General features: G+C 38.3%; 2 protein-coding genes across 9 annotated transcripts; one reads left to right on the forward strand and one right to left on the reverse strand.

Moving 5' to 3' along the window:
• Nucleotides 1-43,578: 43,578 nt before the first annotated feature.
• Nucleotides 43,579-56,797, reverse strand: drc9 (dynein regulatory complex subunit 9). Of its 2 annotated transcripts, none has more exons than XM_079374816.1 (9): nt 56,573-56,797; nt 50,652-50,803; nt 50,330-50,458; nt 50,147-50,228; nt 49,741-49,902; nt 49,267-49,341; nt 47,565-47,696; nt 47,337-47,438; nt 43,579-44,484 (listed from the first exon to the last, which is right to left on the reverse strand). In XM_079374816.1, the coding sequence occupies exons 1-9, from the start codon at nt 56,669-56,671 to the stop codon at nt 44,377-44,379; spliced, it is 1,041 nt and encodes a 346-aa protein (XP_079230942.1). In that variant the 5' UTR covers nt 56,672-56,797; the 3' UTR covers nt 43,579-44,376. The 2 variants fall into 2 exon arrangements, with proteins under 2 accessions (XP_079230942.1, XP_079230941.1); XM_079374815.1 differs by having other exon boundaries at nt 44,016-44,484; nt 50,652-50,806; nt 56,573-56,795.
• Nucleotides 56,798-60,714: 3,917 nt separating this feature from the next.
• LOC306843064 (homeodomain-interacting protein kinase 3-like) lies at nt 60,715-119,137 on the forward strand. 7 transcript variants are annotated; one of them, XM_079374303.1, is made up of 17 exons: nt 60,715-61,053; nt 69,026-70,286; nt 85,851-85,974; nt 97,237-97,356; nt 97,842-97,955; nt 99,193-99,377; nt 99,483-99,645; nt 106,915-106,989; nt 108,072-108,189; nt 108,528-108,649; nt 108,751-108,878; nt 109,020-109,187; nt 110,403-110,708; nt 111,225-111,371; nt 112,069-112,298; nt 117,296-117,435; nt 118,421-119,137. In XM_079374303.1, exons 2-17 carry the CDS (start codon nt 69,028-69,030, stop codon nt 118,892-118,894), a joined length of 3,873 nt encoding a protein of 1,290 aa, XP_079230429.1. In that variant the 5' UTR covers nt 60,715-61,053; nt 69,026-69,027; the 3' UTR covers nt 118,895-119,137. The 7 variants fall into 7 exon arrangements, with proteins under 7 accessions (XP_079230429.1, XP_079230431.1, XP_079230432.1 ...); XM_079374305.1 differs by having other exon boundaries at nt 97,842-97,928; XM_079374304.1 differs by having other exon boundaries at nt 60,730-60,981.
• Nucleotides 119,138-121,896: the final 2,759 nt, after the last annotated feature.

Below are 121,896 nucleotides of genomic sequence, written 5' to 3' on the forward strand. Positions count from 1 at the left end.
AAATAGTTTCTACACCAAATTTCTTTCAGAGTATATTTTTACTTTGTAGCATGTTTGTTACTGGAAAGCTACATTATGTAAACTCTCTCTTTCATAATTACCAGAGTTTTATGTAGTGAAATATTTACTCTTGTACTGCTGTCTATGGCTATGTTTTGGATCATATGTTTTAGTTTGATCAGCTGTAATTTGTGTGAATTAATCTGTTCACTTTAAAGCTGATGTTCAAATTCGCATTGCTTTTCATGAAGGTAAACACTGCTCTGATTGTAAAACATTAAATATAGATAGTATCTTGGGAAGCTACATTTTCAAACTAGCCCTGCAACACAGGTAGTTAAGCAAGAAGCATTGCTTCGAGATGTGTTGTTATTTATTTTCAGACGAGGTTGACTGTAAAGGAATCACCTCACGCATGCCTCTGTTCCATGGCAAAACAGTAAAGCAAAAAATGGTCTTACACCCCATGTTTAATCCGCTGTTTTTGTGATGGAGTTCAGGTAAATCAGCTGGTTTATTCTCTTTCATCTGCTGAATTTGCACTCTCTGCACTCTTGTGTTTCTGACTCGCTGAAACTTGACCAGGATGCATAATTAAACACACACACTCTTTAATGTTCAAAGCCTGATTGATGGGGTGAACAGGACTTTTTGGATGGACAAATCTTCTGGGAGAAGTCAAATCAGAACCCAGATACATAAAAGAACTCATCTCCAGCAGGACTCACCCTGAGCTTCATTAAAGATTCACAGACGCTAGCACGGATAGGTACGAGAGAATAACAAAGAGAATACTCTGGCTCATCATTACTACACAAGTTGGGCAAGTCACATTTTTATTCAAGGCATTCGCAGACTGCTGTGTCAGGTCTCTGCACAGCCATTTTTAACATTTCGCTTAACAGCACAAATGTTTATAATTTGGGCTGCAAATGACTCTTTGTCTTTCTCTGTGCATATGTAATTACTTCTGGCGGGTAAGTGGAACAGTATCCTGGTCCCTCAGTCAGAGAGACAGAGGTGGCGTCTCTACAATGTAATTTAGTTTAAAAATACACCCTAAATCTCATTTGCCCTGCATTAAAGGATCCCGTGCTAAAACAGGCAAGAGAACAGCGCTAAATCATCTCTCTTAAACACGCTGCACATAAATGTCTGAACACTGACAATACTAAAGTGATGCATCAGGATTTTTGATGTTTCATATTTAATATTTACTGACTCAAGTACACCCCACCCAGGGGTAACGTTTATAATAGCTTTTCCTTAATGACATTAAAACATGTACAAACATGATTTTCTATAATGCTACACATACAGGTCCTTTTCAAAAAATTAGCATATTGTGATAAAGTTCATTATTTTCTGTAATGTACTGATAAACATTAGACTTTCATATATTTTAGATTCATTACAACACAACTGAAGTAGTTCAAGCCTTTTATTGTTTTAATATTGATGATTTTGGCATACAGCTCATGAAAACCCAAAATTCCTATCTCAAAAAATTAGCATATCATGAAAAGGTTCTCTAAACGAGCTATTAACCTAATCAACTGAATCAACTAATTAACTCTAAACACCTGCAAAAGATTCCTGAGGCTTTTAAAAACTCCCAGCCTGGTTCATTACTCAAAACCGCAATCATGGGTAAGACTGCCGACCTGACTGCTGTCCAGAAGGCCATCATTGACACCCTCAAGCAAGAGGGTAAGACACAGAAAGAAATTTCTGAACGAATAGGCTGTTCCCAGAGTGCTGTATCAAGGCACCTCAGTGGGAAGTCTGTGGGAAGGAAAAAGTGTGGCAGAAAACGCAGCACAACGAGAAGAGGTGACCGGACCCTGAGGAAGATTGTGGAGAAGGACCGATTCCAGACCTTGGGGGACCTGCGGAAGCAGTGGACTGAGTCTGGAGTAGAAACATCCAGAGCCACCGTGTACAGGCGTGTGCAGGAAATGGGCTACAGGTGCCGCATTCCCCAGGTCAAGCCACTTTTGAACCAGAAACAGAGGCAGAAGCGCCTGACCTGGGCTACAGAGAAGCAGCACTGGACTGTTGCTCAGTGGTCCAAAGTACTTTTTTCGGATGAAAGCAAATTTTGCATGTCATTCGGAAATCAAGGTGCCAGAGTCTGGAGGAAGACTGGGGAGAGGGAAATGCCAAAATGCCTGAAGTCCAGTGTCAAGTACCCACAGTCAGTGATGCTGGTGTTGGTCCACTGTGTTTTATCAAGGGCAGGGTCAATGCAGCTAGCTATCAGGAGATTTTGGAGCACTTCATGCTTCCATCTGCTGAAAAGCTTTATGGAGATGAAGATTTCATTTTTCAGCACGACCTGGCACCTGCTCACAGTGCCAAAACCACTGGTAAATGGTTTACTGACCATGGTATTACTGTGCTCAATTGGCCTGCCAACTCTCCTGACCTGAACCCCATAGAGAATCTGTGGGATATTGTGAAGAGAAAGTTGAGAGACGCAAGACCCAACACTCTGGATGAGCTTAAGGCCGCTATCGAAGCATCCTGGGCCTCCATAACACCTCAGCAGTGCCACAGGCTGATTGCCTCCATGCCACGCCGCATTGAAGCAGTCATTTCTGCAAAAGGATTCCCGACCAAGTATTGAGTGCATAACTGAACATAATTATTTGAAGGTTGACTTTTTTTTTTGTATTAAAAACACTTTTCTTTTATTGGTCGGATGAAATATGCTAATTTTTTGAGATAGGAATTTTGGGTTTTCATGAGCTGTATGCCAAAATCATCAATATTAAAACAATAAAAGGCTTGAACTACTTCAGTTGTGTTGTAATGAATCTAAAATATATGAAAGTCTAATGTTTATCAGTACATTACAGAAAATAATGAACTTTATCACAATATGCTAATTTTTTGAAAAGGACCTGTATGTACACTGAAAAAAAATGTACAAAGAAACAGCAAGCAAACACAAAATGTGAAATTTTGAATTAGAAAAGCTGAAATTTTTAAAACACATTCCAATATTCATTGTTTTACTTCACAAATAATTTTTTGTAATGTAACACATTAAATGCCCAGTAAATGTATCACATTAACAAATATATTTTTGTATTTGTAAAGAAAGTCTTGGATATATGGACCTTTCCTCATGGGTCCGGACAACCAAATTTTAATTTTCTGAAATGATTTTTCAGAAAATTATTCTGTGGAAATTCTGTGTAATTAATTTAAACATGGTCAAGTGTGTTAAGTAAAACTGAGAGTACAGTACTGCACTTTTGCAGGTATCTGACAGCATCAACTCAAGGTAAATATTTAATAAACAGGCAAGAGTTAGGGAACTTAAAGAAATGCAAATAAAAATTAATTGCAGATGATTCATGCAATTCTATGAGTTATTTCAATGAGAACGTATGCAGGTGGTCTGTTAGCGAATAGAGTTTGTATATTAAGAATATCACATTCTCAGAAGAATATCACAAGAATTTGTTATGAATTCTTTGGCAATAATGTATGAATATTGCATGAAGGCTCTGAAATCTTGAACAGTCCAGCAGCAGATGGTTAGATGATGTGTTCTTCATGCTGAGCGGTTTAGTTCTCATTTTATCCAAGCCAGTTTTTGCACCACAAACCTAGCTATCACAAAGGCTTACAGCTTACATATAAAGCTAATTAAAATTACTTTTGACCAACACAAACATTAAGTCCACCCCTATAAGAAAAAAAATCACTAAACTGACACACACAACAACAGACATGCAGTTTTCAGTATTAGCTGTACAAAAGTTGTTACTGCTGCAAAATAAATGAACAAAATCAGTAAAGAAAATCCCATACGTCTATATGGACAGGCCTTTAACAACACACATAATAAAAACTATTCCACTAACGCTGCTTTCAGAACTTTGAATGAGCTCTTTTTGACCCTCAGTTGAGTATGTCCATTAAGGAATCTTCTTATTGCTTTCTTTTTTTCTTAGATTTCATCCTTTCAATCTCACTCTGTCCTTGGTTTCCAGGAACAACTGCTCCACCACACACTTGAGGCCTGTCTGCTTCATGGTACTTTGGTTGCTCCTTTGAGTACGAGGTTATGGTTCACGGACAGCTGGAATGCTGAAAAATCCAATGCTGAGCCCCACAGGTTTGGAGGGAACACTCATTTTTATGTATTGCTATAAAAGACGTTCATCGTCAAAGGATTTTCGTAAAAACCATGCACAAAACATGGCACACACACGCGCAAATGAGGCCTGACATGAGATCATTGTGTAACGCATTTCTCAAGGCCACCAGATTTAAGTGATGATGGGGAATGAAGGGTCCCTCAATGTCCTTGCCAGCTTTATTATTAAAAAGCGAATAGTAGCTGGTTATGTCTTCTCTTGAGATGGAGCTACCTGTCATCACCAGAGACAGACAGCACAAGGCAGACTTTAAAATGATGGTGCTGATTATTCTTTACAATGCAACACGTTGCAAGGGGAGAGACAATGAGCCAGATATGGACAGCAGCGTTTTTAATTGCAGGTATGGTTTTATAAAAGAGAGACATGTGCTTCATTATTCAACACCGGGCTTCATTACTGTTGATGAAACTAGGTGCTTAGAGCAAAGCCTCTGGCTATAAGCCAACAGCTTCTGTCCCACAGTCTCACCACTGTATTAATAAGATGAGAGATAGACAGGAAGAATAAAGGAAGGAGACTTGCAAATAACTACGTACCTGTGTGAAAGCAGTTTCTGAGACCTGTCTAAATCGCTATGTATAATCCAACGAATTCTGAAATACTTAGGGAAAGCTATCTGTTATCAGTCCCACTCATCTCAATGACAGTAGTTCAGCTGGCACATAGACAGCCTGGAAGTATATGATCATGATTCTTCCTTGGAAGTTCCAGTCAATTTTTAGTTTATGCTCAGTTATAAATGCCATTTTATCTATTCCACACTATTAGAAGTACTAAAATGGAACCTATGTGCACACAGTTATTTTTAAAGCTGATTTTTTAAATACTTGAATACTTGTTCGCATGCATAACTAAAGTCATGCTCATTTTATTCTCACAGCAGAAATGAACAGACTGAAGTAAGCACTTGTGGACCCCAGTACAATAAATAAATAAATAAATAATCACAGATCTTATTGCGATTGCATTCCAGTTGAAATCGCGTTCCAGTTGGGGTCCCACTTGATTGAAATTGTGATTGTTCCACCGGCCATCACTTTGAGTTACCGAAAACCACACATGAAAAATCACATTTAAGACGTGTGTACTGCAGAGCGGCTGCAGAGTTGTCTATCAAGTTCCCAGCTAACAAAATATGTTCTAAAAACGTTTTGTTATTATTCACATTGTTATGAATACATTATTTTTTAATATGCTAACATTAAAGGGATAGTTCACCCAAAAATGAATTACTCAACCTCATGTTGTTCCAAACCCGTCAGACCTCCGTTCATCTTCGGAAAACAAACTAAGATATTTTTTTATGAAATCCAAGAGCTCTCAGACTTCCATAGACAGCAAGGATCCTTACCAAATCAAGTTCCAGAAACGTAGCAAGGGGATCGGTAAAATAATCGATGTGACATCAGTGGTTCAACCGTAATTTTAAGAAGCAACAAGAATACTTTTTGCGCAAAAAAAAACAAAAACGACTTTATTGAAAAATGTCCTCCGCGTCACCCTAGCGCCATTTTGGAAAATATCCACTAGACGGGAACTGTGTACGCTCTTCTGTGTTAGCTGCATATTGGATGCGCTGTTTTCGTTCAAATCAAAGCATAAATATACGTAGAAGGCGTATCCGCGCGGTGAGCGTATGCAGTTTCCGTCCAGTGAATATTGTCCAAAATGGCGCTACGCTGACGTAGAGGAGACGAACTGTTGAATAAAGTCGTTATTTTTGTTTTCTTTGCATACAAAAAGTATTATTTTACCGATCTCCTTGTTACGTTTCTGGACCTTGATCGTATAAGGACCCTTGCTGTCTATGGGAGGGTCAAAGAGCTCTCAGATTCTTAATAAAAAATATCTTAATTTGTGTTCGGAAGATGAACGGAGGTCTCACGGTTTTGAAACGACATGAGGGTGAGTAATTAATGACAGAATTTTTGGGAGAACTAACCCTTTAAGGGAAAATTAAAGGGTTCCATTCTAGAGTTTTGTAATGGGGATGCTATTTTTAAAGTTCTCTGAATGTTCTGAAACAAGTGGAAACATCTAAAAAAAAATGTTAGATGAATGCCCAACTAAAATGTTTCTGAAATAAAATGTTCCATAAGCAATTTATTAATAGCTCTTTTGTGCTGATGTTTTGAGAACATTATTAAAGACCATATAACCCTGAATGAACTTGTTGCGAGTGTGTTGGTGCGTGTGTGTTTCGCTTGTACTAAGTAAATGTGCATTATGTTGTTTTGCTGTGAGTACCACACCCCTCAAGCACATTAAGAATCTGCTGGTCAGGGGCCATTCGACCTCCTGAGGGCCATGATCCTTGACCTACTGTATCCTCCATTCAAAATGCATGAGGAAAATCCACAGTGAACACACAGAATTATTATCATGAATGTCTTCACAGATATAAGTGTACTATAGTATTCTTATAGTCTAATTTATCTATTGTAACTATGTTGTTTTTGGTTTGAAATATGATCAAGGAACTCCATCTAGTGCTGTTATTTGGATGGTATCACAATCATCAGTGCTGCATCTGCTTTAGTGTGTATCTGTTCATTAATCAGTGATCGTAAAGGAGCTAGCCAGCCTGTCGCTGAGCTAGCCCTCACAGACACACGCAAACACAGACTGAAGCAGCTAGGTTATCAGCTAGCATGTCAGCACCCCTCAGACTCCTCTCTGAAAACTCCATTTATCATCAGATCCTCTGTATAAATACCCATCCAACTCTGCAAAGGCTAATGCTAACACCCTGGCTCTTCTCCAACGATGCTAATGCTAATAAACTGGCTGTAGCCCAGCTATGCTAATGCTAACATGCTGGCTGCAACCCAGGAATAATAATAATACATTCTGGCTCCAGCAGTCATACTTGATCTATCCAGTTTTGTTATAAAAATTATTCTGTAGCATTATACATTTATCATCAGATCACACAATGACTGCTAAAATTGTACAGTTCCAGTTAGAGCTAATTAAAACTACCAGTTATTGTACCTGGTATTATACAACATTGTTCTCTTATTAAAATAATAAATTACATTATTCGTTTGAAGGAGATCTCATAGTAGCATAGCAATTTATTATTGTTTTACAGTAGGAATAATAGTAACTAAGGTATTTTGATGAACTTTTTTTTTTTTTGTGTGAGTTTGCTTTTTTTATCCATAACTAAACATACAAATGTGAATAAATACTTAGGGACCTATAAATGGCTATATAATGCTCGTACATCACTTCTGTTATAGATTTATGAAAATGTAATGGTAAAGCAGTTGCATTATATAATGTGTTGCATGTATCAAATCATTAGATCCGCAATTAAAATAGGTATAATGGTTAATCGAATAAGACTCACGTCTACAGTTACAGTCCATTACCCTGCCAAGGACATATTGCTCATAAAATATGACACTACTTTTTCAAATGAGACTCTTTATCTTATAAAAAAAGAGGAAAACATATCCTCAGCACGTGGCAGACCATATTGTGCATGTGTATTAGTGATGGCTGTGCCCAGATGTCCACTGCACTCAACTAGCGGCCATAAGGTCAAGGGTCATCCTGACCTTTGTCAGTTAGGACGATCAGCGTGGTCACTGCTTTAGTGCCATATCTGGGGGAACAGATGGACAGAACAACTCCCCCCTTCCCCCTCAAAAAACCCCACCCCACTTAAGAACCAAGACAAATGAAGCTTCGCTCATGCAGCATCTGATTTCATAAAGACGTACAGCAGGAAAACAGCTGGAAGAATCTTAAAATAAAAAAATAAAGACCTTTTGTCAAACATGCTCCATAAAGCTATCTACAAAGTTCATGTAACATCAATATGTGCTTGATTCGACATATGGACCACTATGGCATTAGAATGGCAGTAATGTTTTATCACACTGTGTATTTGCACTCCTAATATGTATGAGTATATAAATGTACAAACACAAGCTATCAATGCAAAATGTTAAATATTATAGATTGCGCATATATTAACCAGAAAATGTGTACATCTGAATATGTCATAATTATGGATTTCAATTTTCATTTCTAAACTAATGAACAGGCTCAAATTGAGCTATTATGATAAAAAATTAAATAAAACAACAACTAATTAATAAAATTAAATAAAAAGTAAAAAATATTTTTAAATGTACATGCAACATCATATTTTCTAAAACTGTATAATTAAAAATATAAATTTTTTTCCTGAGATGATATTATTTTCAGAAACATTTTACATTATCATTTAATTAACAATATTAAACATTATAAAAATAGCCCATTTTGGTATTTTGTTGTCTCTGTTTATTGTTGACATGATACATTCATAGTGTGTGTGTGTGTGTGTGTGGGCATGTGTTTATGTTTTAGTACTTTATGATGTATTAAATATTCTAAATGCTTCTACAACTAATCTAAAAAATATAGTAACTATTGCGTATTGTGAACAACTGTGTATTGCACAAAAAATCTGCACAAAATTCACTACATTCTGCTTTCTAAACACTAAAACTCACATAAATATACACAATCATTTTTCTATAGCATTGCACATCAAAAATAGTAAAAATTTATTTGAAAGATATAGATCTTAAAATCCCAAATATGAGTGTTGTTGTGTGCCGTCACAGAAAAATGTCACAGAAACACTGTATGAAAGTCGTGAGTCTTTCACTCTGTTATTAGTGGAGTGTGCAAGACAAAACTATAGTATAAGTGACAATTTAACCAGTAGGGTCATTATCCTCTCACTTTAACCCTCTTGCAGTTTAAGTGTGTGTGTGTGTGTGTGTGTGTGTGTGTGTGTGTGTGTGTGCGTGTGTGTGTGTGTGTGTGCGTGTGTGTGTGTGTGTGTGTGTGTGTGCGTGTGTGTGTGTGTGTGTGTGTGTGCACCATCCCCCTGGCCTGATAGCCATTGTAAAGCCTCAGGGAACAGCTCGAAATCAATACTGTTCCACTCCTCCATCTCGCTCTTCATTTAATAACTTGCAACCTTTGTATCATTGTTCAGCTTATCTTCATCTACAAAACCTCATTGTCTAAAATTTATCCTTTTCCCATTTTGACTGAAAAATGTCTATTTATTTATTTCATTTGAATTGTGTGGTCTTGGTCAGTTTGTTGCTACGGTTTGTTATTAAATTACAGGTATTGACAATAGTTGACATATAACCTTTTTATTAAGATTATATGAATGTTTAACGAAAAAAAAAATCTGTAACTTGTTGCATTTTATTTATTTTTTTTAGCAACAAATAATCCAAGTAGTCTCTCAGTAAATATTGAATCATAAAAGCTGCATGCATACCATTTGTAAAAGATTTAGTGCAATATAGTTTAAATCATTTTTAATAGAGTGGGAGAAACAGAAGGAAATATGCAGACCAATGTGACAGTAGCTGTAAGCTATAAATTAACTAAATAATTAAATAACTAACAAAATTTTAGGGCAAGAAATTACCATTTCTGATCATCTTAATATTACTAAATGACAAAACTGGTCTAACATGATGCAGCAGATTTAAATTTATTTTGATACAGAATTTCCACACAATGTATAATAATAATAATAATAATAATAATAAATTACTATTTAAAAGTGAATACCACACAGTTCATGTTTTTTTAAATTGTTGGCCTGTTTTAATTATTCCTTATATTTTTTTTCTCAGTTAAATTTCAAGTAAATTTTTTTTGCACAAAATGCATTTACATAGTTTAGGCATAAATTATAGATTTCTAAACTACTCAATGTGAGAAAAATATCAATGTTTAAGATGCATAGTTAAAAATATAACCTATATATTTTTTATATTAATGTAAAATTAAAGCAAATAAAAAGCAAAGCAAAGCAAAAGCAAAGGCTTGCTTTTTAAATTGTATTTTTATTTATTTGTTGTTGTTTTTTTCAGAATTTCTTTTGATATTGCACATTTCATGCACAAATAATCTGAAGGATCTTAATGCAGCATTTAATTTTTATTTTTTTTTTAATAACACTTCTCTAAAAGTGTGTTTTCAGTTTTTGCCATCTCATGTCTGGATGTTGGGAAGAGAAAGCTTGGACTAATGTAAGAGACAAAATGCATTTACTCTGGTGGGTGAGATCAACAATGAGACAAACAATTTAGAAAATTGTATATATTCATACATACACCCCTTCACTACAAAACCTTTCAATGCAGTCTATGTTGTTTTCCTGAGGAGAAATTCAGGCAGAAGGTTTCCGAGAACTCATTTTTTAAAAGCGTTAAACCTTTCTTCACACAAATGTGAGCGCCTGCATTCTTTCCAATGGAAAGCCCAAAGGTTTTCTTGTATAAATCAGGGGAGGGGAGAGACGCAGGCTGCAATGAACAGGAGTCCAGTATTGATTTCTTTTTGTGGTGCAGTCCTATTTAGCTGCTGTCAAAGCTACTTTCCACTAGCCGGAGTCAAATTGCCGTATTTACAGCAAGAGCCCTTGTGGAGTGGACTTGCAAGCATTCGAACAATAAGCCTTTTCAAACGGCATCCTGGCAAACAATCCAGAAGATCTGACAGAAAAGCGCATATTACAAAAGATTTTGCTCCAACTTTCTTCTAAACAAGTGTATCACTTATTATTATACAAAAATAAGATAGCAACGTTCACCCACACGTGCCGGGCAAAACAGATTCCCGGGGCCGCGCGTGTGTCAGATGCTCAGAAACTTTACACAAAAGGATGTGTGTGAGGAGAAGAGATTTGTCACACTGCGTGAAGGGGCTCCTTATTCTTCCCTGACACGTGTGAGGAGAATAGGACACACGGAGGAAGGCGTTGAGTGTAAAATCGCAGCACTCGTCCATTGTTTGTGTGATTTATTCTGAAGAGAGGCACCCCTTTTACACACACACTCACACACACACACACACACACAGAGGGTCATGGGGTGGTGGAGGTCATTGTCACTGGGACACACACACGCTACTCTTGGTGTATTACTAAAATTATTATACAATAATCTATTATACAATATGTACAACCAATTTTGTTACAAATTATTTGAAATGTACAGCCTGTTTAAAAAATGAATATATCATTCTTTAGTAATTACATCTTTAGATTGAAAACTAAAAATGTTTAGTAGCAATTTTAGCACAGTAAAACTGCTTATTCTCTTTCCCCTAGAATTCTCTATATTTTAAACCCTTTTTTCCAGCTTTTGAATAATAATAATAATCATCATCATAATAGTTTTTGTTATTGTATTTTTATTAATTACATTGTTATTATACGCTTTTAGCAATTACATTTGTCTGCTTTTGTGTGATAGTCATTCTTAAAAATGTGTTGAATTAATTTAATAATTTCTATATTTAAAATTTTTCTGTCTCTTGAATTTTTCATTTTGAATAATGTAATAATTTGAGACTAAAATACTATTCTTTTGAAAAGAAAATAATTTAGTGACTTAAAAACTATATAAATATCACCCCTCTGTTTTGGTATTTTACTCTCTCAGTTTCTTGATAAAGATGATTTCAGACATTATCACTGAAAATCATTCATTTATTTTTGTAACTTATTATTATTATTATTATTTCTGTTGTCAGATACAGCATACATTTGTTGAAACTGCTCTTCTTCAGCTTTGCGCGTATTGTGAATTAATTTAGTGTTTGTTATTGATCTAGACATAAAGTTCTTTGTCGGTGCTCCTTGTTAATTTATAAAATGTAATTATACTGTAATTGTGTTTTAATAGTGAATTCATTCTGTCACTATAAAGGAATATAAAGAGGTGTCAAATTTAAAAACATGTCAAATTCTTATATCTTGAACTATATTTGTATTTATTTTATTGTTTCCTAACATTAATAATATTCCAGAGTGCTGAAGTTTTAACAGTAAACTATGTATTTCACAGAACAAGATGTTGCATGTATTTAATTACATTTTTCTAATTTTATTCTAAAAACTAAATAAAATAAAAATAAGCATGTACTATGAAAGAGAAATTAGAATCCAAACAAATTTGTACAGGTGTTGAAATCTAAATGCCATACGAGGGTATGCATATATATATATAATTATAATTATACCCTAAAATTCTGTATTCTCATTTTAGTACATAGAACTGCTGTATAAAAACACAACATCACTGTGCATCACTTTCTCTGCAGAAAGAATAGTGAATACACACACACCCGGCAATTCATTGATCTGCTCACACACTTTCCTCATAAGCTGCACATTTGGCTCCTCCCCTCTCACCAGCCTCACAGTATGTTTATCTGAGACACACATACACACACAAGACTGCATGTCGCATCTGCAAATCCTGGCTGATTCTTAGATGGCAATCGGTTTTAAATTTTGGTTTTAATGTGCATTTAATATGATTTCTTCTTGCTTCTGCATCAAACACAGAAGAAACAAAAATATCCAGTACTCTTACCTGAGATCGTAGACTGGAGCTGTGTGTTTGATCCTGTCGCCACAATCTCCTGCATATTGGTTCTGTTTCTCTTCTTCACTCTCTCTTTCAGCATAATGGTGAGAGCCCACCAATCAATTAGCCCTGCCTTTGATTGATCAGGCCTTGTTTTGGTCACCATTTGTTCAGCCACACACACACACACACACACAGTTTCATCACTCTGCGGTTTCATTGACACAAGGATGGGATCAATGCGTCTTTGCAATTCTGTGGTGTGACTAAGGGAAAATAAGTGTAAACTTCAGGCACACACACACACACACACACACACACTTATGAATGAATATAGCATACAAACAAGCAATCCAATACAAGAAACAAGCTTAAAAAGTCAAAAGCAATTCATAATGCTGCACAAGTATTGTATGAGTGGCATCCTCAGTCAGGTTCCTATTTTCTTTCTTTGTCTCTGAAAGAGTGATTTACTCCAGCCATAAACGCACTATAAGCAATTGTTATGCAGTACCTTTTAAAAGGTTTTAAAAAGTCTAATTAAAAAAAAAAAACAAATCACTTACAGCTGTTGTACTTAAATAACAATGGCTGTTTCTGTGTATACCAGAATTTCAGAAATTTGCTCTGATCAAGCTTAGGCACTTTACAGCCTGATTACAAACAAACAAACAATAAATAAATAAAGTCTCTCCTTGAAATATGATGTCATTAAAGACCTGGCATTTACAAAACTGTAACAAGGTAATTGAAAACGAGAACACAGGAAAAAAACATACAAAATATTACATATTAATATTATATTCTCAAGAAAAAGTAAAATGAAATGCATTTATCAGTGTATTTCTATGTTACTTCTTCGCTCCATACACTGTTGCTCATTCTGACACTGTCGTTTTATTCTCACTATTTTCACCCATTGATTAATCATGAATGACATTACTACTCAGGACACTTATAGTATTTTCAGAATTTATGGCGAAAAGCCATTTTAAGTATACTAATCTAAAGGAATTCTGGGCAGAGTATGCAATCGTCTCCTCGATGCGTGAAACACATTGTGATTTTTCAGCATTCATAATTTTTTTTAACCCTGAGCCGGATAAATAAAACAATACACTTCTTTTCCAGTCATTGTCAGAATGGGAAATGATGCCACTCGTTACTTCTAGACAAAGACATGGACAGAGGGGGTGGTTGTTCTCTCAGTGTGGTCAAGTCTTTGCAGCGCTTTATCTGTGTGGACACTGACCGTTGTGGTCCTGATAACTGACGTCCCATTACAGAATTCTGACAGAACAGTGGAGTACACAGAGATCTGCTATAGTTCTGGGTGGTTGCAAATCTTACAGTCCTGTTGTATCATTTTCACAAATCAGAAGGTGTATTTCAGAGATTTTCAGTGCAATATATACTTTCTTAAAATAGCGCAACTCAAATTAAACTCACAGCTCATTGTGTCAGAGAATATAATCATTCATATGATCACACGTAAATAAGATACCTAAATAAATAAATAAAAACCTTTGTTTCTAAGACAGGAGAAAAAAGCTTCATTTTATGTATGTGTGTGTGTTCATGTGTTCAATCCCAAAAATAAAATAAATAAAAATAGTAATATAGCCCATACTAACAGCAGAGTGTGTTCTATGTTTGATGTTTAGCGGGTAAAAATATCTCTGCTATTTTAAAATTATTTACAAAATGTTGGTATTATTAGGTGAAAATAAGTCTGGGTCCTGAGGCAAAACTAGAGCTCCTGCTTTTAGGGATCACAAAAATGAATGTTTTAATGAACATGTTTATTGGCAGATATATGTTTAAGCTTAAGTATTTCGGAAAAATTAAAATGTTAGTATATTAAAATAAGAATATAAATGATTAAACATTAAAAATAATCCATATTAAACTTGCTATTCCCTCACAGTGTGCCAAGTGAAGGGTTAGAATCTCAGATAAGCTCATGCTTGTCAGAGAATCACAGTCACCTGCACCTTCATTAGCCAGATCCCAATCACCTGAGTACTGATTCCCCGCACCTGTCACCGGCTAATGAACAGCACTATATCCACTCACCACAAGCACTCCTTCCTCGTCCGGTCTACCGTTCACTACCCGAACCTAGCCTGACTACTAACCTTGTGTTACTTACCTGCAGACCTCCAGATCCCCCCGTTCCAAGTCTCCACCGCTCCTAGTCTCCACCGCTCCTGTTCTCCACCGCTCCTGGCACTTCCTGGTCCTGTTCCTCCTCGCGGCAGTGCGCACCGCCGACTTCCCTTCCCGGATCCTGTTCCAGCTCCTCCACTCAGCATTCACCCGTGCACCTTTCACAATAAACCTTGTATTGACCTTACTCCTCCGTGTCTCCTAGCCTGTTCGTGACAGAAGACCGGACCAACTACAGCACCGCGTGTCATGGAGTCCCGGCCACCCTCGGCCGTCGACACGCTGGAGGAGTTGGTCAATACTCTCCGGGCTTCCCTTCTTCCGCCACCTGTCCCACCACCTGCCTCTGAGAGTCCCGTGGCCATTCCCTCCAAGTACGCGGGTGATGCGGCGGGGTGTGGCGGCTTCCTACTTCAAGTGTCCTTGTACATCGCGGCACAACCCCGTAAGTTCACCACCGAGAGATCGAAGGTGGCTTTCCTTACCTCCCTCCTGTCCGGCAAGGCGTTGCTATGGGCGCAGGCTATCTGGGACGCGCAGAGCACCATCATCAACTCCTACGAAGCGTTCACCAGCCACTTCAAGGAGGTCTTCGGAGTCGCCGCGGGACGCATCTCTGTGCAGGATCGTCTTCTTCGCCTACGCCAAGGAGAGGCGTCCGTGGATGACTACACCTTGGAGTTTCGCACTCTAGCGGCCACAAGCGGCTGGAACGAAGCCGCTTTACTGAGTGCCTACCGCCTCGGCTTGAATCCCCGCCTGCGCGCCCAGATGGCCATCTACGATGACAGCGTGGGACTAGAAACCTTCATGCAACGCGCCTCTCGCATCTCTCAACGCCTCACCGCCTGCCTCGAGGATGAGTCCGCCCCCCCGTCAGCTTCACCCGCTGCAAGCTCCCCAGTACCAGAACCCATGCTCGTAGACACCGCCCGCCTCTCCCGCATGGAACGTGCGCGCCGCCTCGCGGCCAACCTATGCCTCTACTGCGCGAAACAAGGACACTTCATCCGGGAATGCCCTGTTCGACCTCCACGCCCCGCGGTGAGTACCCTTCAAATTGAACCAGATATTTCTTCACTATCACTGATGCCAGTGCAACTCCTCACCCCAGACTCCTCTCTTACAGTCTCCGCCCTGGTCGACTCGGGCTCCTCGGGGAACTTCATTTCCCAAGCCCTACTAACCCACCTCAATCTCCCCCGGAGGCGGCAACCCCAGGAGCTCCGAGTCGAGACCATCCAGGGAAAACCGCTGGGGCGTGGTAGAGTGAGGTATCGCTCTCCTCCCGTAACACTCCGGGTCGGCTGTCTACACGAGGAGTCCATCACCTTTCTGACAGTCTGTTCCACTCTAGTAGAAAGTCCTGAGCCCCAGGTGAAGTGTACCGTCCCATCTGACTACCAGGCGTTCCAGGATGTATTCAGCAAACAGGCAGCCACTCGCCTACCACCGAACCGGCCATGGGACTGTGCCATTGACCTGCTGCCTGGAGCAAAACTTCCTAAGGGTAAGATCTACCCCCTGTCCATCCCGGAGCGCAAGGCAATGGAGGAGTACATCAAGGAGGCTCTTCAACAAGGCTTTATCCGGCAGTCAACATCCCCCGCCGCCTCGAGCTTCTTCTTCGTGGGCAAAAAGGACGGAGGCTTGAGGCCCTGTATAGATTACCGCACACTCAACGAGCAGACAGTCAAACTCCCATACCCGCTTCCCCTGGTCCCGGCCGCCCTCGAGGAACTCCGTGGGGCCCGCATCTTCTCCAAGTTGGACCTGCGAAGCGCGTACAACCTCGTGAGGATAAGGGCGGGCGACGAGTGGAAGACGGCGTTCCACACTCCATCTGGGCACTACGAGTACCGGGTTATGCCGTACGGCCTCTCCAACTCACCGTCCGTCTTTCAAGGCTTCATGAACGAGGTGTTCCGGGAGTTCCTCCACCAATTCGTGATCGTCTACATAGACGATATCCTGATTTACTCCCGGAACCTGGCCGAACATCGCCACCACGTTGAGCAGGTCCTCCAGCGGCTCCGAGAGCACCGGCTCTACCTTAAACTGGAGAAGTGCGAGTTCCATCGCTCCACGGTGCAGTTCCTCGGCTATACCATCAGTCCCGAAGGAATCCAGATGGACCAGGGGAAAGTCCAAGCTATCCTAGACTGGCCTCTACCACAAACGGTCAAGGAACTACAGCGCTTTCTGGGCTTCGCCAACTTTTACCGACGGTTCATCTGTCAATTCAGTCGACTGTCATCACCCCTCACCTCCATGCTCCGTGGTAAGCCCAAGTCTCTGTCCTGGAACCCCGAAGCCCACGAAGCGTTCCAACAGCTCAAGGAAGCCTTCAGCACGGCCCCTATCCTACGCCACCCGGATCCCCAGATCCCTTTCGTCGTGGAAGTCGACGCCTCTACCACGGGAGTCGGGGCCGTGCTGTCCCAACACCACGACGAGCCTCCCAGCCTCCATCCTTGCGCTTACTTCTCGCGGAAGCTGTCCCCTGCGGAGGTAAACTACGACATTGGCAATCGAGAGCTGCTGGCCATCAAACTAGCCTTGGAGGAGTGGCGTCACTGGCTGGAGGGAGCCGCCTGCCCCTTCACCGTCATCACGGACCATAAGAACCTCCAGTATCTAAGAGATGCCAAACGCTTAAACCCTCGTCAAGCACGCTGGGCCCTCTTCTGCACTCGGTTCTCCTTCTCTATCACCTACCGCCCCGGAATCCGCAACACCAAGGCCGATGCTCTCTCCCGCTTGCATGCCCCAGAAACTCCCACAGACCCCGAGCCCATTCTCCCTCCAGCCCTCATAGTCAGCCCCATCCAGTGGGAACTTAACGACAACATCCGTGACGCCACTCTCACCGAGCCCGCCCCGCAGGGAGGCCCAGAAGGGAAAACTTATGTGCCCCGCTCCCAGCGCCTCACCCTTCTGGGCTCAGCACATGAAGTACCGGGCTCTGGACACCCAGGCAGCCAGCGAACTCTCTCACTTCTCCAAGCTCGTTACTGGTGGCCCGGTATGACCGCGGATGTCATCAGGTACGTTCGAGGCTGCTCAGTCTGTGCCATGTCTCAGTCTCCTCGCCATCTGCCCGCAGGCAAACTGGTTCCCCTGCCAATTCCCCAGAGGCCTTGGTCCCATCTCGGCGTGGACTTCGTCACCGACCTCCCAGAGTCTGAGGGCCACACCTGTGTCTTAGTTGTGGTGGACCGTTTCTCCAAGGCTTGCAAACTCATCCCCCTCAGGGGCTTGCCCACGGCATTGGAGACCGCCGAATGCCTATTCCACCATGTGTTCCGCAACTTCGGCCTACCGGAGGACATTGTGTCGGACCGTGGCCCTCAATTTGTGTCCCGGGTCTGGAGATCCTTCTTCCGCCTCTTGGGAATCACCGTCAGCCTGTCCTCGGGCTATCACCCCCAGACCAACGGCCAGACTGAGCGTAAGATCCAGGAGCTCGGACGCTGCCTCCGGTCATACTGCTCCCCCGATCAGCACAGCTGGAGCCGTTTTCTCCCATGGGCCGAGTATGCACAAAACTCCCTTCGCCAGGTCACCACCGGTCTCACCCCGTTCCAGTGCATGCTCGGCTACCAACCCCCTCTGTTCCCCTGGACGGAGGAACCAGCGGAGGTTCCAGCTGTGGACCACTGGTTCCGAGAAAGTGAGAGGGTTTGGGACTCAGCACATATCCATCTTCAGCGGGCAGTGCGGAGACATAAACGCTTTGCAGACGTCCGGAGATCCGAAACCCCCCAATACCAGCCAGGAGATCGGGTCTGGCTGTCGACCAAGGACATCCGTCTCCGCCTGCCTTGCAAAAAGCTGAGTCCCCGCTTCATAGGTCCGTTTAAGATCCAGAGGCAGGTGAACGACGTCACCTATGAGCTTCAGCTCCCCCCCAGGTATCGCATCCACCCCACCTTCCACGTCTCACTGCTCAAACCCTTCTCCCCCTCTACACCAGGAACCACGGGACCGGACGCACCCCCTCCTCCGGAGATGATCGATGGGGCTGAGGTCTACCGGGTCCGCAACATCCTGGACTCGCGGCGACGGGGCGCCCGGCTCGAGTACCTGGTGGACTGGGAGGGGTATGGCCCAGAGGAAAGATCCTGGGTGGCCAGGGACGACATCCTCGACCCCTTGCTCCTCGAAGAGTTTCACCGCAATCACCCTAGTCGTCCCGCACCCAGAGGCCGAGGCCGCCCCCGTCGCCGTGGTAGGGCGTCAGGAGCCGCCCCTGGAGGGGGGGGGTAATGTCAGAGAATCACAGTCACCTGCACCTTCATTAGCCAGATCCCAATCACCTGAGTACTGATTCCCCGCACCTGTCACCGGCTAATGAACAGCACTATATCCACTCACCACAAGCACTCCTTCCTCGTCCGGTCTACCGTTCACTACCCGAACCTAGCCTGACTACTAACCTTGTGTTACTTACCTGCAGACCTCCAGATCCCCCCGCTCCTAGTCTCCACCGCTCCTAGTCTCCACCGCTCCTGTTCTCCACCGCTCCTGGCACTTCCTGGTCCTGTTCCTCCTCGCGGCAGTGCGCACCGCCGACTTCCCTTCCCGGATCCTGTTCCAGCTCCTCCACTCAGCATTCACCCGTGCACCTTTCACAATAAACCTTGTATTGACCTTACTCCTCCGTGTCTCCTAGCCTGTTCGTGACAATGCTTTGACCCCTTTGAGACCTTGACCTCTGACCTTCTATAGGGAGGTCAACCTGCAGGTTGTATTCATTTGTGAGTGTGTGTGTGTGTGTGTGTGTGTCAGAGAGAGAGAGAGAGAGAGAGAGCGTTATCTACAGGGTATAGCAAAGAGATCACTCATCTTAAAATAAATACAATTTAAATTAAATTCAAACAACAAACTGCACCACTTTAAAAAAGCTATTTTGAAAAAAAAAAATATATATATGATATATATAATATATATTTATGTATATAATATATACATAAATAGGCCTAAAGAAGCATTTATGACATTGATCATATGAACTAATGAAATTCGGAAATTCATGTTAATTTTTTGCAGTTCCATTTGTTATGCTGATAACAAAATTTGTAACATTTTGTATGAATATTTTACCCTGGGTAGTCAGGTTTCAAACTCCCTATGATATATATATATATATATACATGTGTGTATATATATATATATATATATATATATATATATATATACACATATATATATATATATATATATATATATACATATATATTTGAGGAAGTCCACAGAAGATCCACCTCCACTGAAGACACCAGAGCAGTGGATGGCTTTGCAGTGGACACCTGCTGTGCATCTCTCCTGCCATTCGCTTGCAAGTCACCTGCCTTCCAAAAGAGTATGGCACTTTCTAAAAGAGCAAATTCTCATGCAAAGGCATGTTGTTGCAAGTGCTGCTCTGTTAAAGCCCCTCTTGTGAAGTCCCATCCAGTCATCTGATGGGAATGAGAGCTATGTTTTTAGCCTGGGCCACTCCTGAGGGCAGGATGCCCCACTTGCATTTTAATCTTCCAATCCTCTTGAGCTGATCTCCACCCCTGCTGCTGAGCGACTTCAAATGAAAAAATAATCAACATAACTGATATTCACAATGGAAAGCAAGCACTGTTTTTTTACGTTTCATTTATCTGCGCATATATTGTTTCAGTTTCTCCTTTTGAATGACCAATATAAACTATTTGATTACTATTGATACCTGCTAATAAACTGTTAATTTTTTCCACACAGGCAGATAAATCACATTCTAGTTTGCAGTTAGCTGTAACAAATTATTGAGGGGTGAAAGGAGGTTAAACTTCTGTGCCCCTCCACACTACCTATAGAGTACATGGGATGTAGCACTGGTAGTAGTCTGCAATGAACAAATTCAACAGAATTGGCAAAGCCTGTGGAATCTTCCAGAAAATGCACTAAATCTGGTCATCAGCAGCGATCAACCTCAATCTGAAAAAAACAGCTGCTCAATACAATTATCAACCCAGCTATTTACGCCAGCAAGACATGGAAGATCACTGCAAAGATCACTCATAGGCTCAAAGTGTTCCAGCAGTGCTGTCTTGGCAAAATCCAGAAGGACACATATCGCAACTGTATCACAAACTAGAATCAAGTTTGCGAAAATTAAGTGTTACGTATGCCCAATAATTGCCACCCAAAGACTGCAATACATTGGACTGCAATACTGATCAGGGTCACTGGAGGCATGTTGTTGCTCTATGAACAAACCTGCACAGAAGAACCTAAGACTAAGTTCATGCATGCTCTGCGCATCTATACTAAGCGCTTTAGCCTGTATTGGCTTCCTGAACAGCTCTTTGGCTGTTTTGACGGTCACACTAAATGCTTACTGCTCACATTGGATTGCGAATGTGGCTTATGATTATCCAGGTCTACAGCACCCCGTTACTCCAAATCCACAAAAAGTGCATTCCACAAGAAGGATGGCTTCCTCCTGGGCATGGGCAAACATTGTGTCAATCCAAGACATCTGGCAGGCCGCAGGCTGGTCAATGGTGAACACTTTTGCTAGGTTTTACAACATCATATTTCCTTGCTGGTATTACAGGTACTTTCTGTCTGTTCGAACTGCTGCAAAGTGCCAGCAAACCAGGTGATTTCTGAAGTGTCTGAAAAATATGTGTAAGGTGTCAGCAATGTCATCGCTAGCCTATTATAGCTTGTGATTGTGTGCTATTTTAGTGTGTTGTAATAATGGTTTGTGCTCTGGCTACATAGTCACTGCTGATAGGTATGCTTATGCAACTTTTGTCGTCCTGGACACTGCCACAGGGACTTATGTTAAGTCACAACTGCTGTGGCGCATTATGTTCTTCTTCTTTGAAATATGGGCTGAGTGGAATGACTGGATGAATACAGCTTGTGATGGGCACAACCTGCTGTTATAATTGCTTGTGTAGCTTTAAAACTGTTGCCGTGTAAGTCACCTGAAACAAAATAACACAGTTACATGAATGCCAGTGCAGTTCAAATTTTTCATTTTCTTGCAGACTCTGCAACTAAACATTTTACAGCTGCACATAGTGCATGCATATTTATTTTGCGATGCAATTCAGTGTTAGCACCACAGCAATAAGCTTTCTCTGCAACAAGGTTTTATAACTCAGAAAAAATACACATTATATTAAAATGTAATTAGAGGTTTACATGTTTGTTAGCTGCATTGTTTGATTTAAAGCACACATACAAAGTGAACTGCATTGAGAGTGTTTGCTCTCCTCGTGGCCCTGATGCAGTAGTGTACATCAGTAAATCATCCCCATGTATTGATCAGTCTTAGCTGCTTTATGGTCTGATGTTGTAAATGTCATGTTTTAACTGTGCATGTTTGATATCAATCTGATTAAAGCAGTTACTTCCATAAAGAAACTGTACACAGCAAATATTCTTAATCTGTCATCAGTGATTACCCAGTGATTAAATAGCATGTAGATTACTATATGACCATCAATTTGTCAAAGCAAACATTTCTCTGCCTTTTCTGTTTGTACTGTGTTTCAGTAGCAAGAAAAGGAAAGAATCAATTCAGAACAACGTACTTCTGTCCACAGGGTTTCTTTGCCTTAAGCAAAGAACAACAGCTATGTGGCCATTTACTGGATGAGGAGAGACATTTTACAAACATTGTAAAAACAGATTTTCTGTCTCACTTTTTACTGTATTCTTTTTTTTTTTTTTTTACTTTTTTTTTTCGTTTCTGTGTTTCTGTAAATATGAAACAGTGATGTTTTGTTTGCACAGCTATTTTGTATATTCATGTTTTTTTAAGAAAAAATAACAAAAGATTATGCCAAGCAATTTAATAATTAATACTTGATTCATAAACCTAATTTATATTGCATGATTTTGTTTTTTAAAAGTTTTATGGTTGTAAACTGGGCCATTTTCATATTATAATACAAATGAGTATGTGCAGAACATAAAAATACCAGAATAGTCATTTAATTGACTAGATAGATTTATTGCATGGGTTTTGCAAGTAATCTGTAAAGAATACATTAAAACATTGATGTTGTGACTGGAGCCCACAATAGCGAGAATTTATACCGGCACACACCTTAAGGCACGCCGCTTTGGAGCTAAAAACACACACTGTACAACAGCTGGTGTGCTCAGTATGGGACTGATACGGAATCTCTACAAACAAGTGGCTGGACTGTGTTATTAAGCAAATGATCCTTAAACAATACAAACACATGTATTAACCATTAGGGGCTCTCAGGGGCTCCTTCACGCTTAATAGGCTTGCTTAATTTAGTGTTTATCATGGTAACATTTCCAGGTTATGTTCACCAGGCCTTGAGATAACAGGCAAGAAGCGTGAGCACTATGTCAACAAGCTCATAGTGCCCTTATCATTACAGCTTAGTGCCACCTTAATAGGGACAGTAAATGATCAGCAGTACTTCAGCATTGCATTGACACACTGAGTCTGTAGTAGAATGAAGAGGCTTTTCCAATGGTGGTGTGAATGGGGCTACTGATCCATGATCTATGTCATTATCTATATCCAACATTAATATCATTTATTCATATATTCTTTTTTTTTTAAAACAGCATTACCATTTGCTATTGGCTTCATTTTCCTTGTCTAGTTTACTCCGTGTTCTTTACAGTTTTACAAGATCACATGCACATGTTCACCGTCTGAAGTCAGTTTCATCAAAAATAAATGAATGGAACAGCGAGAAGGAGAGCTGGTGACAGCGACTCGTAAATTAGGAGTCCAGACCAGGACAGCGTGACCTGAGAATCTGTCACCGAGAGGGACGGATGGCAAGAGGTGCAGATATATTCTGCTGAAGGCCTAGTTTAGATTCGCACTGACCTTGTGTTTGGGTCTGACACTTTTATTGATTAGTGCACGGAACTGATGTTCTGCTCAGAAGACCCTTATGAACACACCATGGAGCGGAATCCCTCAGAATGAGCGCCATTATATTGAAGTTAACTTTCTGTACTGGCATATGACTGAATCTGTTGTGTGTTATAGCTTTTAAAAATCTTTATTCCTGGTCGCTTTTCACAGCTAGGAGACACTAAAGATCTTCCAGGAAGAATATCCTACACTGAAAAAAATGATTAATTGAATTTATTTTTATTTTTTTGAGGTAAGAGGTTGCAATCAATTTATTTTAGCTACATTTAAATAAACTAATTAAACATGTTTGGTGGTATGGGTAGGTTTAAGTGTGGGTTAAGGTGTACGGGATGGGTAAACAGTGACAGAAATTAATTACAGAAGTAACTACATATAGGTATTTTTAAAAATTACAATGTAAAAACATGTATGTACACATTAAGTGCATTGTATCAAATTATTAATTTAAATGTAAGTACATAGTAGTTAAGGCCACCTAATATAAAGTGGGACTAATAAAAGAGTAACAGGTCTAGGTCAGCTATTTGTTTACATTTAGCCATCATTATTAATAAAGTTGTCTAAATTCTCCTTAATGTCGTGAGACTGCTTTTCTTGGAGAGTGAACTGGTCATATGTTGCAATGCAGAAGAACGACTCACAGCTACTCAGACATGGCAGATTTGTGACTTATGTTTCAGTTTGTATCAGCACAATATGCAGCCAGTTTACTGTTCTGGAGAACCCAGAACATTCATTTTATCATGACAATGATGAAGAAAGAGGTCTGGGCCCTGGCAGACACTGAGCCAGAGGAAACTATGAAATAAGTCTCTGAAGTTGAACACAATACATACTAGTGCAGTGATGCTTCTCACTCTGTGCACCCTGACATTACCAGCATCAATTTAGATTCTGTAATATAATATGTCAGAAATCATATGTCAATAAATATTTCAATGTAGTCTGTCTTGTAGTCCGTGGGTTTCCCAAACAACGGTTCACAAATAACTTATACGTTTTGTGATATAGCTTAGTGCAATTATTAAATCAAAAGCTGTGATTTTTTTTAAAGAAGAGTCTGAAGTTATGCAGAAGTGTACAATCCGAGCAGCTCGGTTCACAGTAAATGCAACACACTCCATCTCTGTATGTGCTGGCAGTTTAATTTAAAAGCTCTGAGGATTTGAAATATTAACTGTGAAGAATTTAATACTTGAATATTAGTAATATTAGTGATATTAGTAACCCACTTGTTAAGTCGTGACATATGGAATACTGTTTCCAGGTCCAGGCCTCTACTAGTTTCAGTTAAGAATACTATCTCAACAGCCATTTATGAGCACTGGTTGTACATATTACACATGTAAGCTCAGCTTTTATGAACTCATATTGTATGCTACAGTTTACATACAACGTGTCTGACACCAATATTTTAGCAATTTCTTAAAGATGAATCATGGTCTGGTCATCTGAGATATCATTATGAATAGCCTATAAAGGTTACAATCATGACTTTTTGGTAGTATTCTGAGTTTACATTAGAACTGTTGTTTGCTTGTGCATTTAATAGAGCATTTGAACCTGGAAACGTTATTTTGTGATTTCACACTTAACCAAGAGGATAAAAATGTTTAGTATTTATGTTCTGTAATGAACTTAATTAACATTCCTATAAATAAGAACGCTATCATGGTGTCACATTTTACAGTGATATATGTGATGGGGCAGTGGTGGGGGTGTAGAGAGATAAAATAGAAGAGGGACAGATGGTTTTGTTTCTTGCGGTCAGGGAACACAGGATCACTGATCAGAACACAGGTCACATGTTCTCTGTACAGGACTCTGGCACATGCCTGACATATTGGAACTAATTAACAGTTTGGCTTTGTTAAAGAAGACCAAGTACTGAATGGCAACAATAATCTGAGCGATAGTAATGCTGTATGAGATTAAATTCAGAAATTGGAACTGACTTGCTATGTGACTCTAAATCAAACATATCTACAATGAGCATGGAGCCCCACAGAGAGTTTAAATAGCTTGAATTACAGTGTTTGCAGGAAAAAAAAATGGCTCACGTATTTCTCAATTTTCTCTTTTGTCTCACTCCTCCATATTTAAAGTAATATTTATTCCACATAATAATGTAACATTTATATTATGTACAATATTGTGTGTAAAATTAATAATGTAGTATGTATTACATACAACAATATTAGAAAATTTTCTGTCTGATAAACGCTCTACAACTTATTTTAGAGCCTTTTTGTATTTTACAACAGCAGTTTGGAAACCAGTGTATGCTATATGAAATCTGTGATGCAATATGGTGTCTTTGCGCCACCTAGTGACAAAAGTGTGAAAACAGTAAACACATAACATTTGGTATTACAGTTGGTGATCACTAGCATTTTGTTGAGGTCTTACAAACATACCTTACGAAATATACAGATTTAATTAGTTATTTATCTGCTATAATTTAATACAGAGATTAAAATAATGGACAAAACTGACTGACCATCAGCTGCAAATTATTTGAATATTAGGCATATTAATTTGAAATATTTTATAGCATCTTAAACCATCAAATATCACCATGTTACGTCCCTATATAGACGTGTGTATAAGTTTGAGGTGGTTGCATATCATGACATTTTAAGGTTATTGCATAGCCTATAGGCCTATATCAGTAGCAATTTTCCAGTTTTTAAATTTGCAATAAAAATGGAGAAAAGCTCAATTGAAAAGCTTAATCATATCATAAATTTTTTTGGTCTGTTGTTACTTATCCATATCTCAACCTTCAACCTTCCACTCTAGGAAATTATACTAATGTAACGTTTTATAAAATGATCCAATTCTTTATTTGATGATCCATCTATTTTAGCTTCTTTATGCTCAGACATGGGGTAGTCAGAACAGATTGATCTTTCACTTCCAGCAGACAGAGGAACAGATTGATGGATCTTTCAGTAGAGAGTCCATATGCTTATTTTATCTTCTCTTTAATGTAAATGTGCTGTGTGGTTCTCCTAATGCTCTCTGAGCTGTTTGGTGTGTGTCAGTAGATCCTGAAAGAGTCTCTGATTGGACTCCAGTGAGATGCCCAGCAGGAACCACAGGAACAGATCCAGGTGTCCATTCTCACTCTCGAGGGCTTCATTTACTTGATGCTCATCACTGATTCTCTTCCTGAAATATTTCTCCTTCCAAGGCTTATTGAGTCCCTGAATTTCTCTCAGACTGTTGATGTATTTAAGGGAATCTGATTGGCTAGTGCTGGTCTGGAGGTGGTCCAGAAGAGAGCAGAGGGAAGCAGCTCCCCTTTAATAAGGTTTGACATCAACACACCTACTGATGAAGTTGCATTAGTGTCTTTCATCCAGACCACGAAAGATGAACAAAACGTTACACTTTGCAGATTTCCTCTCAGATCTGTTGGTGAATGTTGATAAAGTGCTAATTGTTAGAGACTTGAATATTCACATATACAATACAAAGATTTGTGTTTCAGACTTAATAAACTCTTTTTGGGTCAAGTAAAATGTCACTGGATCCACTCATTGTTTATATCATGCACTAGATTTAATTATATCACATGGAATTGATTATACTGATATAGATATTTTACCTCTAAGTGAAGATATACTGACCTGTATCGCGCATGCTGCGTACGTATTACTATATTGTTCCGTGTTATCATCTGGGTAGAACTATTTTCCAACCACTAAAGATAGATTCACAAATAACCTGCCTGATTTGTTTCATCTGCTCTGTTTACCCATAAATGCACATGCACTAGACGAAATGACCAGCAATATGGGCAGTATCTTCTGCCCATATCTTCAGTATACATTAAACGTTGTTGTCCCTGTCAAAGTAAAGGTTAGAGAGAAACACACTGCACCATGGTACAACAGTAATACCCATTCTCTCAAAGAAAGAAACTCATAGAAAATAAGCAAAACAATCCCCAATTTTTATTTAGCACAGTGGCTAGATTAATAAATAATCAGATGTCACCCAAATGATATATACCCACACCAGTTTAGTAGCAATGACCTTATGAAATTCTTCACTGATAAAATAGATAGCAACAGAAATACAATAACAAAATAAAATACAACACCTTGTAACTCAGCTTTAATTATCGCCCCCAAAGAAAAATTGCAGTGCTTTACAACCATAGAACAGGAAAAGCTAAATAAACTTATCACTGCATCTAAACCAATAATATGTTTATTAGATCCTGTACAAAATAAATTACTGAAAGAGTTGTTACATGTAGCAGAAGAGCCACTTCTCAATATTATTAATGCTTAGTTGTGCTCCTTCCTGCAAAAAAAAAAAATACAAAATTATATACACACACATATATATATATATATATATATATATATATATATATATACACGTGTGTGTGTGTGTGTGTGTGTGTATTGTCACGGTGCACACAGCAGGGAGGACACAGGAAACGAGGATGTAACTCAAAAACAGTCTTTACTGGACATCAGTACAAGACAAGGCTGTACAGAGACAGGAACACCGGAGAGTAACGAGTAGACCAGACGAAATGGCACAACACAGACAGGACTATAAATACACAGGTAAATTAACAAACACGGCTGGACCAGAATAAACTACTAATGACATGACAAGGACAGGAAACAAACCAAATATGGGCACAAGAGGCAGGAACACATGACACACACACAGTTCCCTGACATATATACAGTATATATATATATATATATATATATACACATACGTGTGTGTGTGTGTGTGTGTGTATATATATATATATATATATATAAGAAGAATTTCATTCAGGTTTCAGGCCCCATCATAGCGCATCAAAAACGGATCAAAAACTGCACTTGTTAAAATTACAAATGACTGCTTCTTGCGTCAGAACAAGGCTGTATCTCACCACTAGTTTTACTTGATCTTAATGCTGCATTCGACACAGATCATGACATACTCATAGACTGATTACAAAACGATATGGATATTCAAGGACAGGCTTTAAGATGGTTTAGATCTTACCTGCCCAATTATTACCTCTTTGTTTATTTAAATGGGGAAATAATCTCAACTAACACCAGTCAAGTATGGAGTGCAAGTATGGATAGTATGTCTTAGGCCCTCAGCTATTTTCAATATACATTTTGCCCCTTGGTAATATTATTAGAAAATATGGGATTACTTTTTTTTTTATTATTATTATTATGATGATACTAAATTATATATTTCAACAAGACAAGATGAAACCTCTAAATGATCTAAGCTAACTGTGTTTGAAGATGTAAAAGCCTGGATGACCAATATTTGTCTCCTATTAAATTCGGAAGATATTATTAAAGAGATTATTATTAATTGAACAAAAAAAACAGTACACAAAATCTCTTTACAATTCCAATTTGCATTTAGACAGATGTACTGTTACTTCCTCTACTGTCAAAAACTTGGGTGTTAGACAGCAACACCCATGTTACCTGTTTCTGATGCAGAAAAGCTAGTTCATGTATTCATGACCTCAAGACTGGACTATTGTAATGAACTGCTGGGTGGTTGTTCTGCATCTTTAATAAACAAGCTTCAGATATTCAGAAACACAGCAGTTCTTACCAGATCAAGCAAATATGCATATACTACCAAAATTTTTCAGTCACTACATTAAATTAAGCTACCCATTAAGCTACCCATTAAGTTCCATATCATTTACAAAATACTGCTACTTGCTTACAAGGCCCTAAAATTATTTTGTTCCTGCATACATAACCAGTCTTCTATCATGCTACAATCCATGATGTTAGTTAAGGTCGCAAAACTTTTGGTAGTACCTATAGCAAAGTCTACTAAAGGAGGCAGAGCAATTTTGCATTTGGCTCCTAAACTCTGGAATAGCCTTCCTGATCATGTTCAGAGCTCAGACACACTATCTCTGTTTAAATCAAGATTAAAGACACATCAAGCATTCACATAACATATCTCAAAACCTTGTACTCCAGTTATATCTGACCAAATGCACATTATCAGTCTTTGCTTGAAATGTTAAGAACAGCAGCTTCGCTAAGTTTACTCCTTCTTCTTTTCTGTTTCTTCCATGGGATGGGCATCCCGACATACTTGGAGATTACACAAGCTCCAGTTCAAGATTCAGAAGTCCAGCAGATGCCTCCAAAGACAGTGCTTCATTTGCCCCTTAACTCTCTCCCTCTATGATGTTGACCTGTGTGTAGATCCTGCTCAGGATGATGTCATTCCCTTGGATTTGAATTCTGTCAACTAAGCTTTCATATACTTGTTCTTCATGTTCTTGATCTTTGACTCTGTGCAGTCCATCACCTACTAGCAGGTCTCCAATCTGCACCATCAGGGCTGCTTGTGTGTCAACCACCCTGATGTCAGAGGCCACTGGCCCATTTCTGAAGTTTTCAGGTTGCACCAGGGACATGTTATCCTTCACAGACACACTGCTGGGTCTTGGAGACTCTGATCACTCTCCTACTGATACTGACAAAAGACAACAAAACAATATTTCACATACTGTATACTTGCAGTATAGCTTGCACTACAAAATTACAAAACTCTTATAGAACTTTCAGAAAGTCTTTTAGTGCTGTTACCTGTTCCAAAACATCCCTAGTCCCAACTGGCAGTTGACCTTGAAATGAATCTCCCTACCTCCAATGGAAATACCAACATTGTGGCATTCATAGACATATTCTCATAACCTTGCCATCTTATTCCACTTTAGGGACTACCCATGGCCATGGAGACTGCTAATGCTCTTTTCAATTAAGTTTTCAGGACTGCCAGATGATATGTCTTGGACCGGAGACAACAATTCACATCACAGGTTTGGAATCCTATTACTGCGGAGAACAACAGAGGAGAATATTGGCCAAAACTGCTTCACACGCTTATTCACAGGACTTCCAATATGTCTTGAGGTACCAGCCCTCCTTGTTACCCTGGTCAAGAGAGCCTTCAGAGAAGCCAGTGGTGGACGACTGGATCAGGAGGAGTGAGTGGGTGTGAGACAGTGCCTACGTAAGGATTCAAAGAACCATAAAACACCAGAGTGCTCAAGCCTGAATAAGCTGAACTCAATAAGGTGTCTCCACCCCAGTTATCAACCAGGCCAGAGGGTCTGGTTATCCACTCTAGAGAATTAGAACCGCTCGTGATAGTATGGTTTAAAGGAGAAATTATTGAAATAGAAGAGAAGGAGATAGAAGGGACGCTGGAAGAAATGTTGCTTGGACTGAGCAATGACTGCTGCTTTAATGACGGCTGGATTATTGGCTGGAGTAATCGTAGCAATTATTGATAGAACTGAATAATTAGGCTCCTCACAAACTTATCTTTGGAACTTAAATTCACAAGTTCACCTGCCCATTCAGTCCTGTTAGATAATGGTAAACGAACATGGTTTGCTCTCGTCGAAGGAGGTTCGACCCGAGTTAAAACTTTCAAAAAGGATTTATCAAGGACAGCAAGCTGGGCAACTGACTGCAAGTAATTCTGAGGTACAAGTAGAGAAAATTTTGTGAGCTAAAGGGTGGGGAAGGGGGAAGGCTTGTTATTTCCACAAAAAGGAGAGAGGGTGGAGTTTATTGATTAACGTTAAACAGTGGTGCGACGGCTGGATTATTGGATGAGAGATTGGTGTGCTTGTTTAATTTGAGATTGGTTTGACCTGATGTATGAATGGCAGGCATTCGAGGACCATCTGCCTAAGGTTCTGATTTGGAGTTCAGGGAGACCATTCTGAGCGGCTGAAGTTGTGGCACCTATGTGGAAAAAATGGCTGAAGTAACAGTTCGCTGGAATGCCTGATCTGGTCTGGACTAATTTGAGGTGTTTTTTTAAACTATAATGTCTGGAGATGGGACTATTGTTATCATCTATGAAAAGGGGATCGGTGGGATATTGAAATTGAGATCTTCTGTGGGACAGGAAAAAGGCAATGGACTGTAAGACTGGAGGGGAGAGAGTAAGTTAAAGATGAAAATTTAATGACTGCACATTAATTGATATGTTTAGCTATGTTTGATTATAAAACAAATAGTGTCATTGGTCAGTATTTGGAGGTCAAAAAGGGCCAGATGAATTTTGGGATTGAATTTGGAATTAAAGGTAAACCCAGAACATCTGAGGAATCCAAAGGTGGTGAGGATGTTTTCTGACTGGTAACCAGAACGTAGAGAGAGTAAGCATTTGATTAGCAGGTGAGGGGCAAGCAATAATCTAAATAGCTGGGTTGTAATTTTTGTAAGTCTTTGATAAGGAGGGAGATTTGAGAATTATTGATGGCGGGCCACTGATGACTGAAAATTAGTTTATGGAAAAAATGGATGCCGTTAAGATATTTCTTTATAGATCTGAGTTGGATCTGTTTAAAGTAGTGTACAAAGGTTGCAAAATAAGAAATAGTGATAGTGAAAATGTGATAGTGAAATCTGACTACAGGTAAGTGTATCTTCACATATACACACATAATTCGTAACACATAATAAATTACATATGCACTATTAACAAAAATAGTTATATAAAAATACATAGATATTTATACTTTATGCATTTTTTTAATACTATTTAACACTAAAATGTAGTTGTTGACTTCCAGCTACTCTGCAAAGGTTTGTCATTTTTAGATGACTTCCTAAGATGCTTAGTTTGGTTTGACCGACCAACTTTCATCTCCCACTAGAAGATTTACTGACAATACAAACAACCACACACAAAACATAAATCACTTAAATGTATGAAGTGTCCGGAACATGAACTGCAAGGGAATATGTGAATAGAATGATGTCTGTGGATGGCCAGAATCAAATGTGTAGCTGCTTCTCCTGACCGGAAATAGCAGAGGGGAAATGGCTTGGATAATGAGATGGATAGATACATTATGGAGAGGGTGGTTTACTGGAATGTAAGGTTAAAAAAGAGACACTGGGGTGGGTGACAGGTCTGCATGAGAAGCTAATGTTCTGAATTTCTGAAAGGCAAAATTGGGCATCTTAGAAAGAGGTAATAATGTTCCATTGACTAAGAAACAGAAGCCAGCATGTTACTGAGTCAAGGCAAATTACAATGACACTCTAGGGAGGTGGCAGATCTTAGGTCCCTTGGTTTTCTCAGACATTATTGGAATAATCAGTTCATAAAAAAAAAAAATTAAATTAAACAGTGCTGAGGTGGGCAGATTTCCATTTACATTTAGTCATTTGGCAGACGCTTTTATCCAAAGCGACTTACAATTGGGGAATACAAGAAGCAATTCATCTTGAAGAGGCAATCAGACAGAGGAAGTGCTCGTAACACCAAGTCTCAGTCATTGTTCAAATAAGTAAAAGCTAGCAAGGGAAGGAGAGAAAGATAGAGGGAAAGATTAAGGTTTTTTTTTTTTTTGAGTTTAGGATGTAGTCAAGTAGTGCCGAAAGAGATGAGTTTTCAGTTGTTGCTTGAAGATTGACAGGGATCCAGCATTCCGGATAGGGGTGGGAAGATTATTCTACCAGCCAGGAATGGTGAACGAGAATGTTCTGGCGAGTGATTTTGAGCCTCTCTGTGATGGTACCACAAGGCGTCGCTCACTAGCAGATCTCAGACTGAATCATTTGTAGAGGTTTGATTGTGTTTGATGGCAGTCCAGCCAGAAGAGCATTGCAGTAGTCCAGCCTGGAAACGACAAGGGCCTGGACAAGAAGTTGTGCAGCATGCTCTTTCAGAAAGGGCCTGATCTTTCTGATGTTGTGTAGTGCAAACCTGCAGGATCGAGCAGTCTTTGCAATGTGCATTTTGAAGGTCAGCTGGTCACCAAAAATTACACCAAGATTTCTGACCGAAGTTGATGGGGCAATCATTGATGAGCCTAACTGAATCGTGAAGTCATGCTGTAGAGTCGGAGTGGCAGGGAAGAGAAGAAGCTCCGCCTTTGCCAGGTTGAGCTGTAGGTGATGTTCTTTCATCCATGCCGAGATGTCCGCCAGGCAGCCTGAGATCCGTGCAGCTACCGTTGGGTCATCTGGTTGAAAAGAGAGATAGAGCTGTGTGTCATCGGCGTAGCAGTGATAGGAGAAGCCATGTGCATGTATGATGGGACCCAGTGATGTAGTGTGTGTGGAGATAAGGAGGGGTGCAAGAACCAATCCCTGAGGAACTCCAGTGACCAGTTGATGTGGTTTGGATACCTCCTCTCCCCAGGCCACCCTGAAAGACCTACCGGTGAGATAGGATTTAAACCAGCGAAGTGGAATCCCAGTGATGCCCAGTGATGCCCAGTGATGAGAGGGTAGACAGGAGGATCTGATGATTGTCAGTGTCAAAAGCAGCAGAAAGATCCAGCAGAATGAGGACTGATGATTTGGAATCGGCCTTTGCAATTCGCAGGGCTTCAGTGATTGAGAGTAGTGCAGTCTCTGTTGAATGGCCAATCCTGAAGCCTGACTGTTTAGCCTCCAGTTTGTTGTACTGTGAAAGAAACAGTGAGAGCTGGTTGAAGACAACTCGTTTGAGTGTTTTCGCTACGAATGGAAGGAGAGAGACAGGTCTCTAGTTTTCTAAAAGAGAAGTGTTTAATGTAGGTTTTTTGATCAGTGGGGTTACCCGAGCCTGCTTGAATGCTGTGGGGAAGATGCCTGTGAGGAGAGATGTGTTGATAATGTGTGTGAGTGCCGGTAAGAGTGTGGGAGAGATTGTTTGGAGAAGGTGTGAGGGGATTGGGTCAAGAGGACATGTTGTAGGATGGCTGGAGAGGAGAAGTTTGGATACTTCTGGCTCGGTGAGGGGACAGAAGGAGAAGATGGGAGTTAGAGCAGTGGATGTGGTTGATTGGAGGTCCTGTGTGTGTGGAGTTGAGAACTGGTTACTGATTGTTCTAGTTTTGTCTGTGAAAAAAGTGGCAAAGACGTCAGCTGTTATCGAAGTGGTGGGAGGTGGAGGAGGGGGACAGAGGAGAGAATTAAATGTTCTGAAGAGATTACGCATGTCTGGAGCGCTGTTGATCTTGTTGTGGAAATGTGAGGATTTGGCAGTGTGGACTTCAGTAGAGAAAGATGAAAGCAGAGAGTGATACCTACTCAAGTCCGACGGATGGTTTGATTTGCGCCATTTTCTCTCTGCCACTCTGAGTTTGGTCCGATGCTCACGAAGAACATCAGATAACCAGGGGTTAGAAGAGGCAGCCCGTGCTTGCCTGGAGGAGAGAGGACAGATGTCGTCAAGGTTAAGGTAGACCATAAAGTGTCAGTAGCTGCATTCACATCCGGAGATGAGAAATGGGTAGGCGAGGGAAGAGAGGAGGATACTACAGAGGAAAGAAGGGAGGGGGAAGGCTTGGTAATACAATAAGGAAATCGTTGAGCAAATAGATTAGATAAGGGATGCTGGTGAGGATCAAAGCAAAGGGCTTCAGATAGCATGTCAAAAGTTTTGTGCTGCTTTTACATCTGAATATATTGTGGCACACAAGGAAGACTCTATTGTAAATCTCAAAGTCCAGAGCGCCCCAATAGGGGTACTGGTTACACTGCATTCTTGTGTCTATTTGGGAAGACTGAACAGAATTAGATATTAGCTAACAATTTCATAAATACACTAACAAAACAGAGTGAGCCAAAATTACTTTAACAAAACATGAATGTAGAATTTTAGAGTTGCAGATTATTTTATTTTATTGAAGTTATGATAATATCAACCAGAGGCAATAAAATATCTGTATAATTTATTAAACAGAAGACAGTGATCTAACAGTTCCTGACTAAACAGCACGATAAAACTGAGCTCCTCTGACTCGATGAGGACATCTACAATAGCTTTTATAAGGTCACACCAAATGAAGGGGGCGTTTCTACAACCTTTCACTCACCTTTAGTGTTGGTTGCTGGTAATAAAGATAAGTCAGGATCTAAATGCAGCAAAACTTTAAAACAAAAACTCAAAATAACAAGATACTTAGGATACTGGTCTAAAGAAGACCAAACAAAGACAGACAAAGTACGGAGGAAACTATACAGGCCTTGTAGGCGGAGCCGCAGGCTTGCAAGACTGAGGTGAAGACGGGGGCTTGGAAATCCGGGGCAAAGCTGGTGCGACAGAGGACCAAGGTAGAGCCACAGAGATGGAGAGATGAGGCAAAGCCAGAGGAGTGGAAGAACAAGGTGGAAGCAGGGCATTGACTGACCAAGTTGGAACCACAGGAATGAGGGAGACCAGTGGAGTCTGAAGACTGACAGACCCCGGTGGAGCTGAGGGAGGAGCTGAAGTGTCAGAAAGCCAAGAGTCCAGGGCTTGGAGCACTGAGGTGAAGCCACAAACACACTCACTGGAACACACAGTTTTGCCAGCTCACACACCCGGTCAGATTCTCTGGGAAGCTCTGGTTCCAGGGCGATGGTTGGCTCATTCCTCTTCTCTAGCTAATTCATCATGGCAGGCTCAGTCTCTGTTTGCAGTGGGCTCTGTCTTTGCATTCACTGGGGTGGTGGTGGTAGCTGGCTGGCATTCTGAATTTTTGCAGATGGGCAAAGGGGAACCATTATTGAGGGGTACCCACACCATGTTCTCCATGTCCCTAGATGCTTGTTTCCAGCAAACACAATCTTGTTTTCCATTTAAAGCTTGTCTAGAAAACTAAGGTTTGTCTTTCTGTCAGTGTTGGTTGCTGCAATGCTTTAAAATAGCAAAAACTCAAAATAACAAGATACTCAAGATATTGATACTTGCAAAACATGAACAAAACAACACAAAAATATCTAAAGAAGACAAAGAACTGAAGAAAACAATGGACTTAAATACATAGACCAAAGAAACAATGCAATGACTACCAGGGGCCTGTACCATGAAGTCGGATTAGCTGGCTAGCCAGGTAAGGTTCAGTTTAGTTTGCACCAATCCTGGGTTTAAGGCATCATGAAAGTGGCTTGGCTTTTAGCTGCGTTCACTGCCATAGTAACTTACACTGCACAGCTAACCTGCTCCGGGGCAGGTTATACTCTGAGTTCAAGGAGTCAGATGTGAGCAAAGTGACACATGTCTGACACAAAAAAAGTCACTCCCCCAGTTTCTCTTGCTCCAAATTAAAGGTCACTAGTACAAAAAAAATTGTCTGGCTTTAATGATAATTACTTAAGGGTTATTTTATATGATTTAAATAATTATATGATTTATATTGTTATTAATCCATTACACACAAGCAATTTTAGTTTAAGTTATCATAAATAATTTATTTTAAATTAATGTTAATATATACAGATCATATGTAATATAAATAAGCAGTAGAATCAATAGATAACACTTTAAAATTGACTACGTGACCTTACATGTTCGAGTCTCTATCGCTGTATATTTCCAACTATATAAACTAATTTAAGTTTCTAAGTTAAGAAATCTAAGTTTCACTTGTGACTGCACTGATAAAGAAAGATAATTTCTTTAATTTGTCCTCTTTCAAGAACAAGTACTTTTTTCATTGTAAATGTATTTAAATTCACCATATTCTTCAATCTCTTAACTTTTAACCAAGGCTCGTGATTGGCTGTTTGCCAGTGATGTCATACATTCACGTGCACGTGCTCCACAAACTCAGGATCAAAGCCTGAGTTGACAAAGAAAGTTGATGATCAGCATCATGGTACCAACAAAGCCGGATTGGAGTGGTTTGGTTTTGTCAACTCGAAACTAATCCTTTAACTCTGAATTTGTTCATCTACCATCATGGTACAGGCCCCTGGTGTGCCAATCAATAAAACAATTAACTTCCATAGAAACAAACTGAAAACTAGGTCAAAGAACCAAAACATGACAAAACGCTCACAGAAACAAACACAGACTATCCATAACACTCTCAAACAATAACAGATGTTGTTTTAAGTTGTACAACAAAAAGCTGAGAATCTCCTACAAAAATAAGTTGACAGAACTCAAAAATTTGAAAAGTTTTTTTTTTTTTTTTACAGTGTACTTTGATTTGCAGTAAGGTATTGTAAAGGCCATTTGAAATGCATATACCTTCTGAAGCATGTATACTAGCATTTAGATGTCCTAAAACTAAATATGCACATACACACGGGACCCCATGAAACCATAATAAAAGTTGTATGTAAGAAAGACTGTCTAAAAAAAAAAAAACACTTGTGATGTGTGAGTTGTTTCTCAAAGCAGGTTTTACAATTTTACACAGACAGTGAGGCATCATAAGCCCTTAATCCAGAATACAGCGGTTCAGTGAATGTGGTGTTGATTATGTGTAAGAGTTTGAGTGTGTGTGCCAGAGACACTGTATAGAAGGACTCAATGCTGGCTGGCCAGATAGACTCCTTCTCTATTAGACTGTGGTAAATGGGCAGGTATGTTATTGCTCACATCATTTTGCCAGACAGTGAATCCATTAGCAGAGCAGAACAGGCTCCAGGGCTTTTCGATGTATCCATACCAACAGTCACTTTCCTTACTTTCCTGCTGATTCCTTTATACATCACTGCTACTTGACCCCAGCTGGACATCGGTTCCTAATGTTTTAGAAACGCTTTTGTGCAGTGGTGTGCGGTGGTGTTTTAAAATGAGGAGGCAGTTTTATATAGCTATATGTGTATGTGTTACACTTAACGTTGTAACATTTTCCTGGGTAAATAAATATTACATAAAAAAAAGAGAACAAATATAATTATATATATTTTTTTTTATTTAATAATTTTAATGCTAATTATACATTTCATAGTGTTTTTATGCATTTTTATATTTATTCCAAAATAATAACTACAGGCAGTAACAATTTGAACAATATTCTGGAAACAATAAGGTTTCATTAGTTATAATTTGTTAACTACTTTAGTTAACATGAATTAAGAATAAACAATAGCCTACTTCTACAGCATTTATTAATCTTAGTTCAAATGAATTTCAACATTTACTAATGCATTATTAAAATCAAAACATTTGTTTGTTGACATTAGTTTATGCACTGTAAACTAACATAAACTAACAATGAACTGTATTTGTAATAACTAAGGTAAACAAAGATCAATAGGCTAAATACTGTAATAAATGTTCATTGTTTGTTCATGTTAGATTAAATGACACCTTATTGTAAAATGTTACCAATATTTTTTATTTGTGAAATGATGTTCAGCTGTTCTTTTTAATAGTCAATTTATTGTTGGGTCATCAACGTCATAAAAGCAATGTAAACACTGCCACAGACACGAAGATACAGGTATATCTTTCATTTCATCACAATGAATGCTCACTCAAAACTGATGTCATCGCGTTTTCATACCATTTCAAGTTTTATTTTGACGTGACTCAAAGCATTGGTATCTAAGCAGGAGAGTTGTTTACTTACTTTATAATTAGTCAATAACGCCATCATTTTCTTCATTCAGGCCGAGAGCTCCCAAGTAAACAAGAGGCGGGATTTATCGCAGGAACCAAACACATCCAATCATAATCGATCATATACAATTATAGCGCGATGGAGGCGTTGCCTCCTCTCACGTGACTTTCCCCCATTCATTTCAATGAGCCTCCAGAAAAGTCACCGCACGCTTTGGGGTCTCTGTTTTAAGTCTATGGACCGAAGGCAGGCAAGCCTCCGCTGTAACTTTACCTGCGGGTGTCGCTGTTTGACAGCGTTACTTTATAAAAAACGAGTGACTTTTATACTTTTAATGCCATATTTAATAATATTTGCGATTTATGTTGGTAATATCGATTATTTTCTCATCCAATTTTTTGAGGAGACACTGCCTCCCTTGCCTCCTCGGAGGAAACGCCCCTGCTTTCGAGGTACTTTGAATCAAATCAATATAGAAATCCTGGCCAGGACACGTCCGGGAAAAATGGCACGTATGGTCACCCTAACATATGTAATCTTTCTGTTCCCTTCAGACAGGATGAGAAGAGCAGTTGTTGTGTTTGGATCTAGTTTAAGATCACAGGCATCTGAACACAAGACGAGAGAGGAATACATAAAAGAAAGTTCTACAGTGTGTGTGTGTGTGTGTGTACTTGGTATTCCCTATACATCATGGGGACCAAATGTACCCACAAGGATAGTAATACCAGCAAATTTTTAATTTTTTTGGTCCCCATGAGGAAAACAGCTTAAAAATAATACCGAATGATTTAAAATAGTAGTAGTAGTAGTAGGGTAGGGTTAGGGGATATAAAAATACAGTTTGTACAGTATAAAAACCTTTAAGTTTAGGTTTAGGTTTATGGGGACTAAACATGGAAACCTATGGGGACTAAACATGTGTGTGTATACAGGTTTGAATATACTGATTTGTGATTGACAGTTCTTGTCGTGCAACATGTTTGCATTCATTATGACATTAAGAAAATGCTAGTCACTGGAATCTTGTCATGTTTCATTTGGTTATCTTACGCTGATAAAGAATGTTATAAAAGCAACAACGGTAGCAGAAACTTTTGACACATTCAACAACATAATTTCTAAAGTTTAACTGATACAAGCATGTTAACATTGTTTATCGTATTTCATCTATACTTAAGATCAGGAATGGGTAACTCTGACCCTCAAAGTTGACTGTCCTACAGAGTTTAGCTCCAAACCTGGTTAAAGTCCTCTTTCTAGTACTCCTGAAGAGCTTAATCATTCAGGTGTATTTGATTAGGGTTGTAGCTGAAGCAAAGTGGTTCTTGAGGATCTAAAGTACAGATGAAATATAATGAACAGAATGTTTTAGATCTTTGCCTGACAGAGACATATATACCTGCTTGATTATATACTCATTTACTCAGATTATGTTAAGATATGAACATATATGTTCATATGTTTTATGCACATCTTCTACCCCTCGTCTGATGTTTGGATTTCTTAAGATACAGCTCGTCCACCACACCTTCTGACATCTGATGCATGTAGGTGATTGTTAAGCAGTGAGTAGGAATTGGAGTCTTCTCTGAGTGTTTGCCTGATTTCACAAATTTCTGAATCTCTCTTGACAGATCTTTCATTTCCAGCAGACAAAGCAACAGACTGATGGATCTTTCAGTGCCACGTTCATCTTCTCTTTAATGTACTGTGTGGTTCTCCAGATGCTCTCTAAGGTATTCTCTGTGTGAATCCAGTGAGACGCCCAGCAGGAACCACATGAGCAGATCCGGGTGTTTGTTTTCACTCTTAATGGCTTCATCGACCTTTATGCAGATTATGCACTACATCTGTAAAGTTCAAGGTGTCAGCATTTGTTATTACATAATAGCAAAAATGCAGCGAGGAACTTGGATAGATGAAGCTATAGACTTTTCTCTGATGAATTACAGATTCCTCGTAAAACAACTCAATGCAAATCCCAGAATACATGCCACACTCTTTCAGGTCCTCCTCATATTGCCCTTCATCAGCTGTTTGAGAGCCACCCTCAATAAGTGTCACAATCACTTCCCTGCTGGGCTGCAGGAGTTTCTCTGGATCCCTCTCTTTGTGCTACTGATACTTCATGTCAATCTAAATCAGCAGGGAATAGTTCTAAATTTCAGTCAGATTTTCAAGGGATTTCTGAACTGATGTCTTCTTTCAGCAGCTTTTGAAGTATAGCAGAAGACTGGTATTTGGCACATAATGGATGATTTTTGCTCTTTTGATGCATTAGACGATTCTGCTGGGTTGACGCTATAGTCACTGATTCTCTTCCTAAAATATTCCTCCTTCTTTAAGGCTCATTAAATCCCTGAATTTCTGTCAGACAATTGATGTATTTGGAGGGGGATCTGATTGTTGATCTGCTAGTCTGGATGTGATTTTGATGAGAGCAGAGAGAAGCAGCTTACCTTTAATAAGGTTTGACATCAACACATCCCCTGAAGAAGTCAGTCACATCAGAAACTTTCTGAGAATCTGAAAACATCAATGTCATTGTGTTTCTATCCAGACCATCAAAGATAAACCCTGAGTCCAAATCTTGAAGTTCTGGATGAAGGTCCAGCAGAAGTCTGCAAAGACTATACTAATTATCTCACATCAAGTTCCTGGAGGCACAAATATGAAATTACATCCTGACTGGATTTTTACTCTGCCCATTCCAGAGGTTCCAGCAATGCCTTTAGTAAGCCCTGATTTGGTCTTTCTCTTCACATCCTTGTTCAGGTGAAGCTTTAAAGATGCCATTACAGTAGATTGGAGCATGGAGTGTTGTGTTCTAGCTATTTTCTCCATTTGAAAAAAAAAAAAAACGAAATGTTCTTCATTCATGTCACGAATCCTGGCCATGCACTTCCGTTCACTTGCCACCAGAGGTCACTCGTTCACCACACTGACTCATACACCACACCACAGGCACATTACATTGAACTACATTTCCCATCACCCACTGCATTGACACAGCTGTTCACACTGATCACGCTTGCATTGACACAGCTGTTCACACTGATCACGCTTGCACCTGAGAACCATCTCACAATCACCCTCACCCAATCACACACACTACATAAGCTTGGGACATTCTCTTGCTCTCTGCTGAGTATTGTTTAGCCCTGCTACTCTACGAAGCGTTCTCTGTTCATAGTGTTCTGATTCCTGCCTGATCTCCTGGATTATTCTCTCTGCCTTGCCCTGTTTGGACTCTATTTGCTGCTCGTTTGGATTATTGCTCGGTCTCCTGGATTATTCTCTCTGCCTAGCCCTCTGGATACTGTATGCTGATCGTCGACCCACGCTGCCCTTCGGATTGCTCTTGCCTCTGCCATACCTGTCTCCTGAGGGTTTCATTCCCTTGGAGTTTGGTCCCTTCAAATAAGCTGTCATACTTGTTCTTCATGCATCTTTTGTAACAATATACAATAAAATATTAATCAGCACAACAGTTTTCAACATTGATAAATCAGCACATTAGAATGATTTCTGAAGGATCATGTTACACTGAAGACTGGAATAATGGCTGATGAAAATTCAGCTTTGCATCACAGAAATAAATTATTTAAAGTATATTAAAATAGAAAAGTATTGTTTATATTGTGATAATATTTCACAATATTACTTTTTGTACTTTTCTGTATATTTGATTAAATAAATGAAGCCTTGAGTATGAGACGCCTTTAAAAAACCATCAAAAATTGTACTGACCCCAAACTTTCCAATGGCTCTGTGTGTGTGTGGAGCAAAACATTTGTGTATTTGTGGCAGCTGTCTAAAAAGCATCACGTTCAAAATAATGCTGTTGATGCACGACATATTCTGACCACAAGATGTCGCCTTTCAGACATCTTGTACTAAATAAAATTAGAATATTTCAGATAATCTCACAATTTATGGTAGGTTACCCCATAAGCAGCCATTATCTTCATATGTCAGCAAGGAATGCTATTTTATTCACATTTGTATTATATCTATAATTTTTAGAATAAAAAGGTTTATTTCATTTATGTGAAGATAGCAATGTTATTGATATAGGATTTTGGCTAAAAGCAATGATTTAAAGTTAAAAATGTCTTGATAGATTTGTTGCTCCATTAGTTAGTATCAGTGTTGGGCATTACAAGTAATGCATTACAATATTGTGTTACTCCCTAAAAAAAGTAACTAATTACGTTACTTAGTTACTTTTTATGGAAAGTAATGTGTTACGTTACTTTTTAAATATGAGCAGGGCTTGATTGTTTTTAATACAAGAAGTTCTAATTATAGCAAATGTAAAAGCCCTTTCACACCAAAAAGTGTAATGAATAAACCTCAGGCTGAAGGAAAAGGAAATTCCCGTCTGTAAAGTAGAATGCAGGAGAAGAAGGTTCAACACTCTTCGGGAATAAAAAAGCAATGAAGCACAATTGTTAGTTTATCTAAAGTTATTTTTGGCTTATTAGTATGGTTGAACTGGATCATCAAAGGTCAGCAGCAAAGACATTGATTAATAAAATGGGATTAGATACATTTGTGTTGTTTAACATATTTAATTATTGCAGTTTGCGTCATATTCTGAATTTGCATTTCACTGTTTTAATTCATTTTGATGAATACTAAATCTGTTTTTTGCGAGTGGGATGAATTAATGCACATTCACATTTAGTAGGACTACAGTAACAGCATGTTCCCACAGCACACTGTCAGTCAAAAAATGGGAAAATAACTAACTCAGATATTTTCTTGTAAATTAAAAAGTAATGCGTTACTTTACTAGTTACTTGATATTATTACGTAACTCGCGTTACTCGTAATGCATTACCCCCAACACTGGTTAGTATTAGTAATGCGTGTGGATTACTTGTGGACTACTGTGATGTTTTTATAAACTGTTTGAATTTTTACTCTGACGACATCTATTCACTGCAGAGAGCAAGTGATGTAAAGCTAAATTTCTCCAAATCTGTTTTTTTTTTTTCAAGAAAGAAGACCTCGCACTATTTTAGTTCTAGTTCATTTTTATTTCCATTGTGTTTGTATATAAATCCACATATCTGTCTAGTAAAACTAACCTGTGTGACCTTTTAGAGTTCCCTATAATTAGTATTTCCCTTGGGTAAAATGACCAGGGGGTGTAATCGGTTCTGTTTTAAACTTAAAATATCTAAATATGCTGGTTGGTAATGACTCATGAACCATCTCTGAGATAATGAAGTAAAAATCTTAAAAATACACTTTTGATTTACAAACTCTTACTCTGCTGCTGCTCTTGCAAAGATTTGCTTGCCTTTTGTAATTAATTCATATATTGCAGCAACTAAAAACTTATATTGTCAGTCATTATTTCTTCTTCTTTTTGCCTTTTTTGCCACCTTTAGACTTGGATTTGTCTTTCTTAGGAGAACGTAGTCCTTTACGTACAAGAGTCCCTCGCCACCAGGCCTGGATCTGAAAAGAGATACATGAAATAAAAGATAAACAAGTACATCAAGGATTAGTTATAGTTATTGTTTTCTCCCCCATATTGCAAATTTATTGATTATTCTGTTTAGTTATGGGGGCCAAGCACCAAAAATGTGTAGTGTATATATATATTTTTTTTTATAGTGCTGTCAAACAATTAATCGCGATCCAAAATAAAAGTTTTTGTTTACATAATATGATTGTGTACTGTGTATATTTATTAGGTATATATAAATACAAACACATGCATGTATATATTTTAGAAAAATATATGTTTATATATCAAATATATTTATATATAATATAAAAAATAATAATATAAATATATAAATGTATATACATGTAAATATTTTCAAAAATATATACTGTATGTGTGTATTTATAGATGCATAATAAATAAACAGTACACACACATATTATGTAAACAAAAACGTTTATTTTGGATGTGATTAATCGTTTGACAGAACTTTTTTTTTATTATTAAAAAAATATATTTTAATTATTAAATGTGCAAGTATTGTTGGTGTCAATAATTTAACATGTTGACATGAATTTTACTATGTATCAACAGGATTGGTTAAAGGTTAGAAATTAAAAATTGGCACAACCCACAGCATGAATAATTTCAATTGAAATGACAACAAAACTGAATTTATTAAGTAAAGAAATTCAGCGGTAATACAGAAGGAATTACATAACTCTAAAAGCCTGTTCACACCAAGAAACATAACTGTAATGATAATAATTATAAAATGGATAGTTCTGGTCCATGAAACCGGTTGGTCCGTGATTTGTTTATGATAAAGCATGGATATAACCAACCTGGTCCATGGCATAAACGTACCTAGGGGCACTTTTTAGCAAGACTGTTTTTAAGTACCTTACTGCACGTTTCGCCGCAGTTTCAAAGAGAAATGTCCACTGAGTGGGGATAAAACTCTGGTTCAATACGTAAACCCTGACACGTTTGTATTATGTTGATATAGGTACGTATTGCTGTCTTTTTATGACGTTGCTTCAGGTACTGCGGGGGTTCAGAATTCAAATATCTGGGGACCGTCGCTAAAAATTAATGCTCTCGTGTTGGAAATATCCCCTACACCAATCCCAACCCTAAACCTACCCGATAGTGTTGACAAATGCAAAACTGATATAAAAACGCATTTGATAACGCAACCATGCTATTTGAACGTCCTTGCAGATTTGAAATGTTTTGTCGAACCGGAGCTCCTCACCTCTCAAGTGCGTCTCCGTACTCCGTGAGCTACCAAACAAACCTACTGTCTATGAAAACCCATAGATATGAAGCTGGATATGTGTGATGCTAACGTTCAAAAGCATCAGTTTTCAAATCTCCTAATATTGCTTTGAAGTCATAACATGATATTCTTCAAGTAATTGGGCAAAAATTACGCTTTATTAATCGAAACTCTGTAAATTTGTGTGAAAAGGAATAAACGGCGTCTGCGTTTTACTGCCTCTAATGTTAATTTATTTTGGAAACTGCAGTGATATGTATTTATTGGTACGTATTTCTCGTCTTGCTAAAAAGTGGCCCCAGGTATGCTTATGCCATGAGACCAGGTAGGATATAACCATTTTCCCTATCTTTGTATTACTGTGCAATATGCATCACTCTTAACCACCAGCCTTAGCAACATAAACAATCTATATGCTGAAAATATACATACCATGACCATGTATTATGTATTTAAGCAAAAAATAAATGTTTATTAATTATTTAATGAAGAATGAGTGACCTCTGCTGACGTTATGTCTGTGTCATCCACCTTTAAATGGGTCATGACCTTTTGATATATAAGAGGTAAAGACACATTCGCTGCTTTTAATATCTGAAGAATTAATGCAACAGGACACAGCTGATCACTTAGAAAGACCTGTGAGGCAACTGTTCCAATACTTATGCTCACATCAGATAGAGGGATGAAACTATAAAAGTGCTGAACTTCTTAGCTGGTAAAACATCTATGTGTTGAATCACCCAATAATAAAATGTGACATTATGTAGTTTTGTCTCATATTCATCTTTTAATCATATTTGTAAATGTCTTGACTGTACAGCCAACAGAGCAATTTTGACTTTACTGTTCCAATACTTTTGGAGGGCACTGTAAATCTTCAGATGCAGTTTGGCATCATTATAGCAAATTCATTGATGCGTTAAAAGATAACCCTTTTGTATATCAACACAAAATCCACAACTTTTTGTTGGCATAGTCTGAAGATGATCTAAATCAAATTTGGTGAAAACTGGACAAATGGTCTAGGAGGAGTTTGAAAAGTAGGCTTTTAACATAAATAAAAATGTTGGACAGGAAGTTCGGTCGACTATGGCAAAAATGGTATCTATGTTCTCGGAATGACCCAAAGAATATATTGAGTCCAGTTTAATTACAATAGGCTAATATAATCAAAAGTTATCAGCATTTTTGGAAATTTCATTATTAATGGTTTGTGGCTTCATATGAATGGTTTATCGCTTTTGACCAATAGGTGGTGCTGTTACCAAATTGTTGCGACGTGGTCGGTGTAGGGTGGCAATGGCACATACCGTTTGGTGTCAATATGTCAAAACTATGCAGAGATACTGCCTCAGACGCAGTTTGGCATCATTCCAGCAAATCCATGGATGCGTTAAAGGGGTCATTGGATGCAAAATTTACTTTACAAGTTGTTTGAACATAAATGTGTGTTGGAAGTGTGTGTACACATCCATCCTATAATGATAAAAATCCACCCAGTGTTTTTTTTTTTTAAATCAATATCTCAAATTTCCTTTGACCTACTTTACTAAAATCTATAAAGCTAAATGTTACCTTAGTTGCTGCATCTCTCTCCTTCTGCTCCTTCTCCAGCTGTGCACGCAAACGTTCCTTCTCCGTCCTGTCCTCAATGATAACTTCTTGCATTTCTCTGCACTAAGGTGCAAAAAGGTATTTTACAACTTGCCAGTGCTAATCAATACTTTAATCAAAAAGAATTCTGAAAGGAATTAATATCAGGAGACAGTAAACATGTAGCGCTCATTTGTTTAATATAAAAACCTTCTTGGACAGCTCCTGAATTCGTGCCTGGCTGACATTTCTTTTATTCTGCAGAGCAGTGAGCTCTTGCTCCTTCTTCTCAATGTCTTTTTCATACCGCTGGATCCAAAACTGTAACTTTTCCTGTAAGTTCTTTTAGGTACAAAAAGTTCAGTGACAGCAATGAATTCCAAAGGATTTACATTACAATATACAATATACTACTCATCTCATACTGTACTGTTTTTTTGCCTACTATACAGTAGAAAAATAAGCATATTCAGATGCAAGGGTAGTTCCAATGATCGTAAAGTTCTGTGGTTGGAACAATAACCTGTTAGAAATAGAATTTATTGTATGATGTGGACTTCGTGCTCTTGGGCAAAATAAGCACACTAACATGCAGTACATTCAATATACTTCATTCAATTTAAATCTATAATGAATTAACCATTAAATAAAGCTAACCGAACAAAAATAGTAACGTATTCCTCAGATGAACTGTTCATTACAGCAGCATTTTGGAGAAATTATAGAGAAAGCTTGAAGGATGCTTACATGTTAAAATTAACATCTTTCTGCTGTTTGTGGAAATTAACTATAATAATTTGGCATTCGTTGCAATCTTGAGTCTTGAGTTCATTGGCTAATTGGCAGAAGGTATTGATGCCATTAATGGCAGGTCTATATTGTTGAACCAACATGGTTCAAACGAGATGCAATCATGTTACTGCAGGTTTCAGGAAACCACCAAGACTAGCTACTTATTTTCTAAGTGGAATAAGTTTGGAACATCTTTCCTGGTAAAGTAGAGCAGTAAGGGAAATGAAGTGTTATTCGTCATAACCATTAAAACGAGGACTAAATTATTTAAATCAGGGGTGCCCAATCCTGCTCCTGGCGATCGATTGTCCTGCAAAGTTCAGCTCCAACTCTAATCAAACACACCTGCCTTTAATTTTCAAGCGAGCATGAAGACCTTAATTAGTTGCTTCAGGTGTATTTGATTAGAGTTGGAGCTGAACTTTGCAGGACAGTCGATCGCCAGGAGCAGGATTGGGCACCCCTGATTTAAATACAGTGTAAATTAGAAACCCATTTCTAAGCTGGTTTGCCAACCGCCATGAAACATTAAAGAAGAACACATTTATAGGTGCATTCCAAACACTTTATGAAAAAGCACATAGGTTATCATATAGCGTTTACCTAGGCATTATTATGCCAGGCTCTGTAATCCTGCTCCTGGTGAGCCAATATCCTGCAGATTTTAACTCCAACCTGCCCCAAAACACTTTCCTGAAAGTTTGTTGTGTGGGTGTTTTTTTATCTGAAGGCTGCATATCTTGGCTACAACTTCATAAAGCGTTGTTGAAGGCTGTCTGAATTTGAAGGATAATTGGAAAGCAGCATTCATTTTGCGTCCTTCTTTCAGCATATTTAGAAGCCTCAGAGGTACTGGATTAAGCAGGACACAACCTCGATAGAATGCAGCCTTCCAACTGAGAAGCATACAGTATTCGTGAAGACCTTTATTAGTTCGTTCAGAGTTGGAGCTGAACTCTGCAGAGCACAGTGGTACTCCAGAAGCAGGATTGGATGCCCATGCTCAACACCAACTAGGGTACCTTCAGTTCTCACAGGTACACAACCCTGTCAGTACAAATCTAGTTTGTTTTACAAAGCTTTATGAATTACACTAAAATAAAGTTGTTTCTTCACTCACTGCATGCTGTCTTTTTAGGAAGGTCTCCAACTCCATGTGAACGTTCTTTTCCTCTTCAGTTCCCTCTTGCAGCATCTGAGTGTGCATATTAAAATGTGTATTTATGTGGGTATGTTAGAATGATTGTAATTACTATAATTATGACTTATTAAACTTGTAATTTGGAAAATCTGAATTTATGAAATTACTGTAACCTGAACATATTGTTGTAAAAAAAACAAACTGGCAGTGTCTTCCACAGTTAAGAGTACCAAGGAATTGACATCTACACAATATGCCATTATTCCTTGATGGGCTTTTTTGTTCTTCAATATTTCTTCAATAAGAGCATTAAGAGGTGTGGCTCAAATGCTTTAATAACTGAGCTACATTTAAACACGGATAAAACATTCTGGGTTGACACAAGGGCATTGCTATAATAGAGTTCTGGGTAGTTTCAAGGGCACAAAATGATGCAGCTACATAGACACACACCCCAAATTCATCCTCCAGTTCCTTCTCTTTGTGACCGTTGAGTTTCAGACCCTGGCAGACCAGCTGTTTGGCACAGCTATTCACGAATTTCCCTTGTCGGTTTGACCGCACCCTTATGTCCTGTACCTGGTCTCTCAGGTAGGCCACCAACTCTTCAAGCCTCTGAGAAGAAAACAGTCTTTTCAGCAAGACTGCAAGCCACATGCAATTGGCCTAAAATATTTAACCAAAGTTTGTAGGTGAAGACGATGCAAATCAAGATCAACTTTGATACAATTGTCATATTGTTCAAACATCTCAGTATTATGCACAGTAAAATCACAGCTGTGGGAATATTACGTAAATGGTGTTAAAGTCCAATTAAATATTAATTAATACGTTTGTATGTAAAAGAATAGGTGAGTACCTCACACTCCTCTGCTTTTTGCTTGTGAATGTCAAGTAACTCTTTCTGCAGTGCTTTAATCCTGAGTCGACCCTCTTCCTCCCTACAGTTTATGCACAATGTGGTGTATGTTCACTGTTTTAGGTTATATATTAAAATCATCTGATATGTTGGGGTGAACGATTGGTCACTTCATGTTAAGACCTGTTTATTATGTCCAGAAGCTGGGCTTTCTTCTTTCGCTGCTCTTCTACTGCTGAAAAGAGACTCTGAAAAGGGTTCTTCTCCTGCAGGTCAACCATTAGCCCATTTATCACATCTGACACAAACTGCCTATATTGGATCATAGATTATATTGAAATGGTTTATGAAACATAATGAAATGTTGAAATCAATGCATAAAAATACAATAAAATGTGAGCTCAAACTCAAAATGTATGCAAAGTGACATTAATTGAAAAACAATAGCCAAACCTGTTAATTGCATATAGTGTAGCAACATCATACTAGAGAAATGTGTACTCACCTGTCTTTCTGCACTTTGGCCAGGTTGTCAGGAGTAAATGGCCTCTCCTGAATACTAAGTTGCTTTTTGGATTGGTGTAATTCTCCTGTGAAATCAGACAAACTGCTCCCAGCCATCAGTCGAGCTGTTTTCAGATGCACTTCAGTCCTTTGCTGCTAAATAAAGAGAGTGATATAGAATGTAGTAACAAATAGAAAAACAGGATTGGGAGATAAAACACAAGAAGGATGGCATGTTTACTATGAGACTATTGTTACTGTTGTTTGGCAATTAAAGAGCTGGACTAGTAATAACGGTTGTATTTTCAAACCCAACAAGGAACTATCCCTATTCTGTCCTTGATTAAGACACTTGACCTCAAGTTACAGCAAGTGGACTGTCTAATATGTACAATACAACTATTTTAACTTTTCAAGTTCAACAATGAACAGAGGCATCACTAGGCCCATTTTTGGGGGGCTTACCCCATCCACCGTAAGGTTTTCACCCTCATCAGACTAAATTGCTTTTTTCAAGGAAAAATGGAACGTGAAGACATACTGTAACAATTATGGACTTTGGTTTGTGTTCCTGTTCTCCGGCCTTAGTTTGGCCATTTCTCAATATGCGTTCTCCATGAAATGTGTGCCTCAGGTCCCAAATGTTTCTGTAATGGCTGGATCCCATTGATGTCCCAGGCTTCTGTGTTCCATGTGATGTTTTCTGCTACCAGCAGTTCAAGAAAAGATCTCCTCCTGCCTTGGACATCCCAAAGATTGTAAAGGCTGCTCCGGAGTTTGAGCTCCCAGTAATGTGTGCTCAGGGCCCCAGATACTCATGCCAAGACTGTCTCAGTGCTTTCTGTATAGGTTGCTCCAGTTCTAGAGCTCTTTATCTTTGCTGCCCTGATACGAGTGCTCCTTAAAGTTTCTGTGGACACCCCAAAAGTTCCTGCAATAGCTGCTCTGGTCTCTGCACTATCCACCATATCATGTCCACCCGACACCAAAATTTACTGTCATTCCACCACAGAGGTTCCCGCTACTGAGATTTACTGCTACTTCCTGCTACTGATCAAGATTCCTGTAATGGCTGCTCTAATGGTCTCTGTCTGGACCCCCTGCTACAAGAGCTCCCAAAAAGTTTCCCATAAATGCTGGCTCGGAATTAATGATGACATTGATGAGACAGTGCTGCCTCAAATTTACGTTGAGTTATGTTGTGACTGTTTATGTTGTATGTTAAAACCCTATGAAATGTGTTTTCCTAAGTTCTAAAATTTCTCACTCTGTTCTTTATTTCTTTATTTATATTTTATTTTGGAGAGAATTTACAGAACATGCTGTTTTGTTCAAGGTCACGGCATGAGACATTGTGCCAGCACTCCCTGTCTCAGCTGCTCTGGGACCAGAATTCCCTATTGTTACAGGGCTGATGAGACGTACGGATCCATATGCAAAGCTTTATTATTAAACATGGTCAGAAACAGGCAGGGTCAGACAGTGGCAAACAGGTATGGCAAGGGCAAGACACAGCAATCCGTGGAGCAAGCGTGGGTCAACGATCGGCGAACAGCATCCAAAGGGGCAAGGCAGAGAGATAATCCAGAAACGAAAGCAATAATCCAAACGGGGAGCGAACACAGTCCAAACAGCAAGGCAAAGGGGTAAATCCAGAAAACACGGGCAGTGTCAGACACGGAAAGGAAAACAAGGCAAGGCAAGACTATGAAAACTATAACGCTTTGTAAGGTAGCAGGCTAACAATACTCGGCGGTGTGCAAGCGCAAGTCCCAGGCTTAAGTAGTGAGTGGTGGTGATTGTGAAATGGTGATCAGGTGTGGGTGTGATAATTGAGAACAGCTGTGCGTGATTAGGGAGTGCAATGGATGGTGGGAAATGGAGTCCAATGTGCTTGTGAGTGAAAATAGTCACTGTGGTGAACGGGTGACCTCTAGTGGTGGTTAACCGGGAGAGCATGGCCAGGATTTGTAACACCTATTATTCATTTATGGTGATATAAACTATTCTAATATTCTAAAAAAAAGTTTTTAATAATTATAATTATAATAACCCAGAAATGATAGTAGTAAAATTAGAGGAATAATACTCACTGTCAGAAAGAAAGAAAAAAAAAATATTGCATGTTTAAATGGAGGAGCGATTAAAAGAAGAAAAAGATGCAAAAGGTCAGTGACATATTTTCAACATAGGTAGAAGCCCAGAGTTTTCAGTAAGCTAAAGTAAGAAACAACACAGCTAGGAGGAACAGCCATCAAACAATGGCTAAATTTGGATGAGAAATAGTCTAAAAAATTAGAAGACACAGTTGTATCATAGCGCTATGAAAACAGCTATACAGCTCTGTATAACTACAGTAAATAATCCATAGAAAATAATCATGGATTTTAAATTAACAATATGTGAATTAATGTTATAATTTTGTTGCTAGCTCTGTGGCTGATGCCTGTTGCTCTACTGGGACATGAGCGAGCATCGGCCAAAACAGTGACATAACGTACAAGATTGAACGAGATTCACTGGCATTATGTAAAGAGATGAGGCAGCCTAAAATCACACTGCCTCAACTGTAGCCTGCTTTTGTTCCCCACCAAATCGTTCATGTGCTGTGCCTCATTTTTGGTGGCAAATGGTATTTTGAAATCTGAAATCATGAAATCTATGAAATTAACTTTTTCACTCACTTGCCAATTTGGCTACTAAACTTTACAGAAGGAGAAGGCTTTCCTGCTGGACGCTCCTGTGTCTCAGTTAAGGCTTTTTGGCACTGTTCTGCACTGCAAAGCAACAGTCAGCCGCTTTCTGGCAGTTGATTCCCCAACGGGCTCAAGAGCTTCTGTTCTGTCAGTTCCCCTGTGTTAGGCATATTAGGCAACAACATAGCAGTGCTTGAATGTCTCAAATCTCATTCGTTTTCTCAGATTTTGCTGACAGCAGATTGTTTGTTAACTAAAAGTTAAGATGAACATAATCTGAAGTGTCAAACAAAACAATTGACGATAACACTTGTTTAACTAGACAGAGAATATAGTTGTCTATAAATATTGCATAATTTAAAGAACATAATGATACTGTTTGCAATCGTAATGTAACATACAGTAGAATACAAGATTAGAACTGACTGGGGCTGCAAATTAGCCATTGGCTAAAAGCCTGTATGTAGAGCATCTGTAATGTTATTCTGCATTGTCCCTGTTAAATAAACAACTAAATAAGTTTGCAAGTGTGTATCTAAGTGAACACACTCCAATGCGTTCCAAAACTTTTATTCATTCAAATTCATTCTAAATCATGCTAACAACATGTTAAAACAATGCTAGAAACGTGTTAGAATGGTAGCATGTGCTAACAACATGCCAGTAATGTGCTAGTGACATGCTAAACCATGCTAAACATGTTAGCAACGTCTAGCCAACATAGCACAACACTTTTATCTTAGCAATGCCTAATTTTTTTTGGTCTGATGAGGTCTAATTGTGTCTGAAGTGGTTTATTAAGGACTGCACTAATTTCATGTGGTTTTATGAGTGCCTGTTGAGGTCAAATGGGGTCTGAAGTGGTCTAATATGGTCTCTCTGAGTTTTTATAGGTTTTCCTGTCTTCATCTGTAAAACCTTCTCACTTCAAGCCTTTAAAACTTATAATCTTATACTTTCATGCCAGCCAACACAAGGTTTGTCATCAAACTTTATCTAGTTAAACATTCTGGGCCTCATTTATCAATTTAACGTAGAAACGAGCGCAGATCCAAGTGCACAAATCAACTTATGACAGAGATCACATGTGATACATGAAACATTCGTATGCCGCCTGTCAGAATGATTGTGAAAATATTGCTGCAATATCATGGTCATTTGACTTGACTATCATGCCCCTAAAAACAGCCCGGTTTAAAAGCCTTGCCCCTAGAGTTACGACATGGAGAAACATAACACAGCCAAAAAGAGGAAAGAGAAATTGCTCCAAAAACATGCATTAACCTTGTAATTGCAAACGTTAATGTATATTAAAAACCAGTAAATATAGCAAAACTTTTCCAAACATTATAAACATACAGCCTATTTAGTTCCCCTCGCTCCACAACAATAGGCCACCTTAAATTTAATGGTATTACAGAACATGGCATTCATTGTAATAAACGTCAAGATAAAATAAACTAATTTACAGCAAAACTGAAATGGCATTGGGCTCAAAAGCCTCTCTCGTTATGCAAAATATATTTTGTGTAGCCCTATTTATTTTATTCCTTTTATATACTTAATTTCTCTATTCACAGAAGCATCTTATTGGTAATGTTCGCCTAATGTGCTTCGGTTGTTGGTCAAGAAAATAATCGAAATGAACAAAATGCTGTCATAGTTCTCCTCAAGTTTTACTATGATGCACGCAAGTTTAGGCTAATTACTCAAAAACGTGTGTACACAAGTTGTTTGGCATAGTGACGAATGTACTTTTCTGTCGTACGTTCATTTTTAAAGGTGACCTATTATGCCCCTTTTAACAAGATGTAGCCTAAGTCTCTGATGTCCCCAGAGTGTGTATGTGAAGTTTTAGCTCAAGATACCCTACAGATTTTTAGGGTGTGAGCCAAATGCACCATTTTTGTGTGTGTCCCTTTAAATCCAAATGAGCTAGTTCTCCCGACCCCCTTTTCAGAAGAGGATGGAGCTTCAAGAGCTCATGCTCTGGCATACAAATAAACATTCCACTATTAGTACAAGCCTGTTATCTTTACAGAAAACATACTCATTTTAAAAGTCAGTCATCTGACTGTACTCTGCATGTGTGTTACACAGATGAGGAGCACGGCACAATAGAAATAACGACATAGCTGGTCTCATGGTGCCTTTGCACGCTATCACAAACTTCTCGCTTGTTCCACTTGTTATTATGAGTTTGTCAAATTGAAGCGGTCGACTTCATATACTTTCATATGCAATTTTTAAATACCACATTCCTATTTATGATCATTCTGGTAGCACGTGGAGGCAGCATCAGTGAAAACAGGCATAGCTTTAGCAACATTAGCCTTGTCAATTGCCAAGAAGCAATTTCAGAAAGGCAATTTGGAAAACAAAATATGACTTCTATTTTTGTTGGTGCATCCCAAAACACAGCACTTGTAATACCTCTTTGGTGCTGACATTATCCCACCGGTCACTACTGTGACCATCAACATGTTTACTCATTCTATGACCACACTCAACAAAACTGAATATATGTGAATTCATATATTAATACTAGACACCTTAACGATATCGGCCAGGTTTCCTAGACAGGGTTTAGCCTAAATCAGGATTAGGCCATAGTTCAATTAGGAAATTTAAGTAATTTTCATAAAATAAAAAAACATTAAGTTACTGGAGAGCATGTTAAGACAAACCAAAGGCACTGATATTATTTAAGATCAGTCAGTGCAAGTTTCTTTCATTTGAAACAGCTCAGACTTACATTTTAGTCTAGGATTAGGTTTAAGCCTTGTCTGTGAAACCGGGGGAATGTGTACCAAAAATCTTTGTCATATCTTTATGTTAACATACCTTACTAGCCATTCTGCTCTAAGTTACTCCAACTGCTCTAGTCATGTGACATTTTGCACTAATCATGTGAAACTGTATATTTAATTGCGACCCTTTATTTTTTCCATATTTGCAGGAAGTGCACTAAAACATCAGCCAGTAAGGTTTTTAGAGCTTTATAAATGAAAACCTTTTTGGGACCCCGGTGGGATTAAATGGGTTAATTACCTTTAATGGTGCAACCCACCCAAAAGGAATAAACATCCACAGGCACCAAATATAGCACACAGATCAATGTAACATTAGCAGATGACAAAATAAATTACAACGTAGTTACAGTACAAATTGCGGTTCTTTAAACAGAAAACTATGTGGTTGTTTTAAGTTTTATGATGTTACTCACAGTGTCCGCTCCGGGGCGTATAATGTTTCCTAACACTGCCAGCTGATCAGCGCAGTCCTGCAGCACAGCACACGCTCCGAGCACATCTACAGACATCATACTGCTTAATCTGACCAAACAGATGGGAAAATAAAGAAAATAACAAGTAACGGTTTCCTTTCTATCAAGCTGAAACAACAGAACGTGATAAAATAGCACACGTGCTGCCGTAGCTACGGAGTCCGTTGTCATGACAACACTTGTACACAGATCATATGTACACATATGTTGGCTACACCAGATTTGATGAATGTTACTTTACTTACTTTACTTTTTACTTTTGTCATTTAGCAGACGCTTTTGTCCAAAGCGACTTACAAATAAGAAAAAGTAACTAAAACTAAAAAGTTACAACTCTATAAATACTATCTACCCACATATTTAAGAAAATAAAGAAATTAAATAAAATTAACACATGCATATAACAACAACATTTCAATAATAAACATATCAATGAAAAAATTAAATAAAAAGCTACTACTATCCCTTGCCGGTGTCCCTGCCCGGTGGAGTCGCACGGTAGAGTCGATGGTCTTTACACTCTTTACTTTTTTACTTTTGTCATTTAGCAGACGCTTTTGTCCAAAGCGACTTACAAATAAGAAAAAGTAACTAAAACTAAAAAGTTACAACTCTATAAATACTATCTACCCACATATTTAAGAAAATAAAGAAATTAAATAAAATTAACACATGCATATAACAACAACATTTCAATAATAAACATATCAATGAAAAAATTAAATAAAAAGCTACTACTATCCCTTGCCGGTGTCCCTGCCCGGTGGAGTCGCACGGTAGAGTCGATGGTCTTTACACTCTTTACTTTTTTACTTTTGTCATTTAGCAGACGCTTTTGTCCAAAGCGACTTACAAATAAGAAAAAGTAACTAAAACTAAAAAGTTACAACTCTATAAATACTATCTACCCACATATTTAAGAAAATAAAGAAATTAAATAAAATTAACACATGCATATAACAACAACATTTCAATAATAAACATATCAATGAAAAAATTAAATAAAAAGCTACTACTATCCCTTGCCGGTGTCCCTGCCCGGTGGAGTCGCACGGTAGAGTCGATGGTCTTTACACTCTTTACTTTTTTACTTTTGTCATTTTGCACAATATATTTATTTTATAGTTTCATATTCATCGTTGTAAATTCAGCAATCAAAAGCCTCTTTTTTCCGTGGTACTTAAGGAATTAGGTATCTATATAAGCACCATTAAGGAGAGTACAAACAAAAAAGCTGTAAAACGGTGTATCTATTTGGTATATTTGATTTATTGTGATTTAGTAAGGCGTTTCATTATTTAATTTTATTTTATTTTTATTTGTGTGTATACCCTTGGCACTTTTGTTCTGTATTTGTTCAAGCATTAATAAACAAGCATTAATAAAATAAAAAAAAAATAATAATTTATTCAGATGTCGTCAAATGTTAATCGTGATTTTAAAGGGCATTTTTCGTGTTTTTAAATAATGTCAATGTATTGTTGTTAGCGTCGTTATCATTTTTATTTAATTTTATTTTTGCTTTATATTTTATGATTTCATGTAAATATATATATATATAAATAAAAAAAATATTGCCAAAATATAATTTAAATATATGCTAAATAACAGTGAAGCTCAATTAAATACATTTTGAAATTATATATACTGTATAAAGTTTCAAAATTTTTTTAAACCAAATATATTTCCAAATGTATTTCAGGGACAAGAAAATGCATTTCCAATAGTATCTGGCATTTAAGGTAAATGCAAATGTGGATGAAATAGCCTGCGCCAGATCAAAACTAGATTCATGTGTTGTACTATATATTTGAAAATAAATAGTTTTTGCAATGTAGGTGCAATTTACAACTTTACATCACTTTACATCTTTTTAGTTATTTATTATTATTTTTGTCTTAGCATCTCCTGTGAAATCTCCCATTAAAACAAATTTACCTTTGCCTAATTTAAAAAAAATGCTAATAAAATAAAAAATGTTGCAATTAATCTTGACATGGCCTGAACAGTATTTTCATTACAGCAGAGGGCAGCAGATCGTACAACACAGGGCTGCGCATGTCAGGCTGTACCAAAAGAACCCAGAGTTCCCCAGAAGACGAGCACGTGTACCAGTACAATTATGATAACATTAACAAGTTTACTCTGGAGCAAGTGAAGTTCTCTAAAACATGATTCATTAATAGTTTTCTTCCAATACTTAAAATGTCCTCAAATGTAATTGGACATGTTTCACAAGTTCTCCATGCTCCACAGATAGTGTATACCCACCACAGGCCATGGGCAAATCACAGCTGTGCTGATATTGAGAACACCAGCACTCTTGCTCATGTGTTAATGTGCCTTTTAAATTGCAAATGCTTCTCACAAATGCCCCTACCATTTGCAAAGCTGCCAGAACGACTGACAAGCCAGCAGGATATTTATATGGTGAAGCGTCACGGTCACACCTGTTGTCAAAGCGGCTGGATAGACCCTTGCCTAAATACATTCAGGGCAAACAGATTCCATAGGAAACCAGGTTAATAGCATGTGGCTAAATGGTGAACGGAGTATGATTGTTCGTTTTGTTAGTCACAGAAGTTCAGTGGAACAAACACAACCAAAATGTAGGAACAGCAAGACATTATGACTGTTAATTATGATGCTATAAATAGCTCTTTGCATTTCCACTGAGCGATTCAGAGAACACCTCCATCCCAGTTACATCCTGTTACCAGAAACAAGCCAACACTAGGAGGAAAAGATTAGCCTAGATGTAGCCAGCTGGTCAAACACGACTGACCAAATATCTTGAGATGTGTTCTTACACATACAGAAACAAGAAGTAACTGATACTAAATATACTGAAGTACCTTGCTTGAATGTAGGCTAGGCTACTTAAGAAGTTGCATCTGTTCTGTCTGTTTTCAGCTGCTTTAAAATGACAAATATTGTGTCAGCAACAGGTTTACACCAATTAGTATCTTTAGTGAAAGCATTAAAAGTTTGCACTTTTAGGTCATTAACAATCAGACAAACAGGATCTCTGGAGTGGGCAGCTGACAAGCACAGACAGCTGGAAGACATGAGGTTAATTCAGCATGGGCCACCTAAAGTAAGTTACAGTTATGTTTTTTTTTTTATTATTTAATTTATTTAATTCTCTTAAATAGTGCAGAATTCAAAATGTAATTCAATATATATTAGCACATAATACGTTCAATATATTTGACATTTTACTCAATATAGTATAATGTAAAGAATTTGTTTAATATCTATTCAAAAGGCTTCAAAGAGGCAATTTACTGAATAATGTGAGGAGTAATATGAGGCACAACTGCAAAAAATAAATAATATTTCAGAAAATACATATAAATATACGTCTGTGAAAAAAGAAGTATACTTTGTTGTTAAATGCAATAATAATAATAGTTAATAATAATAGTGCTTTTAAATCCACTTAATTAGGACTAAGTACATATTCATATATATTTTCATAATTCTGCTGCCTTTGGAATAGAGGTAAAGTGTACTTCTGAGACAAGCATGTTCACTAAAATATACTTTAATATAATATATTCTATTGAAACTTGTATGTCATGTATATACTGTAAATATATAAAAACTTTATCTTATTAACTTTAACATGCAACAAATAACTCTAGCCTTTACATGCTTTAGTTTAATATCAACACATCAATATAAATGTTGAAAAAAAGATTATTATAAACGTGGTTTAGGCTATAGAAAAGTGTTTAATTTAGCTACAAAATGCACTTTTTAAATGTGTTAAGAACCAGTACTCTCTTTACTTTGATATGTTATATTCAAGTACAGTTTATCAAAAAATCTGTTTTTAAGATTTGAAGTACACTACAAGTGCACATTCAATACAGTCAAGCACACTTTAAATCAAAATAACACATTCTAAAGGCACACACACGTATGATATTTTACATTAGCGACTAACTATTGTATTGTGTATTGCATTAACTATGGTTACTGTTATTGAGGGTTGCAGTTATGTCTGCATCGAGTGTTTTGATTCCCTCCTCACTCGATTAGGTCGGCCTGACGCAGTGTCATCATAAGCAGCAAACATTCCTCGCGCAGCTGAGAGAGAGTGAGTGAGTGAGTGTTCAGGGACATGGTATCGACTGTCAGTGCTGCTCTTCCCCGCACACAACATGGGCTCAACCACCCATACCACCAAAAGCAGAGCCCCAGCTTCACTGCAAAGCCCCGGACTCGGTTCTGTGTCGCGGAGCGCGTGTGTTGTTGAGATATTTGAGGTGTAAAATGTGGGTGATGGTGCTTTGGACTCAGGACAAGATGGCAGCAGTATGAGACACGCACATCTACATGCCGTGAGTTCAGTCAAAGTGTGTAAAATGATCGGAGAAGACCTGGATTATATCTACTGTTAGTCCGTGTGAAAGGTGAGACTTTTTAATCGGAGAGATTTTGTTTTACTTTTGATCGTTAACTGAAACGGATGATCACATCGGCTGTGTGTCAAATCCTAGTGAGCTACCTAACGTTACATAGACTTGTTTTGGGCATCAAAGACGCGTTGCAAAGTGCAAATATGATCTATGACAATGCGTATGTTTTTATTTATTTCTGGATCTCGTTCGTGCATCCTGTGTAGGTAGACAGCTGTTTCTAGGATTTGACAGATACAGCCTAACTTTGGTATGTAACCAGTAAAAAAAGATAGATGCGTTGCATAAATAGGTAGGCATGTGCATAATCAGTTGCTTGTCATTTTGAAGCAGTTCAAATTGTATTAAAGCATTAATAATGTTAGTTCAACACAGCTGTTATGTAATCAAAGTTTTTAACCAGCATTTTTAAGACAAAGAAACCTTTAGTCTTTAACTACCTAAATATTTCTTAGCTGTTGGCCAGATCAAGAGTTTAGAGGAAGGAAAAAGTGGGTTACGTAGGATGTAATGTTAAATATGAAAAAAAAGAACAAGTAATGAGAAAAGATAGCTGATAAGCTTGTCCTCAGCAGAGTGCATTGGGATGCTGTTTATAAAAGTGCTAATTGAGGTTGTTTTGAGGCAGCATGCATCTGCAGTGGAATAGGTCAAGTGTTAAATAAAAATAGACTCGTTTACTATGCATGAGAAAAGAAATCATGTGGGGTGTTAACATTACCCGCAGTGCTTTGCCAGATCTCTCTGATTAAAGTAAGGGCTGTTTGTCTTGAAATAAAATGTAAACACAATAATTTATCATTATATTGGCAGTAGGGATTAAAGAAATAGTTCACCACAAATTGAGGGAACTTATGTAATTCATGTCAACTCTCCTCTGTGGAACACAAACATTGCTTATTTGAAGAATGACTTGGCCTTCTTTTCAATAGCGCTTCAATGGACATGAAGACCTGGGGATGTTAAGATACAAAATTACGAATAGTAGTCAATTCAATTTCGCTATATTGTACTGTAAACCGTTCACAAGATTAACAAACTCTCTTGGTGATCCAGTTACAGATTGATGTTTCAGCCCCAAAATATTATTATAAACTTGTGTCATTTTCTTCTATGAAACACAAATGGAGATATTTTGAAGAATGTTGTTAATCAGTTGACTTTCACTGAACAATTTCTAAAAAATATCTTGTTTTGCAAAAGATAAAAGCTATACAGGTGTAAAAATGAAATGATCTTTTTAACAGCACTTATCAGTGAATAATAACTTAAAATATGGTGCTTGACAGGTTAAGCACTCATGCATATGTGGACAGGATATTCTTCATAAATCACTCTCGCACACAGAAGAATGGAAGTAATATTGGTTTAAAGCGGTATGACGATGAATAAATGATGACCATTTTTATTTTAGGGCTGAATGTCTGAGTTTTTGTAATCTGCTAGTTTTGGAGACAGACGGAGTGTTTTATGTTCCTTGTTGTGTGGTGGGTAAGGGTGTTTTCACCAGCAGGGCTTTGCTTTTTCTAAAGAATGAGCTCATTTAGTGGCGGGGGATGTTCAATAGAGGAGTCACACGATAGCCTGGCTGCCATTTGAGTTCTGCTGAGTGCATGTCCACACCAACGGCCCGCTCCGGCCTGTGTTACTCACTGTGGTGAGGCTTGCGACCAAAGTAGACCTGACTACAGTACGTGACTCCATGGAATTTACATTTTAAGAGGTGGCTCAGAAATGTATGTTTTGTTGTTGTTGTTTGACTATAACCCTGCTTGTACTGTATTGTTTGACGTATAGGGAAACATGTTGTTTTTAATAATAATCTTGCTTTATGGCCTTGCGTTCTTGTGCATGCATTCGGTTCAGATCACTTATTGCCTTGATTTTTGACCCCTGATATGAGATCCAGCCCCTCCCACCATAAAGTAACACAAACATGGTGTTAACAGAGTTGCTTCCTTTTGTCAGTTCATATAGTTCATATTATTCCAAATCTACTTTCCTCTGAATTTCAAAGAATGTTTCAACTGTTTTTGCCCATGCAATGATTGAAGAGACCGTTATTGTCTCTTCACTTGGGGCTGGGGATTTGAACAGATACATATTGAATTTTATGGTAAACATTGTATACTACAGACATAAATTCTAACAAATCATGAAGCTTGTAGAGGAGAGGTATGCGATTACTGTTAACCAATTGGATGTAGGTTTTTCACCTGGAAGATGATCAAAATAATATTTACTAACTAGTAGAGGATAAAGGTAATAAAAAAAATAAAAAAAACTTAGTGATTACCCCCCCTCCCCCAAAAAACCAACATAAAGTAAATGACAATTTTACATATCCTGAGATTAGTGCTGTCTAACAATTAAACGCGATTAATTGCATGCAAAATACAATATTTGTTTGCATAATATATATGTCTGTCGGTGTGTGTGTGTGTGTGTATTATATTATGTATAAATACACACACATGCAGTATATATTTTGAAAATATTTACATGTATATATTTGCATGCATACAATTTATATTAAACAAAATTATTTAATAAACAACATATTTTTCTTAATTATATGCATACGTGTGTGTGTGTGTGTGTGTGTGTGTGTGTTTATATATACATAATAAATATACACAGTACACACACATATTATGTGAACAAAAACTTTTATTTTGGATGCGATTAATCACGATTAATCATTTGACAGCGCTACTGGAGATATATACATTTGGTCATATTTTAGTTTGGGGACCGTTTGTGCCTCCTAATTTGCTGCTTAGTAATGGTTAGTGAGGTAGGCGGTGAGTTTAGGTATGGGGTGTGGTTAAGGGATCTAAAGTATGGTTAAAGAATAAGGCATTAATATGTGCTTTATAGATACTATAGCTAATATGCTAGTAATATGCATGCCAATAAGGAGCTAGTTAGAAGTGAGAAAACTGTAATTGTGACCTAAAGTTATGATGTTTAATACCAAAACATTCATGATATTATCTATCAAGCATATTTAATATCCTGCTTTGACAGTATTATGTATCACTCACTTCTAGACTGAGGTAAATATTCAACCAGTGTGGTTTATATCTGTCTTATAACACATTCATCACATTTGTCTTAATTGTCAGTCGCTTTTAGGTGCAGCCTCATTTATGTGAGATAAACACGCTCACGTGCCACACTGCAGCTGTCTCGTGAACATGATCCACAGTCTTTTCAAAGACTCTGTTTGTCAGGCCATTGGCCCTCCCCTGGTACCTGACTGGTTCCACTAGCAGGATGTTCCTCAGCACACCCTCAGCTCTGATAGAAAATTCTGCATTATTTAAGCAAGTTAAATGTTAAGTTGTAACCATTTACTTTATTGTTTAGCAAGTGCTTGGAAACGGACTGTATGGGTGGAAATTTTGCGAAGTTTATTTTTAAATGAAGAACTAGTGATTGGTTGCACGGTGTGCTAACTAGACGTGAGCGCGACACAAGATTGTTAATCAGAGTCTTTGTCCTAACTAGCCATTACAGTGATATGTGATGAGCAACAGAGGATTCTATTTTTAGAACATTCTTCAGAATATCTTGCTTTGTGTTCAGCAGAACAAAGACATTCGTACAGGTTTTGAACTACTTGAGGGAGAGTAAATGATGACTGAATTTTCATTTTTGAAGTGAATTGTCCCTTTAAGAACATACAAACCATGTGTCCAGTGCCTCTAATAATCTCAGGTACTGATTATTGTGTTGTGTAATGTTAAAAAAAGGTTTAATTACAGTTTGATCAGTGAACATGTTTTAATGTGCATGACATTAATAGCTAAAATGCATGGAAACGACAATGGATAACAGTTTATTCCATGGCAAAGATGGTATCTGAATACTGTATGCATTTTTAATCATGTTAAAAATAATGTTTGATAATGTGTAATGATTAAATTAGTGCTGCAGCTAACAATTATTTCATAATTGATTAATCTGTTTTTTCAGGTTAGTCGATTAATCTAACAATTAATCGATTTATTAATCTAACAATTAATCACACACATTTTATTGATTATTTTCTGGTCGGTCAATTATTTATTTTTTAGTGTTTAGGTAATTTAATGTTTGCCATTAATCTTTTAAGGTTCCATTCAAACACTTACTTTACAAATAAAAAAAAGTCACAAATTACAAGGCAAGGTTTTATCACGATTATGAGTGCAATATTAAATAAATCCAACAAAATGCTGTGTGAATGCAACTGTATTAGCTCTTGTTTCTTGTGAAATGTGACAGGATTGGGGATGGTCGTAAACAGTGTGCTGAATTTCACACAAATTCAACATTTATTATGTAGACAGTCGTTTTTGCTGCAGATTGCAAGAATGCAGTGCACTTACAGAGAGAGCTCGTCCATACACTCTTCTGATTGGCTGCGATTCATGGGGTTTTCCCACAAATTTCCAAGGTTTTACTGTGGTAAGGGTGTGTAAGGCCAGGCATCTTGGAAAATTGTGCCATTTTCAGTGAACATATTAGACACTAGAGAGTGAGATTACAGTACAGTGATTTAACGGAGTATTGAAATGTAATTTTATTTTATTGATGATTATTAAATGAACTGACATCAAAATTATAATGTTAATTTTAATCCATTATTCTCTATCAAAAAATTTAAATATTGAGACTAAAATAGTTTAAAAGATTTGTTTTGTTCTGTGTCATACAGCCATGCTGAATACATTGCGGTTTCACTTATTTTTCCAAAGATTTTTTTTTTTTTTTTTTAATTGGATTGTGGACTTCCTCTTCCTCCTCCCTTGTTTTTTTCCCCCCCTCTTTTTCTCAAGAAGGAACAAGATTTTTTTTTCCCCAACTGAACATGCTGAAACGGCATCAAAAAATGAGATGTTATATGCTGACCATAATCAGACCTTGACGTTCTTTATGGGTGTTCTCTTTTTTTTTTTTTTTCACCAGACCTGTTAAGACCAAACCATTTGCAGGCGGGTGTTTAGAGTTGTGGGGGCCCTAAGCGCGTGGTCCTTGAGGGTCCCCCTCAGTAAAAATCGAGCTCCATTAGGGTGTCCCCCTCCATATAAATTGCATGGTTTGCGTGGTGCCTAAACACACTACTGTGTGATTTGAGTTTGTCAATAAAATCAGCTGTATTGTGGAGTTTGTTCTTAACTTAGGGTTTAGGATAGGGTTATGGGCTAGTATTAGTTTCAAGGATGTTGTATGCAATCTGCCCTGTAACTGCCATGACAAATGCAATCTTTAAAGAAATATGTAATTTGAAATGACAAAATTAGATTGTTTATTTGGGAAGAATTTCACATCAGAAGTACTTTCATTAGCATGCCATGTTTAAATGCAGTGGCCTGCAGTGTTGAGGAATAACTAACTAAAAGTAGCAACACTGACAACATTTTTTTATTTTTTTTAATTAATAGCTTTTTTAGGATTGTTACCGAGGTAGCAGGTTAGCGTGACAGAATGCTATGTCACTGTTTTCGTTTGACACAGTATTGGGAATGTGGTCTCTTACAGCCAAGAAAGCTTCATTTATGAAATGCATTGTTCTAATGTGCCAGGAAAGTGTGCGTTGTTTCAGAGAATTGTAAATGGGAGATCCAAAAAAATTATAATAAAATAAAAACAAAAACATTCAACTGATTAAGGTTTCTTTCACAGCTTCGCACTAGGAACACTGGAGGCCTATAGTTTATTTATATATATTTATTTACTAGTTGGTTTGCTTGTGATATTTACTTTCCACTGCCATTAGCACCTTGGAGATGTTACTTTTCATACTGTTATTTACACCTTTTAGCTTGTGACGGGTAGTGTTTTGGTTTGTTTTTCTTGTCTAGTTATCTCATATGTTTCAGAAGGTTTCTTACACACCAATAAAATACTTTAGGTTGCAGTTTAAAGAGGGTTCAACTTAAGGTGATTTAATTCGCTGTAGATGACTGAAACCGGTTACTTACTTGAATGACAAACACTAAGCTATTTGTGTTCAGCATCCTGTGGGAGGAATCCCACAGGTTACTGTAGTGTTAACTTTCGTGACAGTGTGCAATTCTGATTTATTTTAGAATAGATCGCTTAAAATACAATTCTGTTCTACACATTGGTGAAGGGAAAAAACAAAGAAAGAAAAAAAAAAAAGTTTGGTATTTCCGTGGTACTTATTTTTTTCTTTCAGTTTACTTTTTTTGGAGATACAATGCAGTTTTCTTCCTTAAAGATTGCTTTATATCCTGATTTTATTATTTGAGCAAATCTTAACCATGTCATTTGGCTAGTAATTTTACAAGGATAGTGCATAAAGACTTCCAGAATCAATTTCTAGTACTTTTCTATAATAAAGGTAAAACATATGAACAGGATGATTGTCAAGTAACAAATAACCTGAAATTGTAACTGTACATTCACACGGGGCATCGGCATCGATGCTTGATGAGGGCGTGTCTGAAGCTTGGTGTTGACATGACCATCATAGTGACAACAGCCAATCACATAAGTTTTCTGGTGTTGCATGAACACGATTGGCTAGCGGCTGTGCTAGGGTATTTTCATAAGGCGAACTGATAGGCTGACGCCTGCATTGGTGCTTAAAAAGTTGAAAAGTTTTCAACTTCTGCTGCGAGCAACGGACCCAACTCGATGCGACTCGACGGACCCACAATTCAGTTCGGCAACTCTCGACGTCACTCCATTCAAAGTAAATGATAAGCGTTAACGCAATAGAGTTAGTTGTGAATTAATGTTGAAATGTTTGTGTTCATATGGTAGTGAAGAGCAAATGTTCAGTGTTATGTGATTATTTTTGTATTTTTAAATGGGTAAATTAGATACCAAGAACATACAGTGATCATCTGTAATATGATTCTTGTCAGCAGCAAGGTTTGTTTGGGTTAATATTTATACATTTTAGTTTCTAGACTGGTCTGTCTTTTATTATGTTGTGATTTCCCATATTATACCCTCACCCTATATATTCTTACTTCTTTCCCTATACCTCAGTTGGCTGTATGCACTCTGTCGAAAAGTTGCTCTTGAGATTTTTAAGTGCGTTTCAGGCCTTAATTAGAGTTGGACAAGCTGCAACATTTGCACAGGATGTCAGCCAAATGAATGTGAAATTGGCAGCGTCTTTTCAAAATTGTGGTCTTGTGTTGGCCTTTTGCAGAAAGCACACTCTTATCTTGTTCCTTTTCCTTAAGGGTTTTTTTTTTCTGGTGTACAAATCAAAGGTGGGTTTGACCCTAGTGTAAAGTATAAATAATTGAATTACATTAGTACCACAACTTGTGACTTAAAAACAGGTTTCCTTTACTTCATGCAAGTCAATATCCTTCCTCAATTGGATATTTATTGAAAATAGAGAAGCTATCCAAGCACAGATGATACTGTGCCTTTGGTGTCTCTCCCCCCCCACAGTAATGCTCATTTTGAAATAACCGTTGCCTAGAGACGCCGATTCATGGAAACCAATATGAAAAGGTCATCTGAACCTGTGAGCAGTTAGATGTTTCCCTTTACGGCATTTATGGAAGGAGGGTTGGTGGTTGTTGGAGGGAGGAACTCAACCTTCTGCTGCAGTGTCATTATCTTGGCCTGTCATTGGCTACTCAAGGCAGCCTGTTGTTTGCTGCTGTAGCATAGGGGCAAAGGTCAAGTATGATGTCAGCCTGATGATGCAAGCCAATGCATGCAGTAGGACAAGTTGTTTGCACTTATTTAGTGGACACCTGTGATGTCACAGAACAAACTTAGGAAAACACCGATACAGACATTAGTCATTTTGTAAGTTAATATTGAATAAAGACCAGGGATTTCACATTTTCAAGAATTTGAAAGTTAATGGCTGATTAGTCTTAGTGTCCAAGTTTCTTTGAAAATGTTCAAATCTTATAATTTGTAATTTTATTGGTTGAAAGTGTAACATGATCTGTATCTGGTTTTCTTGTGTTCACAGGTATGGCCTCACAAGTCTTGGTCTACCCACCACATGTTTTTCAAACTCCGACAAGTGCCTTTTGTAGTGTAAAGAAACTGAAAGTTGAGCCCAGTAACTGTGTTTACCATGAGAGGGCCTACCCACAGACTTACTTGAATGGTAGAACCCTTGGCATTGCTTACCTGTCAAAAATCACCGCTTCGTTTAAAACACAAGATTCTGTGATCGGCAGACAACGCGGGCAGGAGTTTCCATTGCAAACGGCTGCTGTACGCGGTGTGCGACGTCAGCATACCACCACAGCAGCGCAGCAGCAAAAAGGGGGTGTCGCCTCTCAGGATAAGGAGCCGGAGCACCAGGAAAAAGGAAAGGGTTGCAGCAGTGGAGCTACAGGGGCAGTTGGAAGGGGTAGGGGAGAGGGAAGTGACAGTCAAGAAGGAGGTGGAGGACAGGGTGAAGGTGACGAAGGTGGTGGAGGAGAGGACGAGGGTGACTGGGAAGACTGTGGAGTTTTTAACTTGCGAGACAGCTCCCACAGATGCGGGCTGAAACGTAAGAGCGGAGAGCTGGAGAACTTGGGGAGCGCCATGCAGATTGTAGAGGAACTGTCAATGTTACCTGCAATGTTGCAATCAAATTTGGGAAACCCACCAGTTGCGGTTCCAGCGGCAGTTGGTGGAGGGCCTGCAAAACAAGGTGGAAATTCCGGAAACGGGGATGGAGACTACCAGTTGGTGCAGCATGAGTTGCTATGCTCTTTGAAGAACACCTACGAGGTATTAGACTTCCTCGGCCGTGGTACTTTCGGCCAGGTAGTGAAATGCTGGAAACGAGGCACCAATGAGATTGTGGCTGTGAAGATCCTGAAGAATCACCCATCATATGCACGACAGGGCCAGATTGAAGTAGGCATCCTGGCACGCCTCAGCAGTGAGAATGCAGATGAGCATAATCTGGTACGAGCTTTCGAGTGTTTCCAGCACCGCAGCCACACCTGCCTCGTGTTTGAGATGCTGGAGCAAAACCTGTATGACTTCCTCAAGCAGAACAAATTCAGCCCGCTACCTCTGAAGGTGATCCGTCCGATTCTTCAGCAGGTGGCCATGGCGCTAAAAAAGTTGAAGGCCATGGGACTGATCCACGCAGACCTGAAGCCTGAGAACATCATGCTGGTGGACCCTGTACGGCAGCCCTACCGGGTGAAAGTCATAGACTTTGGCTCAGCCAGTCACGTCTCCAAAGCCGTCTGCTCGACGTACCTCCAGTCGCGGTACTACAGGTATGTACACACTAAAGACTCAGTTGATTGTCACCTGAAATTGGTTTTGATTAGAAGTTTACCGATTGATCGGTTTTGCCAATTAATCGGCACCGATAGTTGCTTTCTGGAACTATCAGTTATTGGCATAAATCCATACCGCTAGGGTGTGTCCATTGCTGGAGCTTCTGAGGGTCTGCTGTCATTATACAGTATGAGAGTAGCCTCTAGAGGTGAGTAACTGGCACCTCGTGCTGTTTGTTTTGACACATGAGATGCGGCTTTAAAACAGAGACAGCTAAAGCATATGTATACAGTACACTACAGTTCATATTTTCATATTGTTAGGAAGTAATTAATTTTGTTGACTAGATGCTGCATTAGTGAAGAACAGCAGTATGTTTACCGACAAGGCTGAGAGGATGCAAACATTATTAGTACCTCAACCGTTTAAAGTGTGACCAAAACACATGCAAGTCTGACCCAAATATATAATTTTATGATTGTTGCTATCTATTTGCCTTAGTTTATGTCCAGATGGTCACTTTAATGCATTTGTTAGCCAGTGAAGTAAATCTAGTGAAGTGATTTAAAAAAAACAAAAACAGTGCAGAGTGCAGACAAAAACCTGCCATGCCACTCATATAGTTTTCCATTAAATTACGTTATATTTGTCCTACATAGTTGTTGATGTGCACAATGACTTCACCCTATGCTAAAAGATTGCATTTTTCAGTGAAACATTTCTTTTTTGGCTATAAAAAGTCTGCACGCTTCATATAGAGAGCTATAGATTATTAATTGCACTTGCTTATGTTTTGTTTGCTATAAATGCTGAGGTTGAATGGACTCTTGAGTTGTTTGGTTGTTGATCAGTATTTTGTGCAAAAATTACTCTTAAGCACGCAATTCCTTCTCACTAATAGATCACTGAAAACATTCTAAAATCTTTTTGTGTATGTTGTACAACTAAAATCCTTGTGGAATTACCAGTCAGGAAACACCGCTGATGTAAAACAATTTCCCTTGTGTTCAAAATCTACACTGACCCTGTAGAAATATTTGACCCCACAATGCAACAGGCAGGGGCTAAACCATTTTTGTCACATTGCCATGGGAAAGGAAGTGTTTTTTATTTTTTTTTTTTTAAAGTACTTTGTACAATAGGCTAAGAACAAGTGGTAATGGATGAGTTTTTGGAGAACAGTACAATGAAATACATTTTGAATGCAGGAAACATTTGTAAATATAGTGGTGCTCTCAATTTGGATGTTGAAATGGTAACTAAATTTGTTAATTTTTGTTGAAGGATTATCATGCTCCATCTTATTTCCTGAATGTATCAAAGGAAATGCCTTGAATGTCACCTTGATAGAGTGCCAAAATTAAAAATGTAGACAAATAAATAACTTTGACATTTACTTATGTACAGTTTTATTTGAAATCATGCCTGTAATGTAACAAATCTGCTATAATAATTGGGTAAACCTTGATCTCCTTTTAAGGTCTGGTAAAAAAAAAAAACCCATCCATCTGTCTGTTTCTTCACTCCAACTATTGTGTGTTTCATGCAAAGAATAAATGCTGCATGTTCATATAGTGTATTGATTACTAGGAGTACATTTAGCAAATAGTTTTCATTTATTATCTCTAAATAAAACACTAAGTTTTGCTATTTTAATTTAATTTTGTGTAACTCCTGGCAATTTCATTAAGTCCAAAAGCAGAAATCGTGACTACTGATTCATTCGTCACACTGAAAAGGGTCAGGCATTGTGGGACACATTTCATGCCCTAAGTTCTAGTTGCATTGCACATTTCGACAAATGTAGTAGGTCATCCAGATATTCCATGTACACAGACAATTTATATACTCAGTGCATGCTGCTGAAATGTGCAAAGTAGTATAATATTTTGAATAGCCATTATATGCAAATCATAAAGTTAGTTTGCTAAATGCTTGTAAGTATGAATTCATTTTATAAGCACTACATTAATGATAGAAAAAAAAAAAGATCTAGGGAGGGCCAAAAATAATTTTGGTACTGTAGTTGCCAGAAAAAAAAAAATTGTAAAAAAAAAACAAAACAGAAAAACTATACACAGTTTATTTACTGAACAAACTGAATATTTTACAGTATGAAACTGTAATTTACTGTAAAGAAAATTTGAATGTAAACCAGTAAATTCAACAATGTGCATTGCTACTAAAATCTGTTTTGTGCCTTTAACATATAATTTACAACCATCATAGTAATGCAGGTGAGAAAGGAGAAAGCCACATGAAGTATCAAAGTTCATTACAAGCAGCTTTTACACAAGCTGAAGTATAATATACAAGTTGCGCAGATCCGTTCAAGCAAACACAAAACACCATTGTAACACACAACACTGAAATGATGCAATAAGCATTCATTAAACGACAGAAGATGCGACATAAAACCCTAATCAGGGCTCGACATTAACGCTTGTCCGATACAAGTGGACTTTGTGAAGGGGCAAATGAAAGAGATTTACTTGCCTGACCGGACAAGTAACCTGATTAAAACATCAATAACAAACAATTACCAGGACAGCACGGAAACTTTGGTAAGAACGATTCAGATTTTATTGCTTTCAGTGTAAACGATGACTGATAATGGATAATGTAGTGACAGTATTAAGGTTGTGTCAGTTGAGGCTCGTGCAGCCTGTCTGACTCGCGGAGAAATCAAAACGAATAGGTTCACCAGCACACACAAAGAAACAAACATACTGCGGTAGAAAAAAAGATAAATATTCTATATAACATGATATAGCTAAGCAACAAACAAGCACGACTGCAAATGTGACATTAATTTTATACAACAGAAGTTCAATAAACAAGTAGTTAATATTAACTGACTTGCATAGACACATTATTGACCGTTTTTGCTAATGAAAATAGTTCTAACCAAGGCCACAGAAAAACAGTCGCGCATCTCCGAGCAACACACAGTGGTGTTACTGAATGATTTAGCATTTTGAAGGAATCAGGTGAGTCAATGATTCAGAGAGCCATTCATAAAGACAGTAGGTGTTTCTCAATGTCAAGGATACGTCCTTGGCAGGACTGGTCCTTCCAAGTCACTTCCTTCAGAGGCTAGGCGAGGCTCCTCTTAAGCATTCAGAGAACACGTAAATGGAACAGGCTAGCAAGTGCACGTTATTGCGTCATTACGTCAGTGAAACGGTCCGCTTTTACTCTGGACAACTTAACTAAGTTAGTTATTTACTAAAGAAATGCCGGTGACGGCTAATAATTGTGAAATGAAATGACAGGTCCGGTTCAGTTAGCTATCAATAACGTAATTTCTAGAATTTATAATATCAATACGGTAGTAATACTTTTTAATACAAAAATGTTTTTTAAGTAATTTGTCATTTGTAAATATACTTACATTTGAACGCATATTGCCCCGTTGGCGCTCCGACTCCGCTAACGTCCGACATTTTGAATTTTTGAGCAAGATAGCAAAGCTGCGCGCATAGGATTGTGGGTGATTTTAGCGCGCGAAGAGCGCGAAGGCTACACTTATGCATCCTTTCCTGTGTATGGGATATTTTTCGAACGAAGGACTCAGTCCTTGGTTGAAATTCCGAGGATCCTCGACATTGGAACAGTCCTTCGACGGATGTCGATGACGTAGCATCCTCGAAATTCTGGCTTCCGAGGATCCTTCCTTGACATTGAGAAACGCCTAGTCACTTGCTTTATTTATTGAATGAATTTTCCATTTGAATAAATTGTCGTTAAGACAGTGACTTGCCGCCACCTACTGGTGGTTTGGTTTCATTTGGTTTCATATCATAAAAGTAGGCCTATCATTGCATTTTTCCAACATTTTGTAATAAGCTACTTGTTAAAAAAAGTGAAACATTTATTCTTATAACATTATGCATTTTGCAATTTTACTGTGTAAATGCATTTATGGAACCTCTTATTTTCATTAAACAGTCGGAGTAAATGCATCTAAATGACACTTTCGATGCAGCTTCAGTGTTTCCTCTGCGTTGGAATAGGGCTGGACAATAATTCAATATCTATGTATCGCGATATTTTTTTTTTCATTAACGGTAATATGATTTTTAAACCCATTTCTGATATTTCGATATACATCACCATTGTTTCTCATACATTGATTTATTTGTGGCATTTGACTTTGTTTAAACATGAGCACTGCACGTTTCAAAATCAAAACGCGTCGCGGGTGTTTTATATGAATGTATCTCTGAAGGGAACAGACTGTCTTCAGAAAAGTTTCGATGACATTTTCATTTGATCTAATAAAGTCGCGTTCATGAGCGGAGCTGCTTTGATTACAGCCATTACCGGGGAAACCGCTAGTTCTGCCGCTCTCACAGCGCCTCCTGCTGGCAGAGAATCAGATTGCATTTTCAAGAATAAGCCCGTCTCAAGCAACATGCTTTTGTTGTCGCTAAATTGGTTTTATTTTTCTGCAGCAACTCAACTGAATTTATTGATAAAATGTAAAAATGTTACGTAAATGATGACACATACATTTGATAAGGTTGCTCCTTATAAACTTAAAAAGTGTCCTAGAAATCAAATTAAGGTAAATGTCACACATATGCTGATATAAGTAAGACCTGATAGAGCACTAATGAGACTGAGGGATTATATTTACACCAAAAAAAGTTTGACAAGTAGTTTTTTTTTCACTCTGACAAGTGAATGACTGATTTACTTGTCTGAAGGACAAGCACATGTCAAGGCTTAAAGTGCCCCTATGATGGATTTTTGAAAATGACCTTTCATGCAGTGTGTAACACAGCTCTAAGTGAATGAAAACATCCTGCAAACTTTTAAATCTTGAAAGTGCACCGTGAATAAAGTTGTTGTCTCTCAAAAGAGAGTCGACTCTGAATCATTGAAATGAATCGTTTTTCATGAAACATTAGCATATTGTTCGCCCAAAATGATAAGGGAACTCCTGACAAAATGTAGGTCTTTTGTAACGTGCCAATAGCACGCTGTGCATGGGTGCCGGTATCTGAAGAAACATAATTCAACGAAGACTCAGGTTGGTCTATTCGCATTGGTCTGAATGAAAATGCAAATTCATTCTTTGCCACTAGGTGGCACTTTTGGAGCAGTAAAAATAACGGTTTCCCCGGTAACGCTGTACACAAAGCAGCGCTGCGCTTACAAATGCTGCTTTATCAGGTGTTACAGGCATGATGAAATGGAACTGAGACCAATTGGACTAATCACTGCAGATTAGTGTCACACAGAGGAAAAATGAATCGTTTGGGAGTCCTTCAGCAAGTAAGGTAAAACTAAATGCATATTATAAATCAATGAAAGGGTTTTTTGACCTTGCATGCATTTCACCCTGTTGTTGGGGACTCCCAAAACCAAAATATGAACCTTTCATTACCCATAATAGGGGCACTTTAATGTTGAGCCCTGCTAATGTAAAATAAATGACACAAACTATCAAGAAACATGATTATTTAAATAAAATTCTATCAAATGTGGAGTGTAATGCAGTGAATCATGGGAATATCAGTTTACAGTTTTTGACTGTAAATTATACATTGATTTGTACATTGATTTGTTTGCTTTTTTACTTCTAAAAACTGTTAACTGTTACAGTAAAATACATTTTTTTTTTTTTTTTTTTTTTTTCCCTCCACCTGTCTCCAACCTCTAAAACCAAACCTGCCCATGCCACATGAAAGTGATCCATGCTCACCCCCGTTTTTGCTGCTCTAGGGAGAGTTCTCTCAAACTCACAGCGGGGGCTGAGCACTGGAGACCGCTGCCTAAAATTAGCTGATGGGAGGACGGCCAACTCAGTTTGACTGCTATAGATGGTGAAGTGCGCTGGCAGTCAAAGTGAAATAAGGCAGAGCAAAATACTAGAGATCACTTTAGCGCTCATTCAAGGTCAATGTCTTCCAGCGTCAGCTGTTTTGTTGCTTTTAGAAGCAGGAATATAGATAGACAGGAGTTTAAAAAGAGGGTGTGTTCCAGCAATCCCAGAAATTTAGTCCCACACCTTTTTGTTAAAAATGCAACCGCAATTTTATGAAAATAGCAAGCAATCAAATGAAATTGTCTGCATTTGAAATGCTTATGATTATTATTTTTTTTAAATAAGCTCCAAAAAGGATGACAAAGTGACTAATATCATTTAGACGTGACATATCATTCCTTTTAATGTTAAGTGGTGAACAACATTTCTGGAGCCACTGTTTGAGGTACAGATCAGGCCCTTGTCATATCGATGGTTTTTCCATGATCATTTGGCATGAATGAACAAGGACTTGTTATCTTTCTGACCCTGCTCTGTTTGAGTTGGAAACTTTACCTCATCAATCATTTATCTACTAACGTTGGCAACATCGCAAACAAAGGCAATCAAATTCTGTCCTGTAAGAGGAACACGTATATTGTCGTCTTATATTCTTTGTTCACTGTCATTTCATTTATATTTTATATAAAGGGTCTTATTTCTCCTGACATCATCTGCTCCCCTCTTTCTAGGCTTTGAACAGGTTTTTATATTTATCTAAATTCCTGATCAAATATAACCAATCTTGTGTATTGTATTGTGCATGTGAGAAACTTTTGAAAAAATGACAGAAAAAAACAAAACATTCCTGACCAATCACAGTGTAGTATATCAAGGATTCTTGATCTTGTTGTCAAGGCCTGTTTGTGATGTTATCAAAGATCAGCTCTCAGCAAGGACAGAGGCAAAAAGTAGCATTGTTTCTGTTAAAGCACCTATGTAATATTGCACTCTGTTACAACAAGCTTGTACAGCTGTTATTAATACTTCAGTAACACAAAGGGCCTATCAAAATCACTGGACCATGGTGCTGCTGTGTTTGACAGTGAGGGATGGATATGAAGAAAAAAATAATTGGTGGATTGCTTGTTTCCCTCAGGATTTTGTAAGACTATGGGCGGTGACCCATGGTCCCTCTAGGGGGTCGGGGACTTGCCTCCCGGAAGTTAAGGCATCCAAACCCATTTCAGGGACCGGATTTAAAAAAAAAAACCTTTACATTAGCTTGTACCATAATTTTAAAATGGACTCAGCCTCTCCTTAATTGTGTTAGTGTCTCTGTCCATGTAACGTTAATGTTGTTATTGTTATTATCATACATAAGACAGTAATATTACTGTTGAAATACAACTGCACTGGTGGAAAACTGCCGTTTCTGTGAAAGCAGATGCACAAATGAGCAATATCATGCTCACGAGTAGCCATTAGATATGGCTGTATATCGACACGGCTGTGATTTGGCCATAGGCATGAGGCAGAGTGCTTTAGGTAATCACAGCATACCAATATACAACCATATCTCACGGCTACTCGTGATTTTGCGTTTATAGAGCAGTTTGACGGCACGAGTGTGTAAATACATAAGAAACAACAACAGAATGTCTTTTAAAAACCCTCTTTTGTACGGAACTGCTTCCTTCCACCAGGGATTTAAATCTCAAGTTGACAGTTTAACAGCTGAGCCCAAGCCTCCGTTACTAATTCGAAGGAAGGAACAACCATCACGAACACACACAGTTTCCCAATGCTAAATACTATTATTAAATGCTACTTTTATATAAAATATTATTTATTGAATAATAATATTTAATAAACAACAACAGCCGTAATAAGTTGCTAGGCAACACAGTCAAAAGTACAAAGGCAGTGCTCTGATATATAGAATTGAAGTCACAAATATAATGTGATGAGATTTTGCCCTCCAGCCAAAGCTATTTGCTCTGAAACAAATAATAGATTGAGACCAACCATGAAATTTACCCAAAATGAATTAAATCTATGTTTAACCAATATAAAGACTTCGGAACCAACGGCAAATTCCAGAAGATCTAGCTGAGGTAAAGCCTCTCTTGGCGGGTTCATGAAATTTGAAGTCTAACGTAAATTCTTGCCTAAAAACTCTTAAAATTGCATTCCGTGACACAAAAACAGTATTATTTTTAAAATACTGCAAGTGGAGGGGGAAGTCGTGGCCTAATGGTTAGTGAGTCGGCCTTGTAATCCAAAGGTTGCGGGTTCGAGTCTCCGACCGGCAGGGATTGTAGGTGGGGGGAGTGAATGTCCAGCGCTCTCTCCACCCTCAATACCACGACTGAGGTGCCCTTGAGCAAGGCACCGAACCCCCAACTGCTCCCCGGGCGCTGCAGCATAAATGGCTGCCCACTGCTCCGGGTGTGTGTTCACGGTGTGTGTGTGTGTGTTCACTGCTGTGTGTGTGCACGTTGGATGGGTTAAATGCAGAGCACGAATTCCGAGTATGGGTCACCATACTTGGCTGAATGTCACTTCACTTCACTTCACTTCATATAAATGGTGAAACGGTTGGAGTTCTGCTATTAAACTCTTATCAGCCAATCGGATTTGAGGACTAGAAAGATCTGTTGTATAAACATGAATAATTATAAATCTAGAGAGTAACTGGTCCATGTTGCGTTCTCAAATGCACGTTGAACTCACAGTACATGCCGTTTAAGTTTTTTTGCCTTCAATTTGAACCGAACTGCTATGAGATGCTGAAAACGTATCATGAGATGCTCACATGAGCACAGCGCCACTCTTCACTTTGAAAACAGTGCAACAAACGATATATTTATTTAAACTGCAGCTTTCTGTGATTTGATAAGTACACTTAAGCAGATTAAGATAGATTTACTTTTGTTCACACTCTTGACTTAATGTCTTTGTTTGACTTTTAGTATATTTCAGAACTAAAAATAACACTTTTTGTTTCACATTAACACTGTTAAAGGGATGAATTTGACCGTTTGTTTTTGGGAATCACAACAGAAGTGGGTTTGATGTTAAATGTTTCAGTCATTCATCTAATATAATTCAATATGATAGCCTCTTTAACTGTATTTTTTTATATAAATAGGATCAAATGAGAATGTATTCTGCTTTATAAGAGAGAGAACTTTGAAAAGTAAATTTGAAAGATATAATGTCCCGTTTTGCTCGGACTACTACTTGTCTCTTCACTCAGCTTAACTTGTTTGACCTCAACTAACTTGACTGGGAACAGTTTGCAACATATTATTAAATTTACTTGGACTGTCCTTTAATTCGGCTTACTGCAAGTAAGCCAGATGTTAGGACTTTATGGGAATCCCTCTCACGAGGTCACAGAATTAAAAATTCACCCCCCTCACTCTGGGATTCTTCATTAGTCTTTGTTTAGTTGCACTTCCAAGAAGTGGTCTGAAAAGAGAGCTATGATGTGACTCAGAAATATCCGGCTTATTTTCCTTCATCACTGTAGCTGTAAGCTAGAATAAGAAATAAAGAGTAGGTGAATTTAGGTTTTTATAAAAATTTGAGGCTCCTTATTTTTTTTATCTCGTGGTATTCTAAAACAAATGAATTATAATAAATTCAATCCTAAGGAAGGACCCCCATTTCAGATTGCCTTCCTGTGATGGCGTTTTCTGTCTGTTCACTTGATCTGAGCAGGTTTCCTCAGTTTGCTTATGGAGTTCATGTTGGACGAGTGTTATGTTCAGCTGTTTGGTGACAGAAGGCCATGCTGGAGACATGAAGGGTATGTTTGTCACTTACCTTGGCTCAAATATCGAAGCCCTTGTTTACCACAAGAGTACTGTTTTGCTTGGATTTGCTCAGATGCAGTAGATCTGGATTTGGTTTGATTTTCAAGATATGATTAATCTCCAGGTGTTTTTAGATATGTTATTGCCTTTTTGTTTGTTTTTCTTAATCTTAGTGTATGAACATCTCTGCCTGATTTCTTGAAACTTTATAGATACAGACTTGAGGATGTCTTGTTTAGGAATGTCTTTTCTGTACACTTGCACTGAAAACCTTGAAAGTGGCTTCACAGAGTAGCTGGGAATTTCCTCCGGTCTCTGCAGAATGCTTTCCCGGCAGGACTGCCATCTAGTTCAAACCTGTCTGTGACTCCGTTATATCAAGGAGTAGGTTTCATATTGCATTTTATGTGTGTAAGTGCATCACAACATCTTCAACCTTCCAAGTTGTTGTTAAGATAATGGTTTTAAGGTTTATCTTTTGGGGGGTTTATACATGACCATGATGGTGTTTGGTGTAAAATCTGATGTTCTTCAGCATCCTCAGGTAATACGGCTCCGGATGAGATTTCCTATTAGCACGCCATTCCTTGCTCCTCTAAATATAGTAACATTGCTTTCAAAAGCTTGAGCTTTGTGGAAAGGTAGCCTTGCTCTGTGATAGTGTTTAGGTGTTATGTGGTTGTTAATTTGAAATCCTACATTTGACAGAGCTTCTCTGGTTGCTTTTTACAGTCATCCTCTTGGTGACACTGCAAAAAAAAAAGAATTTTGTTTTTACCAAGAGAAAACTTGACATTAGCACGATCATGAACATTTCCTTGAAGTTTAGAGACCTTCACAAGGTTCATGCCACCCAGCTACTTATCAGGGAACACTAAAGTAACTCATGGGTGTTTGCTTTCACAGATTGCACACTAAGTCCACAATTATGAGAGAGGGACGAAATAACAGCGGTGAAGTGAGACCTGTAATTCTCTCTATAAACCAGTGTGTGACGGGAAAGCTCTTAAACCGGGTTTAACTTGCTGTATCAGTATAAGTTCAGACAAAATGGAAAATTTTGTCATTTTATCACCCTCATGCTGTTCCAAAGTGGTTTGTTCTGTGTTGATATTCAATGAATATATAATAAATGTTCAATAATAAAAGATGACTTGACTGGACCACCATCACAACCGTAGGTGTTGTTTGATTACTCATTTATTATTTATTACTGCAATGTTTTATTTATCAGACTACAGTAAATATTCTGGGAACAGACCCACAGGTGTTGTGTAGATATAGTATTGCAGATGCGTGTTTGTGTCCCACTCTTGGGTTAAAGAAAAGTAACCCTATGAGGCAAGAGGATATTTTTAATGCCAATGCAAAAATAGTTGGCCACTGATGGCATCATATAAGCCATACTATATTGTAACTGTAAGTGCATGGAGCTGATTTTAGATCAGCGTTTGGCTTGAGTTTTCTGTTATGACATGCATGTTATCCAGAGTTATTTCAGGTTTAAACATGCAGTCTCTGTTGACTGCATTTTTAATTTAACTGCATTCAAATATTAGAACATTTCATGTTTTATTTTATAATATGTTACCATGGCATTTTGGCTGATACCTTGGAGCTTGATTGGTTGGTTGGAACAGCAGTTGTATGTAGACACTGTATATGGACACATTGTGTTAATTTAAAATGCAGCGTGTGGCCAGTAATGTATTTTGTTAGGTTAATTTATAACTATTGTAGTGTATTATTAACAGCTTCCCCACCCTTGAAAAACACAGACTGACACTACTCGAATCTGTACGAACCCTGCTGGTTCTTGCTTTCTGATATCTGTTCTCGTTAATCTGAGTCTGCAACTTTGAAAACCCATGTTTTTATTAAGGATGGGGTCTTTATAGGCAAAACGATTAGAACCACTGGTGTACACAGGAACAACCCACCCTCAGTTTTCATTACTGTATGCAGTCACTCTGGGCAGATATTTCCACTGCCGTGGCCCGTGATTATTCAGTGCTGCTCAGAGATAGATCAGATATATGGACCGAGATGCCGTTATTGGATCGGCTCTCACATGTTTATGAGGGAGAGACGATATATGAGAACTGCAGTGGATCGTCACCCAGCGGCTGGTGGTGGAGAATGGGCTGTTTTATGCATGGAGACACCAGGAAGCTCTCTGAACTCCTTTGATTGATATAAGTGAGCTTGTAGGAGGAGGCTTAATGCAGACTGAATGTTATGCATGTCCCACATTAATGCACCAGGGTCTAAAAGGACCTCCAACATTTGTTTCCCCTGTCTACAGGGGTATCTACCTTCCTATTCAGCATCCAGATCAAAATAGAACCTTAAATATGACTGTCACTCATGCACACCTCACAAATAGCACTTTTCAAGTCCAGTAAAGCCCAAAGCATACTTTGATGCGGTGTTTGACATAATTTCATCATCAAAACGGTAGATTAATACTGTACGTGTGCATCTGAAGTTTCTCATTGTACATATTATGTACGCTCAGCTCTAAACTACAACTTCTTTTTGAAGGAGTACATTTGTTCATAACTTATGGTGAGAAATGCTGCAGATACTGGACAAATAAAACTTTATTGTAGGGCTTGGTGATACAGTTAAAAATGTAATTGAATTATTTATTTATATATTTTTTTTTGCAACAACAAAGCAAGTTATTTGAAGAACAAAGAAATGCATGAGGACCAAAGAAACATATTACACAGAACAAGTAGCTTGTATTTTCATGCCAAGACTTAATGGGATAGTTCACCCAAAAAAATGAAAATTATGTCATTGTTTACTCCCCTTCCACATGTTCCAGACTTGTATTAGCTTCTTTCTTCTGTTGAGAACAAAAGAAGGTATTTTGAAGAATGATGTTAACCAAACAGTTGACCGTAGCCACTGACTTGCATAGTATGTTTGACTACTATGGAACTCGATGGCTACCGTCAATTCTTTGGTTAGCAACATTCATCAGAATATCTTTGGCAGGAAAAAAGAACTCATACAGGTTTGAAACAACTTGAGGATGAGTAAATGATGACAGAATTTTCATTTTTGAGTGAGCTATCCCTGTTAGGTTTTGTCCTGTCCATTTCCATTGTTATCACTGTCAGTCATCGCGTTTTCCGACTCAGTTTGCAGTGTGTGGCTATTAGCATGAGAAATAAAAAAGCCAGGAAAATCACTCCCTTCATAATCACTACAGCTGTCAATAACAGAATCAATTTTTTACTTGTTATTTACACAATATTCCCTATTTTAATAATAGAAATGATGACCAGTAGAATGAAGCTTTAATATCTCATATAAAATACACTTCGTTATTTATACAACATAATGTTATATTACGACTTATAGGGTATCTGCTCAAAATCCCCCAAATGCAGAAGTGAAGGTGTCTGCGCGGATCTAAATGAACTCCTTTTGTGGACTTGTTCTTCAACAACATGCACAAACATGGCAGCTAAACTCTAAAACTCACAGCGTTTTATTATAATAGTGTTCTCGTTATGTTATGTATATGACAGTCCCAGTCATAATTATTAATATTCTGCATTCATTGTTGTTTGTCCTGCTTGCGTAGTCTGAGTGACGGTAATCTGTCAGACAGACTTACTCAGATGAGTGCTGACTGGAGCAGCATCACGATCTCACATGGAGAGACCTTAATGCCGTTCAATGAGATCACTGTGGTGATTTGTTGCTAAGCAGTCACAGGGCTTCCTGCGTCACCATGGCTACACTTAAAGTAGAGCTCACTGACCTGGTAGCCCAAGTAAAGCCAATCCTACCCTATACATGCTTTGCCCGTGTCTTTACAAAGATGTCATTTAATATTAAATACAAATATTAGTATGTTTTGTTTGTGCCCGTTTAAGCTCTGCAAAGTTTGATCCATTGAACTGAAGATTAATCTTTAATTTAAATACTCATGTTTTATTTACTATTATTACACGTCTCTCTGAAATACTTGATTCTGATTGGTCAGTTGCATCATTTCGAGGTATGTTTTCCCTGATTACAACACTGAATAAGATACCGCTCATCCGGGTATTTCTTTCACATCTCTCATATCACATCACCACACTCTCTAGTTTCATTCAAACACAACTGTTATCATCTTGCACCTCAGTTATCGACTGTATGTACTGTAAAATGAAACCAGAGGACTTCAATATTAATAGTGGGCATGCGGTAATGGTTTAAGTTTGTCTTGTTGCCAGAACGATTGTTTTGTATATTGTACTGGCTTTGTACGGTGACCTAGTAGTGCACAACACAACGAAATTTCCACAACACAACGCATAGGACTAATTTTGTTGTGCTGTGGTTTGTTTCCGTTGTGTAGTGGCTTTTTCTGTTGTATTATGCTAATTTCATTGTATTGTGACTTGTTTCCATTTGTTGCATCTTGTTTCTGTTGTTTTATGTTAATTGTATTACGTTGCGGCTTGTTTCCGTTGTGTTGTGGATTTTGTTGTGTTGTGCACTATTGGGCCTCCGTTAGTCTCACATAGCCAGACATTCAGACTGACGGCAGAAGGTCTGGGAACCTTAGCTGATTTGAATGTTCAAGGCCCACCCAAGAGGTCATATGACTCACAGGAAAACCAACCAATCACGTTTCGTTTTGTGCCGTGTGATGTTTATGGGCATGAAAATGTCCCCACAATAATAGTGTGTAAAACTCTTGTATGAATTTTTATTTTTTTTTAATTCTATGGCGCAAACTTTACATATTTCACATACTTAAGAAAATCTGTACGTCTCCCAACTATTGAAGTGTTTCGAGTAAAGTGTGCTGTTTGCATCAGCCGTTCAGCCTACGGTCTGTGGGCGTGACGTCTGAGGCTGAGACTAGGTCACCGTAGCTTTGAAATAATAAACCAGTAGTTTTTTAAAATGCAATTCATATCATCATCATCATCATCATCATCATCATCATCATCATATTTTATGTGTGATCATTTACTTATGTTCCAAGTAGCCATGTAATAAGTGGGATAACGTACATCCAGCCAGGTGTTGTCACAGAATAAATTCTTGAAGGGTGATACCAACCCTGCCAACTGGCTGGATGTACATTTATTGTTTTTTATATATTTTTACCCTTTCTAGGGATGGCTAAAAATATAAAATTTTATTTTTTAATGATTTGATCAAATATTTTTCTTTTGTAATATATTTTTTAATGCATTTGATGCATCTTGTACTAGTGTATCTCCTGTTCTGCTGATGTTACAGAGTTGGTGCCGAATTCTAGCAGCCACCCTGCACACAGACACACTATCCAGCCTCTGTCACTCATTGTATCAGTTTTATGGGCTTGCACTATACAAATGGGAAAAAGAATGTTCTAAATTCCATGACTGTGTGCCCCTCTCACTGAAATTAAATTGTCCTTGTGAATAACATTGTCCAGGCAGCTGTGCACTTTTTCCAAAGCCCATTGCTATACAGTACAGTTTTGTCAAGTTAACCAAGTCAGTTTGCTTGTATAATATGTTGTCTAAATGCATATTATACAGTTTGATCTTATTGTGAACAATTGGTCACACTTTATTTTAAGGTCCAATTTAGACTTTTGCCTCAAATGTCTAATTTGCTTATTAATAGTTAGTAAGGTAGTTACGTTTAGGTATTGGGTAGGATTAGAGATGTAGAGTATGGTTATGCAGAATATGTGCACTAATAAACAGCCAATAGGTTAATAATAGGCATGCTAATAAGCAACTTGTCACTAGTGAGAATTGGTCCCTATACTGAAGTGATACCGAACAATTCATCTATATGTTCAAATGATTGAGTTTGTGCAAAATAATTGAATTGAAAGGAATTCAGTGCCAATACAGAAGCCTAGTTCTCACAGTTTGTAGTCTGAGGGTGAAATTTGAAGGTAAATTTTGAGGGTGTGTTTCGTTACAGTGACCCTGTTTCTCATATTGGTGTTTTTGTCATCACAGGGCTCCAGAGATCATTCTTGGCCTGCCTTTTTGTGAAGCCATAGACATGTGGTCGCTGGGATGTGTGATTGCTGAGCTCTTCTTGGGCTGGCCCCTCTACCCAGGAGCCCTTGAGTTTGACCAGGTAATTCTTCTATCATGCTGCATCTTTCTTCTCCTGTCTGGACAAGTCTCACGAAACCTGCCCAGAACCAGAACCACTGGTGATATTTGTTGTACACGGGAGTCACTTTCTGCGAGCAAAAATGAGATTTAAATTCTCTCTGCTGCAGCACGTCAGTCCTGCTTAAAGAAAGCGAGCGAGTAAACGCGTATGCAGTTTGACCAATTTATGCGTCATTAATAACGTGGTTGAACCATGCCCTAGACTACCTTTTTTAGGTGGAATCTGGTATGGTTTGCAGGTGCGCTCCCGAGTTCAGAAAACAACATTCATATTATCATGTTGCACAACTTCATGTGGGGTGCACTTGAAATATAATTTTCTATAGATAATGGGTTAATAAAGAAAAAAAGTTACTTGAATCATGTTTTATTTACATTAAGTTGACTAGTTAAAAACTAAAACTAGTTCAAATAAATATTTTAACGTGCGTGAATAAATCCAACCACCCCTATAGATTAAAGTTTCACTTTCCATAATCTGTGACCGACAGAGGATCTTGGCAGCAGGAATTTAAATCTTTAAAAAGACTCAAATTGAAACAGGCATGCGAAAGACTAGATTGTTTCGATCAGGTAGGGTACAACTTATCGATTTCAAAACATTTCAGCTGGTTTATGTGTATATCGTGTATATATTATTTATCTCGTATAAGATGCATTTGAGTTACGCTGCAGTAAAACGTTTCATTGTAGTATAGGTGATTATCTCTTCAGCGCGAGCAGGACAAACAGCAATGAATGCAGAATATTAATAACTATGACTGGGACTGTCATATACATAACATTATAACGAGAACACTATTATAATAAAACGCTGTGAAGTTTAGCTGCCATCTTTCTGCATGTTGTTGAAGAAAACGTCCACAAAAGGAGTTCATTTAGATCCGCGCAGACACGTTCACTTCTGCATTCGGGGGATTTTGAGCAGATAGCCTAAAAGTCGTAATATAACATTGTTGTATAAATAACGAAGCGTGTTTTATGAGATATTAAAGCTTCATTCTACTGGTCATCTTAAGCACGTGCAGCTCATTAATAACTGTCATATACCTAACGTTATGAGAGCACTATTGTAAAAAAATAAAAATGTAGTGAATTTTTAGGGTTTGGCTGACATTTAATGTTAACTATCTTTTAGTCAAAGCATAAAGCATTATTTACCTCACTTGTATCTGTGAGTCGTCCATTACACATTTTCCCTGTGTGTTGATGTAAGTAATTATGACTGTCTTACTTGACTCTTGGTAATGTATTTTGACCACGCCGCCAAACATATGATTTGACTGTCAGTCGAATATCGGCAAAATTCGACTATGAAAATCCTTAGTTCGGGGACACCACTAAGTACTAATAAACAGCCATTATGTAATTAATGTAATAATAAGCATGGTAATAAGCAACTGGTGGAGAATTGGTCCCAATACTAAAGTGTTACCATTAGTAATAATAGATTTTCTTTTGGTTTTAGGTTGAAATGTGACCTAGACATTGTTTCATGAGATTCGCCATATTTATCCTTATCTATTTTGTCTTTCAAATCTTGTTTTATAGTCTCTTTCATACACATTCACTCCCTCTCTCTCTCTCTCTCTCACACTCACACACACACACACACACACACACACTGTTTCTTCTTGATCGCGAGTCCCATATTTCTCTTGATGTAATCTGTTTAGCACAGGGCCGTGGTATGTGCTGTCAGGTCCAAACAATCTCCTGAAGAATTTTCACGGCCGCTTCTTAGCGGTTGTGTTGGCGTACAAGTGTCAGCGTGTGGGTGTTTGTTGTGTGCGCTCATGCTGCGTCTTTCTGAGTGCGTATGGTTTATGATCTGAATATTTTCTAGTTTTCGGGCCATACTCCCCCTGCTGCTGGGCCCCTGAATGCCCCGGGGTGAAACTGAGAGGAGGGGGCATTACCAAGTCTCTGTATGTATGTGTCTGCATGTGTTATAGATATGCAGGAACAAGCCCAGATTAGAACACTGTTTCTGGGGAGGGTTTGGAAGACAGAGTTCCAGCAGCTACTGACTTGACATAGCAGGGGGTTTGGTGGGTTTTCCTCTTCCTTTTGGCTGGGCTGTTAACGCAGCTGGGAGGGGGGTTATGGATTTCAAGATGCCAACGGGTGTCATGAACTGTCAGTCTAAAAGCTACATGCCCGTATTGCTCATATGTAACCCTGTATTATGCCAGGAAGACCTCTTAAGCCCATGCGAATTTGGTCTGCTGGGAATAATTAATCTCCACTATCATAGCACACTAGCTTTAACTCAACAACACCTGTGAGAAGAAAAGTCAGACTTTACCCCATCTGCTAAAAATTCCTTTTTTTTTTTTTTTAAATCAATTATAGTGGATCAGAATGTACCCATTCCTGATGTGAGATTCCACTGTCTCTGTCTCCATTTGGATAACTTTTTTCCTGATCTTCCAACTAGATGATGGAGCACATGTGTTTTTATGGGTTTTTTGTGTTTTCTGTATGGAATGAAATACTCCATTTGTTCTGAACAGAACAAAAACACCATAAAAGCACCATTCATAAGCTATATTTCAAATAGTTTGATGTGATGCATAACTCTGTGCGAGGAACAGACCTGAAATTTTATCTATTAATATATCAATTGATATATCATTATTTTTTTTTTTCTGATTAGTTGATTAATCTAATGCCCCCCACCACCAATTAATCTTTTATTTTCTGATTTAATCTTTTAATTAATTTACCAATGAATAATTGTAACTTGTACCATTAATCGTTTTTTTGTTTTGTTTTGTTTTTACATTTTCTCAAAAACAAATAAATATAGTTTTGAGTTTAAATAATTAAATTATTTTTATAAAATAGACAATTATATAATATAATCCAATTGAGGCACAAGTCCATTTTTCTTACTGTTATATAGGGCTGGGCGATATGGCAAAAAAATTAAATCTTTTTCTTTTTTTTTTTTCTTTTTTTTTCATAATGTTTGACCGATCCTCAATTGTTACAGTTTTTAACTTGTCAACTTGAAAATGTAAAAACAATGTTTCAAGTAACTTTTTCTTTATTCTTTATTCTTTTTCTATAGACACTAGCTATATACAATTCTATTTCAAGTGCTATCTATTTCTTTGCAGAAAAGATGCATGAACTACAGTTTGTGCAAATTTATCTTATACAGGTGCATCTCAAAAATTTTGAACATCTCATATCCTGAAAAAGTAGTAAAAAAAAAAATTAACTTATTTCAAAAAGTGAAAATTTGATATATTCTAGATTCATTACATGTAAAACATTTCAAGTTTTTTTTTTTCGTTTAATTTTGATGATTATAGCTTAGCTCATGAAAGTAAAAAATCCAGTATCTCAAAATATTAGAATATTTACATTTGTGTTTCATTAAATGACCATCCCTACAGTATAAATTCTGGGTATCTCTTGTTCTTTGAAACCACAATAATGGGGAAGACTGCTGACTTGGCAATGGTCCAGAAGACAATCACTGACACCCTCCACAAAGAGGGTAAGTCACAGAAGGTCATTACTGAAAGGGGTGGCTGTTCTCAGAGTGCTGTATCAAAGCATATTAAATGCAAAGTTGACTGGAAGTAAGAAATTGGGTAGGAAAAGGTGGACAAGCAACAGCAATGGCCGCAAGCTTGAGAATACTGGCAAGCAAAGCTGATTCAAACACTTGGGAGAGTGGTGTGGTCCATAAGGAGTGGACTGAAGCTGGAGTCAGTGCATCAAAAATCACCACTCTCAGGCGTCTTCAGGAAAAGGGCTGCCAAGCCACTTCTGAAACAGAAACAACGTCAGAAGCATCTTTGGGCTAAGAAGAAAAAGAACTGGATTGTTGCTCAGTGGTCCAAAGTCCTCTTTCCAGATAAAAGTAAATTTTGCATTTCATTTAGAAAACAAGGTCTGAAGTCTGGAGGAAGACTGGAGAGGCACAGAATCCAAGTTGCTTTAAGTCCAGTGTGAAGTTTCCAAAGTCAGTGATGATTTGGGGTGCCGTGACGTCTGCTGGTGATGGTCCATTGTGTTTTTATTAAGTCCAAAGTTGATGCAGCCGTCTACCAGGAGATTTTGAAGCACTTTATGCTTCTGTTTGCTGACAAGCTTTACGGAGAAGCTGATTTCCTTTTCCAGCAGGACTTTAGCACCTGCCCACACTGCCAAAACCACTTCCAAATGGTTTGCTGGCCATGATATTACTGTGCTCGATTGGCCAACCAACATGCCTGACCTGCACCCCATATGGAATCTATGGGATATTTTCAAGAGAAAGATGTGAAACAGTGGATCTCAATAGTGCCTCAGCAGTGCCAAAGGCTGATCGCTTCCATGCCACACCTCACTGATGCTGTCATTTGTGCTAAAGAAGCCCCGACCAAGTATTAAATGCATAAATGAATGTACTTTAAAGAACTTGAACTTCTCTGTTTTGCAAGTCCTTTTTTAGAATGATTTTAGGAAATATTTGAATATTTTGAGATACTGGATTTTTGACTTGCATGAGCTGTAAGCTCTAACCTGCCGCTCAAGTTAAAATAAGTTCAGCTCCTCTCTTCTTGCAATTTTTTTTCCTTTTCCACTGCACGCGTCGGCGCCTAGCGATATGAGCTTGTCACATGTGAGCGGTTAAGCATGTGCACCTACATGAGATTAGATCGTTCTTTTCTCTTTAATGTTATCATTGGCTTATTGTCAAAGTGTCTAATTCTAACGTTTGGTAAAATTTCTATTCAAAATTGTGATTCCTTGATTTCCAAAAAAATTTTAATTGTGGCAAAACATTACATTCGAATTAATCGATAAAATCAGAAAAATCGCCCATCCCTACTGTTATAACTTTATCCCCTGGTTTCACAGACAAGACTTAAGCCTAATCCTAGACTAAAATGTAAGTCTGAATTGTTTCAACTGAAAGAAACTTGCACTGACTGATCTTAAGATATATCAGTGCCTTTGTTTTGTCTCAAGATGCACACCAGTAATGTTTTTTTTTTTTTTTTTAAGTCCATTTATAAAAGTTACTTAAATGTCTTAATCGAACTATGGCCTAATCCTGTTTTAGTTTAAGCCCTGTCTGTGGAACCGGGCCTATGATGCCTGAATTAATTTTTGGCCGTTAAAGCGATTTTGTTTTTTGTTTGTTTTTTTAATTATGAATGTTGTAGTTCTAATTTGTTTTGGCAAAATAGAATTTTAATATATTTTACTTTTATCTATCAGTTTATCAACCCAACCTTGTGAGAATTCATAAGCATTATAAGCATTATTTCTTTTCTTTTTTATTAACTAAAACGTAAAATTTGTAAAACTTCACCATGAAGGTCCACTCCCAACCCTACTCCAAAATCTAACCTTTGTGTGCAGCAGAGCTTGTATTCGTCAGATCAAACCAAATCATATGTAATTGCAACGAATTTGTCAAACTGTAAGATACTTATGAATCGTCAAGAGACTGTTTTGGTTAACTTATAACATGAAAACAATTATTGGACAGATTATCAGTTGTTGCGTGTAAATCAGACATGTTCCAAATATGTTGGAAGGCGATTTCATAATGGAACGAAAGGACTGTTCATTCTCAGCCTTGCTGCAGGGGGCTCTATAGCAGGCATTGGCATACACAGTCATCTTCTATAGGCAGTTTTTTTCTCTCAGGTCAACTACTGTCATGACTGAGCAAGAGTTTGAAGAGACGCAAGTAAAACAGTTGATAGCTAGATACCTGACTTGACACTGGCTCTATTGCCTGCTTGAGTTCTGAGGTATGTTACTGCCACAGGCTAGCAATACAAGAGCACATAAAGTATGTTTAACAAGATGTCACCACTTTACTTCTGTACATCTGGGGTGTCACCTAACTGCCTAAGGTGTGATTCCAGTCTAGGGACTAAAATGGCTTGTGGTATTGCACTTCTAATCCATGCGTCTCCTTCATGGGGGTGTTCAATTTAATCTCACACAGCAAAATATATTTATAGAAGATATGAACGCCCACTTACGGTACCAATCGCAGGGCCTCATATCACAAGCATGTGGAACCTGCGTTTGACACTGCCGCAATGTTACAGCAAGTAGCCAGTAGGGCTCTTCAGTGTAGAAGTAATGTGTGTTTGCAAACTGTGGCCCATGGTGCAGATTTGTACATATAGCCATATTCTTACAGTACTAAAGTGACGCATCCCTTTTTGAAAATAAAGTTGTTACTCTAAGAGGCTGGAACACACACAACACACACAGGGTCCAGAATTAACACTCAACAAGTGCCAAATGTGGGTAAAAATAAAACTGACTTACAGGCCAATTGCCTGATAACAGTTTTTAATGAATTACATTTATTATTTGAATGGCAATGAAAGAGTGTCATTGTTTATTTATGTGTTTGTTTATTTGTTAATCTGCCTGAGGGATTGGTTATTTCTTATACGTTTTATAGCGATATAACATTTATAATGAGAAGTACAATTAGGAAGTTAAAATTAACAGCTTTTATTGCCTTTACCTCTGCGCGATGCAGCTTTACCACAAATATAAGACTAGACAGACAGACAAACAAACAGAAGTGATGAAACCTGATGACCAGGCTATGCAGCATTATTTGATTGTTAGAGAATGTTCCAAAGAGCAACCTGTGCTTCAATAGAAGGTTTGGCAATGGAAGCAGAATTTGACCTTTTGTCCAAAAGTATTAGCTTGGTCAATGTCACAAATTTGACTGGCCTAAAAACAGGGCTGCATCTTAAATACTCCTTATTAATTTTACTTTGAGTTTGCATTTGTAACTTTTTTCTAATAGACCTGTTAACTTTTTCTCTGTAATGTGTAATGGGTTCCTATTGTTTGTTAAAGAACTTGCTTTATTTTTTGTATTTATTTATTTATGGTGCATATGGTACATTTAAGTACTTGTGATTTTTAAGTGTTCCTTGTGTGTTCATTTAGTGAACAGCAGTAATTAAATAAATAAGTAAATGTGGAATATTTTGAAAATATTCGTCCAAACATTCTTTAGCATAGGAGTCAATTGAGCTGATTCAGGCATCTGTTTAGGATGCCTCACTAACACCTTTGGTGGAGGTGTTCAATGCATGTCCATTTGAGAAGAGATCCTAGGACATACCCATGATGCACTAGACGGATTATATCTCTAAAAGAATGAAGTGAAGTGACATACGGCCAAGTATGGTGACCCATACTCTGAATTCGTGCTCTGCATTTAACCCATCCAACGTGCGCACACACAGCAGTGAACACACACACACCGTGAACACACACCCGGAGCAGTGGGCAGCCATTTATGCTGCGGTGCCCGGGGAGCAGTTGGGGGTTCGGTGCCTTGCTCAAGGACACCTCAGTCGTGGTATTGAGGGTGGAGAGAGCGCTGGACATTCACTCCCCCCACCTACAATCCCTGCTGGCCCGAGACTCAAACCTGCAACCTTTGGATTCGAGTCCGACTCTCTAACCATTAGGCCACGACTTCCCCAAGGCAAAATAATGCCTTGGGATCCCCCAGGAGAAGTTTTTATCAGGAAAAAGACATGTAGATCAGTATTATATTATTATTATTATGCTTTATTATGATTATGTATGTACTGAAATCAGCTGCTGTGCTGAAGCTGGAAACTTATAACCCGAACTACTGAAAGAATTTACCACAACTGGAATTATTTGACTCATCATTATGGGCTGCAATGCAATATGATGTGTCATTAAATGTGTGTTTCTCTGAGTCAGATTTTTTGGAATATTAATTCTTTCCTATCAGATCCTGTGTTGTTATACAACAAGCCTGCATACTTCCTGCCATCTGTGTTGATCTGAGACCCGTTTTCCCCCAGTCATTTTCATATTGACCTTACATTGACTCCTTCTCCAAACGTCGTCTTTTATTTCCGTATCTAGCCCTTAATTTCATCACCCAGAGGTTAAAGATATTTTTTCTTCCTCTTTCTCACGAGTTCATGTCGGAACAGCAGCTGGGGAATTTACAATGTTCTTCATCTGTTTTCCACACAGATCCTGTTTATTTTTATTCTTAAAGCTCAGGATTACGGTGTCTGTGTGTGCTTAAAGTTTAGCTAATGGTAGCTATTGTTAACTTTCTAAAGGGTACAGTGCAACAGAAAGTAATCATTGAGGCATGTGACTTTCTGTGTTTCATGGAATGGTTTAGCAGAAAGTTTACACTCTTCTTTTCTGTACAATAATGGCTTGTTTCCACTAAGCGGTACGGTACGGTACGCAATTATTTGCGTTTCCACTGTCAGAAGTTGCGAATGGTACCAAAATAGTGTACCGTACCACTTTTTCGTCACCCTTCCGTTGGGGTACCTAGCCCAACAAAGGGTACCAAAAGGGTGGAGCTAAACTCATTGCAGAACATTGATTGGTTGACTAGACTTGTCACTTTTGCATAGTACAAGGGGATAAAGCTTCTCCTTCGCTCATTCCACTCTGCATATTTACATCAGAGTGCGCGCAAACACACAAAAAAAGTGTATTTTATAATTCTATATTTTCACAATAGCCGTTTTTCAATATGTGTTCTTGTCTGTGCTTGTGGATCCAAAAACCCACGTAATTTTCAAAATATTACTGTTATTGTGTCATGACATTGTAGTTTTAAAAGTTTTTTAGGCGAGAATGTAGTTGCTTAAAACTCAAATCTGTGGTTTGTTTATAAAGATGGCGCCAATTTGAAAATTTGCTGTGCCGATTTCAGAGCTGCAGGCCATCGCCGGGCGCTCAGTGCTCGTGTATCCTCATAGTGCAGCCTTGAGCTCGGCTAGTCCTTCCGACATTTGCCGCTGGCTCTGATGTCTCTGTAGTGATTAAACATGAGAGACAATTTGTTTTGGGTATATTTAACAGGCACTCGTGGTCTCATGAATCTATTATTTGTTCCTGGTCATATCGTTTTGGCTGAGCAAAAAGTTATGTTTAACTTTATTTATTTTGAACTTTACCGTAGTACAGCACTGACTTTGTAGCATACGTTTGATTGAATTGTTTGCTTTTGTCTTTATTTCCTCTTATATAAGCCTTTTATACTTTGTACTTATACTTTTATAATGGCTAGTATTGTTCATTAAAACTGACATTTAACAAAAAGAGACAGGAGTTGTGCTTATTGTCGCACTTTATCGTCGATCGCTACTTTCCGGCATACACCACACCTATCATGTAAGGGTACTGTTGGCAGTGGAAACACAAGCTGGATCAGGGTGTTCGGTCCCGAACCATACTGTACTTACTCGTACCGCTCGGTGGAAATGAGCCATAAATGCTTATAGTGGCCACAGGCTCTCAAGCTTCGAAAGATCAAAGTATAATTAAATTAGTCCATACTAATATCTGAAGCAATACAGTAACTTTTGTGAGGAATAGGCTGAAATTTAAGTTTAAGTTGAGTTTTTCACTAAAAATCTTCAACCTCAAACCTAATTTGGACTTTTTGCTGTTGCTGAGGGGATTTTCAGCTTTTTGGTGCCTACTCATATTAATAAAAAAAACTTAACAGTAGAATGTAATTTCAAGCATGTATGAATTGAGCCAAATGATGACATAATGTACATTTTTGGCTAAACTTCCCCTTTCAAGGCAGTATGTAATATTGACAACTAGCGGTTGAAATGGGTACTGCAGTCAAAATTCAAAGGGCTCTGTTTTAATGATCTAAGCACATGGTCTAAAGTGCAAGGCACAGGTGCACTTAGGGCATGTCCGAATCCACTTTTGCTAGTTTAACGACAGGAAAAAACAGTCGTCACGCCCAGCGCATGGTCTAAAAGGGTTGTGCCTATTCTCTTTATGAGTAATAGGGGTGTTTTGGGCATAACATGTAAAAACCAATCAGAGTCTCATCTCCCATTCCCTTTAAGAGCCAGTTGCGCTCATACCATGGTGGATTTGCCATTTACACGGCGGAATTTGCAAGCACAAATAACTGAACGCGTCTCCAGAGAGGAAACGGGGCATGCTCGTGCGCAAGCGAATGGGTAGCATAATTCTGATACATCCAATGACTATCCATTATAACATGTAGGCATTTTTATATTTATCTAGCCTACACAATAATTTTTTACATTGTAATCCTTTCATTTTTAATAGTTGGCATGTTTGTGTGCTGCTGCACGTCCCAGTTTGTGTAATAAGCAGAGTGTACGCTTGTTGTGGACTCGTCTGTAGGCGCATATTACTAACAAAAAATATTGCGCCATTGACTTTAGACCAGGTTTTAGTTGGTCAATGGCGCAGTCTATTTCAGTTGCCTCAAAATAGCAATGTGCCAACAATGCACCTGAACACACCTCATTTTCAGACCCGCACGCCCATGAGTGCACAAATGGGCGCAAATGTATTTGCTATTTAATCAACGAAAATGATAACTGCGTCAGACTGAAACTAGCAAAAGACACTTGCGTCACGCCTGGTGCCATATTGCACCGGGTGTATGATAGGGCCCAAAATATTGGAGAGAGTGGTTTCTCCCGCCTCCTTCTCCTCAGACTTATAACTGGATAAAGCATTGTTTTTCAAAGAAACATGTATGTGAACTTAGTATGCTTCCTAAATGTCTGCAAACATAGTGTTTTTTATGCTTTAGTACAGTCAAAAAATCACATAAGCACCTTTTAAGTGTGAAGTTTGAATCTGAAACACAAAAAAATGTCAAGCTGATGTGGTGCAAATATTCTCAACTTGGTGTTGAATTTCTTTGGATCACTTGATCCTTCTCTGAATCTTTCCTGCATGACGTCAGTTTAGAACAGAGAGTTGTTGTTTTTTTTTTTTTCTTTCCAGGCTATCACAAATATTCTGCCCCAGTCTGGGTTGAGAGGTCAAAGGGTCTTGTGATCAGATTTTAAGATGTGCCACTGCAGCTCTTGCACCTCTGCAGTCCCCATGTGACACCGAGCATCTAATAGATCTTTCTCTCACACCATAGTGCCGTTGACGTAAGAACGCACACAAAACGTCCACACGCCCCCCCTCCGGTGGGTTTCACACAAGCATGACTCCATAAATCGGCCGTTTCTGTGTGTTGTTCAAAACACGTGCCGCGTTCTCAACGTGTTATTGAGAACACATGCTGTTTCTTGGCATCTGACAGTCTTTTGTTGACGTATCCATTTACGCTGGACGGTGTTAAAACATTAACAATGATCGAGTTCACCAAGCTCTGTTTCACTCTTTCCCATCTGTCTCTCCTCAGATCCGCTACATTTCTCAGACGCAGGGTCTGCCAGGAGAGCATCTGTTAAATGTGGGGACGAAGACGTCTCGCTTCTTTTGCCGGCAGTCAGACTCGCCATATGCGGCCTGGAGACTTAAAGTGAGATTAAGAACTATGACACACATGCACATCACTTACCCAAGACACCTGTATCATGTTTACTAATGATACATGTATGTTGGAGGCATTATTGGTAACATTAATTACATAATTGGTTAATATAATTTTTTTTGTCCACCTACGCAGCCATGATTATATCATCAGAAATAAAAGGTTTCAGAGGTGGAAATAATCAGGAAATGCATATAAAATATTTTGCTTAAATATATCAGTCTATATTAATTTAACCATTATTTGTACAAAATTTTATGCATTTTAAAATTATTTTCATGACATTATACTGTAATGTGTAAAAATTGTATAATTTCTGTATTTGTTGTGGGATATGAGCTGGACATTTCTTCATAGGGAAAGACTATGAAAACAAATAATGTATGGTGTACAATAAGAAAAGGTGCATTACAAGACCTGGCACATGTATCAAAGTAATTAAGGTCTGTCTGTATATCTTGCATTTGTTTCAGTCCACAGAAGAGCATGAGACTGAGACGGGGCTGAAATCAAAAGAAGCCAGAAAGTACATCTTCAGCTGTTTGGATGACATAGCGCATGTGCGTATCTTTGGATCAAGAACACAAGTTAGAATCCTACTTTTACCTACTTCACAATCAATCACACCTTGTTCTCTCCCTGTGGAAAATCTCTGCAAGGGGAGTTGTGGTTACCTTGCAAATGCAAATAGAAAACAAATGTTGTGCTGTGTAAGTTAAAGTGTAACATGAAAAAAAATCACGTCTAGGCAAATGTGTGTCAATTTGATTCAGTAGGACCACATTGAGTCTGGATTTATTTACTTTTTCCCCCAAATGTTCTAAGGTGTGTGTGAGGGCAAATCTGTGGAATGGTTACATATTTAAAAGTAAAACTTGTTACTTTTTTTACTTTTCAACTTTTTTTTTTTCTTGCAATTTTGAAATCGGTAACTTTTTTTTGGTGGGGTAATGATGCTGGAGATGAAAGATTGTGACCAGTAAAATACAATTAAAACAGTAATATTGTGAAATATTATTACAATTTAAAATAACTTTTGTATTTTCTAGGGCTACAAAACAATTGCATTCAAAATAAAAGTTTGTGTACAAATGTGTAGTGTGTATAATTATGTATATAAATTATACACACGTATATATTTAAAAATTATTTGTGTATGTGTGTGTTTGTCTGTGTATATATATGTATATGTATATGTATACATGCATGTATATAGTTTATATATAAATATCAATATTTTAGATATAAATCTAACATTTTTCTTTAATGTATACATGTATGAGTGTCTATTTATATATACATAATAAATATACTCAGTGCACACACATAGTATGTGAACAAACTTTTATTTTGAATGCGATTAATCGCAATTAATGGTTTTGCAACCCTAGTATTTTCATGTTTTTTAAAATGTATTTTATTCCTGTGATGACAAATTTTTCGGCAGGCATTTTTCCAGTCTTCAGGGTCACATGATCCTTCGGAAATCATTCTAATATGCTGATTTGGTACTCAAGAAACATTTCTTATTAGCAAAACATGATGCATTTTTTAGGATTCTTTGATGAACAAAGTACAAAATAACATTTATTTGAAGTAGTAAATACATTATTTAATGATATGAAATCTTTGTCAACTTTTGATCAATTTTAATGTGTAATCCTTGCTAAATAAAACTTAATTTCTTTAAATAAGAAAATAAAAAACCGTAGTAAATGATGCCCATTAGGATTCACTTAAATTGAGCTATGCTTTCTGTGTGTGCAGATACTATGTAGGCTTCAGTATGACTAACCTAACCTAACTTTGTTTGTTTTTTTTCAGGTGAATCTAGTGATGAATCTGGAAGGCTGTGATTTGTTGGCAGAGAAGGTTGATCGTGCAGAGTTTGTGGGTTTGCTGAAGAAGATGTTGTTGATAGATGCAGAGGAAAGACTCGCCCCGAGTGATGCCCTTAGCCATCCTTTTGTTACCATGCAGCACCTTTTAGACTTCCCCCACAGCAACCAGTGAGCGGCTTTTCATTCCTCAACCTTGTTTATGATTCATTGCTTCTGACTTTTGAGGAAAAGCACTTTGACAGAGGTTTTGTGTTCTGAATTTTGTCTTTGTAGTGTCAAATCGTGTTTTCACATTATGGACGTGTGCTGCTCACGACCAGGCAGTTATGAGTCTCTCAGTCGGACCAAGGCTCCGTTTTTCAGGACTGTCCCGAGCACTGGTGCAGCGCCCAACATTACCCTGCCCTTCTGCAAGGTGACTGGCATTCACACTCAGGTATTGAAAATATTGGTATTACTGTCAGAAACATTTCTCTCTCTCTTCCTTTCGGCTTGCTCCCTTTATCAGGGATCGCCACTGCGGAGTGATCCGCACAACCGATTTGGCACATGAAACTGTCAGAAACATTTCAATGCTGCTAAATCGCTTGTGAACACTTAAGATTTTTTATTTTTTTTGTATTTCTGCATAAAAATTTGCTTGCTCAAATGTCTTTTGACTGAGTCATGGCAAATTTAGTTGCTTTCATGGTTTTCACTGTTTACTGTATACACTTCCTGTTTTCTTGTTACCCAGCAACCTTGTAAAAACTGTTTTTGTGATGCTATCTGCAATACTTTTCAAGTGAAGGTCAAAGTGGTGCATGACGCAGGCGTCGAAGGCCTCAAAGTTTATGTTCCTGTAGCTCAAACAGTAGAGCATGGATTTGGTTCCCAGAAATGCATTGACTGATGTGATAAAGAAATAAATGACTACCTTGAATGCAAGGCTGATGCAATGTCAGATTTTCACCGCTACTGTGGGTAGATACTGTCGCATCATGCAGTGCTTCTTACTATCAAATGAAGATCCACCAATATGCTCTTCATGCCGGAGTCTAGTTTTTCTTTAACAAATTTTATTTAAATTGTGCTGGTTTAAGTTTCTGTAGGAAATTATTATACTCCACAAACACACTGTCGACAATTAATCCATTTTAGACTTTTTACCTAAAGTAAACTTTAAAATCCTTATAGAGGAATTTAAATTGGTCGTTTGTACTATTTCAACTTGTTATTCGCCATGAAAATATCAAAGGAAGTTTGCATGGCGTTAAAACACCAACCAACCAACCAGATTTTCACCGCACAATTATTGTGGCCAAAGGAATTAATAAGTATCTATAGAAATTAAAAAAGAGTGTCTAACAGTAGTAGCTACACACTGTTTAATTTTGCTGTTCAGAACTGGAGAAATTCGTCACTGTATTATCAATGTTAGTATTGAGTATAATTGACATTTTTGCCTTGAGGGCATCTAAAAAGTAAACTGACATATGTATCAGAAGAGCTGACCAGTTTGGAAGATGCGAGATGTAAATAAGAAAAGCATGTTTATATATTATAAATGCGTGTATGTATTGTGCATATGCACAAGATGTTTGTGAATTAGAAAATAAGCGTTTACATGTTTTAATTTTTCCTGCTGATTGGATTATTTCAGGTCTGCAACACCCCTTTCAATCTGTTCAAAACTGAATTAGGATTGATTGAGGTGATTACATAAATGCTTTTCGGTCTGATTAAACCATCAGTTACATGATAAACTTTCAAGATTCAAGAGTTTTATTCGTCACATACACAATTATACAGAGTATAACCAGCAGTGAAATGTAGGTCAGGTCCGCTCCAAGGACAGTGCAATTATAAAGTATACAAATATTAAGAGAAGAAAAGTAGAAAAAAATAAAATAAAATAAAAAGAATAAAATAAAAAGATAGATAAAAAATATAAATATAAATGTGCAGGTCAGTATGTTGTTGACTTAAATAGTACTAAGAGGAATGTGCAAAATAATGTGCAAAAAAGTTGTACAGGGTATATAATAGCAGCAATATGAGGTAGAGAAAAATTATGAATAGCTTATTGATATGGTGATATTTACATGGAGTCAAGTGATGTTATGACACAGAGTTAGAGTTTAGGAGCCTGATGGCCTGGGGGAAGAAGCTCCTCCTAAGTCTCTCAGTTTTTGTCATCAGGCTACGGAAGCGCTTACCAGAAGGAAGCAAAGTGAATAGCTGGTTACCAGGGTGATTTGAGTCCTTGATTATTTTGACAGCTCTATTTTTGCAGCGTTTGAGGTAGATGTCCTGCAGAGAGGGGAGAGCAGACCCTGAGATGCGCTCAGCTAAGCGCACAACTCTCTGTAGTGCTTTGCAGTCCTGATTGGAGCTGTTTCCATACCACACTGAGATGCACTGAGTCAATACACTTTCTATGGTCCCTGAATAGAAAGTTTTCAGGATTGCTGGTGAGACCCTGAATTTCCTCAGCTGTCGCAGATGGTACAGTCTTTGCCTGGCTTTCTTTACCTGAGTTTGGATGTGTGTAGTCCAAGTCAGGTTCTCGGAGATGTTTACACCGAGGTACTTGAAGCTACTCACCCTCTCCACAGGGGTCCCACTGATCATAAGAGGTGTGTAGGGCTGCTGCTGTCTCTTCCTGAAGTCCATGATCAGCTCTTTAGTTTTGCTCACATTCAGAGAGAGACAGTTGTCCTGGCACCATGATGTGAGTCTCTCTACCTCGTCCAAGTATGCGGTCTCATCGTTGTTGGAGATGAGGCCCAGAACCACAGTATCATCAGCGAATTTGACAATAGATGTGGAGCTGTGAGAGGACACGCAGTCATGCGTGTAGAGAGAGTAGAGCAGGGGACTCAGGACACAGCCCTGTGGGGCTCCTATGTTCAGAGTGATGGAGTTTGAGGTGAACTGGCCAACTTTCACCACTTGAGGTCTGCCGGTGAGGAAGTCTTGAATCCAGTCACAGAGTGAGGAGTTTAGGCCGAGGTCTGTGAGTTTAGATGCCAGTTTGATGGGGACTATAGTGTTGAAAGCTGAGCTATAGTCAATGAATAGCAGCCTTACATAATTTCCATTGTTGCTATCCAAGTGTGTGAGGGAAGAGTGGAGAACGTGAGAAATGGCATCGTCCGTGGATCTGTTTGGGCGATAGGCAAACTGAAGAGGGTCCAGAGTATCAGGGATGGAGGAGCAAATGTGGCTCTTTACAAGTCTCTCAAAAACCTTCATGACTATAGATGTGAGGGCAACTGGGCGATAGTCATTCAGGCAAGAGGGTTTATTGTTCTTTGGCACAGGGATAATGATGGATTTTTTGAATGAGGTGGGAACCACGGCGGTAGCAAGGGACTCATTAAAGATAGAAGTGAACAAACCAGCGAGCTGATCGGCGCAGGACCTCAGAACACGGCCGGTTATCCCATCAGGTCCGGCTGTTTTCCTGACGTTCACTCTCTTTAGCGCCCTCCGAACCTCATCCTCCGACACGGTGATTACAGGATCATCGCTGCTCTGCCTGCTGCTTCCAGACGCGCTGGTCGGCAGAAACGCGCCACCGCCGTTGCCATCGAAGCGGCCGTAGAAGATGTTTAACTCGTCGGCCAGCAACGGATCTGCTCTCACCTCCGCGGAGGATTTGTTTCCGAAGTCACAGATGGTCCTCAGTCCCTGCCACATCCGTCGAGAGTCGTTGAGCTGGAAATGAGACTCAATTCTCTCTCTGTATCTGTGTTTGGCGGCTCTTACTGCGCGTCGGAGAGCATAGCACGATGCTTTGTACTCGCTCGTATTCCCAGACAGAAGAGCCTCATTGTAAGCGGCGGTGCGTGTGTTAACCGCGGCACGGATTGTTCTGTCCACCCACGGTTTCTGATTGGAGAATGTCCTTATCGTTATTGTTTCTGTAGCTTGCTCGGTTAGCGTGTTTACGAAGCTTAATGCTACATCCGTGAACTCGCTGACGTCAGAAGAACTCGCCCGGAACATGTCCCAGTCGACGTCATCAAGCGCCGCCTGCAGCATAGTCTCTGAGTGGGAGGACCAGCGCGTCACTACTCTCTGCACCGGAGGTTCCTGAACGAGCCTTTGTTTGTATCTCGGTGTTAGAAAGATGGCGGCATGGTCCGATTTGCCAAAAGCCGGTAGTGAGCGGGCTTTGTAGGCATCCTTGAACTGAGTGTAGCAATGATCCAGTGTGTTTGGTCCTCTAGTTGGACAGGATACATGTTGGTAAAAGTTCGGCATGACCTGCTTGAGGTTGGCTTTGTTAAAGTCCCCCGCGATGATGAAGGCAGCGTCAGGATGTTTGTTAATGTGGCCGCTGAGCACATCGTGAAGTTTAGACAAAGCCAAGCCAGTGTCCGCCTGTGGTGGAATGTACACAGCAGTAACAATGATCGATGAAAACTCCCGGGGCAGATAAAATGGGCGGCAGATAATGGAAAGATGTTCCAGATGAGGCGAGCAGGAACGCGACAGAATGGAGATATTCCTGGGGTCACACCATTTCTTGTTGATCATGAAACATACTCCTCCACCCCTGGATTTACCGGCCTCTGCTGTTCTGTCCGTCCGAAAGACAGAGAAGTTATCACTCGGCATTACAGCAGTGTCCGGGACCGAGGACGAAAGCCACGTTTCTGACAAACAAAGGATGTTACAGTCCCTAATGTCCCGTTGGAAACTAATCCTGGCTCTAAGATCGTCCATCTTATTCTCCAAGGATTGGACATTAGCGAGGAGAATGCTTGGGAGAGGAGGACTGTGAGCCCTTTTCCTGAGTCTGACTCGAATTCCAGCGCGCTTCCCGCGGTGTTTCTTGATCCGTCGCCTCGGGGGGGTGTTGTTTATCTCCGCGTTCCGAAGAATCTCCAGAGGCCACGCAGGATTCGTGGATAAAGTGTCCTGAAACAGGTTGGTGTAGCGGTTTCCAATGTCCAAAAGTGTTTCTATGTTGTAGGTGATCAGTGCCGACGTGAGATGTGTAAAAAGAGAAAGTAAAACTAAGTAAAAAGGAAGGTAGAAGCAAATTCTCGGTGGAGCGAACCTCACGGCGTCCGAACACAGCGGCGCCATCTTGTTTTTTGATCCAAACTTGCATCTTTTTCCATTTTTTAAAGGTGTCAACTGGCCACTGGATTATTTTCAATAATGTCAGCTTTCTTTGGATAAAACTGCCTGCCAATTGCATCAATGGGTTACCTTATTACACTTTTATTGGTGCAAGTAACCAATTACATTATATTGTTACGGTTTATACCAAATAATGCACTAGTTATTCGCTCACATTTAGTTTGGCTTTCTAGTTTAACAGTGGCTTTCAACAGTGCCATTATCAAGTGTAGCAAGCTGGTTGCAGTTCTGGCTGAAAAAAAAAAAAGTCGAAAATATTTTAATTGTCAAATATGTTTGCTCTTTATAGGGCGTGTAGAATTCCTGCTTCATTTGCCCACCAGATACAGTATTACATAATCTCTCCTTTAGTTTTTTCTATTCCTTTTGCTGTCTTGCACTCCTGTCACTTTGTTCTTTTATTGTGGCTTCTTCTTGCCTTTTATTTTGTTAACGTGTGGAGAGTCACGTTGACTCGTTCCACATGACATGCACCATTCAGCACAGGTGATGACAGGCTATCAAAACACGACTGTCACAACACACGCTGCCTCTGACGACATTTAAAATAAGCCTCAATATAATCTTTCCTCCTAAAAAGAGGCTGTCAGAAACGAGCTTTTGATGCAGTGTGTAGGATGATACGTGTTGCTGTATTTCTTTTAGCTGTCCATGTAAATGACTCTTATCACTTCTTCATTGTGATCTTTCTTGTATCTCACAAATTTGAACCCTTATTGCCATTGCCATGGCAACATTGCTGACATCATGGCAACGTGGAGAGAGCATTCGGTTTCCAAGGAGAGACGCGGCAGAAAAACTTTCTACCCACACCAAACTGACCTGAGTTAACACAGAGAGATTGTTTTAATGCAATTTTGATGACCCTTTAAGCATGGTGGTTTGGTTTTTTCAACATAATGTGTCCCTCCTTGACTCCTTTTGCAACATTCAATTTTGCAAACTGGTAAATTGTATTAAAGGAAATGAATCTATGCAATTAGCTGGAAAAGAAGAACACCGACTGTGTACCTATTGAAGGAGTTGCACTGGTCATGTTCATACAGTTTTGATTCTGTTTATGCTGTTAATACACTGTGTTATTCTGTACCCTGGAGTTATGACTGTGATGCTTGGGAGATTGATTGAAATGCATGGAAATGTATCTATATTAAAAAATAAATAAATTGCCCATTGCCACAGGTGTATAAAATCAAACACCATGCCATGCAACCATGCTTTAACAAGCATTTGTGAAAAAAGGAAGAGCACAGTGAAGGATGCCACCAAGGCCGCATTTACACCGCATGGTTCAAGTGACCCAATTCTGATTCTTTTTTCCTCCCATGTGGCACAGATTGGAAATGGCCCACGACCATGTAAGGAGGAAAAAATCACATGGATTCCAATATTCTCTGATCGGTTTCAGGCCTCATTCATATGTGGAAATAAATCCGATATGAATCGGATACGTGCATTTGCGCCTGCCGTGTAAGCAGACAAATAGAATATTCCCCTGTAAATGCGACTCCTACGTCATTGAAAAGTGAGTTTTTTTTTCCATTTCGCAGTACAGACATACCTGTAACAAATGAAACCTCTCTAGTTGAGTAGCAGAGTATTAATTTGTGTTAAATAAAAGGCGATCTGACGCTGAAATGTGTTGCTTTTGAAATCACGCTGAGTGCTCATTGCTGCTATTGTCAGTGATGACGGCCCAAGCACAGACGAGTGCTTCAGTCCCGTTCGTTCCATTGAAACCACAAAATAAAATGCACACAAACATGTCCATGCTTTTGATATACGATCACTGATGAATGCATTTAATTTTAATTACTAAAAAACACAGGTGGTAGATATTTTGAAGCATGCATTATGCCACTTCCAAGCTTTCAGCGGAGCTGCGTGCATCACTGTCCTGAATAATTTGTGTTAGATAATTATTTTTGATGTATAGATGTAACTATTGCATTAAAAATGTTTCTATACGAATTCCATGTCAATAAATTAAACTCAATGTACTGTTCAAATTGATTTGTGATGTTTCACCAAGTGCAGTATAAAATGCAATCGGATACGGGTCACTTTTAAAAGAAATGTATGCACATTGTCAAAAAAAATCGTATATAGTCACAAAATCAGAATTGGTCATCAAGACCTGCAGTGTAAATGCAGCCCAAGTCAGTTTGTGAAATTTGATCCCTGCTAGATATTCCGTCAACTGTAAGTGGTATTAGTGAACAGTGGAATCATTTATGAGCAGCGGCAATCACAAAGTGGAAGACCATGTAAAGTCCCAGAGCTGGGTCACTGAATGCTGAGGTGCATGGTATGTAAAAGTCGCCGCCACTTTGCTGATTCCTGAAGAGATCTGAACTTCCACTGGCATTAATAACAACACAAAATCAAGGTGGCGGGAGCTTCATGGAATGGGATTCCATGGCTGAGCAGCTGCATGCAAGCCTCAAAACAATGTCAAGTACAATGCCAAGTGTTAGATAGAGTGGTATAAACATTCCACCATTGGACTCTCAAGCAATGGAAATGTGTTCTGTGGAGTGATGAATCATACTTCTCTATTTGGCAGTCTGATGGTCGAGTCTGGGTTTGGCGGATACCAGGAGAACGTTACCTGTCTGATTGCATTGTGCCAGCTGTAAAGGTATGGGGATGTTTTTCAGGGGTTGAGATAGGCCCCTTACTTCCAGTGAAAGGAAATCTTAATGCTTTAGCATACCAAGACATTTTGGACAATGGTATGATTCCAACTTTGTGGGAACACTTTGGGGAAGGCCCTTTTCTATTCCAGCATGACTAAGTCCCAGTGCAAAAAACGTCAATAAAATATGGTTGGATGAGTTTGGCGTGGAAGAGCTTGACAGAGCCCTGAACTCAACCCCATCGAACGCCTTTAGGATGAACTGACACAGAGATTGCAAGCCAGGCTTTCTCTTCCAGCATCATTGCCTGACCTCACTAATGCCCTACTGGATGAACGGACTAAAATTCCCACAGAATCACTTTATAATCCTGTGGAAAGCCTTTCCTGAACAGTGGAAGCTGTTATAGAATGTCATGTCATTATCCTGTTGGTATTATGGTCAGGTGTCCCACTACATTTACCCATATAGTGTATGCCAACATATAGCTGCACAACATATATTTAAGTATAAAGTGAAATAAAAACGCATTAATTAAAAAAATAATAAAGCTCGATAACAAATTATCTTGTTCAGAAGTTGTCTGTTGCTTCCTTGTACATCAGTGTCTTCTTGTAGCCATTTGAACTTATATATGATTCTCTCATGATATTAAGAACCAAATAAACTTTTGACATAATTCTAATAAACTTTGTATTTATTTTAATTTGCATATGTGGTTTTGTGGCAGACACAAAAATGCTATAATGTTAAATAGTTTCTTCAGTGTAGTGCTTACGTTCTGTCTATTAATGCTGTGTCGCCCCCTATTGGACATGAATGCAGTTCATTTTATTGTGTGTACTAACAAATATCCTTTGTTGCACCTTTATTGCAAGGAACAAAAGTTAATGGCTAACAAAGTATAAAATAAGGTTACAGGTTTTTAGTGTTTGCACCTACGGTGCAGTTATTACACAGTTATTACACAGTAATTACATGGTATGTAAATGCAGAACAGGAATGTGCAATTGAATATCACTCATTTAAACTTTATCTTTTAGATTATATGTTCTGATTTGTCTCTCTTATTCTCATTCTGTAGGCTTTAGCCTCATCCGCTCCTTCAGTGATGCATCCTGGAATACCTCTCCAGACAGGAAGTGCTCAGTTTGGTGACTCTTTCCAACAGGCGCTTATTCTCTGTCCCACAACTTTGCAAGGTACTACTGTGTGTGTGTGTGTGTGTTTAAACAATACATGTCAGTGTTGTTTTCGTATCATTGAGATACTATTATAGTTTTCTGTATAAAATTAATATATTATAAAATATTATAAATTTTCTGTTTTCATTTTTACTTGGTTATAGTTAATGAGTCAGTGTTTTTGTCTTTTTTGTTATGTCTATATTGTTTAAGTTTTAGTTATTTTACTACTTTACAAGTATTTAATTTAATTTTCTTTTTTCCAATTATTGATTTTTTTTTTCTTTTCTTTTTCTTTTTTAATTTAGTAATGGAAATATTTTTAGTTAACGATAATAACCTGGCTCATGTCACAGGTCTCCCACCCAACCCAAAAAAGCCAGCGGGATACTCAGTGCGTATGGAAAGTGCAGTACCACTGGTGACACAAGCTTCTGCCATTCAGCCTCTACAGATCAGACCAGGGGTCATTACACAGGTAAAGGGATTTCTAAGGTGGAGACATGGCTACCTTTTTGTTCATTTTTCCGTAACATAAAGTTAAGCTTTTTTTTTACTTGTTTATCTTTTTTTTTACAGCAAGCGTGGTCAAGTCGTGCCCAGCAGATCCTGGTGCCCACCTGGCCTCAGGTGGCCCCTGTGGCGCCTTCAGCAACAACAATGGCCTCAGAAAGAGTGGCAGGTCCACAAAGACTGGCAGATTGGGGGTGGGTGAAATGAGTCTCTCTGTCATTATATTTGTGCTGCTATATTTATTTCTCAATTGTTCTGATGTTGTAACATTTCAAACTCTTGCGTGAGTCATCTTTCTTTATACACTTTGAAATGTTTCTCTTTATCTTTTGCAGGAAAGTTCATTCCCTTGGCAACCATTACAGCTCCATGATGCCCCACCACCAGCAATTGTTAACCAACCCAATGGCCCTGTCAGCTCACCAACCTATCAGCATAGGGATCGCTCATGTGGTGTGGCCACAGCCAGCTGCTAACAAGAGAAATAAACCATCTTCTAACAGGTTAGTCCACACATCATATCCAGACACTGATGATGTATGGAGGACTGGAAGTGCCACTTAAAGTCTAAATTTGAAGTAACCAATTACAGTAAAGAAGGACCAATAAATGTTTTTTTTTTTAAACTGTAAATATTCAATTGATTATATAAATAATGCATGATTGCATTGCATGTTTTGATGGAGATTTCAGTCCCAAGACAAAACATTATTCTTATTAATCAATATATTGGTCATTGTTTTTAAGTCTTTGTTTTATTTTAATTGTATTTATTTAAAGTTTATTAAACTATAGAAGTTTCAAGAAATAAATAATTGAAATTGATAAGTAAATGGGCATTGATCAGACAAATGGAAATCTAAATTTTAAATAGTGTAAAAAGGGAAAATGCAAATGATTTATTTTTCTTTCTTTTTTTCATTTTGCACCAATATGTTTCAAATATATATAATATATAATTTTACTATAGTACACTGCTTTTTTTAACATTACCACATTTTAAATTGAACTTTGCCCAATTTATGCTTCCATATACAATTAAGTATTATGATAAAATAATATATTATTTTGAATAATGTGTTTTTCTATCATATTACTTAATAACACATTAGCCACTTTAATGGATTTTAAAAATTACGTTTTTTAATTAGTATTTAAAAAAAGGAAATAATCACTTAATTTTGACCCATAAATTGATGTTATTTTAAATATTAAAAAATATATATAATTGTTATAGTTTTTTACATTAAAAAATACCATTGAACATTTAGTCACAAAGCACTTAACTTTTGACATAATGTTACTTTTTTGACACGGACCTTTCACCCACAATACACTCTGTTTGCATCCATTATTCAGCATTCCAAAATTATTTTTAAAAAACGTAAATATGTGAAATAAATAAATCTCTAAATATTCATAAAAAATACATTAATAAATATATCAGCATTCTTTTACATAATTATTTTACAAGCAACTTTGCAATTAGCATTTCAAAGTTGAACACTTTTGTCTTTTGGTAAATGTTGGTGGAGATTTCAGTCCCAAGTTATTTGTTTACTTTTTCAAATTCATTTTAATTGAAGTCACACACCTTGCACTTCATTTTGATAGATACTGCTTTTGCTTTTTTTTGTGTGTGTGTTATCAGCAAGCAACATTGTTTATTATATTCTTGCCATGCCTACCTGCTAATTCATCTTTATCATCCCCACCAGAAGTAACAACTTCATGCACAACTCCAGTTCCCAAAATTCATCATGCCAGTCCCCAAAGATGGTAGACAGTGCCAAACACACACAGGAGGCGGCAGCGGATTGTGTAGTGGAGGCGGAGTCTGAGGCGGTGCCAGAGGAGGAGCCTGTGTGCTGTAAAACAGAAGCAGAGTACGAGGACTCAGCTGCGTCTCAGAAGCAGAGACAGACCATTGTGATCGCTGACTCCCCGAGCCCTGCAGGCAGTGTCATCAGTATCAGCAGTGGAACAGATGAGGAGGGGCCGGACACTCAAAAACATTCACTAGAGTGAGTTCACTTTCTGATATATGTCCGGATGTTTTAAAGAGAAAAAAAAATCCATCCGCATTTATTCACCCTTATGTTTTTTTTATTTAATGAAGCCAAAGATGGCCAATGATTTTAAGATTTCCTCATAAATATTACTGAAAACCAAATGTGTCCATGTATGTTTGGACATATTTTATATCTCCATTAGTTTACAGTGTGACAAGGTGAAAAAGAGATTACAGATAAAAAAAAAAAAACATTTAAGATGACAAGTATTGCCCTATAAAGTAAAGAAGTTAAAAGGTACATTTCTGTCACTGTTGTGCACTAACCACCACACAAAATATAAAGAGCTTCCGGAGTCAACTGTCCAAGACGGGCCTAAACCAGTCAATGTATCAGTACAAAAACACACTCAGCTAAACACAGTCTAATTATTGTTATTAACAAAGTCACAGTAATTATTGACATTTTTTATCAATGTTGCACACTCCTAAAAGACAGTGTTTAAGAAGTATACACACTTTGTTTCAGGTGTAAGGGTAGCCCGGAGTGTGAGGCATGTCAGAGCACACTTAATATGGAGCGTGTGTGTTCCCTTAGCAGTCCCGATTCAACCCTTAGCACCAGTTCATCGGCTTCAGAAGAGTCTAGCGCCTCCCCCTGCAAGAGACCCAACAGGTTTGACCTTCACATATGCACATATTTACTAGTAGTCTGAGAACTTAAGGCCTGTTCACACTATGACCAATATTGGTGTGATATATGAATGGCTGTTCAAACGGACACAAACATTTGCATGCAAACAATGTATTTTTTTTTTAGTGATATTCTAGTGCTGTGATCTCGTTTCCATCACACTGCAGAGAAAACTGGTGAACCAGAAGGATTTGTACTTTTGGTCTCATTCCCAGAAATGCTGCTGTTACTTAAAACTGCAACTTGGTGGTGCTCAGGAGCAGACTTTTTGCTAAGCAACAGTGCATAGCAAAGAAACACTCCAGAAGTGGCTCCTCTTCTCTGTACTCTTGTATTTGGTGTTGTTTCATAAATACCAATCAAATCTGAACGGCTGGTTGCAAACATGTAATACTATTTGACTTGTTTTCTTCTCTGAGACAAGTGGATTTTAGAAATTAAAAGTTGCATAGTGCTTTGTGTACTGGTGTAACCAGAGTATTTCTGCATTTTCATTGAGCCCATCTGCAGTTGAAAAGAAAAATTGCCTGAAAAAAAACTGAATTTTTAAATGCTAAACTTTGTTCTGAAGATAATTCACTAACTTGCAAAACATGCAAAAATATGCAATGGAATTGACCATATGACAATCAATTGATTGTTGCATACTGCATAGTTTTACATGCCTGTGTTTGTTCAGTATGTCAGAAGATGAACGTGAGAGTGGATGTGATACGGTAGATGGCTCGCCCGCGTCTGTGTCCTCCAGTCGAGCTGACAGCCCTTTCCTTGAGGCCACCTATATCAATGACGACAACCAGAACTGCAAAGCCAATGGAACCACAGAGGCGGAGTCTACCAAGCTGCCCGTCCGCACCATGGTGGTGCCGCCCATGCGGGTTCAAAATAATGAGCCGATAGGCCGCACAGGTAACAAATCTCACCAACCCTATCAAAATACAACACTGACAAACAGTTAAAATTCATGTTGCATGAAAAAGATTATTTCAAGAAAAAAATTAAAAGACCAAGTAGGTGAAAAGGCCTTACTGAAAAAGTCAGTCAAGTTCAAATGACCACACCTCTCAAGGAATACAAATAGCTCTAGTTTGAGAGGCCATTTACACAAGAACGTTTTCAGCCAAAAACGGGAAACTTTTTATATGTTTTGCCTGTTCGTTTACATGACAACTGCATTTTGGGGACCGAAAACGCAAATATTTGAAAACGGGTTTCAAAGTGCAAGTTTTTGAACACGTTGCTGTAACGTAATAAAAACTTAATATTAATATGTAATTTAAAGCAAATAGTTTAATTGAGCTCAAAGGGAATCATTTATGATTTTATAGGGAATTTGAACAGAATCACTGTTTTACAGCTGATCACTGAACAAGCCGTATAACAAACTCCGCACTGGATATTAAAATCCAAAATATAGTGAAAACACTATTTAATAGCACAGTAACAAGATCGGCAGATTAAGACATTAACTTGTGAGCACAAAACACAAGATACTTCTCTTTTCAATATAAATAAGATTTTATTTATATAAACCTAAGACATCAACTAATCTAACACATGAACACAAGCATTCACACGTTGCAGAAAGAGAGAAAGTGAGGAAAGGATGAGTTTAAGAGAAAGAAAATGTGAAATCCCAAGTTTATAGCAATATGTTCAATTGCATAGACCTGAACAACCATCAATCACTTATTTAACCCTCGCTTTGAGTTTCTCAATGAGGCTAAGATTTATATTAAATACACCAATTCAATTAGAACCTGGAGGTGTTGCTTGCTTGCTATGCCTGTGTTAAGGGGTTTCCTTTGTGTCGTCGTCGTTGCAGAAAGGGGGTTCCCGAAGTGTCTGATTGGTTGAGAGTTCAGTAGTTGTGAAGTGACGTCTTGGGAAGCCAATGGAGTTGTGGCTGGTAGAAGTTTTGAGGCGGTCATAGACTCCAGTTGAACTCGGAGATGAGGCGTGGCGGCAAAACTTAACCGAGTACACAAAACTCACAACGGAAAAGAAAATAAAGTAAAAGAATAAAAGAATGTAAAGACTAGGTTGGTTTTCTTCTCATTATGGTAGCAGCTGGCACGTGGGCCAGAGCACGCTTTAAAGTGCAGCGTCAAAACGCGGTGGCAAAAGAGAAGCAAAAAGGAGAGGAGAAGGGTGACTAAGAGAGAGTTTGATGGTGTCCTGAGTTTTTAAACTCTGCTTTCAGACCGTCCCATCTGGACGTCTTGACCAATTAGATACTGTCCTTGCTTGGGGTGTTGCTCTGTTCCTCCACCCAACTAATAAATCAACATGTTATCTGTTCAGTCAGAGGTCCGAACTTTACAGGCTCTTGCAAAGTATACTTTTGAACATGATTTCTATAACGACTGTGATGCATTTGACAAAGAATTGATTGGAAGAAACATTTAAAGCTTGATTTTTCAAACTCATACATACCAAACACGCATATGAATCCTTCAGCTATTCAATAATGATTAAAAAGACGTGCATAATATTTGATTAAAACATGATAGTCTAATATGTGGATTACAAACATAATATGGGGTTCTGTATAGAAATGTCCTTTTAGGATGATTTTACGTGCATATGAAAAAGAAAGTCTTTGTGTAGTTCTATGGAGAACGAAGGCATGTTCTTTAGACAAAGGAATTTTGGTTTGGTCTGTCTTCTATGTGGGGGAGAAGTCAGTCTAAGGAAGCTCATGAATTCAATCGTGGAACACATGATGGCCATCTCTTTGACCATCAGTCTTGATTACTTGCCCCAAATTTGACGGTCTCCTTCCTGAATTGGAATTATCAATAAGTGTTCTTTTGACTCAAGGTTGTAAGCTGTTCTGTGAAAGAGGCTTGCTGGTTAGTTTGCTTGCTTCAGACTAGTTGGAGCTCGGAATCTGGTTTACGACGTTGTCCTGTTTTCTTGGGCCTCTCGGTGGAATTCCAGTTTCTCATGTTTCAATGTTCTGATTGCATCTTAAATTTGTCTGGTTCAGTCTCTGATATTCTACACCGCCATTGTCGTTTCCGTGTAAATACGGGAGTCTTTGAAAACGGTGACGTCATGTGCGTGCGTAGTACGCATACATTGTAGACATGCACAGTACGAGTCGATTTAAAAGGCAAGCACGAACAAACATACACAACATGGTGGATTACATGGTAGTAGTGTTGTTGCTGCTCAAGAGTTTAACGCTTCTTCAGAAAAGTGTGGATTTACTTCACCAATATTACAACCAACAGCAGAGACGCATCATATACAACATAATCGTCACTTCCCTACAGGTACTGTTTACTTCCTCAGAAGAAGAAGAAGCTAATGTTTGCTAACAAGGTCACAGCACCAACTACTGGCCTGGCATACGTAATACAACGTTTTTGGCTATTTTCGCGGATATGTGTAAATGCAAATTGTTTTGAAAACGTTGTGTATACTTGAAACTTTTTAAAAATGCAAGGGAAAAACTTTTCCGTTTTTGACTACAGCCTAAAGCAGCAGGTTTCCATAGCGCACCCACAATGGAGGTGACAAGATGAGACATTTACAAATTTTAAGCACCTTGATAATGGTAGGGGATGTCACACTTGACTGATGTTGGTGAAATCCACTAGAAATCATTGAAGCTTGTCAAAATAAGAAGAGGCACTACACATAAGCAGTTATCATGGACATCTGCAATGAAACTTTTGGACCGCTGCACGTTTGTTGGTTCACGATTTTTGACAGTTCTTTGTGAATTGAAGATGAGGAGGAGCTTGATTTGTGTTAATGCATTACAAAAAGAATCAGTTTTATTTCATACTTTGAAAAAATGTAATAAGCTACTGGTCTCAAGTTTTTAAATAGTGACGGTTAAAGGAATTTAAAATGTTTAGTCAGATTTTTTCTACTTTAATTCCCTGTTTTTGGTAAATACGGATGTATATTTTCAGGATGGAGATTATTTGATGAAAAAAACATTGCCTGCCTAAAACTGAAACTGCACCTTGCATCTTATTGAAAGACCAGTTCATGGTATTGTAATCTTTAAACTAGGGCTGTCAGTCGATTCAAATGTTTAATCTAGTTAATTACACAATGTTTCGATGAATTAATCGCAAAATAAATTTGACTGTGGAAATACCCACAAAAGATTATTTAAAGCTATTTTTGTCAAATTAGAAAGTATCAAGTAGACATTACAGATTCTTTAGAAATTTAATTTGATTCAACAAAAAATGTATTACACAAACATTTAGGCTACAACAGCCTAAAATAAACCACGGAACACAAAAGAAGATAATCTGAGAAACATCTCAGTATTGTTTGTTCATACAATGTAAGTCATTGGTAACCAAAACAGGTTTGTTACCAACAGTCTTCAAAATACCTTCTTTTATGTTCTACAAAAGAAAGGTTTGACACGATGGTGATGGTAATTTCAAATTCAACTTCTATTTTTCAAATACCAGGTTTACTCCAAGCTAGGGGTGTGCAGCGGAGCCATTATTTGTATCTGTATCTGTATTTGGATGGATACGGAAGTGGGCGTGGCTTAAATTGGAAGTCCGTCAAATTACGTGAAAATACAATTTTAAATGCAAATCTGTTCGATTCGTAGTTTTCATTTAACAAATATGCCTTGTATAACTAAAGAAATTATTATTTTTATTATAATTATAACTTTGCAAATATTTTCAGTTTAAAACTACAGAAAATGTTGATCAAAAAAGAAAAATAACTTTATTCTCCTTGTTTTCCAGTGAAACTGTGTACAAATTTGTCAAGAGACAAGCATCCACAATCTTAAATAAGAGCACTAGTAGAAAAAAAATAAATGGAAAGAAAGTGTTCAGTACTCATAGCAGAATGACAATAAAGCTCGCTTGAAGTTGAAGTAACTTGGAGATCATGTATTGCTTGAGTCTGTGATCATTTACGAGTATTTTATCAACAGAGCACAACAAATCATTTGGACCCTCCAAAAGCTTTGATCAAACCTCGCTTTTCTTCGTCTTGTATAATTAAATGTAATGCCATTCACAAAAAAAGGCTAATGTAATGCGTTTTTACAGTTGGATTTCGAAAAGATTTGAAGTTAGGACCGTTTTTAGGATATTTTTGCAAGTTAGTTGATATAATTCCAGACAAAGCTCTGATTTCTGAGAGACGCGCATAGACCCCAACACGGCTTTGCGCTCATTTCATTCATATAGGCTAGTTTGCACTCATTCACTTTACACATCCAGGCCCATAGCCAGCTATGAGGTCCAGACCTCCGTAAATGTTTCATGTTCAAAAATAAAATTTGAAAACATATGAAAAATTATTTAAAATCATGTCGCTGATTAAATTCATGTGGCTGACTCGCAGCATCTGAGTGAACGAGCTTGGCGCAAATGCCATCTCCGCTCCGCCATGTTGCCAGATCTAGTTATTAGCGTTGCTGGACTTGTTTTAATACTAAATGTAACAGAGTTAATAAAGTAATTAGGGCATTAATAAACTGGGAAGTTGAAGGTTGAGATTAGAGATTCTGTATCCTACATGTGATTGTGTCTGCCGAATATTTTTTTTCTGTTATTTGGATGAATTCGTTATTCGTTTTGAAGCCATTATCCGTGCCTTTCCGAATAAGGTATTCGGCTTCGGGCACATCCCTACTCCAAGCTAATGCCTTTTGTTCTAAGTGCAAGAAAACAGGGCAATGATTGTAGTTGATTTGTTTATATGTTGATTGTTTTTTTGTTTTTGTTTTTTCTTTTTTTGGAGGGGTGGAGGGTGGATGAGTTAATGAACTGAAGTCATTTTCCCATCTGTTGTTCTGAATCCCTTTTGCAAGATATTTTAAACATATCTAGCACAATTTCATGATGTTTCCAAGGAGTGTTGACTAAGTTTGCCTGCTTTTTCCATCATTCTACTTATAGAGCCATCTTTCCCCCCCAAAGGCCGCAGTGGTTCCACCAGACAGCCGCCCTACTCAACGTTACTGGTGAATCGCCAACAGAAGACAGCACAGGCTTTCCCGCCCCTGCAGCCCTCTCAACAGCAGCTCCCCTTTGGACAGGTCAGTACCGTGTCATTTGATCAGTTGTTGTATAGTAAGCTAGATATTAAAATACTACTACTACAACGTATTAATGCAAATAATAAATATATTAAAAAGTAAATAAATTGAAAGACGCTAAGATGTGTGACTCAAATAAAAGCCTGAATTTTGCGACAGATTTTGCCACCACATTTAAGTAGATGCACTGTAAACAATATGAAAATAAAACATAATTAAATTACATTTATAATTATTTAAAAACATTTACTATATTATCAGAACGTTATCGGAATTGGCCGATAAAGGCTTAAAATGTAAACATCGGCATTGGCCGATTTGAAAAAATATATGCCGATATGCCTTGCCGATAAGACGGCTAGCTCATAGACAGATGTGCTCAGGGTGTAATAGTGATAAGATCAGGAGTGTGGAAGTGTGGTCATTCTTGAAGCAAACTTTTGCCTGAATGATGATTCGATTCAGTGTTTTGGATCGTCGCATATAATCTGAGAATGCACGTACAGAACAACGCATCCAGTATGCGAGAGAGTCAACAGTTACTAGCGCATGCAGTAGTATAAATGATTGCTCTAAAAGATTTTGCTTTAGACCATCTATTAATGTTAAATCCACAAATAAAATGTTATGGTTTCAACTGCATCTGTCTGAGAAAAAACCCCAGCTGAGATTGATTTTATTAGTTATTTTCAAGATTTTCAGTGTACACTCATTAAAAAAAGAACTTTGTTTATTATTTCTAACAAATATGTTTTTGCTCAAAACTAAGGGAAATATTTGTCTGCATCGGCTATCGGCCAAAATTATTTGAAAAATATTGGCATATCGGCATAATCTAATAACGTGCATCCCTAACATTATTAAATGTAATCTTTAGCAAATTCCAAATTGAATACCCTTTTTTATGTTGTACTTTTTTTTTAATTTTTTTATAATTGATCACCACTTGCATTTTTTGGAATAAACTGATTGGTTTGTGCTCTAGGTCCAGCATTATGGGTCATCCCACCAGGAGTGGAACGGCAACTACAGCCACCGCCGGCCTCAAGCATTCATCCCACCCACCGTTCATGGCCACACATTCACGCTGCCTCACGGCAGTCCCACCCACACAGCCCACCCTCAATCGCACCTGGGCGTCCACCCTCACACCCAGCCGACTTTACTGTCCTACCCCCCTTCAGGCCCACTGGTGACAAATGCCCCAATGGCCCACCTCTTGGCTTCACCTGGAGCGACACGGAATCACGTCTTTCAGCCAGCTTATGGCCTTTCCCATCCGGCGGGACACCTTGTGCACCAGGTCACTGTGGGGCTAAACCGCCTGTTGCCCTCTCCAACCCTCCACCCTCAAGGCCAATTCAAGCCTCTGTTCCCCCCACACTCTTTCATCGCATCACCTGCATACGCAGGCTTCCCGCTCAGTCCCACCAAGCTAAACCAGTACCCTTACATCTGAGACTCGCTCTGCGACCCTCTGGAGGGCCGCCGACACGGATGTAACGCCAGGCTTTCTGTAGAAACCACATACCACCTGGTTCTCGCACCCAAAGCCATGGCGCAAGAGAGAATGAAAGCAGTTTCTTTAAATCATGTAGACCTTGATTGAGTGCAATTAAATGAGCTTTAAAAGAGGAAATGTTTGGAAAGTCTTTAGCAAGTAGGTAAAGAAAGCGCACGGTTGAGAAGCAAGCGATTGGATAAATAATAAAAAAAAAAAACTGTTTTGCACATTTGATATATCACCTTATCGGATTTTCAGATCTTCAGATTTGAGCACTCTAATGAATATCAACAACGGACGGTGTCCAAAATCATGTGATGGTCAACTTATTTTTATACATTGCCTTTACCTTGTATACAACACGTTTGTTTGTAAAGACAGCCCTGTATGTTGTTCACAACACAAAATGTGTCCACTTGCCGTGTTTTCTTGCGTTCCAAGTATTTGTACTTTTCTCTGCGTCTTTGGTGTCGTTTGGAATGGAGTCTCCTAAAGGAGTCGTTCGTCACATGCTGCATGTGTTGCATGATATTGATCAGAGAGAAGCCTGTAGGGGCTCTTGACGTGTCTAGAGGCTCGCTGCATTGTTGTCCCCAGCCATAGTGCCTTATATATCGGCAGTCGTTCGTGTTCTACTACACTATCTCTCTGTGTGTGTATATACAATGTGTTTGTGTGCATACGTGTCCTGGACTGCAGCACTTGCAATTCAAATCAGTCCGTGCGTTCCTTGTGTGTGTGTGTGCGTGTATATGTATTACGTATATATACACACTGGTGTATTATTTCATGCATAGATAGGCATCATTGTACTGCATTGCACAAACTGCATTGCTTATTTTAGGATCCAATGTATATTTGAGATGTAGTGAGTTACGTTTTGCGTTATTTCTTTGGAAGACGGCATGCTTTTGCTGCTGCAAACGCTTGCTGTTGGATTTGTTCTTATTTCTCATTTTTTCCGTTATCTTAAATTAACTAGTTGTGTAGAGGATACAATGAATTTCTAAAACTAACAGTATTCGTACTGTTTAGTAAAACTGCAATACAATCTATATAGTTTGATTTTCTTTTTGTCTGTGTTTAGTTCTTTGGGTTTGTGTGTTTTTGTGTTTGCTGTGGTGGGCATGGCTTCGACTAGATGAAGACACAAATGCAAATATCGGTCTTTGATTCAGGGTCATGGATTCATCTTAGCCTGAGCAGACCATGCAGTATTTGATGTATAGACACTTATGAGTATATATCTAATAGAGCTAGTTTATTTAGTGCTGAAGCTTGACACTGTGTGTTTAAGGTGTGCAATTCTCATGTATGCATGTATGAAGCGTTTTTCCTTTTCTTAATTATATAATTATATCATATGTTGAAAGCTTGTTGGTGTCAACTGCATTTTATACATTCCGTCAGGGAGAAATAAATATATTGTGTGTGTGTATATATATATATATATATATATATATATATATATATATATATATATATATATATATATATATATATATATATATATATATATATTGCAGTGTGCATTTGTTTTCAGTTTGTTCTGCTTGGTTTGTGTGTTTTTGCCTCTCAAATGAAGTTGCTTGTGCATCACCAAAGACTGTAATTTGAAGGCTCTGTTCCAAACCTAGTGATCTGCCTAAGCAGGCACTATTTCAAGGCATCGTAGTTACACTCCTGCTCTCTGAGATTCTCTTTAATGGAAAGATATCATCCTCCGCTGCTCTAACATTGGGAAAGCATCACGCGTGCCTCGTAAACTAATCACATTATAGCCTTGATGTCACTAAACCACTGTCACGGACACGGCATGAGAAGTGCCGTAAAAGGAAATCTTACCTGTCACAAAATTGTTGGTGGCTTCTATTATAAAAACAGCAATTTTTTGCAAGAAACTGTCGATTTATTAGTAAGATTAACAAATTAAAAATAGTCCATTAAGATAATTCAGTTTGATTTAAAAATTGACTATTTTACCCAGTATTTCTGTGATATGAATTTTTATGCTTACGAATGTTAGCTTAGCAACATGCTAACATTACACTATTTAAATCAACTGCTGGCAAAGCCTATTGGCAAGTCATTTGTATGGCGAGTTACTGCGTACGTAAAACTTACTATATCGGCTGTGTATGAAGGTAGTACGTTAGGTTTTGGAACAGAGCCATTTCTCTGAGCAAGGTAGCTACTCTTTCTGCATAGACCTCACGTATGCTGTAGTAATTATAGTCATGGGGTAAATTTCTAAAATTGTATTTAAAAAATGGCTGAGGTTATGTTTAGCTTTTTGAACGAGTAATAAGTCGTATCATCTATCTTGAATGTATCATAGACAAGCTGCTATATATTGATTGCCACTTCAGATAGCTGTGAAATTAGATTAGACTAGTTCATATCTGCATTTGTTTATTTGTATAGGTCTCTCTGATTGCCTAAACTAGAAGTGGATTTTGATTTAGAGTAAATTTTTTGCTTCAATGTTTGGAGTGTCATTGTAACTACTGTAGAGTTTTTTTTTTAAAATCAGTATTGTATCTTCATAACGGTTCTGGCTCATCACTGCATATTAATGGACGTGTTTGTGTAACTTAATTTTTGTATGTTTACCTGCTTATCTGTTTTTGACTTGTAATAGCTTGCAGGATTGATTTAACTTTATCCAAATGAACAGTTATTCTGCAATGTTTCAGAAATACAAATATCGGTATTTTTGTTAACGGTTTTTTTTTTTTTCTCTGTTAATATGATAATTAACCCCATAACCTCATACCACTGAGCACTTATTAAAACGCTAGTGTGCAGTAACACATGGCCATGTTTTGATATAGAGTGTTGTGATTAAATGAATTTAGTGTCCAACTGAATTGTGATTTTATTCATGTTTGTCATTTGAAAGTTGAGAACATGTTTTTAACAAATTATCACTGATGTCAGCTGGTATTTTATATTCA

This window comes from Barbus barbus, assembly GCF_936440315.1.
Source record: "Barbus barbus genome assembly, chromosome: 23".
NCBI lineage: Eukaryota > Metazoa > Chordata > Actinopteri > Cypriniformes > Cyprinidae > Barbus > Barbus barbus.

Coding starts and splice junctions, on each gene's coding strand:
- drc9 (XM_079374815.1), bottom strand. CDS start 56,671: ATGATGTCTGTAGATGTGCTCGGAGCGTGTGCTGTGCTGCAGGACTGC. Junction 50,807..56,572: donor TACGCCCCGGAGCGGACACT/GTGAGTAACATC, acceptor CTCTTTATTTAG/CAGCAAAGGACTGAAGTGCA. Junction 49,903..50,146: donor AAAAAGCAGAGGAGTGTGAG/GTACTCACCTAT, acceptor TTTTCTTCTCAG/AGGCTTGAAGAGTTGGTGGC.
- LOC306843064 (XM_079374303.1), top strand. CDS start 69,028: ATGGCCTCACAAGTCTTGGTCTACCCACCACATGTTTTTCAAACTCCG. Junction 110,709..111,224: donor ACTCAAAAACATTCACTAGA/GTGAGTTCACTT, acceptor ACTTTGTTTCAG/GTGTAAGGGTAGCCCGGAGT. Junction 111,372..112,068: donor CCCTGCAAGAGACCCAACAG/GTTTGACCTTCA, acceptor GTGTTTGTTCAG/TATGTCAGAAGATGAACGTG.